Raw genomic sequence first — 102,500 nt, 5'->3', positions numbered from 1 at the left:
AAGCCTGACTCACAGACGAACACTATACAGAAGCCTGATGATGGCAGATGAGATTCTGCCGAAACATTGCTGCAACTTTAAAAGCACAACTACAATGATGTAAGAAATATATATATATTTGTTTTCTTAAGTTTTCACGGGTACTTACATGTATGGCATTCAGCTTTGTTCGGGTATTTTCCTACATCATTGTAGTTGTGCTTTTAAAGTTGTAGCAATGTTTCGGCAGAATCTCATCTGCCATCATCAGGCTTCATATATATGGATCTTTGGTTATTCGGGTTTTCTCCCACGTAAAATTGGAAGTTTCTAGGCGACGTTTCGATGAAGTCTCATTCATCATCTTCAGGCTTGTGTCTTCGGCTTTGTGCTTCTCGGATTCCGAGAAGATTACCCACCTAATCCAAAAAGAAACCCCAACCAAAATCCAAGACAGAGAACAAGAGAACGGCAAAGTCCTCCTCCCATATATAAAAGGCACTACAGACAAAATCAGCAAGATCCTCCAAAAACACAACATTAGAATAGCATTCTGCACAAACAGGAAAATATCTACTATCCTGAGAAACCCTAAAGACAAAATCGAGTTAGAAAACCAAGGAGTATACGAAATCCCTTGCACCGCCTGTCCCACCACATACATCGGACAAACTAACAGAAGAATAAGTGCACGCATTGAAGAACATAAGAACTCAATCAAAAAAGAAGAACCGACTTCTTCCTGGTCCAACACCTCAAAGCCACAGGACATGAGATTGACTTTAAAAATACCAGAACTATCGCCGAAACCAAACACTTCAACAACAGAATAATCAGAGAAGCCATAGAGATAGAAAAACGCCCACACAGCCTGAATAAATGAGATAACACCTCCCACCTACCAGCCATTTGGAAACCCACCCTCATGAATAGATGAGTACCTAACATGAAGAATGACACCAGACCCACACCCACGAGGGCCACACAAGATGCTACCACCACACTTCCATGTAGAAAGCAGACTCATACCCACACAGAAGATGAGACATGACCACGGACCAGAAGCCGCACTGCAGCTGCATCACTACCCACTTCAAACCCCTCCGAGCCATACGTGAAGCGAACTGACACCCACCGTGAAGATGCGGCACGACCACGAATGGGAAGCCAAACAGCACGATCACAGCTCACCAGCTCACCAGCTCAAATCCCCCAGCAACTAAGACTAACCTGAGCACACCTCCAGCCAATCAGAACATGGCCAACCCCCCAACCAGTCATAACACAGCCAAACCCCCAACCAATGAGAACACACCCCACCCAATCAGAACACAGCCAAGCCCCCACCCAATCAAATCACATCCCCATTAGCAGTTAAAAGGAAGAAGCAGCTGCAAGCTCACATTATTCTGAGAAGCACAGAGCCAAAGACACAAGCCTGAAGATGATGAATGAGACTTCATCGAAACGTTGCCTAGATACTTCCAATCTTACGTGGGAGAAAGCCCAAATAACCAAAGATCCACATACAAATACCCACGAGAACCTCAAAAAACATATGCATTAAACCCTTTAACATTTACATTTGTCTGTATTATTTCCATACACTCATGCAATTCTAAGCAACAAATCCCAAAATCAAGTTTTCATTTCTTTCAGCTTGTCACAAAAAGTCCAAAAATGGGTTTCCCGGTAGAAATAAAATTTGTCAAAGTCTTTTCTTTCATCAAGTTTTTCCCGTCTCTGCCAATTCCACCAGCTTCACTTCCAATCTTCCATTGTATGTATTTGTAAATTCTTCCACCTTCCCATTTGTATTTATTCTTGCAGCACTCTCACCATACAAACGTGTTTGCTTTGCAGTTAACTTTTTTTAAAAGGGGGAATGGCTGTTTTAAGTTTTCTGCATTGTTTTAGTGCAGGGATCTGCAACCTTTAAAAAAGAGCCATTTAGACCTGTTTCCCACAGAAAAGAAAACACCGGGAGCCACAAAACCTGGGTGGGTGTGACCAACTCAACATCACTCCCACTCAGTCACATGATCCCAGGTTTTGTGACTCCCAATGTTTTCTTTTCTGTGGGAAATGGGTCTCTCTCTCTCTCTTCTTCCCTCTCCTTCCCTCTCATTTCTGTTTTTCTCTTTTTTCCCTCTCCCTCTTCTTTCTTTCTTTCTCTCCCCCTTTTCTCTCTCATTTGTTTCCCTTTATTCTCTCTCTTTCTCTTCCTCAATCATTCTCATTTCTGTCTCTCTTTCTCTCTCTCACTTGTTTCTCTGTCTTTTCCTCTTTCATTCTCTCCCTCCATCATTTTCTCATTTCTCTCTTTTTTCCCGTTCACTCTCATTTCTCTCTTTCTGTCCCTCTTGTGTTTTTCTTTTTTCTTCTCCCTCTCCCACTTTCTTTCTTTCTCTCCCACTTTCCTCTCATTTGTTTTCCTCTCTCCATCTGTTTCTCTCCCTCCAGCTCTCTCTCATTTCTCTCTCCCTCTCCCGTTTTCTCTCTCAGTTGTTTCTTTTTCCTCTGTCTCATTCTCTCCCTCCATCATTTTCTCATTTCTTTCTCTTTCTCTTTTCTCTCTCATTTCTTTTTTCTCCTTCTCATCTGTTTCTCTCTTTTTCCTCTCCCTCTCCCTTCCTCCTCTTTCTTTCTTTCTTTCTTTCTTTCTTTCTTTCTTTCTTTCTTTCTTTCTTTCTTTCTTTCTTTCTTTCTCTCTCTCTCTCTCTCTCTCCTCTCATCTCTCATTTGTTTCCCTCTTTCCCTCTCTCATTTTCTCTCTCCCTCTCCTCTTTCTCATTTTTTTTCTCTTTTCTCTCTCTCATTCTCTCCCTCCATCATTTTCTCATTTCTTTCTCTCTCTCTGTCACACACACACACACACACACACACACACACACACACACACAAGCAGGTTACCCTCTGGGCTGGGATAACAGTTGTGGTGGCAACTCTTCCTTCTGCTGCCACCACTGCGCGCGCAGATGAGTAGCCGGCCACTCTGCGCAGTAGAGCTGGGGCTCTTCCCTCCCTAAATCTGGCAGCGGGAGCTGCTCCTTCCTGTTCCCCTCCTTTCTGAGCTGACACGAAGGGGACCGCGGCTGTTGCTGAGCTGCCTGCAAAGGACACGGAATTGCAAAAAGCTGGTCGTGGGCAATGTGGAGAAAACACTAGGGCGTTTCAGCCACACAGCTCTGAGGAGAGGCTTGGGCCTTCTTGGTGCAGAGAGCAGATCACACGACTGGGCTGGGCCAGTGACTTGGGGTGGAGAACAGGTCATGTGACCAGGTCAGCAGGGAGCCACAGGAAAGTTGTCAAAGAGGTGTCAAATGTTGCTGACACCTGTTTTAGTGGTTCCTGGCACTGTCCTTTCGGGGTGTACTTCTCTCACTCTTTTTGAAAGCCTTTAGTCCTAGGTTGCTTCTCTCTTTGGTTAGTTTCCATCCATTGTTTCTTGTTGTGCCTTTTGGTGCTTTGCAAAATAGATTGACTCCCTCTTTTTTGTAGGAGCCCCTCAAATTTCCTGACAGAATGATTAATCAGTGGAACAACTTGCCTCCAGAATTTGTAAATGCTCCAACTCTGGAAGTTTTTAAGAAGAGATTGGATAACCATTTGTCTGAAGTGGTGGACAATTTCCTGCTTAAGCAGGGGGTTGGATTGGAAGACCTTCAAAGTCCTTTCCAATTCTGTTATTCTATTCTAAATATTGGAACAGTACTATTTTATTGTGGGTTGGGCTAAGGAGAAATTTCCTAAGGGTGAGACAAATCAAATTGGTCACACCCACCTAGTCACATGTCCACTCAGCCATGCCCACCCAGTCATTAGGGCAGAGAACCAGTTGTTCTCTTTGATCCCATCACTGGCTCTGCTAGTACCGTACCGGTACTGCTTCACCTTCTAATGCTTTCCTTGTGATGCCTTGGGAATTTTCTCCCTACTATCCCTAGTTGAGAGCAAAATAAATGCGAAACATTAACATCTAGTAGCTATCCATTTTTTTCCAGTCTGGAACTGATGGCCACAGAGGACAAAGAAGGAACACAACCCCACTACCCCATGCAGGTTTAAAGTACTCTTTTGAAGAACTGAACAAGAAATTATTCACAAGGAAAATTGAAGATGATGGCATTTGTAAATTAACTTCTTTGATCAGAGAAAAAAAACAATACCTACATTTATGACTGATTGGAAGGCTTTAGAGACTTTTTACATGAAATGGGAAAATGTATTTATTCATGGCTTTGATAAATAGGTTTAAAAAAACTGTGTAGTGAAAAGATTTTCTTTTTTGTAATCAGATTGAGAGATAATTTTGTAATTGTGCTAATGCTGTATTTGTTGCAAAGGAGATCTGAAAGTGCTTTCTGTTTCACTTTATTTTTTTCTTTTCACTTTTTTCTTTTTCTTTGCTTCTTTTATTTTCTGCTATTTGTGTTAAGTTTTTATCTTCTTTGTATCTAAAAAACATTGACAGGAGAAAGTCTATTTGTGTTATATGCTCATGACCAATGGTGTGATTCAACTGATGAAACAACCAGTTCGATGATTGCACACTAATTAACCTGAATGCCAAAAAGGTCAATCCTCTAAATATAGAAAATATTGTGACTACTGCCTGGTGAAACAATGATTTGGTTTGATGGTCCAAGCACTTGGACCGCAGGAAGAAATCCCTGGTAACTGAAGTGTACAGAATGTTGGGTAGTATGTGGAATATTCAAGCATCTCTTGTGTATTTTGATGTCATTACAATGAGCCATCTAATTTGGGCAGGAGACATTTGCCATCACTCATGTAGGATATTTTGATTTGTCACCCATCAAAACAGACAAAAGCAGGAGAAAATACACAGGGGTAAGCAGAATCTTGGAGGATTATATATTTACATTTCTTCCATGAAGGAAATATTTTACAGTTCTTCAGGCTGAGCCACGTAAAAGCTTAATCTGTGAAACTTGCTACAAGGCACAAATATAGAAGACTGAAGACAGTCCTGAAGCAACTTAGCAATAGAGATAGAGTAACAGTGCTTGTTAACTTTTCCAGAAATGAAGGCAAGAACTGCCTTTATATAGAATTTTTATGGCTTATGTATAGCTGTTGAAGTTACAAAGATCAAAAGACAGAAAAGGGAATACAAATCTCTAAAAAAAGAAACCCAGAGTAGGATGATTGGTTTTTACAGGATCCATAATATCTTTTCATAGTGATTTCTTTTCTTTCTCAGAAGGCTTGAATTGGAACACCATGGCAAGTAATTTCATACTGATGTTGTTAGGACTAGAAAATATTACAGAAAGCATTTATTGGTCTATTAAGTTCTTCCAAGGAAGTAACATGGGACATCAAATGTATGCCGAAAGAAGGATCTGTACCTATCAGTGTGGAATCAAAGACATTGTTTCTATCTCTGATTCACAGGGTAGAATTCCAGGTCTTGGGGTTGAGATGAGAACCTCATGAATGTTGCACAGTCACAGCCACATATACGCATGCATGGATTACGATTAGATTAGATGACACTGAATGGAATGAAACTGCCTCTTTACTGAGGGTGGAATGTATTTCTGAAATCACTATAATAGACTGAAGTGCTCCCTTGCACAATAAGACCCAAAGGTGGGAATATCTAGTCTGCCTTTCCTGTTTAGTAAGTTGTTGTCAACAAGAACAAATATCCAAAATAACTCTTCTCTCAAACAATAGTTATCCTCATAGGGCAGTAACTTAATGCTCAATTTTATGTGTTTGTGGAATGTTGTTCTAGTGAGCTTCAATTAGAACAGGGGTCTCCAACCTTGGCAACTTTAAGACTTGTGGACTTCAACTTCCAGAACTCTGGGAATTGAAGTTGCCAAGGTTGGAGACCCCTGAACTAGAAGACCAAACTGAAAGGCTAAGCCTCCATAATTCTTGATGCCAAGCATCTCAAAAAGTGTTTAGTTTTCTTTGTGCCTCACTGTAGGTTCTTGAAATATAATGAAATGCAGAGATAAAAAAAGAGAGAGAATAAATTTGCTGAAAGAGAACTGAAGGGAAAGGTGGAATTTGCTTTACACAAGTGTAGTAGATGAAGGTCTTCTCCTTCTTTACTTCTTTTTCTGTTTTAGGTATTGAGGGAGATACAAAGTTCTGGTTCTTGCTCTTCTGGCAGCCTCAACAATTGCTAATTAATGCTGTTGTAGCATGTTTTTGATGTTATCTCTCCATCTAGATGATGCCCCAAAGTCTTCTGTTTTGGAAGGTTCCGATATGGCTCTGTTGGGTGCTTAACCAATATGGCTGAATGTTTAACAAAGAAATACTCATGTTTATAATTCCTTGTCTAGGAGCCATGGGTGGCTATTAATAAAGCAGTTTGATTCTGTTGTATTAATGTAGGGTTCTAACATCAAGGATGACCCATTAGGACAAGGAACAGGACAGCCAAAAGAGAAGTTTAGGCTTTATTGTCAACAAAATCCAGCCCATTAATTCCAGAACAAGTCTTCTACAGTGGGAAAGAAAAAAGTACTGCAACCTTACATCCTTCTTCCAAGCTCCAAATGAAATTGTAAAATAGAGACCAAGATACATAACCAAAATCCTGCTTTGCACAAAGGCAGAACATAGCAATTTTCATCTCTACAATTTCAAATCTTGAAAAACCTTGAAAAATATCCAAATGTAAAGAGTTTCTCAAGATAACATTAAGCATTCACTTATTTTAACTGAATTTCCTACAGAAAATGATGTGAATGCAATGAGAATGCAATTAAAGAAACAGTGATTTGATGTTTAACATTTGGATTTTATTTTCATACTGATTTATGATCAACACAAATCTTTGCAAGATTAAGTGATTTTATTTTCTGACTACCTTGGTTCCCCCACCCTTTTCTTTTGAGAGGAATGAAAAGGAAAAGCCTAAACTTCCCATTAGGAGAATAACCAAAATCAACCTAGGAAACCTCCATCACCATTCACCCGACACCCTTCATTTCAGCCCTGCAGGAAGGAAACAAAAAACAAAAACAAAACAACTAAGGGGACCTTCCTTTTAACCCCGTGGTTCTCTGTCTTGCCTCTCAGATGTTGTTATACTCCATTTCCATCATCTTCAGCCACCCTAACCAGTGTTCAGGGATTGTGGGAGATGTAACCCAACATCGTTTGGAACCACTCCTACTTCTGCTGCTAAGCTATTCTGAGGAAAGCTACAGTTAACATTTCAGGGACAGTGGAGGAGACAAGAAAGAGAAATTGTTAGTATTGTCATCTCAAGAAGATCCAAATAGCAGTCCTCTCTCACTCATTAGAGGATTTGAAACAACTCATAATCAGTAAGGCTCACGTTTCCAATAGATCTTCAGCCAAGAATCCTTGAGCAATATTAAACAGGAACTCAACTTGGGCAGTACCATCAACATATATCACTATTCTTGCTAGGAGACTTAAGCAAGGAACTCCAGAGCATGCTACTTGCTACATCCCAAGCTCCCTTCAAAGAATCTGCATCAGGAGTACTTGCTGCTGTCCCAGGCCATTGGGAATTTTTTTTGGCTCCAGAAACCCTGCTAAAATGCACACAAAGTTTTCTGTTAATTTCAGTGTGGCTTGAGTCAAAAATCTGTAGCTTTTACATATGCTATTTCCCAGGTAAAAGCCACATTTTCTGTCACCTAAAATTTTCTCTTTGGGGTGTTTTTTTTTTAAATCTTGCAATAAGGGAGTCCTCCCTGTCGTTATAGACATTAATATTTGCAAATTGTTTGACATTTTCTCATTTGCCTTCCCAGAGTTGAAGACAACCCTTACTCCATATAAGCATCTGCCACATTGTCTAAGTCTATATATGGCAATCTGTGTCCACAAATCCCACTGGTTTCCATAGTCCAAGCCATTTCCAGTCAGCAAGATCCTGGATCACAGGCTCCTTCAGCTTCTGGGATGGGGTCAAGAACAGCTCGGTTGCGGAAGAGGTCAGGAGAGGCAGCTCCATTCCGTCCAATGCCACACGACTGGGCTGCATTGTGGATTTGCCATAGCGTATCTAGTGCTTCAGCCTTGGAGTGCTTGAGCAAATCACCTTGGCCCTATGGGTGAGGAAAGGTATGAGAAAAGAACGATGGTTAGAAAGCTTAGGAAAGAAAACGTGAAGTTAAAAAATGCAGAACACTGAATTTTTAATTACATTTCTAATCTGATAACTTGAGAAATCAGCAAGGACATCATCAGCAAGAAATGAATGAGAAATATTTATGATTGGGAATGGAATGTTGCTCAAATATAATTTTGTTTAATGCAAATGTTACCCAAACAATGTTCAAATCCTTCCTCTCAATCTGGATACTTCAACAAACACTTTCATGGAGAGCTAGTTTGGTCAAGTGGCTAAGGCCACGATAGAAACCAGGAGAGTGGCCCTAGTCTGCTTTAGGCAACTGGGTGGACCTTGGAACTGTCTCTCAATCCAACTCGCCTCATAGGGTTGTTGTTGAGAGGAAATTTGGAGGAGGAAGGAGAATTAAATATGTTCATTGCTTTGAGTTGTTTATAAAAATAATAAAAGTGAGATATAAATTAAATAAGTGAATAAATAAATATGCACATAACGGATAACACTTGTATATTTGTTCAAAGAAGAAAGAGGAAATACTCTCAGGTACGGCCCTAAAATGTGTGCATTTATAATGAAGAGAATACTTCTGGCCATATGAAGAATGTTCTTCTACATACATGATAGACAAAATATTATCTGTACAATATTAGCATTTCAAGTTTGCAGCTTGCATTTCATTACAAACATACCAGCAAATTAAATACTACTTTAGCTTTTCACTTTGCCTCTGTTGCCTGCTTTAAACGAGTTGCTTAATAGAACTGCTTAAAAGAATTAACCTATAAATGTATTTTTTAATCTTCAGAGTTGCATATTTAAAAACCTGGATAGAATTTAAATTGCAAATCTGTTCTTTGCATTGGGGACAGAAATTATGTAAGGGACATCAAAAAATACTGGCAAACAGAAGTATTCAAGGCCATGAAAAATGACACCGAAAAGATTAAATATGTCTTGTGAAATCATGACAAAAGATCCATTGCATTACTGCATATATCTATATAACGGGAAAACTTTTAATTGCAATATATTAATCACTTCCACCACCATATCACATTCATGCCCTTCTTTGTCATAATAACTTGTTTAACTTTGAATAATATTTATATGCTACCTCCATCATGAAAACAATTCTAGGTAACATACATATTATATTTCTAAAGCTGTTGAACATGTTTTTCAACTTTCAGCCCTGAAGATAAAGTGGTAGACTTAGATTCAGTAAAGCAAGCCTGTTTCTCACTTGCTTTCAATACAATATCTTTACGCTGAAATAAAAGTCTCTATTACATACGGTGAATGCTGTTAGAATTTGAAAAAACACAAAAACCCCCAATCAATAACCCCCTCTCTGATAAAAAGAGAATTCCATGCAGTGCAGTAATAAAAAATATGAGGAGTACAATGCCTGCTGAAGAGAACTATTGATTTATCTCAGTTTTCATTTCTTCCTTCCTTTTGACTCAAATTTTAACATTTGCCATAGGTAAATTTTGTCCTATTTTGATACTGCATGTTATTCCGTTAGCACTATAAAATTATTCTAAATTCTTCATTTTTATTTAATTAGTGTGTTACATTTAATTTTAGCATAAACATACTTAAAACAGAATTATCTTTATTACTTTAAATCTTGGCCCATGTTTTAGATAGCACTAGAAATGGAAAAAAACAGCTGGCAACAATAAGTATTGTCAAACATAAATTAAGGATTCTCTACTTGATTTTTGTAAATTAAAATGAGAAAATAATCAAAACATGTAATGAAGACAAACTCTTTACATTGTTCGGAATCGCATGGAATCTTAATTCTATACAAAAATGAACAACTCCCTCCCACTACAATGTTTGTATAAATTTTGTAATATTTGCTTTAGATTTTCTTCATGCACTTCTAAAATAACATACATTGTCTGCTCTTCACTTTGGGTTTAAAAAGCAATTTTAAATTCAAATATGATTGTTGGAGAAGAAAATTAAAAGATTCCGGTAGGAGACCTATTTTAAACATCTACTTCTTACATCGAAAATGTGGCCCAGAGAACAAAATCCGTACTCAATGAGTAGTCCTTAATTCCTTAAGTCCCTACATCCACATGGAGAAAAGTAAGCAGTGGGGTAGGACAAGGCTCTGTCTTAGGCCCAGTACTCTTCAATATGTTCATAAATGACTTAAATGAGGGAACAGAAAGGGAACTCATCAAATTTGCAGATGACATTATACTGGCAGGAATATCCCAGAAGACAAGCTCGGGATCCAAAAAATATATATTGATAAACTTGAATAATGGGCTCTATTCAACAAAATGAATTTTAAAGTAGAGAAAAGCAAAGGTTTACATTTTTTCAGGGAAAACCAAAGGTATAAGTACAGGCAAAAACTGACTCAAAAACAGTAACTGTGAGTGGGAACTTGGGGTCCTAGTGGACGATCAGTTGAATATGAGCCAGCAGTGTGCAGCCGCCGCCTTAAAATGCTAATATAATCCTGGGTTGTATAAACAGAGGCATAGAATCAAAATCACGTGAAGTATCAGTACCATTTTATAAAACCCTAATAAGACCATACCTGGAATACTGCAAACAGTTTTGGTCACCATACTACAAAAAAGATTTTGAGACTACGGAAAAAGTTCAGAGAAGACCAACTAAGATGATCAAAGGCTTTAGAGACTAAAACATATGAGGAATGGCTGCAGGATCTGAATTTGGCTAGTCTAAAGAAGAGAAGAATTAGGGGTGACATGATAACAGTATTCCATTATTTGAGGGGTCACAAAGAAGGGGGGGGTTTGTCAAATTATTCACCAGAGGGCAATACAAGAAACAGTGGTTGTAAAGTAACCAAAGAGCGAAGGAATTAAGGAGAAATTTTGTAACAGTGAGGACAATTAATCAGGGGAACAGTTTGCCTTCAGAAATCGACAATCACTTATCTGAAATAGTACAGGTTCTCCTGCTTGAGCAGGGGGTTGGACTAGAAGACCTCCAAGGTCCCTTCCAGCTCTTATTCCATTCCATTCCATTCCATTCCATTCTTACTTTCTTCCTCTAATGAGTACATAAATATCCAGTGACCATTAGATGGCAGTATGTGCCAGCTTCAGATTCTAGGAAAAGCAGCTTGCAGGAGAGAGATGTTTGAATGCATTTAAAATGTTTGTTGTCATTTTTCTAAAGGACAACCACAGGAGGCCCAATTAGAATCAAGACACGACAAAGGAGAGATTAGTCTTTTCCAGGCCTGTGTAAGTCTAGAAAAAAAATCCCCACTCCTAATCCTATGAATCTCACCACCACTACCAAAAACAACTTCTCCTTAGGTGAGCAGTAGAGTGTTCCTGTGTGGAAGTCAGTTTGCCTTTCTTTTTAACCCAGCCCATGCTGCATCTATAGTTAACAAATGCAGTTGCCTCTTCTCATGTCACCACTCTTATTTAAACTCATTAAACTTATACTATTTATTTTAAAAAAATTATACAATGATCGTATTACAGTACATAAACAATCCTAAGTGGCTAACAACCAATGCTACTGCATTCTGGATCAATTAAAGTTTCTGGATGACATTCAGGAGCAGCCTCATGTATGGCATGTTGCAATAGTCTAAATGGAAAGGGACTTATAAGGCATGGGTGACCGTGTACAGAGTTTTCCAGTCTGGGAATAGGTGCAACTGGCACACAAGATGAAGTTGTATAAAAGCTAAAACTGCGAGTCCAGGAGAACTCTCACATTGTGCACCAACTCTGCCCAAGGGAGTGCTGCTTCGTCAAGTGTTAAAATCAGCAACTCTCCAGGTTCAGGGGACCCCAAAGCTCAGAGACGCTTCATCTTGAGTCCTACCTGAATCTTCCCAATTCAGAATCTCATGCCCTCTAGGCCAGAGATGTCAAAACCAACGCCTGGAGGCTGGACCCGGCCTGCGGGGTGCTTAGATCTGGCCCCTGGGGCCACCCTAGAAACAACGAAGAACTGGCCCACAGTGCCTCTGCCAATGAAAACAGAGCTTGGGACGGCCACCCCCGCCCCAAGCTCCGCTTTCGCTGGCAAAGGGTTGCAGGAGGCCATCGCAGCCAAAATGGAGCTCATGGGAGCTGCGTGCATCCCTCCTGAGCTCCATTTTCACTGGCAGAAGGTTGCAGGAGGCCAACACAGCAGAAAACGGAGCCCTGGAGCCCATTTTCGCTGGCAGAATCCTTGGGCCACAACAGGTACCCCTGATATGAGTGTTGTCAAGCTGTCCACACCCACCCTGTCCACACACATACCTGGCCCCCTTGAGGCTCAAATACAACCCTGAGGAAATAGAGTTTGACACCTCTGCTCTAGACACTGAGTAAGAATAGTATCAGTTGTCTGGCCCGGGGAAGAGATGTAAAACTGTATTTGCATCCTATGGTGTTAAATGACCTTATCCAATGATTTCCTGCAGATTATAGATAGGAGGGATATCCTGAGTAAGGTTTGGGAGGAACATCTAGGAACGTTTTCTTAAATCTCTTCTAGATTTTGGTAGGCATGTTCTGGAAAGCATGCTTGGTTATGCAGCTTGCTAACCGTGCTGAGACTTATCTGAGTACTCATGGATATATGGTTTCTAACTTGAAAAAGGCTCCTAGAGCTAAGTCATCCCAGTCCAATGGTTCACCTAACTCGAGAGTAGTGCAGGTCCATGCCCATAATTGGTACACAACTATTTTCCATGTTGTCATTGATTCATAAAATTTCCATGGCTTTTCTAACAGCTGTGAGCCACACAATGAAATTTGGAAATTTCTCATGAAATTTCTCATTATCCAATTTTTTACCCTGGTGGATTATGTTCCAACTTCTTTTTAATTGGGAATGCTTCCTATTTTGCCAACATGCTGCAGAGTGTACTTCAGACATTTTGTGCACACCTGGAAATATCTTTTCCTTCACTTTATTTCTCAATGGTGGAATTACAATAAACTACAGCTTCACATTACCTTGAGAACGGTGATATTCCAGGCAAAACTTTCCAGAGCTTTTTGCAACTTTCGTCCTTTCAGACCTTCCTTTGCCTCCAAACGGTGCAATTCTTTATGAAAGCCCATCCCTGGAGAAATCCGGGGGAGGGGACAAGAGTAGCATAAGGGATGAAGAAGAAACAACCACAACAAAATAAAAGTCAACATTGCCCAGCTATGTATTCTTACTTCACTATAGACTTATTGTATTATTTTTTTAAAAATCAAGCTTTTTGACCAATGTATATGGAAAATTATTTCTTTTCATTAAACACTGTGGGTCATGCTACTTTCACTCATTTTTTCACTCATGCTAATTTAAAGTTTACTGATTGTTTTTCCTTATCCTGCCCTGCTTTGTCCCCTACATACAAATTGATTGGACTAGTTATTCAAAACAAAGGAAAATTGCCTTCCAGTTCGGGCTTCTTTGGCGATGGACCGAAATCCGTGATGTGCGTGGTTTTGATCTGTGCTCGCCACTGGAGCACCCCGAGCCGCCCAGATTCGGGGCTGAAGTCACCCTTTATTGGTGATGAAGAAGGGGAAGCCATCAGCGGCATTGAGGAGAGCTGCATCTCTCCTCCTCGGCTGGCCATTACTCCCTTTCCCAAAGGCAGTTGCAGCGGTGGTCAGAAATGGCCACCTCAAAGAAGAACCCGACCGGACAAGATTGTGCAGGAGGAAGTTTAAAGGAGAAAGTTTGACTGACCGGGTTGAATGGAGAACACCTATTTAAGGTCCCTGGAACCTGAATTTTAAAGACTAATACTATTCCTAAAAATAGATCTTAAGTCGCGAAAGAGAAAGGGAAAGGAAACGGAATTGGCTTTTTTTCCTCTCATATTGATAGTTTTAAATAACTTGGAACGTTAAGAAGAAGAGATTCAAATAAGAAATTGACATTAATAGGCTATTTCTAGCTGAAAATAAAGTGTCAAAGGGATAAAGATTCTTGGATAATTTAAAAACTTTATTTAAAAAAAGAAAGAAAGCAGCGGAGGGAAAAAGGAAAAAAGAAGGTAGAATCTGGAAAATGGAGGAGACCACCTGGAACTTAAAAAAATTGACAGTGGAATTTTAACAAGTCTTGCAAAAGATACATTGTAGCTGAAACTTTGTTACAAGAGAACAAAGCCCCTGGAAAGAGAAAGTGAGAAAAGAAGCAAGAAACAGTTTTGGATTATTGGATGATTCCTGGAACTCTGGATGGAGGAACCTAATGAAATAAAATAAAATCAATTGGGGGTTGTTTAAATTTTTTTAAAATGGCATCACTCCTTGAAGAGTTAAAAATGAGACTTAAAAAACAAAAAGAAGAAGCACAAGAGGGAAGAGGATCTTTTGGCTTCACATTTCAATTTTTAGAAATGGAGATTTTGAACTATGAAAAACAACAAGAAACGCTGGCAGAACAAGAAGGGCGGGATAAAGAAGAAGCCATCTTTAGTGACCAAGCAACTTTAAGCGGGGTAAAAAAGGGAAAGGGGGGAAAGGGAGTTAAAAACTTAAGCATCGAAGCAACAACCAAAAAAAGAGTAATTTGAAAAGCAATCATAACATCAGGAAGAAGCAGAAGGGAGGATCACAGAAGGGAGAATCAGATAGAAAAGGGAATAAAAAGGGGAGGGAGAGGAAGAGAGGGAAGAGGAAAAGGAAAAGAAGCTACAAAGGACAGAAACAAGATATAAAGGTACAGAATGTAAATTTACCTAAGATATCTAAAGAGATTGAAGAAATGCTAGAAAGCAATATAACAATGATGGAGCTAAGCCAAGCACTTAAGAAACAAAATAATGGAAAGGCACCAGGTCCAGATGGACTTCCTGTAGAATTTTATAAAACTTTTCAAGAATTACTTTGTATTCCACTGTTAGAAGTTATGAATGAAGTCATGGTAAAAAAGATAATTCCTAAAACATGGTCAGAGGCTTATATTACACTTATTCCAAAGGAGGAGGCGGACCTACTTCAAATTAAGAATTATAGACCGATTTCCTTATTAAATGCAGACTATAAAATTTTTGCTTCAATATTGGCAGAAAGACTTAAAAAGTATTTGAATAACTTCATCCACCCAGATCAAAATGGGTTTCTGCCAAAACGACAAATTAGAGATAATATGAGAGTAATTTTAGACACCTTGGAATATTATGAGGCGCACCCTGAAAAGCAAATGGCTCTGATATTTTTAGATGCTCAAAAGGCATTTGATAATGTAAATTGGAGGTTTATGGTACTCCTAATGGAACAGATGGGCTTTGCTAGAAGATTTATTCAAGCAATAGAAGCAATTTATAATGAACAAACAGCTAAGGTAATGATGGAAGGAGAATATACAGATTCTATTAATATAAGAAAAGGTACAAGACAAGGTTGTCCTCTTTCGCCTTTGTAATTTGTATTGACTTTGGAAGTGTTGAATAGAAACATTAGAGAAGATAAAACTATAAAAGGAATGAAAATCAAAAAGGAGGAATTCAAATTACAAGCTTTTGCAGATGACCTAGTCTTTATTTTGGAAGATCCTATAGAAACAGCCTCGAAGCTGTTGGAAAAGATAGAGGCCTATGGGGAGGTGGCTGGTCTGAAAATAAATAGAGATAAAACAAAGATTTTGTCAAAGAACATGTTGCTGAAACAAAGAGAAGAGCTGGCAGAACTGTTAAAAATTCAAGTTACAAACAAGGTTAAGTATCTGGGGATATATTTGACATCAAGATGTAGTACATTGAAGGAGAATAATTATATTAAACTTAAACAACAGATAGCTCAAGATTTGAAAAAATGGGAGAACTTACAATTGTCATTAATAGGAAGGATCTCAACAATCAAGATGAACATTTTGCCCAGAGTCTTATTCTTGTTTCAAACAATACCAATTAGGCTTGGAAAAGAATACTTTGAGGATTTAAATAAAATTGTTTTGAAGTATATATGGCAAGGCAAGAAAGCAAGAATAAAGTTAAAGCTTTTACAGGATGCTAGATTTAGAGGAGGGTTTGGTCTGCCTAATTGGGAGTTGTACTACCAAGCTGCAAATTTGACATGGGTTAAAGAATGGATAACATTAAGGAAAACCAGATTGTTGACATTAGAAGGTCATGATTTGTTGTTGGGCTGGCATGCTTTTTATGGCACAAGGGAACCAAAACACAGGGGTATTTTAGAAGACATTATATACGGGAGTCTCTGTGGTTGAATTGGGAGAAGATAAAAAAACAGTGTTATTTGAAAATTCCAGTTTGGTTATCGACGATAGAAGCGTTCTCTTATCCTATAATCTATAAAAAGGAACAAACAGTTAACTATGGGGAATTATTAGATGAAAAGGGTGAACTTAAATCGATACAAAAACTGGAAGAACAAGGTATACAGATGAATTGGTTTTCATATTTGCAAATACATTCAAAGTACTATGAGGATTCCAAAGCAGAGGGATTTTATGATAAGCAAACTGACTTGGATAAGATTTTGATGGGTACTGATGAAAAGGTGATTAAAAAATTGTATGGTTATTTATTGCAAATTAAGCTTGAGGAAGAACAAGTTAAGGAAACTATGATTGCGTGGGGAGGAATTTTGGATATGGGATTGATTTAGAGAAATGGCAGAAATTATGGTCGCAAAATTATAAAATGACAATGTCTACAGCCTATAAAGAAAACTTGTATAAGATGTTTTACAGGTGGCATTTCCCCCCGACAAGGATAGCAAGAATGTTCAAGAACAAATCCGAAAAATGCTGGAAGTGTCATCAGAAACCTGGTTCATACTATCACATGTGGTGGACTTGTGAGGATGCTAGAAAATATTGGACTAAAATCCACATGTGGCTGGAAAAAATGACGAAAAAGCATATAGACTTGAAACCGGAGTTTTTTCTATTGGGAATCCTACCAGATACTTATAGTAAAGAGTTGAAATATTTGATTGTAAATGTATTGACTGCTGCTAGGATTGTATTTGCAAAAAATTGGAAAAATGAGAAAATTCCATTGCAAGAAGAAGTTGTAAAGAAAATTTTGGAATGTGCTGAGATGAGTAGATTGACTTTTGAAATTAGAGAGCAAGAAGATAAACAATTTTATTTAGTTTGGGATCTTTTCTATCAATGGTTGAATGATGAAATATTAAAATATAAAAGTTAGATAATAAGGAATAATAATGACTTTATTTTCCCTTTCCTCTTATTGGTTTTTGATACTATATCTATATAATAGTTTTTCTGTTTTCTTCTTTTTCCTATTTGGGATAGAATTGGTATGATTATAAGATTTGTTTTAGAATAAAATATTTAAAATATAGTCATCTCACAAAGGCATGACCGAATAAAAGTTTAGTCAATTTTTTTTTTTTTAATAGCGATACTATGATTTATAAATTTGTATTGATAAGAGTATTATATAAGCTAATTGTAATTGTGACTATGAGGTGAATGCACAAAACCGATGGACCAACCGACTTACTGTGTGTACAAAAATATGGGGGAGCTGATACTTTTATGTTTTGTTGTTGTGTTTTGTATGTTAAAAAACAATAAAAATCTTTATAAAAAAAAAAAGATATAAAGGTACAGGAAAAGCATACAGGAATTAAAGGTATAGACCTATTTAAAAGACACAGAGACAATGGTTAAAATTTAATTTAAGGAGAGGATTCTGCAAGGGTGCATGGGATAGCATTGTGTTGCGGTGAGTGCCATGATGGTCATCCCCCCACTTTTGATATTTTTGGACCTAGCTATAGACATTTATGCTATCAACAAAAAATTCACACAGAAAAAAATAATGCACATAATAATATTGCTTTAAAAAGTATACTGAAAGTAGAGAACAGAGAAAAGTGTAACAGTTTAAACAATAGACAGCCAAATTCAATTCAATTCAATTAAAAATACTGATTATAAAGAAGCAATGATACCAGATGGAATTTTCCAACACCTTTCATTCAAAGATAACCAGTTCACATGTTCCATTTGAAATGATGAAACAAAGAAATAAACCACAATAGATCAATGTATGAAACTGACCATATTCCAATAGATAGTTGCGCAGTGATTCCTCCACAGTGGCGGAGGAATCAGACGGTGGTGCAATTCTATACTTATATTCTCAGAAAGTAAGACCACACTCTACAGAAGTGTGGGAACGGATGTGATAAACCAGAGATTCTTAAAACATCAGAAAACATGGAACTAAAGAGGTCTATTCACTTAAACATTATGCTGCCACTTACCTGCTTGTTGCACCTGAATAATTTTGGCATGAACAGAATCAGCTGATTCAATTAATGTCCGACTGGTTTGGATCATCTGAAGATTTAAATGTGGGGAAAAGAGAGAATTAGAAGTGCAATTCAACAGGTTCTGACCAGTTCTGGAGAACCGGTAGTGGAAATTTTGAGTAGTTTGGAGAACTGGCAAATACCACCTCTGACTGGCTCCACCCCCCTCTATTCTCTGCCTCACAAGTCCCAGCTGATCATCTTGGTTGTTTTGGGGGGGGGGTTGCCTTGCACAGGAGAACAGAGCTGGAAAGCAGGTTAGTGGGGTGGGGAAGGAATGGGATTTTGCAGTATCCTTCCCCAGGAGTGGGGAGGGAATGGGGATTTTATAGTATCCTTCCCTTGCCACGCCCACCGAGTCACACCCACCAAGCCATGCCATGCCCACCAAGCCACGCCCACAGAACTGGTAGTGAAAAAAATTGAATCCTACCACTGGAAAGAACGTGTGATAGTTGGATGGGTTTAGAACAGCCAGTGTCCCAACCTCTCAGAGGCCCTTGGATCTGCCTTCCCCTTGCATTTTAGGATTTAAACTCGGATACACAACTTTTTTTTTTTTTTACTACTTCACTATGCCTCTAAACCAGCGTTTCTCAACCTTGGCAATCTGAAGATGTGTGGACATCAATTCCTAGAATTCCTGAAATTGGAGAATGCTGGGAGTTAAAGCCCACATATCTTGCCAAGATTGAGAAACACTTTGTTACTTGGAGCCCTGATTCTCCAAGAGAAGATAAATGTGGACTTCAACTGTACTATTCACTGGAAGTTAAATGGCTCCTCCATAAGCACAGTCCAACTTGCACAATCTCTGTTCACACAAGTTAGCCTCTTTGTTAATTGCCTATGTATAGGGATTGGGGGCTATTGTTATTGTTGTTTTGTTTTTTGTATTTTTGGTAGTTTGAAGAAATGTTCTATCAACCCGCTTTTTATGTACCGTATTAGTAAGCCAAAACTTGAGCTTACCACTACATGACAAATGTCAATGGAAATACAAGCATACCCCTCCATATTTTTCTTTTAAATACTTCAAAAACCAGATAAAACTCTACAGATTTCCAAATGTGCTGGAGAATAATTACCAAAATTTGCAGCCCAGACTTCTGAGAATGATGGAAAATGTAGCCCAAGAATGGCTGGATTCACATAGCACACTATATCAGATTTTGTTAAACATGCCACATTGACTTGGGTTCTCTTAAAACAGTAAGGCATAAATGGTATTTCACAATTTCTGAGTTCAAACAAATATTACTATGAGTTAACATGCTTTGTGAACGTATCTAATGCCTGCGGATCCAAGAATAGGAACTATGGCTTTAAAGGTTCAGATTCTGGACTAGAAACCAGAAGATGGTGAGTTCTGGCGTCCCTTACATATGAAAGCCGGATAGGTGGCTTTGGGTCAGTCACCTTCTCTCAGCCCAATCATATAAATTAGATCAGAATTATGTGGGAAAAATAGAAGGTGAGAGCATTATATATGCTGCCTTGTCATAGAAAATACACATGGGAGAGCGACAGCATAGTTTTTAAAGTTTGTATATGTGAGTGTGTGATCTCTCTCTTACACACTTTAAACTATATCTATTTTACATACACAATTTAGCGTCCTCTTCATAACTTAGCACCATTCCTCCAAACTATCATACATATTTCCCCTTTCTATCCCTTCTTTTTTATATATTTACAACATTCATGTGAGGGAGATCAGGATAAGAAAGAAAGACTAGGCCCTCTTCCGACGCTAGTTGTCCTCTTAAGATATTTGCCTGCCTTGTTCCCATTGTCATTTATTAGATGCTTTCAAACATTTTCCAAAGAAAAGAAAAATTCTCATCTACCTCCTGGTCTGCAAAAAGAATGCTGTGTCCAACTACCAATTCGGTTCTCCAAAGGCATTCTGGGTAACAAATAGAACTTAAGAATTGGAAGAGACAAAACATTTGCTGTTTTTTTCTAACCCGGGAAGAGACTTTTTTCTGGGCTTGATTTGGAGAGTTGTGGACATTTTAAAGCCCCAATGAATGGTTGACAAGTATCTGGAACTCCTCAAAAAGAGCAATCTCGCCTTCCATTCTTGTGCTAGATTAATGTTCCAAAGACCAGTGTTCCATGCTCACATGGGCCTACTACAAAATGACTTCTACTCAGGGGTGGGCTGCTAGGGGTTTGCAGGGGTTTGGAGAGCCCCTAGCTAAGATTCTGTGCAGTTTGGAGAACCCCCAAATCCCACTCCTGACTGTCCCCTACCACCCCGTCCCCCCCAGAAGTCTCCACGCAGCCCGTTTTGGATGCAGGTAAGTGCAGGGCCCGCACAGAGACTGGGGAGGGTGAAAAACTGGCCTCCCAGAAGTTTGGAAAGGCCAGAAATGGGCCTGTTTCCAGCTTCCAGAGAGCCTCCGGAGACCAGGAGGGCAAAAACATTGCTGACTAAGCCATACCCACCATGGCCACGCCCACCCAGCTGACTAGGCCATACCCACCATGGCCACGCCCACCCAGCAACTGGGCAGAGAACCTTTTGCTAAAATTTTTGAAGCCCACCCCTGCTTCTATTACAAAAGTGAATTAGCTGTGTAGTAGAACTCAGGCCAGGTTATCCGAATAGAGCACAATTCACTAAAAAGAAGCATTGGCCAGGGGGACATCTTCACAATCACCAGTTGCACTCACAGTGTCATAGGCAGCAAGTACTTTTCTCAAGAGTTCAGGAACAGGCCCCTGGGTCTCCATTGAAGGATACTCTTCACCCAGGTTGAGGGTAACCGCGGGGGGATTGTCCTTCTCGCTGGGCTGAAGCCACGTGGCCAGCTTCAAGATGCATTGTTTGATGTTGGCGGCTGGTGTTAGACCACACAGTTCTTTGAAGGAGACCAAGGCATTCTAGGAAAAGAAAAGAGGATGAGGAAAAACACCAACTCAGAAGAACATCACTTTACACTTTTCATTTCTGTTTACTTTTTTCTACCGCAACTTGTAATGTGTCCCCATCCCCAAGGATTTAGAAATATGAAGGCCTTCACCTTACCCCTCTTTTGGGGGCAAAGTTTCTGATGCATACCAAACATCAGAGTCATTCTGAACAATTTTGAAGATGGAAGTTCTTTTTTCAGCAAAGTCACACCTATCTCGAAAGCAGTGAGGGTGGGGGGTGGGAGGCAGACATCTAATATTTTATTTTAAAGTGACACAAACAGCAGGGTCCAAGGAATTGAGACCACAGATAGATGAACAGAACTGAAATCGTTTGGCTTTTTTACTTCATTTCTCCCAGTCTATAAAATGAAAGTACAGGTGGCCCTCAGATACTGTTGAACAGATTCAGTGACTGTTGAAACTTGCAACAATGCTGAATGAGTGGTACTTGCAATCTGATCTCCTCAGAGATCATTGCAGTAGTCCATGGTCACATGGATGTCAGCTATTTTGCTAGCTTCTGACAAGCAATGGCAACGGGGAAACTGGCAATGGGGAAACTGGCAACAAACGGCAACAATGACATCCTCACTTAGTGACCTGCAGTGATTCTCTTAACAATGGCAATCATATCAGAATTGCCAATAACATGATGCTGCATTTGGTGGCTGTGTTGCTTAGCAATGGAAATTCTGGTGCCCATTGCCATCCTTTAATTGAGGACTTCCTGTAGAATGAAAGGTATCAGCAGGGGCAACAGGGAAACTACCAAGTATTCAAATAGAATTAAAGAAAGGGAGAGTTACTTAGATTCATTTTTAATTACAGAGTAGGATCACTGATTTCAAGTATAGCAAAATTTAGATCTGATATATACATTTTTATATGAACTTTTCTGTATGTTTGTGTTTATACACGTACACATTTGTTTGTATTTTTATTATTTAACATATTTCTATACCACAAAGAACTTAATACTAATGTCATTGATAATTATATATATTTTTATCCAATTGTTATTATGTAACAGTTTGGTAATTTATCAAGTTACTTAATTTACTGGAAAAAGTGAATGCAAATACACCAATATTTTAATCTCAGATTAAAAAAATAAACAAATAGTTAAAGCCTAGTTATGGAAAAAGAAAAGTGACTATTACTCAAGATTTATGTATTTACTTAGAGGTATTCATCTGCTAATAGCTGCAAGTTATTTTAAGCAGATTGATAAAATATTCAGAATTTTTTCTATGACAAGGACAAACTTAATTTATGGCTATCATGTGATGATAGGGAGGCGGGTCATAACTTTTCTGACCTTCAGCTTTTTAACTGAGCATGTTATTTTGATTTCAATTTCTCCAATGAACATAAATGATGATGTTAAAAAACTATGATGGCCAAGATTAAAAAGTTATTGTGTGACCCTTATGATATCACAGCAAGGGCCTCCTTCCACATTTAGCAATAGCAATAAAGTATTTTAGGGCTGAGTTACAGGCTGCAAGACACATTTGGAAGGTATTGTGACTCAAGCATCATGTCAGTCCTTATTTGCATGACAAATTTAGACTCTGAAATCACCCCAGTTTTAAAATTGTAAATAAACCATTTATTGTTGCTTCCCAAAGTCATGAGTATTTAGGGATATGAATACTCCGGCTCAGCTTACTGACAATCAATTTTTAAACAATATGCATTGCAAGAGAAATCTGTACTGTTTACATAATGTGACATAATGGCTGATTATTCAGTTAGAAATATTTCTTGATTTCATAATTCAATCCAAATGAATTATGTCTAAGCCATATCTAAAGTTCCCAAAATAATATTAATAGGAAAATGTGTTTGACTAATTTGCAGCATTTTAAAATAAACAGTTGAAGAGTATTATTGAGGTCGGTATTAGTTATTTGTAAGAACTCTGGAATAAATAATCAGAATACCCCAAATCAGTGTCTAAAGGTTTTAAAGAATATTAAATATGTTCCTTATAATCTTAAGACAAGATAATTCAACAAAAGATTTTCTTTCATATTTGTCAGATACTCCAAAGAATGTTTAAGAAGCTGGTTCAATCATTTCTACTATATTGGAAGAATAAAATGGATGAAAGAATATTTACTCTTAAGATACAGGCTTGTCATACTATTTCACCTTTTGGTTTTATATCAGTAAGTTCATTAATATAATATTATAAAGAAGCAACATTTAAAAATATGAATGCAGTTTATATGCTGGAAAGACTGATCAATATTCTACATGATCAAGGTTTAATGTGCTTAAAAATGGGCTAAGTAGCTTTTTATATGCAATATAATTTGTGCAAGTTTTTTTTAATTTTTATTAATTTTTTTCTTTTTTTACATTAAAGAAAAAAAAATCAGATCTATATTCAAAAGATTTCCCCAAAACCTCAGAAAATGTCAGTCTCCATCATCTTTATGCAGACCGAGAGAAAAGAGCAGTCTTGCCTTTAAGACATATTCTTAAAGTAAATTCATTTTTAAAATTATTTTTCATTTTCATGTGTTGCATCTTTACCATTTTGAAATGTTTCAGAATACAAACATGGTACAGGAAATAAATTATTAGATGGTGTTCCAGAAAAGTTCAAAATCCAGGAGGCACCATTTTGCTCTTTTCCAAAATTTTGCAAACCAAACTCAGGAGCCTAAGTTATTGTATCCCACTATCTGGATACCTGCATGTTCTCCCGCAGGTCTGTTGCTTCCCGCAATGGCTGCGTAGCTGTGCGAAATACTTCATCAATGGCCTTGATTCCTGTGGCCTTAGTGGATGTGTATTCCCGCATGTGCCGTCCCTTACGCCCTGAGAGCCCCCGTCGGTGTGCTTTGCCTCCTCCCCGCCGGTTGGTGATGGCCACATGCACGAACAAAGTAGCATTGGGGAGTGGTTCACCAGCCACAGATTGAAGAGGCACATGACGATAGCCAGCCTGGAGACACTCAAAGGGGATGGTATATTGAGCAATGAACTCATCTCCAATATAATCATCATCAAGCACCATGAACCGGAGTATTGCTAGTTCAGGGAGATTAACCTGAAACTCCAGGGTCTCATCAAAAACAGGGTTATCTCCACTCTGAAGCACAGTTTTGGTGCGCTTTTCTGCACAGTCAGCAGGAATGCCATGCATTTCAACGCAGACGTATGGCTCTACGACATCTCCCTTGGCTCCAGATCCTTTGGGTTTAGGCAGATTCTGACCACTAATGACTTTGAGATGCAATAGTTGGGCCGAAATGCCAGGTAATGTGTCCTTGGTGTTTGCACTGAAATAAGAGATCTCCTCACGCATAATTGCTGGGCGGAGGACATAGCCACAACCCCCATTCTGGCGGAACCAGCCGGCATTCAGATCTATCATGAGACCAGGTGTCTGGTAATTCATGGCCACCATCTGGCAGCCGCATTTCCAGAAGTCCTGAGGGTTCATGTTGCTAGCATCAATGCGCATGGGGCTCGGATAAACACGTGACAGGAAGCGCTTGTTGTAGGCCACAAAGTCCTCTGGCTCCTCATTGGCATAACGTCCTGCTTCCACCTCGCTGAAAGAACACACCTCCCAATAACACTGGCTCCGCCGAGAGGTCTCAAAGGTTTGGAAAGACACAGTCTGGCACAGGCTGACGAGATCTGAAAGTTCACGGCACAAGATGCGTTGGGAGCGGGGATGGTCTCTGTCCCGTTCAGAAAGTGGGAGGCCTAGCTCCAAGGCCTCATCATCATCAGATACATCTCCCTCACTTGACTGACAGTTTGGAAGAAGCTTCCGGCTTTTTATGAGGATGTATCCCTTGAGTTTTTCTGGAGATGGCAAATAGATTTCATTTGGGTTTGGAGGTGTCAAGTACAGCTTCTCCCCAAAAGACTTCTTTAGATACTCAGCCACAAGTCTCTGCTGGGCAACACAGCAGCGCACTGAGAGACACAGGATAAGTGGAAACTTGGAGGACTCGAAGGCATGTTCAGCAACAGCAGCCACTACCCTGGAGAAGGCCAAACGGCTCCCTGCACCTACCACAGGCTCACCAGATGAACCATCACAAACCACAAGTTCCAAGCTACGGCAACCAGCCTTAAGGGCTGCCACATAACCCCCAATGTCTGAGGTGGAACCTCCCCAGAAGCAACTGTCTTCAGCCAAGCATGCTCCATGTGCAGAGCTAATGAAGTAATGGGAAAGTGGCTGAGTCATGTCCTGGCACACCTTCCGGTGTTGTGGGTCAAATATGTCACAATCAGCTGAAAGGAGGTAGCGAGTGAAGCCATCAATGGCCAAGTAGCCCTTTTCCCGACCCTCCTTGGATGGCTCGTATTTGGCAATGATCTCCATGCACATCTCTTCGGTTACTTCCTCCATACCCTGTTCTGCCTCTAAGAAACTCATCAGATCCCTCAGACCCATGTATTCTTTATTGCTGGAAAATTGAACCAAGAGGAAAAATACTTCAGGCCTGGTACATAGCTCACAGTATGCCTTTATGAAGATTTGACAGTTCACCTCCTCTCCAAGTCGCTCACTGGCTGCTTTCTGGAGCTCTTTGAACTTCAACTCAATTGTTGAGGCCTTCATGCCAGGGTTGAGAGCACGAATGAGCTGCACAGCACGAGAAACTGGGATTTGACCTTCTTTTTCTAGGTCTGCAATGTCAAAGACAGAAGAGATCCAGGAGGTGCGGGGATTTGGGTAACCAGTCTCAGGAGCCTCATCCGGAGTATGCTTCCCGTATGAGGCCAAATATCGCAGCCCCATCACCCATGCGTTCACCACATCAGCAGAGCTTGCCACAAGGTCAAGGGATTCATAGTTCTCTCCATAGATGATGGAGAATGCACATTCATCTGGAAACTGGTCTGAAAGGCCATTGGAACGCAGCACGGGAGTCTTTTTCCCAACTCGCACTTCCCTGACTGACTTGATTTCAATTTTGGCTTTCTCAGAGTCCTTTTTGGAAGGTTCCCAGTGCATGAAACGTAGGTCTGGGTCCAGCACAAAGAACCGGCTGTACATGCGAGAGTTAGAGCGCACTTTCTTCATCTCACAGCCCTCCAGCATGAAAGAGATGCAGGCGGCTGTGCTGTTGAGCTTCCGATTGCTAGGCATGGTGCTGAAGGAGACTGTCTTCTTCTTCTTCTGGGGCTGCATATGGCGCTGGCGGGATCCATCCTGCAAGAACAGGGAGGAGAACAAATAAATCAGGAAATGCAATGGAGGGAAATGCCTCTTTTTTTAAAAAAAAAGGGAGGGGCAAAACAATAAAAAAGATGTAGAAGAAAGGGAGAAATGTTTGCCTTCATTCAGAATTCCATCTTCCTCTATGGCCTCCAATTATAGCAATGTTCAAGTCTGTCAAGATCTTTTTAGATCCTGAGCTTGTCAACATCCTAGAAGACAAGCTCAGGAGCCGAAAAAGGTCTTGACAGACTTGAACAATGGGCCTTATCCAACAAAATGAAATTTAATGTGGAGAAAAGCAAGGTTATACACCTGGGCAAGAAAAATCAAAGGTACAAGTACAGATTAGATGAAACCTGGCTCAAAAACAGTAACTGTGAGAGGGACCTTGGAGTTCTAGTGGATGATCACTTAAACATGAGTCAGCAGTGTGGCAGCAGCCAAAAAAACCTAATACAATCCTAATACAATACTGGGAGTATTAGTTACCGCTTTATAAAGCCTTCATAAAACAACACTTGGAATACTGCATCCAGTTTTGGTCACCACATTACAAAAAAGAAGTTGAGACTTTAGAAAAAAATACAAAGAAGAGCAACTAAGATGATGAAAGGCCCGGAAACTAAAATATGAAGAACTATTGCAGTATTTGGGTTTGGTTAGTGTAGAGAAAAGAAAGACATAGCAATATTCCAGCATTTGAGAGGCTGCTATGAAGAGGAAGGGGTCAATTTATTTTCCAATAGGGCAGGATAAGAAACAATGGATGGAAACTAATCAAGAATGAAGCAATCTGGAATTAAGGAGAAACTTGCTAACAGTGAGGACAATTAACCAGTAGAACAGCTTGCCTTCAGAAGCTTCATCACTGGAGATTTTTAGGAAAAGACTGGACAGTCCCTTATCTGAAATGGTATAGGATCTCCTCCTTGACCAGGGGGCTGGACTAGAAGACCTCCAAGGTCCCTTCCAGCTCTATTCTGATTCAATGTAGTCTTTGAAGGCAGAGAAAGGCCTTAAGTCAGAGGAAGAGATTACCTCAAGGAAAACAATACAGAATACGCAAACCATAGAAGATGAAGAAATAAGGAGATTGTGAATGGTTTAAATTTTTTTCCATGTGGATCTACATTACAAATGAAGACAAAATGCTTGGCATATTTTTTTTTAAATTGTTGCTTCATTCAGGTTGAGAAAACCATGGAAGAGACCCATTAAGTAGGAAAGAAGAGGCAGGCTTTTCCCCAGTGTGATCACATTTAACTGTACATTATTAGATAAGGCCCACTCAGAAGATACCGGGGTCAAATAAAGCCCATTCCTAGTGCTAAATATACCTACATCCGACCATTCTGCTCTTTGCTTCCCCTCTTCCTTCCTGATGGTTCAACCGGAAGACCAGTTTGGGGATTGTGGGCTGGAATTGACAGAATGGAGTGGAAAATAATAGGCAGGATAGAAGAAGAAGAAAAGGAGACGGATGACAAATCTGAGAGTTGATTTCTCAAAAAAAAAAAAAAAAATATTGAGTTAAAATTTCTACTAAGGCTTAAGTCCTAAATATTATAGTGTGTTGTATGTATTGCGGACAAAATCACACCAATCTTGATTTTAGATCTACTTTACTGTGAGGATGTTTTAATTCATTACTGAGTTGCTTGAGATATTATTAGCCTTATATATTAAATTAACATTATAATATTATATTATTACCGGACAGCATTTTTTTTTTCAGTTTTGCTTCCTGAAGACCTTTTAGTGATTGTGATAGACCCCTTCAAATTGAATATAATTTCATAATGTTTGTATCTCATGGGAATCTTGAGAAATATGAAATTAACTTTTAATGACTCTAATGTATTTAATCACATAATATTTCTGACATGCTGCATGAGTTCAACAGAGCTAAAAGTGTTTTGCTGCTGGTTTGCATTTACATTCAGTGTCTGATGAATCTTGCTGCTGTGTCCAATAAGAGTCAGCCAGCACTGATGGATTGTTCTGATATAGTTTTTCCATTGTGGTAGTGTCCTGGTAAAACCTTTCATTATGATGTTCATCACTGACTGCACCTAGACTTTAGGAAAGAAGTCCAGTGTGAAGTCCAGAAAATGAATCTTCAGTGAATGATGCACTTCGTGGTCTTGTATGCTGCAAGAAGTTTGTCAACCAGTTAAATGTGGTTTGGTGCTCTGTAGTTGCCCAGAAAGTTCTCAACATCCTTGAATGCTTTTCAGGCAATTTTCTCTGGTCCCCCTAATAGATAATCAAACTGCTTGTCATTAATGAGATATCCGATCTGTGGATCAACAAAAATGTCTTTCGTAATCTTGGCATCAGCTATTCTTGGAAACATAGGAAACAAAATGTTTTCATCAGTGTGAGTTTAATATGAAGCAGAGGAAAAAATATCTTTGTCGGGTCAAAAAGTGATTCATGTTTCATGTTTTTCTGACCTGGAACCAAATTCTTTCAGAGTGGCCATTTCTTTTTATTATAATACAACTTTTTTGCAAGGCTGTCCTATTCGCTTATGTAACATCAATACCTGGAATATCCAGGTTGCATTCTAAGCAGCAGAGCCACCATCTTTAGATCTCCACAAACATTTCAGTTGTACTTCATGTATTGGATGTGTTTTAACAGCAATTACATGTCTTTGTATGGTTCTTTCCCATGTGCACCATAACCAACAAGTATTGAAGGATGTACATTGCCATTGTGTAAAAACAGAAGATTTCTATAAAACAGTATGTTATAGGTTAAATTACAGGTTATTTTCATGATTAGCAGCCAAAAATCTGTGAGATACATTTCAAAGTGTTCAGGAAGCATAATCTTTGTTGTCCAATACTATATTTTTATAGTATTCTATAGTGTTTTTGAACTTTGAACTTTTTAAAAATAAGCCATAGGTGTACTTTCATAATCATTAAACAATTTTTTCCCATGTGTGCTTCAAGCTATGTGTTGAAGGATTATGCTCTTCTCAGAAAACATTGTCCACTTGTCAGAAATATCCCTGGCTGATGTTTTGAATTTGCCTCACCAAATACTGCAAAGAGTGACAAAACGTAACAGAATTGGAGGGGATGTATGAGGGTCTTTTGCCATTTTTGCTAATGTTATTTCTTTTAATGCCACAGACTTTGTCTGCATTACGCCCTAAATTTTTTTCTCCCTACTCTTCAGCCATCAGAAAAAAATTAATAGCATAAAATCAACTGTCCTACTAATAATGTCTGTCTTGCCATTGTAACTGCAGTTCTGGGGTTTATTCTTATTTTAGGTTTCCAGAATGTATTAAACAGATCTATTGGTTAAATCCTCTGGCTTAGCTGTGAGTTACTTTTCTGAAATCACCAGTTGGGGGAAATCATCCACCAATCATAGTGTTGTGATTGGCAAATAGTTTTGCGAGATGGCCAGACCTGCATGCTTTAGCATCTGTCAAAGCCAAGGACCTTTGCAAGCCCACATATCAGATAACGAGTGGGATGGGGGTAGGGAGTGATGCTGATAAAGTGGGAATGCACAGACCTCCATGGATCAGTTATTTGGAAGGTTGCTTTGAACATGGGTTTAGTGTTAAATTAAAGCTGCACACAGATAAACAAACCACGAGCCAGTTATTTCAAATCCAGAGAAAGATTTTAACTTCCCTCTCAATTTATCCATATAATGAATCAACAGATTGCACTGAGTTGCTGGAAGAGGAGAACCAGAACCAAGGGAAGAAACTTATAAGCTTGAAGTAACTGATAAGTACCGGGCTCATCCCTCACACTGACTGTACCATTACAAAGTTTGGCAGATTGCACACACCGTAAATTGCCAGATGCTATCAAGGGGAAAACAGTAATTTAACTCTAATAAATCTAACCGAGCTTAAAGCTGCTCATATCATAGGCACATGGAAGAATAAAAATATTGCCAGAGAATGTTTATAGCATCATAAGGTAGAAGTGGGAAAGACTTTAAGCTACATTTAGCATTAATTAGGCTGGAAAATAAATCTGCCATTCATTGCCCAGACCCATCAAGTTATCTACTGAATCACTGGATTTTGCTCCTTCCGATGTAGAGTCCAGATATCGCAGCAACCTGAGCCCATGACAGTCCAATGGGCTCAGAACCATTCTGTGTATATATATGTGTGTGTGTGTGTGTGTTTTTTTCCTCATCTTTCCCCCTCAAATAAACTAAGCCCCTAGAAAGTAAACAATGTAAATGAAGCTATAGAAGCAGTGATACTAAGCAATCTCCACTTTGCAGTCACTGTGACTTCCCTTTATATGTCATAGAAATTACGTTTTGTTTTGTTTTATTTTATATTTTAAAGTAAAAGCTAGAGTATAACAGCAAGCCAAGCAGAAATAAAATGTTGTGGAATCAACTAAATATACGTCTAATAGTAAATTAAAAAGATAACTTTCTTTTAAACTGCTCCAAATCCAATGGGAGACAAACTCATTTTGCAAAAGGAAAACACAATAAATCAACATATTTCAAGGACAGAGATAAGCTGTTCAAATAATTCAGTCCAAGGAATTGTGATTCAGTCACCAACTAGACCAATTAGAGATAGATGTGCTTAAGGAACAATCAACTGTTGTATGTTAGGCTGTGTTTGTATGAATATCCTATCTGAGATATTTTTTTCTGCATTGATGGCAAAGCTAAAGCATCATTCATATTTAAAAAATAGTTTAAAATTCAAGTTCAGCTAGCACAGACTTTATATTCCCCTTCCATGCAGTTTCTTAAGGTTGTTGAGCCTGCATCCCATTTTCCAAATTATTTTGTTTTCTGACCCACTCGAAAGATCAACAAGAAATTTCTCAAATGCGCAAAGGTCATAGGGGAGCACTAATCCAAACAGTGGATTTGTTTGTCTAGAGGATATCCAAGTGTCTCCTTTACACACAATGTAGTAAAGGGATTACAGTCTTGAAAAAAGTTGCAATAAATATCTCAGTGCTCAGGGTTGGGATAAAGGAATGTAAGAAATAAACAATCATTTCTAGCCATTTCAATCTGAATATTTTGTGAGCATTAACTCCACTTACTCATGCCTTGGCCAGCAGAGAGCAAAAAAATCCTATTTACTTTAGAGTTAAATTGATGTTAAAAAACTGTGCTTCAATCCAAGATTTGCACACCATCAAAGCAATACAAAGCTTTTGACCACCATGTCAAATCTACCTGGGCATCTTTAGAGTGGACTGCAAAAACTCTGGCCTGAAGTTCACAAAAGCTGTTAACAGTCAGTGTTAAAAATTGTTTTGCTAGATGGATTTATTTTATTTATTAATTCAATTTCTATGGCTGCCCAATTGCAAAATGATTCAAGGCAATTCAAGGATTCAAAGCAGTATATAACTAGGACTAAAACACATAACAACAACAACAAGAAGAAATGATAAAACAACCATTCAAAGGTATGAGAAATGAAACAATCTGCTAATATTCCAAAGGGGCCACAAACTGCCTTGGGCCAGTGCCTGCCAAACCACCCGGGTTTTTAAGGCCTTCCTAAATGACAGGAGACTCACAGCAATACAGTTTGAATTGAACTGGATATAAGGTTGCAGAGGGTTGATGCAATAATAGATGAGACATATCCATGGGATCCCATAAATTGTCATTGTTGTGTTGATGGGTCTGATAGTATGTTAATCCTGTCTGATCTTATAGAAAAGGCAGAAATTATTGAAGAAGGTCTTAGATCAATAGACTGAGTCACTAAAAGGCAATGTTTTGTTTTCTTTAATTTTAAAAAATCAGTATTTATACCCATATAAAAGTCTTTAGTTGTTTTAACATCTTGACTTCAAGGTCACCACAGGATGCTTTGAAGCCATCCCTGGTTTCATCCGGATATCTGAAAATTAATGGTATTTTTCTTCTGTCATGTTTTTGACCGCTGGGCAGCATTTTCTCACTGTGTAATATCATTGTCGGTAAAATGGGAACACTTCCAAATTCAAATCAAGGTGCTGGTGATGGCTTATAAAGCTTACATGGCCTGGGGCCGGAATATTTGCAAGGCTGCTTCACTCTGATTTCATCTACCCATCCCCTCAATCTAATAGAAGAAAAAAAAAATGTTGTGGGTCAACATGTTCCTAATGAGACCCAGGAAAACAGTCTTTTCTGTCACAGTCGCCTTCCTTCAAAACTTCGCCTCCCCTGAGATGAAACTGACCCCAACTTTACTAACCTTTTGAAAGAACCTGAAGACATGGCTGTGCCAAATAGCTTTGGGATCCAATGACATCACTAGAGAGCCAGCTAAATTGCTGCCGTAAAAGGAAAATGAATGAGTTCTCCCACAGATTACATTTTTTTATTGTTTTAAGAGTTTTATTGTTTTTAATAATTTAATAATTCTTGTATGGTTTTGTGGATGTTTAAAGAGTTATGGCTATTTAAAGGGTGGCTATATAAATTTAATAAACAAACACTACGATACATGCATGCCACATGACTTGCACAAAGGCCAACTTAATGAAGTATTTGAAGAGCTTCACTGATTAAAAATGCTCTATGAATGAAGCTTTTCTTCTTCATACACACAGCATATGGAACTAATGTTCAACCATGATTAATAAGCAAAAGGACAAAACTGGCTGCTCTCCCAGATTGCAATTGGCTGCTGAGAGGGGAAATTTATTAACAGAAAAACCAGAGAGCCAGTGCTGAGGGCCACCCGAAGTAATGCCCACCCTTCCTCATTTTCTCAAGTCACTGTGAGTGCAGCCACCAAACCCACTAAACCTGTTCTAACTGTTGGCAGCCAAATGCCAGCGATGTCAATGGGGCAGAAAGCCAAGCTGATTTTTTTAGATGACATTTTACTTTGCCATCCTGGGAAAGAAGCACATGAATATGTTAGCAATGGGTTCCCAGGATCAGAATGGACAGGTGAAATTTGCAGAGAAAAATGGCAAATATATCTAGAGGTGGGATCTATTATTTGATGTGCTAGACTGGAGAGATCTAGGTTCAAAATATCCATTTAGCAATTTAGTTTACTACAGTTAAGTAGTTTTCACCCAATCTTTCTTTCTTAGGCTAACTTGCCCTTATGATTGTTGTAAGAATAAAATGGGGACATATGGAAATGTAGAGTTCCTGGAATAAAGGATATAAATAAAATACATAATAAATAGTAGTGTTTCTGGATGAGAGCCAGTTTTGTGTAGTGGTAAAAACATCCAGTTAGAAACTGGGACCCCATGAGTTCTAGTCTCTTTTTAGGTACAAAGCCAACTGGATGGCCTTAGGATAGCTTCTCTCTCTCTCTCAGCCCTACGAAGGAGGCAATGGTAAACTATTTCCTGAAAACCTTGTTAAGGCAATCACTATGAATCAACAGTAACTCTAAGGTGCACATGCACATGTGCACTTACACACACACGGGCACCAATCTTGATAGCCTGTGCCCTAAGATCAAATCTGTAAATCTTGATTGGTCTTTAAGCACAGAATTGGTCTTTTCTCACCACATCACAAGTCTTTATTTGTATTGGATCAGCTTACTTCCTGCCTCCCTCATGCATTGTGATTGTGATTGTGTTCCGAAACATACCAACCCAAGAATCTGACTTCATGAATGCAGTCATTGCTGCCTCACCTGAAACACCACATGTCCAGGCCCTGAACAGAGTTACAAAGTTGGCTTGTTCATTCTAGTGCACATCTAGAAATGAACTCATAAACTCTCCCTTTAATTAGCCTTTACATGGTTTTAAAAGTAGGCTTCAAAGTGTTAAGAAGGCAGTTTTCCAGTTTGGTATAATGCAAAATGTTAATATACAGTTCCTATCATCCTGACTGATAATGTTGGGAAGAGCAGTGTGTGTGTGTGTGTGTGTATGTAAAACATTGGATTAGAGAAAACTACTGCAAATTTAAGCATTCTTATATGCAACTAAGAGGTACTGCTTGTCTCCTGCAGTTATGAAAGACAACATAGATATGGAAAAGTGAGGAAGCAAGCATCATTTTCTCTTTAATATTATGTCCACTGCAGAGGTATCTATAATATGTTCAAATGGAAAAAAGAACTCTAAAGGTGGCCACATGTAACGCAGTCAGTCTGAAACAGAATACCTATTGCTGAATCTGTTAACACGGAACAATTGTTCCTCAGATAAACTGGTGATTCTGGAACCTCAGAACTGAGGATTCAATCAATGGCAAATAAGAACTGTGAAAAGTAAAAGTAGACAAGAGTATAATTTGAGAAATAAATTAAGAAAGAAAGAAAGAAAGAAAGAAAGAAAGAAAGAAAGAAAGAAAGAAAGAAAGAAAGAAAGAAAGAAAGAGCTGGATTGTTTCTTTGATCTGCAACTTGAATGATGTCAGCCTAGGGGCTTTCCCATGCCACCTGGAGAGGTTTATGAATCCCGTATCTTAGGTGGGGAAAGTGGTACTATCCTGGGAAAGGGAAAGACAAAAATTGAAGAGAGGGGGAGGAGGAGATGAGTCAAGCATCATAACAGTTGCATAACATACCATCTCTACGGTTACCACAGGAAGGAGGAGAAATTGATGATTTCTAAATTGACAGAGATCAAAGGGATGGTGATGGAGGAAGGGAGATTCTATTTTCACCTCATCAACTTTTGGCAGTAATAATGGGAAAGAGAAAAGGGTTTGACTCTCAAAGTGTGGATGGGTATTTCTGGAGCTATTTGACTCCCACACATTAAAAAAACATTGATTACAGAATCCTCTCTGAAGTGAAGATCATATCTTTAGGGAGTGATGAGAGTTGTACTTCAATCATAGATGGAGTATACGCCGTTTCTTTTTCTTTTGATAAGAAAAATCTGTTCATAAGGCCTAATTTCGTTTGTTCTAATTGTAGTAGGTCTCCAAGTCCTCTGATAGAGGTTATTTAAATCTTTGATACTACATATCTTCTGGTTTTTTCCTTTTAAATCAAGAGAATGAGTTTAACTCTGAAAGGTTTAATATTCAAATAGAAACCACAAAAGAGTAATAGAGTTGAAATGCCAGAAAGAAAGAATTCAAGGTCATCATTTGATTCATTGCTTTTTGTCTCAAACAAAGTTATGGAAACTTACCGGAATCTTCTACAACTTAGTATCCTCCAGAAGGGATGTGACTGCAACTCAAGGAGCTATGATATCAACACCTGAAGAGCACTAGGTTAGCAAAGAAAGACTTCACACAAAGATGTTGAAAATTTTGAAAATAAAGATGGGGGAGCAGGGCAGCATATCCAGTGCATACTCAGTTCTCTCCTTATTCACATATCCTTCCACTGCCATATCTTTCAAATTTGGCAACTTTAAGATGTGTGGACTTCAGCTTCCAGAATTTCCCAGTTAGCATGCTGGCTAGAGAATTCTGGGAGTTGGAAGTCCATATATCTTAAAGTTACCAAGTTTAAAAGTCATTGCTCTACTCATTTTTGCCCTAGTTAAACACCATATTTTAAAAATTAATTTTCTTATCTATTTAAACTATCTATGGGGCCACCAACCTCATTATCGCAACCTGGGTAGCTAGCACTAATAAAACAAAAACAACAATGAAAAACTGTTACAATAACGATCAGCTACTATAAAAGCTCTGTAAAAACAAACCAAAAGGTTTAATATCCCTGCTTTCAAGAAACAGAATTTGCTCTCAGAATTTGTAATAATTTTTAGTCTTACGTTTATGTTTATAGGATGCAGTCTTACTTCTTCCTCCTCCTATCATCATCATCATCATCATCATCATCATCATCATCATGGCATGTTTCAGGTCTGTCCATTAAACAATGTCATCTGACAGGGCACAAGTGGAATGTTTTCTTGTCAACGCACTTATATTCTGGAATTTATTCCCTTTAAAATCTGCATATCCCCAAATATGCCTGTTTTTTAAAAAAGCTTTGAAAATTTGGTTCTTCCCATAAGCAATGGCATCCCGTCCTTTGAGTTGGAATGTTCTATAAATTTATGATGATAAGCTGTTTTCAATTCAAGTTTTATTCTGTTTTAATTTGCTGTACAGTTTTTAAAATAGTTGTTAAAATAGTTTCTTTTTTAAAAAATGGGAAAATAAGTTTTTTTTAAAAAATCTACCTGTGATGGTATGGCATCCTCAGCAACTGTCTTGGCTAAACATGCCCATTTTTTCTTTAGATTAGACATGACAGATATTTAGATCAGCAGTTCTCAAAGTGGAGTTTTGGGACTTCCAGGGACCCCAGACATTTTCAGGTGGCCCAGGAAATCAAATCAAATTTTCTCAGATTTAGTTTCTAATATGGTACAGTAAATAATAGATGTAATCCTATCAGTAAGAGTAGATAAAGGTTCTTTGGGGTCCTCAGTTGTTTTAAAGAATGCAAAGGGTTCCCAAGACCCAAATGGTTGACAAGCTAATTTAGATGATACTTTCTAAGTCATCATCTGCATCTTCACCCTCGCCATTACCATTATTATCTAAAAAATAAATTGCCTCAGCAGGAGTTCCAGTGTAGAGTGATCATATAGGTCCAGCACCGATTCAAAAATGGTGCAAAGATTCTTTTTGTTTTCTTTTCTAACAGGAATTCTGGTGGGTGATTCTTTGGTAACAATGACTAACACAGTAACAATCATCACAGAAAAAGCTTCTTTCTTCTTGCTGTAACATTTACAACCAAGTAAAGGTAAAGTGTCGTTTCCCCCCCCCCCCCGTTGTTGTCTGATCCTAAGGAGAGCATTTCTATTTTTTGGCTGGAGACACTTCCGTGGTCATGTTGCCTGCATGATGATATATTAAGCCCCACCAAACACTGTTACTTTTCCACTGAAGCGGTACCTATTCATCTACTCACATTTGCATTCTTCCAGACAGCTAGGTTTGTATTATTACCCAGTTTTTCTATTAAAAAAATAAAACAGGGCTTGACTCTCAGGGCCTAGTGGTTCATGGACTGAGATAAGATTACAACTCCACTCTATATGATCCCTTCCTTGCCCTATTTGTTAAATTTAAGTCAATTTTATCTTTTTATCATTTTTTTTAATGTTAACATTAAATGTTTTTATTTGTTTGTAAGCAGCCTAGAATCAGTTCTTGGTGAGATGGTGAACAAAAATTTAATAAAGAAACAAACGAACTGCTGGGCTGAAGGACTTGGTAAGGCCTCTAGCAGAGAACTAGGGACTGCTTCTCCTTCCCATCCCCCTGGCTCTGGTTGGACTCTGGTTCAAGTTTTAGCTTCTCTAGTCAAAAAGAATCTCAGGAAACTTCATTTCCACCTTTCTCAAATTGTCCAGAAGTACCAAATGGAATTTTAATGTACATTTGTTGATTATCCTTTCCCCGATTCACTAATTAAATCCTATCCCTATCTCATTTCTGGGTTAAGATAAAGCTTAAGTCACAGAATATGTGTTTTTCCATCCTTCCCATTTTGATCTCTATATTGCTATAATTCAGCATTACAATTTCCACTTTTTTTTTTTTTTTGCTAATGCACTTTCTCTCTGAAGTGCTAGAAACTATGTTGCATAATCCCCCAAATTATGTTTAGCATTAAGAAGCCAACTACCCTATACACAGCCAGGTTACAACTGAGGCACTACCGCTTTTAATGCAGACATTACATACCCCTGCAATCTTCAAACTAATGGCACTTCTAGTGTTCTTTCTCTTAAAATTAACGCTATTTTGCAAGCAAGACCACTAACATCTATTTGAGTTCAGAGTCACTGTCTGCAAATTAGTCTGTGCTAATCCTTTCCCTAATCCTTGCTTCCCAAAAGAAATCCACATGAGACTGTTGGAAATAAAAATAATCTGAAGCTTGGCTGCAAAGGGGTCTTAATTTTGCAGTTTATTTTTAACTTCAAGTTGTTGTTATTAAAGTATTCCGGGCTGCTTAATCATAAGCTAGCTATTAATCTGAGTTCAGACTACATGCTAAACAAGATTAAAGCAAGTAAGTAATATAAATTCTTTTTTGAGTGGAGTTCAATGCCAGGTGATTAGGATATCCATACGTTTTCTTGGAAACAATACAGAAAAGGTTTGCCATTGCCCTCTGCCAATATGACTTTTTTTTCTTTTTTAGTTTTCCAGACCAGCCTACAGCCCTGTTATTCTCTAGATGTCTCTCCTCCATTTGGATCCTGATCTGTTTAGTTCCCAAGCCCAAGCCCAAGGCAAGGTCAGCTAAGTGATATCCTGTGCAACAGCTGTAATAAACTGGTTATTAAAGCTTTATTCTTAACCAGTGCATATCACACAAATGCCACAATTAACCAGTTCACAACACAATATGGCTTATCATGTCATGCAAACAACTTAGGAAACATATATGAACCTCTCTTGGAGAGAAAGCAGAATCCTACCCTAGCCAGGGATGCTAGATTAGGCTGTTAAAATCCAAGCTTCTTCTCAATCATATAGTAAGCAGGGAATTGTTGGGGATGAGAAAACATCAGCTTCAGGGATGTTTAAAGGGAGACCCCTTCCTCTACATTTTTTCACCAACAAACCCAGCTGAAAGGCTAGATACAGACTTCCTCAGGAAGTTTGTACAAGAGAAATAACTCTTCCTGTCTTTAAAATAAGAACAGGTGCTTTAGCCTGAAGTGTAGCAATAAAGCAGCGGCAGAGAAGGAACATGAAGTAAAATTAGAGCCAGGAAGGCATGACTCCCAATAAAAAAGGCCAGGCAGACAAGCAACTTGCTTGGCAAAAGCTTAACTTAGAACTGATCTCACTGGAATCTGGCTTTTTATTTATCTTGGCAACTGACCCTAGTTAGATAATAATCAAGAAAATTCCCATGCTGGGGATACAAAGCCAAGACTACCATTGGGGTATCCAACTCATGGTGTTCTAATAGAGACATAGCTTGGCTACTCACAGAGAACAGTATGGGACTAAAAGGAACATTGCTCTGGTCTAGCCTAACAATTCTTATGTATGTGTCTTCCACACCATTTGTGTACTCTTGGTTGCAGCTGTTGTATCAGACTTACAACAGCAGGAGTGATGGAACATGAAGGCTGCAACATTATCTCAGTTAAAAGGCAACCTCCATTAAGCAACCCCTTCTATTGAACATCATCTAGTACTACTCTCTAGCAGCCAGATCAATAAAAGAGATGGAAAGCAAAGTTGCCCCATCTACTCCCAAGAAAATGTTAACACTGAATTCATGCTTCTACATACTATAGCAACAGACACCAACGAAAAGAAAGGGATGAGTGCCATCCCTTGATGCAAACCATGTTGTGAACATGAGTTGGATGACCCTTTTTGGTGACAGCACTGTTTTTCTTACCTTTCGTATGGGATCTTTTTTTAAAGTTTATACATTCAGAAGTGGTGGCAAACCTATGGCATGTGTGCCAGAGGTGGCATGCAGAGCCCTCTCTGTGGCATGCGCACTGTGACCTCAGCCCTGCTCCATCGTGTTTCTCATTTGCAGGACTAAAACAACGCGCAAAATAGCATTCTGTCTTTGTGGTGGTACATTTGCTGTTGCTGCCTCCATGGCCTGCCCCTTGCGCAGCAGCGTGAAATTTGGCACGCTTCACAATGGGGGAGACGGAGTTCCATTCTCCTCCTGGAGGCCATTACAATGGGGAGCCACTTATGCGACCATGCTCATTCTTGCCTCCTGGATGTCAGTTGCCTTTCCTGCCTGGGGTTGGGATGCCCTGCCTCCCTGCTGGCCAGCTGAGCTTTGGCGTGCTTTGGCGTGCTGTTCCTGGGCTTGTTGGCCTCTGGACATCAGATTCCCCCCCAGATGGCCTCTGACACTGATTCCCCCCAGAGAGAAGAGAGAGAGACAGATGGAGGGAAAGGGGGGGAGGAAAAGAAGGATGGAGGGAGGGAAAGAGAGAAAGAAAGAGAGAAGGGGAAAGAGAAAGAGATAGTGAGAAAAGAGGGAAGAGAGAAAAGAAAGAGAGATAGAAAGAGAGAGAGGGAGGGAAAGAGAAAGGGAGGGAGGGGAACAGAGAGAGGCGGGACGAAGGGAGGGAAAGAAAGAGAGGGAGGGAAAGAGAGAGGCAGAGTGGGAGAAGGAGGGAGGCAAGAAAGAGAGAGGCAGAGAGGGAGAAGGAGGGAGGGAAAGAGAGGAGGGAAAAAGAGAGGCAGAGAGGGAGAATGAGGGAGGGAAAGAAAGAGAGGGAGGGAAAGAGAGAGGCAGAGAGGGAAAGCGAGGGAGGGAAAGAAAGAGAGGGAGGGAAAGAGAGAGGGAGAGAAAGAGGGAAGGGAAAGGGAAAGAGAAAGAGAGGGGGAAGAGAGAGGGAAAGAAAGAGAGAAATTATATTACGAAAGTTTTTTTTTATTGTTGCTAAACATAATATTTCAAAAGCAGGGGAAAAATGAAGGGGCATAAAGTGCATTTATCATGTTTTTCTTAGAACAATTAGCTGAATTCTATGTTGTTTATCATTATTTTAGGTAGTAAAACCTCATTATTCAAGTTAAATCGCCGTATTGACACTTTGCAATAAATGTGAATTTTGGGTTGCAGTTTGGGCACCCAGTCTTTAAAAGGTTCACCATCACTGCACTATAGGTTTCATGTGTTTAACTGCTAAGAATGGTGGGAAACTGCACTACCATTTTTAAAATAGTTTTGCCACGAAAGTTTAGTGATCTAGATGCTCCAGAGACTGGGAAAAGGTTGGAGCATCACAGACTTTTAGTTAATCACTGACCTTACAGCTGACCTTAGTTGTAACTAAGATCTAAAATTAGGATTGTTGTTGTTTATTTTCCTTTCTATGCCAGGTCATTTAGACTGTAAGCATAATGAATGACCTTTGTAAGCTACTCTGGAAATATTTCAAATAAATAAGTAGCAGGTACACAATATTCTTCTGGAAATCTAGACCTCTAGTTTGTAACAGTTTCCCCAATGTACTACTGATATTATTAAATTGCCAATATTTCTTTTTTTTTTTTAAATGGTTTGTTCGGGCCAATATTCCTCAGATGGTATTGGACCTCAATTCACAGAATTTCAACCCACGCTTCAATCAAAACATCATCAATGATAACCCTGCAATGGTTTGATTCAGTCAAAGGTTGCTTCATCAAAATACAGTAGTTATGTGTATTATTCACTCTTCACCCTTACATTCACTCAGAAGGTCCTACAATAGCTTATAAATATTGCCAATGGCAATATACACTCCGGCCCAAAATACAACAGATCACAAGAAGGAAAAATGACTGAAGCAGATGAACAAAATAAAACATAAGAAGCCATGTTTAATTATTCAGTTCTTGCAGGGAATCTTTGTAGCACAGAGGAAGAAAACAAGACAGCTGTCACCGCTCCTATTTTGGCCAATAAATGAGGCCAGACTAGGTTCCCTTGGTCAAGACGTTCTTCTTGAGAATTAGGAAAATCAGTTTTTCAGTAGCAAAAAGGTACTAATTCAATGCCCTAAGGTCATTCACAGGTCTGAACTGAAAGTTCAGTAGCAGCATGTTCTACAAACGATCTGCTAGTTAAGTACCATTTTATTCATTTATTAAATTCCAGAATAAAAAGCCCTCTGAGACATGAGGCATGTGTATGCGTGCACATGCACATGCACACACACACACACACCTTCTTTTGGCAAAATTTAACAATTAAGCAACCAGCCCAACCAGGCTTTAATCTCAAAAATCAGAATGTGCTTATCTGCTTTGGAATAGAATTAATTTTGTTGTGGGATTCTGAAGAAATTTGACCATTTCCTGTTTTATCCCATCTAGAGTCTCACTCTGGCTGATATCTTCACAATACACCTGAAAAAGGGAGCCAAGGTAGACAGGGAATTCGCACTAAGGAGCAAGGTCCAGCCCTTGGATACCGAAACAAAACAACTGAAGCATCATATCAGTCTTGGCTGCAATCTTTCAGATCTATCCAGAGCTTCTCTTAATGGCAGGATACATCCCAAGCCAAAGGCTCATTTGAAATTCAATCGAAGGGCCCAGCTGGAAAGCAGCCTTCTGCTCCTGGTGAATGCCCAAAATAGTTTGCCAGCCACCTGTGAATTCTCTCTGAAGTACAGCCTCTGCCGGTTCCCTGCCACCAACCTTTCCAAAGAGTCACATCTTTTGGCAGCAGGAACACAGTCCCAGCCTCTCCTGTGACAGCTGCAGGTGGGGATCGCTGCAGCAGGGCTTCAGCTGTCACTTGCACACAGATAATACAGTAATCGCTGCGTCAATCAGCCAGTGCAATGACGACAATGAAAGTAAAGCAAATTTGGGGAGAGGGAGAACGTTTTCATTCAAATCACTTTTTAAAGATTAATTGTGATGTTTGAACTACAGGTACCTGTGGGTCTTCCACTGATGTGCAATATTCTTCCCCTTTAGTACTTGACAAAGATTACACTATAGTTAAAAATTCATTTGTGTTGCCTTTTTCCATGCCACTGTAAAAACAAACCCTTATTCGGGGGGAGATCAAAATGCTGTCAGAAGCATCTTGGGGCAGCTTTCCGGGTTTATTTTAAAGGTTGCCGAAAGCTTTCAGTTTAAATGAAAATAAATTTGGTGTGGTGACTTTAGGTGAAAAGGTCTGAATGGACAGAATTCAAAACTGCATATCCCTTTTAACCTTTGTTTTACATAACGGTGTATATATATATAGCCTCCAGGAAAAGCCTTGCTTTTCTTTTATTGTCCACGTTCTTTTTTTTTTTTTGTAAATTTTATTTGAGTTTTCACAAAAAGAAAAAAATACAAATAAAACATCTTTTTTGAAAGTAGCGTAATCCCGGGTTACATTTCTTCATACAGACACCAATTCAGGTTCATGCTCATTTTTATATTCTATTCCATATCTTATTACTATTTTACATTTTCTGCATAGCTTCTCCCCTCTTTTAATTTTCTCAATTTTATTTTAATTATCTCATCTCAATTCAAATCATTGTATTTGTATTTTTTGTCTGTCCTGTTTCAATTATCTATTATCTTTTCTCATTAAACAAAATTCTCCTGTAATTACTGATTGGAGTATGACGCCTTTATATCTTTTAAGTTTATCTACTTAACTCTTATTTAGGCTTCAATATATACCCTAAAGTTATAACATTCAATATAATACATAACTTCCATTCAGATTCTGCTTGGTACATTCTTAAAGTGCACATTATATTCTTAAAAAGAAAAATTATAAATGTATGTAATTAAAACAACACATTCCATTCCAATTCAATTCTATCATTAATATTAATATTCATTAAAGTCTTAACTTCTTTAACATTACTTTTCAATTAAATATCATACTTCTATGGGAACAATTATAAGCTTTCCATAATTAATTCCCCCCTCTCCACTAATATTTTATAAAACATTAACTAATTAAAATGTTCCCGTTCCTTCCCAATTCAATTTTCTCATTTATTTTATTTCACTTATTTTATTAACAAACATTTCACTAAATTACACTAACTATATTATCCCTCATTTTAATCATACATTGTTTCCAATTTTCTAAAGTTATTTCTATTACTAATATAATACAATCTTATGTGCCTTTACAGAATCCCTTTTTCAGTTAGATTTTCACCCATTATCTCTAAATAGGTCCTGTTTCTCTATATCTTGCTCCGGTCCTTTGTAACATTTTTTCCTTTCCTTCTTCCCTCTCTTCTTCTCTCTCCCCTTTTTACCCCCTTGTTTCTCTACCTCTATTTCTCTCTTCTGTATTCCCCTTTTCTGTTGCATTCCAGTATTATACTTATTTTTTGAATTATTTTTCTTTTCCCCGTTTCCTTTTTCTTCCCCACATAAAATTACTTGTTCATTAAAGATGGCTTCTTCTTTATCCCAGTCTTCTTGTTCTGCAGACGTTTCTTGTTGTTTCTCATAGTTCCAAATCTCCATTTCTAAGAATTGAAAAACGAAGCCAAAAGAACCCTTCCCTTCTTGTGCATCTTCTTTGTACTTTTTAAGTTCCATTTTCAATTCATCCAGAAGTGGTGCCATTGTATAAATTTTTAACCAGCACCCTATTCATTTTAGTCATTCAAATGTAATAACCAAGAATCCAAAGATCACCAAATAATCCAAATACATGCAAGCTGTTTCTTTTTGCTCTTTTTTTTCACTTTCTCTTCCTGGGGTTACTGTTTAGTTACAAAGTTTCAGTTAAAACGTATCTTTTAGAAGTCTTGTTAAAGTTTTACTGTAGATTCTTTTTAATTCCAGGCAGTCTCCTCCCTCTTCCAGATCCTGCCCTTATTCTTTTTCTTTCCCTTCCTGCTTATGAAAAAAAAAAATTTAGTGTCCAGAAATCTTTATTACCCCTTTGGCATTTTGTTTTATTTTCAGCTTAATTGCCTATTAATGTCAAAGTGGATTTTTCCAATTTCCTATTTAAGTCTCTTAGTTGTCAGTATAGGGAAGGAGAGAGAAGAGAAAAAAAAGCCAAACCTTTCCCTTTTCACTTTCCTTCGCTGCTTCCGACTCTTCTTTGGGAGCGATGTTATTTTTTGTAAGTTTAAATTCCAGGGTACCTTAGTTGTTGCTTTTACAATTTAACCCAGTCAGAGAAAACTTTCACTTCTTATCTTCCTCCTGTACATTCTTTTCCGGTCGAGTTCTTCTTTGTGGTGGCCATTTTTGACCACTGCTGCAACCGCCTTCAGGAAAGGGAGTAATGGCCAGCTGAGGAGGAGAGATGCGGCTCTCCTCAACCCTGCTGGTGGTGTCCCCCCTCTTCACCACATCTATGGGGTGGCTTAGCCCTGAAACCAGCTGGGTTGGGGCTCTCCAGCGGCGAGCCCAGACCGAAACCACGCACGATCGCTGATTTCTGTCTGTCGCCGAAGAGACTTCAAACTGGAACTCTTATTGTCCACATTCTTATGCAACTGGGAAACTAATGCTTGAATAACAAAAAACAAACAAACAAACATAAACAAACAATATTTTGTCCAGGTAGTCACTGGGCTAGAAAATTCAAGTCCCGCTTTAGACATCAAAACCAGTTGGGTAACCTTGGTTCAGTCACTCTCTCTCAGCGCAATTCATCTCACAGGATTTTGTGGGAAAAATAGGAGAAGGAGGAGGATGTGTTAGATAGTTCACCACCTCGTGTTATTTGTGAAAATAAAAAAGGTAGGATACAAATAAATATTAAGTAAAAAAAATAAATATTCAACATCTCTGATTTCCTGTGGACTCTACACATGTGCTGAAATCTAAGATCTTATTTAAGCAGGAGTATATGAAAAAAGGGATGCTGCATTATTTTATTTGGAATTCTGTTTATGTAGTGGACACCTTCTTTTGTTTTTATGTACTGTATTTGTTTTCCCAGTATATTCTTACTTCTACAAAGATATATACTCATTGATATAAAAAGGAAAATTCTTAAAAGCTTTCCTACCTGTAAAATTGCATAGTTGGCAAAACTAACCTTTATTTTCAGAATGTCAGATTTTTGTTCAGTTTTGTATATCCAGGCTGCTGTTTTTCTTGGTGTTATGTTTATGTTCCATTGAAATTTTTCTTCATGAATGTTGCTGAAACCTCTGAGGGGTTAGTCTCCTTAAAAACTATGAGCTGGTAAAACCATGCCTCTAAACTTGTTCACACTTCAAATTTCACAGTAACAAGGTAAAAGGGATTTATCTAAGAGTTATAAAGGTGTGGTTTCCATAATCTCTTCCCACATATGATTTTCTTATCCAATTCATATTTGAAGAAAAGAAATAAACCAAAGCAGAAAATTCTAAACATCATACAGAGTTTTCTGTCTATGTGGATTAATTAATTAATGCAACTGACCAAATGCTGTTTGTTTAATAGTTTGACTGAAAGTGGTGTTGAACACACAACAAATCATGGTTTATAAAAAATCACAGGCTTATTAAAATATTTTTAACATGTAAGTGAACACAGAACTCAAGACTTGGAGAGCTATGTTAAATAATCATGACCAGCATTGTAAACAGCACAGTTTGTAATGCGGTAATGGTCAGCCTATATTCTTACCTTTGCTCTTCTTTGAAAATTCAGCCTTTGTCTCTAAAACCAGAGATTATTATTATTCCTTTAGTCCATTTTTCAACTTTTCAGTTATCAGTTTACGATAATTATTTTTGTCTAGACAACCTCTTATCTAATTTGAACAAATAAAGAGAAATATTTTTGTAAGGCAAGCAATAGTAATGAGTAATTCAGTTTATAACAACTTAATAAAGCGCATTCAGCAAATAATAGGCTTTTCTGGCAAAAATACAATTTAAATAGAGTAATTATATACATAAATTATCAAATTATCATTTTATAATTATAAAACAAGATCCATTTTATCCAATGGAATAGGAAATTTTCTGCCAAGCCAAACAGGTGATGACAATGTATCTAAAGAGGAAAATACTAATAATTCTGGGGTACATTGGGCTGTCACAGGGGTGGGAAAAATGCCAGGTTGCAATCAGAAAGAGTGTGAGGATGTAAATTCAACCATGAAGGATTACACACCCTATTAGAACTGCACACCTGTTTTAAGTACTGTCCGAAGACATCTCCATGGTCATGTGGCCAGCATGAGTAAATGCCGAAGGCGCACGGAATACTGTGACCTTCCCACCAAAGTGGTCCCTATTTTTCTACTTGCATTTTTACATGCTTTCATACTGCTAGGTTGGCAGAAGCTGGGCTAAGTAATGGGAGCTCACTCTGTTACATAGCGCTAAGGATTCGAACTACCAAACTGCCAACTGTTGTGGTTCGTCAGCAGCCTTTGCAGACAGCAGCAGAATCAGACAGTGGGGAAGAATGGGGACCAGTCCTGGAGTCTGGAGAGGACTCAGATTAGGGTCCTGCATCCGATGCAGAGATGGAGCCAGGACCATCTGGGAGTGGGGTGCTGACTCCAGACCCTCCAGAGTCTGGCAGCAGCGAGGCAGAGGAACAAGGGGAGCCTGTTCCCAGTGCACATGTACACCGAGCTGCTAGAAGGCAAGAGCAGCTAAAACAAAAGGGGCAATTCTGAAGTAAGGCTTGGAGGTGATTGCCCCTCCCATAAGGTATAAAGGACAGGCAAAGGTGAAGAAACCTTTGTAGGAAGCAAAGTCATTCTCTCTGTTCGGATCCTTGAAGCTCTGCATGGACTTTGTACTTCATTTGGTTTTTTATAGTTCACTTGGCATTTTTGTTGTTGGCAGCAATTCAAAGGAGAGAAAGGTGGGTGCTTATCTCGAGGGATTGTTTGGGACTCATTACAGGCTGGGAATGAATATAATTCCCGGTGTCGAAATAAAACAAGAGTTGTTTTAACTAAGCATGTGCTTAATTATGGTCTCTGGAAGCCTTGGTCAGAACACCGACCTTTCTGATCAACAAGTTCAGCATCTTAGCCACTGAGCTACCACATCCCTTTAATATTCTTAATACAACTTTCTAATTAGAACTCAAGACTTGCTTTTAGGATTAAGTGTTTGTAATCTGGGCTGCTCCCAAAGGCTGATATGTACCATTTTTTAAGGTGGGTTCTGACAGCAGTACAAGCAAATTGCAGGACAAAACCTGGAGAGAAAAGTCCAAGTTTTAATCTCTGAGCAATCCAGGAGAAAACTACTAAGTTTTACCCTCAGTTTGGTCATCTGTAGAATGGGAACATCAAGCACCCATCATGTAATTCTAAAATAGAGTTTGACTGTTATAGCTATATACATGTGAGTGAATGTGGGAGGAGATTAGTGGGTGGTTATTCCTTATATTCATTTCACAACTTCCAAATTTATCAAATTAGCAAATTTGTCTCTTTTCTACAGAACTCAGAGCAACATATGGGAAAAAGAATTAATCCACTTTATTTTCATAGTAGGCTAGGGTGAGAAAGTACATTAGATTAATTGTGGTGGTCTGTTTTTTCTCTGGGGAAGATAGTGAATTTGGAAAGAGGTATCTGTCTCTATTTCAAAGATCAGGCTGGAAGGAATTCTGTTGACAATTCCTGTGGGAGTAGTCCAGTTTTCTCTCCCTTAATATTTTGCTTATAAGTCAAAAAGAGTTCAAAGCAATAAAACTGCCACAATGGTCTTGATTATTTTGTTATTTTATTTATTTAATTATTTAAAACATTTGCATAGCCGCCTATCTTTCAACCAACTCTAGGCAACTCCAAATCAAAAATTAAAAGACATATAAAATCATTTTAAAAGCAACTATTTATTTAAAACATTTATTCTATTGTTATCATATTGTAGGGTAGAAATCTAGTCTAGCATGCCTTCCAGGTAACTGTAATTAGCTGATATTTAGGTGGTTGAATTTGGATATTATTTTGGATATTATTTATGGCCTTTCTGTACAGTTTGCTCCCCTTCCCTTCAATAGACTTGATAGAAAGAAGGTTGAGGATTCGGAATCTGTTTCCAATTCTTCAGCCACAATTCTCTCTCAATGATCATGTTAGCTACCTAACCTCTGGCTATGAACTGAATACTGTCCAAACTAGTGCCTCTATGATGCTTTGCTAACATGTTCACACTCTGTTTAAGCTCCCTATGATCTGGAGGAATGAGTTGATTTAGATTGTTTGGTTCAAAACTGAGGCCCTTGCAGGTAAAGCTGTTGCTTCATACACTCTAAACAGCAAGATTTCTCTCTCTCTCTCTCTCTCTTTTTTGCCCTTTGGGATTTCTTCTCCAATTTTGTCTATTGGAGCCCATGAATCTAGTGCTGTCAGGGGGTAACTAATAGATGAGAGTATTGACCAGATCTAGGGCTGCCTGAAGGAAGGTTTAGATGATCAGAGAAAAGTTTTCAGAAGCCATTAAAGAAACAATTAGGAAAAAGCATTCTTTAACCCTTGAAAAGGGTATCATGTTAGAAAGAAATTCAGATTCTCCTTGATTCAATGGCATTTAAGAGGGAAAGATGTAAAACGTGTGAAGAACGGTTGCAGGAACTGGGCTTGGCTAGTCTAGTAAAGAGAAGGACCAGGGGAGACATGATAGAGGTCTTCCAATATTTGAGGGGCTGCCACAGAGAGGAAGGGGTCAAGCTATTTTCTGAAGCACCTGTAGGCCAAACAAGGAATAATGCATGGAAACTGAACAAGGAGAGATTTAACCTGGAAATAAGGAGAAACTTTCTGACAGTGAGAACAATCAACCAATGGAACAGCTTGCCCTCGGAAGTTGTGGGAGCGCCATCACTTGAGACTTTCAAGAAGAGATTGGACTGCCATTTGTCAGAAATGGTGTAGGGTCTCCCGCTTGGGCGTTGGGTTGGACGAGATGACCTACAAGGTCCCTTCCAACTCTGTTAATCTAATCTAATCTAATGGATTGTGGCTCCTGGACCCAATGTACATATGCGGACTTGCAAGATTCTATTATTATAGCCTATCTCAATAAAATATAGTTCTCCTCTTCCAATGGGAGACAATTTCCTCATCTGGGCTAATTCTTAGGGCTGGCAACTATGCCCTCAGGATATCTGGAGGGCAAAATGTCACTAGGAATTAATATTTATCTGATAAAATCAATGTAAACCAGATTAGTATAATGAGTAAGGCACCATGCTAGAAACTGAGAGACTGAATTATCTGAGCCACAAAGTCAGTTGGTTGACTTTGAGTCAGTCGTTCTGCTTCAGCCCTAAGGGAAAGTGTTGCTGAAAATCAAGAACACTTATCAAGAACACTGCAGGTAGCAGTCCAGGCAGTTACCAGGAATGAAGACCAAATCAAAGGCACACAAAGCCAATTTTAGATCTTGAATAACTGGGTTCCATCAGTGAAGAACATGAGGGATGACTAGCACCTGCTGCTACTTGTTTGCTTCTGTCCTCTCCTCAGCCTGGGCTACCTAGTTTCCACTGGGAACAGCAATGAGTAACTGTGAAAAGTATGTAGCACGTGGTCAGCAACTTGGGAGTTGCAGTACTGACAATACTTTACTTAGGTCATGGTGCGGAGTTAAAGGTTTTTGAGTTGATTAACCCACTTGCTCATTGCCTGTCGTTGAAAAAGTTGCAAAAATGTGAGAACGTGTTTCTCTTTTTAAAAAATATATTCTTTTTTTTCTTGAAACTTTCAGTAAACATTATTAAAAAGAAAAAAGAAAAGATCTTCCAAGATATCCTAGGAAAATATTTTTTTTTTAAAAAAAAAACTAAGTACAATAGCCTAGGTGCAATTGAGATACTCATGACCTAGAAAATGGCAGTGGAATTCATAGGCAAGCATATTCTCTAGAACAAAATTGTCAAACTCATGGTGGAATCATGTGACTCATTGGGACATTTTTTTTCCCTTCACTAAACCCGGCGTAGGCATGGCCAGCATATGACGCATCTGGCCCACAGGGCGGGAGTTTGACAGCCCTTCTCTAGAAGAAGAAAGGGCAGGAACTAGAAACAAGATTTCATGCATGAAATTTTTTTTCTAGTCCTGCCTCTCTAGGAGACATCTATTTCAGAGTGGCCTGCCTCCATCATAGTAAAATCAGATGGTATCCCAACATTGATTGACAGACCAAGCTAAGAGTTTAACCATGATACGCAGTCACATTAATCATTAAAACATACCTGTTTGGCCCCTTCAAAGCAGTGTCGCTTTTCTCTGCATGTTTTTTCCCCCCTGGATTTCTCTACTGTCTTCCCCTATTCATTGGAAAAAGGTTATCACTCACATCATTCCTAACACAACAGTTCCCAGGACTCCTTCCTCCCCCAGCTACTGGGAACAATATGCTTCCTCTCACCCCCCAACTCCCATATTCTCAAGTGTAAGCATGCATTTAGCCTTTAAAAGCACACCACTAGCCTGGAAGACAAGCTAATTCCTCCTTCTCTAAGGTGCAGGAGAAAGCCTGTCAAGGGAGGGGAGGACTGGAACACAGCCCACACACCCTGTATTAATAGCACTGGAGCATCAATGCTTAAAATAGGCTGAAAGGAGCAAAGAGGCGGGTCTCGGGTGACAGCCACCTATTCTGGAGATGAGCATCTATGATGCAAGAACAGCTAAAAGCCAATTTTAGAAACACACACCTAACAGGGGCATCTCCCCATAGGCCAGGGTTCATATGCCAGAACTGTTTTGAAATTGTTTGGGGTTGGGGGGTTGGGGGGGAAAGAGAGAAGAATAGTTATAGCAAGATGCCTTAAGGGAAAAGAGAGCTGGAGAGGAAGTGATGCAGCCTGCAGATTTCCCTCCCTCCCCCCATGACCCTTCATCCTCAAACAGAAGGGTTTCTAGTTAAAGCTCAGCTAGGTGCTGTCACCTAAGCAGCCTTAGCTACTCTGAAAAGTTAAGCAGGGATCGAGCTGGTCAGTACTTGGGAGAAAATCATCGAGAAATCCCAGATTAAAGGCTAGATTAAGAAGTTGAAACAACATCTCTGAAGAAGACAATGGCTATCTTTTTCTCCGTCCTGTAAGCAAGATGATTGCATGGATGTATCCACAGAGTTGAGTTTTACCTACTTAAAAAGATTTAGAGGGAGACAACAGCTTAGGGCAGGAGACTGCAACCTTAAACACTCAAAGAGCCATTTGGACCCGTTTCCCACAGAAAATAAAGCACCAGGGCCCACAAAACCTGGGTGTGCATGGCCAACACAATATCACTCACTCCTACCCAGTCACATGACACACACACCCAGCCACGGCTACCCTGATTTTGTGGCTCCCGGTATTTTCTTTTCTCTGGGAAAACACACACACACACACACACACACACACACACACACACACACACACACACACGTCTCTCTGTCTGTCTCTGTCTCACTCATCGCTCTCTTTCTCTCTCCTCTTTATGTTCCTTGACCCTGCAGTGACAAGGTCTATCAATGACCTTTGGCATTCAAGACTTGAGTTCAAGCCCTAAGCCGGGGCTCGGCAACATGCGACTCTAGAGCAGCATACGGCTCTTTGGGCCCTCCCCTGCGGCTTCCTGTCGGATGATCCTACCACTGGCTGGCCGGCTCTCGCCTCCCCTCGCAGTCACTCCTCACCTATCCTGACAAGGGAAGGTGACGGCGGTGGATGGAGGCTCGCTTCATATTCTAGAGAGGAAGTGAGGCGCCCCTCTACTTGCCTCTTCTTCCAATCTTTCTTGGTGCTGACACCACTGCTGTCGCCACCTCCATAGCCTGCTTGCTGCTCCTGTAGCGCCTTGCACAGCACACTTAAACAGCATGCTTCACAATGGGGGAGACTGCATTCCGCCATCCTTCTCCTGGAGCCCATTACAACACAGAGCATTGGCTACAGCCAGCCTAGCCAGTGTCTCGGGGGAGAGATAAAGTCATGCGTCTCCCCCAGTGGTCAAGGTGCACACAGCACCAACAAGGGCCAGAAAAGAGGCAAGTAGAGGGATGCTTTGCTCCTGGCCTGGAATATGGAGCGAGTCCATCACTGTCCTTCCCTTCTCAGGGCAGGTAAGGAGTCACTGCGAGGGGAAGGCGAGGGGCTGGCCAGCCAGTGGTCAGAATCATCCAACAGGGAGCCATAGGAGAGCCGCATGAGGCTCTACAGCCACATATTGCCGACCCCCAGCTTAGGGCCTAAACACAAGTCTTGAATGCCAAAGGTCAGTGATGGACCTTGTCGCTGCAGGGTCAAGGAACAGAAAGCTCTGTGCCCAAGATCTTGAAGAAATGCTGTCAGTTCAGGAGGCAAAAATGAACTAGACAGGCAAAATATGATCAGTCCAAGGAAGATCTCTGCCCCAAACTTTGCAAGCTAACAGTTAGAGGCAGGGATGACATCTACTTTCTATTCAGGTCTGATAAATTCTGGGTGTTGAATTTAAATTTCATGTTAAAATGACATTTGAGAAGTCATTTAAAACAACAATGCTGCAGTGATGGAGAAATAGCTTTGTATGCACAAAATTCCACGAAATCTTTAATTAAAAGGACCTCAGCACAGCACCTGGTTGAACCGACCAATGACTCAGTATGAAGGCGGCTTCATCTGCTCATAAATTTGTCAATATATTTTAGATAGTTAACTATAAACTCAATTTAATTTTTACACCCAGTCTTTTTTTGTGTGTGTGTTCATTGCTTCACAATTCCTAAAACAGAAACTGTAGATGCTGCCAAAAATAAAAATAAAAATCCATTTAGAACATAAATCTGCAGGGAGGGGGAGAGAAAATATAAATCTGGTGGGGAGATGGGAGAAGAGAAGGGCAGAATTAATAACATTTGTTTAAGAATATTCCCACAATCCATTTATTTCACTAAGCAACATGAACAATGTATCTGATGCACAACTAGAACATCAATATTTATAATTTTATTAAACTTGATAACATCCAAAAATAAGCTTTTGATGAAGTTGACTTTTATGAATCTTTCTTCGACTACATGCAGAATCTGAAATAGTGACATTAGATTTCATACATTTGATTCCAAAATCTAATCTTAAACCATGTGAACAATGCCAAATGGGATCTACCAACAATTCAAAGCTATTTATTTCTGGGGGCGGGGGGGGGTTCTTTCCACGAACATTAATTATCATTCTATGCATCCTAGGTGTGCTGGATCTCACTAGATTGTTTTTAGATCTTTCTCCTTAGAATCAAATCAAGTGATAACAAAACTATCTAGATAGAATCAAATGTATGAAATCAAATGTCGCTATTTCAGATTCTGCAAATTTGAATGTCTTTCTAATCTGCTAATCCTTTTTTCTGTATGGATATTATGGTTTACTACACAAAGATCTATCTCAGAGAATAAACTAATTAAAATTTTTATTTATTAATTTATTCCATTTGTAAAGCTACCCATCAAACCAGTGAACTCTGGGCAGCACGCAATATTTTAAATAATTAAAACACGATACACAAAAAAATGAAATACAAGCAGCAGCCAAAAGGTATTATAATCCATTGGTGTCAGCATAACCAGGAAAAGAGGGCCTTCACACAGTCAGGAACCCAGATATAGGCATATAACCAGGTTTTCAAAGACTCCAGAAAATCCAGCAAGGTTAGGGCTTCCTAATCTTGGGAGGAGGATGATCAAGGCAGCAAGAAGGCGTGCCTCTAGTACCCAACAGCTGGCATGGGCTGATGGAAGCTAACATTGAGAATGGCCCTTTTGCTGGACTAGACAGGACCAGGTAGAAATGACCAGAAGGAGATTGCCCCTTAAGTAACCCAGTCCCAAACCATGAAGGGCTTTAAAGATAACAACCTGTACCTTCCTTTGCACCCACAGGCACACTGGCGATGATGTTGTTACATGTTCTGAATAGACAATACCATTTGCAACCCAAGCAGCTGCATTTTGTACCAGCTGAAGCCTCTCAAAGTACCTCAAGGGAGCAGCAGAGTACATTGTTCTAGTCCAAGCAGTAGATCACAAGGACATGAATGACAGTGAGTAGAGCCTCCCGGTCCAAAAATGAGTGCAACCAGCACATTATCTGAAGGCATGCAATGATCCTCTAACTACTACCACTACTCTTCCAACAGGAGTTTTGAGTCCAAGAGGACCCTCTATATTGTGTACCAGGCCCAGCTGAGGCAGTGTCATCCCATCCAGGAACAAAGGTAGAAATAACTTGGAAACAGAAGGGCTAATTTACCAAAGCTACCTGAGTCTTGTTGGAGCCCATTGTATCTTATTTATAGCCCTACAGCCTCCAGGCACTGAGACAGAATATCCAGAGTAGACAAAGGGGAGGTATCATTAGCATGTTGATGATATTTCACTCCGAACTGTCAACTAACCTCATCCAATGGCCTCATGTAATTATTAAATAAGAGAGAATAAAGAATTGAGACCCTGTGGCCACCCAAAAAAATCTCTCATCTTCTATCAACACCAGCCAGAACCAACCATAGAAGAAGAACCAGAACACAATGCTGCTCACCCTCAACTCCTGAAGCCAGTCCAGAAGGATCTACTGAGATGTCAGGGCTACTAAGATGTCAAGAAGAGTAAGAATTGCCCCCATCCATGCAAGTATTTTTTTAATGCCATCTCATATCCTAGCCTGAATCCTGACTGAAAGGGATCTAGATAATCCATCTCTTCCAGAGCTCTTTGAAACTGCCCTGCAACCACTTTCTCTACAACCTACAAAGGGAAAGTCAACCTCTCCTGATTAGTTGGGTTTAGTGATGGCCCCTTGACACATTAAGTCATAAAGTAGCATTAGTATGTGAAATAATAACAAATAAAGGCATCGTATTGGGTGACTTCAGTAAAAACCTCTCCTTTACAATTGAAATACTAATCCATCACATCTGCACAATACAGCAGAGAGGACAGAATGAAGTTAAGAGTTGATCCAGCCAAGTGCATCTACAGCTGGCAATATGGTGGAACACAAGTGGCTTTGGAAATAGGTAGTTTAAGAAAAAAAGTGGGAGATCATGTGGAAGTTCATAACCTGAGATTAATTTTATAAGCTATCATAGTTAAAGTTATCAAGATCCAAAATACCACCTTCTGTAATCTGCATTCTGGAATCAGAAACTCATAAACCATTAAAAAAGGACATTTACTCAGTACAGAAATGTTCATTGCAGGAATCTCTGCATCACATTCAGACTCTTTTTGAACTCATCCCCACCCCCTAAAAAACGTATAAACATTGGTTCACTATTGAATTGCTGTTTCTGTTAAAAAATACTTTCCTAACATTTCACAAAAGAGAAATCCTTGATTCAATATCCTATTCTCTAGGACAGGGGTGTCAAACTCAAGGCCTGGGGGCTGGATCCAGCCTGTGGGGTGCTTAGATCGGCCCCATGGGACTGCCCTGTAAACAGCGAAGGACAGGCCCATGGTGCCTCTGCTAGAGAAAGTGGGAGTTTGGGAGGGCCATGTGCTGGCAGAAGGATTCAGAAGGCCATCGCAACTGAAAACAATTCCCAGGAGTCCATTTTTTCTGGCAGAGCGCTTGGACCACCACAGGCTCGCCCAACACAAGTGGCGTTGAGCTGGCCACACCCACCCCAGCCATGCTCCCACCGTCACCCCAGGTCAAACACAACCCTGATGCAGCCCTCAATGAAATCGAGTTTGACACCCCTGCTCTAGGATAATGGCGAATAGGTCAGTCACCTTTTAGATGACATTCCTAGGTATGTATGAAGAGTGCAATTGTATTCCTCTTCAATTTTTTTAAAAGGATAAATGTACCCAATTCCTCCACCTGCTCATCATGAAAGTCACTAGTTTTCAGGCACGTGGTCATTTGCATTGTTTGTACCTTTCCCAACCCTGATAGACAAATTTACTTTTTATAGTGGTGTCCAAAATGGCCAATGCAGAATATAACTTATGATTTGGAAATTATACTTCCACTTGTGCAACCTAAAAAGAAATCACATCTACATTTTTTTGTAACCACATCACATTGTTGACTCATATTTACCTCATGATCAGCTAGCTATAATTTTAAATTTCTTCTATAGATATTATTTTTACAAGTACAGATCCATTTTTCTAATTGATAAAGATCATGTTTAATTATGTTTCTGTTTTCTAGCATGTTGGTTGTTATCTGATTTAATTTCTGTATCAACTGCAAATAGGAGGTTAAAAGCTAATCTTAGGCAGAATCAGAAACCAAAAACAAAGCCTTTTTTCCCCCTGCCTTCCTCTGCCTTAACATCCTTTCCTTCTCTGCCTAAAGGCTGTGAAGCTAGAGATGTGAAAGAAGCACTAGCAAAGGGCTTTTAAAGGTCATCCTGCTTTGTGGAAATCTACACAGGTAATCCTTCACACTTCATTTAGTGACCATTCAAAGTTACAACAGCACTGAATACTTATGATTTTTCAGAGTTTCAATCTTTGTTGCATTCCCCAGGGTCATGTGATCAAAATTCAGAAGCTGGGCATCTGGTTCATATTTATGATGGTTTTAGTGTCCCTGGGGTCATGTGATCATTTTTTGTAACCTCCTGACAAGCAAACCAATGGGGAAACTAAATGCCCTTACCAACTAGGTTACTAATTCAACAACTGCAGTGATTCATTTAATAAATTTGGCAGCAAAAGTCGGGGCTCACTTAGGAAATTTCTCATTTAACAACATAAATTTTGAGTTCAATTGTGGTCATAAGATAAGGACTACCTATACTACTTTTTTTAGATTTTCTTGAAGTATTTCATAACTGTCCATAAATTGCTGTCTGGTGCAGCAATTCCCTCTAAAACCTCAGGAAACTAGATAATAATAGTATTTCGGCACATTTTTTATTCACAAATATTCCAAAGAGTCACAAAATATTCCTTCTTTTATCTGAGAATGTAGATATTTTTAATTTCAGCATTGTGGAATCCACAAAGTCTTCTAAGTTGGTGGAAGAAACTCTTAGGAAGGCCCAAGGCACAGTAATTCCCCCTGGGTCTGCTTTAAAATTAAACTCAGAACAACACAGCATTATCACCCCAGCTCTTAGAATAGCAGGAAGAACTATAGGGGTTTTAAAATATAGGCGAAACCACCTCTTTTTTTGTTTTTTTGTTGCTATAGCTTCTTTATATTAAGTTGAGAAATGGTGGGAACTCCTACCTGCTTCAAAATCATGTTTATTCTTTGGAAAATCTTTTTCCTGAAAGGCTCTTAGTCAACAGCTGACTTGACCCAGGAGTTATGTGCTACAAAAAGGGAACCCACTTCAAAAAGCAACGTTGGTTTTGTTTCATTTTCATTAAATATAGAGAATTTATGTGATTACTCTCTAGTAATTAATTAATTATTAATATTAACTATTAATAATATTAATTAATTTATTAATTCAGTGTTATTACTGACTGGAGGTACCCTAATAAGTGCCCCCTTTGGCAACTTTAACAACTTGGTAAGGCAGAGCTCTCTGGGAACTATAATTAAGTATTTCCAGGTGCCTGTCAACTCTGAGGCCTTAGGCTATACCTTTGGATTTAGCCGAATTTAGATAATTCTTTTTTGCAAAGAGAAGTGACTTCACGGAGTCCGGATCAACAATGAAAGTCTAAGGCAGATCCTGGGTTCAAAGGTTTGCAGATTGATGCCTGTCAACCCCCACCCCCAATCTCCTTTTAAAATAAAATCTAATACTCAGCAAAAGCAACTGGCTGGATGCAGCCACTTACATTTCCCCACAGTGTCTTGAGAAATCCACTGGGAGAAATGGAAATCGTGGCTACAATATCTTCCAGTTGTGTTTTCAATCAGGGCCAAATACAGTTATCATCCGAGTGCAGGTCCCTTTGCTCAAACATGAACAGATTCTCTTCATGCACTCAGCAATACCTTAGGAGCTTCCAATCAAAGGCAATCTGGCACTCTCCATGTTTAGTCTTTAGTTCCCATTAACCTCAACCATCATAGCCAATAGCAAAGGCCCTTGGAAGCTGTACTCCAAAATATCTCTTTCAAAAATGAAGGCACGTAAATGTTAGTTCCAGAGATAATGCTAACTTAAGGTAGGCATAAGAGAGTAAGAGAGTCTGGTTAATTCATAATAGTAAAACGTTGGGAGTAAGCACTTTTCTAATTTAAGTGTTTGTGAGTTGCAATTTCCTTCATCAAATGTATAATGTGACTGATTAGGATTTAAAGTAACTTTTACTCTCTGTACTCTGCAGTGGCTTTACTTTTAATAATGCTTTAAAGATTAACAGTTTTCTTTTAGTTTATTAAAGGATTTTTTAAATATGTACTGCACTCACTTTTGGTATGTAATTCAAGCTGCTTTTATTGTTATGGATCTGGCTTCTTTCAATCGGCTCTTTTGTTGAAAATATGGCATTTAAATTGATTTAAGGTGTTGTTAATTAGAGATATAGGTTTCTACCTTAAATAGTCTTAGGAAGCCTGCAGTCATGAAAATTATTCATTGCACTGAATGAAACCAACAAATAACATGTCAGGTTGTAAAGGTGCACTAATGCCCCAAACATGGCAAATAACATTGACAAAGCTTCTCTATCCAGGCTTGTCTATCACAGAATGAAACCAGCAGAACTTCTTGGAAGAAATTTTTCCCAGAACTGAGGCCCACAAGATTACAAATTCCCACCAACTCATAAAAGATGAAATTAAACGCAAACTTGGGACCTTCTCCCTCTGTTTCCTTGGCTCCATCAAATGAAATGGCCTTGATTCCTTCAGTTTGAGTAAACAAGACATAAATAGCCCAAGGGAACCTGAGACCACTTCACAGAGAGAAGGGGGGTGGCTCAAGGACAGAAAACAATTTTTGTCTTCCTATAAAGCTTTGGCTAATTTGCAAAAGGTATCTCCTGTAATCTGCTAGGCTAGCACCTTTGTTGCTGATCAACTGATCATTTGAAGGAATGGTGGTTCAGCTCACACATTAGCTCTTCTAGGTGAATGGATCAAGACTACGTAAAAAGCTTTGCTGGAAAATTGGGGGGGGAAACACTGCCTTAAGACACCCGTGATAGTTGACTTGATTCGCACGTTGTGGAGCAATGTGGAGCTCACTTTTGCTGCAGAAGCTGGCCTTCACGGCTTTCAGTTGAATTATCTTTTAGGTGACTTGAGGCATGTGATCCGTAATCCTCTTTCTAATGAATATAGTTCAGGGATCTAGTAACATGCTAACATCTTAGTATGAGAAACAATATTAAAGAATATGATATGAAATAATATATCAGGTTTGTTAAAGTAGAATAATTATCATCCTTAATTCCTTACATAGATTGGAAATCTCAATTTAGCTATGGAAATGAACTAATTGTTAAGTGGATCAATTCATAGCTTTATGTTCTTTACATCATATGCACCTACCTACCTCACATTAAAAAGTCACAGACATCAGCAAAACTTGACTTCAATGTGCTTCTTGCCATTGGAAATAATTCAAGTATTTGGTAACTGCCAATTGCCATGTGTCTTTTCATGAACTTGCAAAAATACTAACATATGAAAAAGATTCCCCACTAATTATGCAAGTTCAAAGCTGTAAACAAATGACAGGGATTGCATGCACCAATCCCCGTATGGACAGCTATGTACAGGTAGTCCTCAACTTACAACTGTTCATTCAATGGTGGTTTAACATTACAACAGCTATGGAAAAGGAAGTTAAAATCTGTACTCAGTTACAACTATCACACCATCCCTGCACTCATGTGATTACAATTCAAGCACCAAGAAATCAGCTTGTATTTAATAACCAGTTGCAACATCCTGCAATCATCTGACTGATTTGTGACCTTTTTTGCTTATTTCTGGCAAAAAAATGTCGATTGGAAATGATGAATCCACTTAACAACTATGTGATTTGCTTAACAGCCATTTAACAGCAGCTGTAAAAATTGTTGTAAAATTGGGTCCAACTTGACTTATGGTTGCAAGAACTTATGATGGAAATTCCAGTTCCAATTGTGGTCATAAGTTGGAGACTATTTGTATACATGGATCCAGCATGGGATTCCCACATAAGATAATGCTGCAAGGCAGTACTAATACCAATAATTACAGAAGGTTATCAAAAAAGTGAAGTAAATCTTCTACTTGAACACCTTTTGGTTTAAGGCATGCTCATTTCATCACTTGATTGTTACAATAGCAGAGTACTACAGCATGTGGATCTACAATCAGTATTAATGACAATCACAATATGCATACCAGTTCAAATGCATTTGTTTTTTTGTGGTGGGCTCAGAGGTTCAACTTAGTTTCCCTCTCACCCATAATCATTGAATTAACACAGAAAAATCAAAGAACATTTATATATATAGGAACCAGACTTTCAAATGCATCTCTACTAGAACTTCAAAGCAGCAGGATGAAATGACTTTCCAAACAAACATCCTGGATGAGCTAAAGAGGGAGAAAGAAAAATTATGAGGAATTCAAAGCAGTCTTCTGCAGGAGAGGGTGATAAAACCAGCAATCCCACCTCAGGGAACAAAGAGGTTTGGTTTACCCAACGTAACCTGGTTACTGAATTTTCCCATTTTTGGGTTTTGGTTCATACACATGACTTTGAATTAACCAAATGGACTAGATTTATACATTAAAACGGGGGGATTGAATTAAACAAGCATAGTATAGTGTGCAAATGTAGTGCCTAAATTGCAACTGACCTGGTTATGTGTATCATATGAACTCAGCCAATGTGAATGTTCAGATTGGGTTGAGCAGAGCTAGCTCAAAGAACAGCTAGGAGATTTCGCAGAGATTGTATTAATCAGAAGTAGGGTTGAATCCCAAATTTCTTTCTTGGTCACACACCATTCATATACACACCAATCTTCAGAATATCAGACAAGAATGATGACCAGAACACCTTTGCCGACATGCAGTGAGTTTTCCTCTGTCTTTAGCAAACAAAGTCAAAAGCCAAAGAGACACCCCCCCCAAACACACACACACTTACTCATAGCAAGAGGCTCAGAACCTGTTGTTTTAGAAATGGAAGGAAGTTAAGTAGAGGGCATTCAGAAGAAGGGGCGCTGCTGCATGGAAGGAAGAACAGATCGGTTAGGAATCTCTGGATCGGTTAGGTCCTCTGTTGATTTAGAAGGTCAGATGAGGACAGAACCACGATATTCAGGTTGCGGGCTGGAGGAGGTTAGCTTAAGTTTAAGTAGGTTGCCCTTGTGGATTGGAGTGAGAGGAAATCCCTGTGGGATTCCTGTTTATAAAGGAAAGAGACGTTGCACAAATGCTGAAGGAACCTTTCTAGGCTCACTAGAAAGGTCGCCGGGCGGGAGGACGCGCAAGCGATCGGGACCCACCTTCATAATGCCAGCGGCAGGGGCAGCCTTGGCCAGGACTAAGGGGTCCCTCTCGGCCGAGTTGTCGCGGCTGGTACCCGCCGAGCTGCCCGAAACTGAACGTGGCGAGCTCAGGTCATCCGGAGCTTCTACAGCGGCCGCAGCACCTTCTTCTCGCGGCAGGACGCTGGGGGCCCCGGGCCGGGGCGAGCCCGAAGGAAGGACACATGAAGTCCCGTCCGCCATCCCCCCCCGGGGCTCCCAGCAGCCGCACCGGCCCGGCCCGGCAGGAGTACTCAGCTGCTGCCCCAGTGGTGCCCTCTGCCTTGTGCGTCTCCAGCCACCGAGCGCTCCTGCTCCAGGAGCTCCGGCGTCAGCGTGCCTTGCCTCGCTTCGATTTGCTCTGCCTTGCCGGTGAAGGAAGGAGGGTCAGACGCAGGGAACGATCGAGGAGACGCTGCCGCCGCTGCCGCTGCCAGGGTAGAGGGATGGCCGGGGCGGGGCCAGGCAAAGCACGGCCGCCCCTCTCAACCTCTATCTCCAGATGCTCTGCGGCCCCGCGTGGTGAAGTCGCGCGCGCGCCTGTGCAAGCGCCACGCCACGTCTCGCCACGATTGTGCCGGGCGTTAAATATGAACGTGCGCCTAGAAAAGCGACCCTGCATTAGTCTTATTCACACCTACAGACCCACTTTTCATTTGATGATTGGAAAAATCAAGCCATGATTTAAGGAACGCCAGGTTCTCACAAACGAATAGCAAATTAATGTTTCTAAAATATAAAGAATTCCACATGTACAAGCACACCTTTGTTTTATGTAATTCGAATGCATTTTTCAATTAAAACAGTTTATATGCTCAGCGAGCAGCTGCCATCAGGATCAAATGTCTTGTATGTCACTGGGAATAAACCCGAGACACCGCAGGCGACCTAACCAAAAGCTGCCAAGAGAAAATTGGTGTATCCGTTTAAGAATCGGGCCTTCTAACCACCGGGATCGAGCTCAGCTCCAGCATCGGTTTTACACATCCTATAGAATAATGTTCTTCTGAAACGAGGCCAAAGACTCCCTCCCTGTATTACACACACTTCATGGGGCAGATGCATAGAAGTGAGGGCACCTTTTCTCCTATTGCACTGGGTTTGTTTTTTAAATCAACAAGGTTGCCCGTTAAATTAGTAGACAAAGTTTTCTAAAGAATTTCCCTGGGCAGTTTCCTAATTTTAACATTTTTCTACCCACAAAGGAGATACTTGCTTCTCAGGAAAAATGTACAGATATTCGCTCACAAGCAATCCCATTGTTCCTAAATTCTCTCCAGGTAGGTAGGAAAATAACTCTCATAGATCTAAAACTAGTATGACAAGCAGCCATAATGATTGGGAACCATGGGAGATGCAGTCTGACACACTGGAACATGGCACCTTGGAGAGGTTGCCTTATAATCGTTTAGACTAAAATGAATCTTATAATTCAACTTAATTTGTGGGAAGTAGCATTGCCTAATTAAGCACATGTGAAGCAAGGCCATTACATTGTCATGACATATTTGAAATCAGCAATTCTGATTTAGGGCATTATGTAAAATGAACCTGTTGGAATATATAGTAGCTGAAGAAATTTTCAAAGTGAAAATAGCTTTGACACAGGAAAAAACAATTTAAAAATTGCCTTGTCGACATCTTGACACAATCCGAGACCCTTCCCCACAAACTACTTTCCTCCCCCTGATGGACTTAATCAAGAATCAATGATAATATCTGGTCCCCAAAAAGAGATATCTCCTCAAGACAGCTCAGGAGATGCATAGAACCAAAACCAACTATGGTTGATAATGATTTCAAGCATTACATATTATATATAATTATTATATTACATATAACTCTTTTTCCTCCTAGATGAAGATGTCCAAACTAGCTAACAAAAATCAAAGAGGCAATATTAAGTAGACATTCAATAACAAAACAATAATTTGTTTGAAATAAAAATAGATCAAACATAATTATGAAGCAGGCAACTAGGCAAATACATTTTAGCTAGACTAAAATTAAAAATTATATGCCATAAATATAATATGTGCTAGGCTTAGATAGCTTACCTAGTACAAGCCATAATGATCTTACATGCATCAAATGAAGGCAAAAATACATTTCCAGGATAATGTTGCAGGATCCATTCTGGGACCAGAGATTTAGTCCTCTGAGCTGTTGGACTGGTGCTGGAGCTCTGAGGATGGTTCTGGCATGAGTTCAAAAGCTTGGAAGACTAAACTTCTGGTCCTGATGATGACCTAGATTGGATCCTGCAAAATCCTGCTAATACAGAGTGTGTAATTTCTATCATTTGCAATTATTTATGAAATTTATTTGCCTCCCTTCTATCCAATGAGTTTGGGTGGCTTACAACACAAAAACATTAGAAGATATTCATTATCTGCTGTGTTATTTTATAATTGATGATTTTATATTATAACATGATCTTATTTGCTCATGGCAGATGCTCATAGCATCTATAGCTATTAAGCCATGAACCAAAAAATCATATTCTGGCTTAGTATTGAGTCAAAATAAAAAAGTCTTAATGAAACTTCCAATATAATTTACTAACAACTACCTTAACCTTGTGAAACACCAGATTTTGTTTCTGAAACCTCCTTATCATTAACCATAGTCATTCTTCAGTGTATCTGTGAAAGATAGGTTAGCATAAAGACACTATGAAGCATAATTATCTTAAGTTTAATTTCTTAATGTGGTCACAATGGTCTGGGTTCACCCTCATCCCCAACCAAATCAAGTATATATGATTTCCAATCTAATTATGATTTGTAATATTTGATTGACACCTGAGTACATTGTGCAAGCTGGAATAATTATTCAGCAAACCATAGCTTAGCACAATGTGTTAACCAAGTTGTCTTAATGGCCAATATGACCAATCCTCCCATCAGCATCTATCATCTTGAATATACAATGTCAAGTTTGCCATATCCATTCCTGCGAATTAATTCCTCAAAAGAAAATAGCTGGGATCACAGCAACATCTTACAAACAGATGCCCTGTGACTTGAGAAGGGCAGTTCCCTTAACAAGGCTGTTTGGGTTTGGAATCCATGGATGAAGTGTTTTCTGCTGGTCTCCAACTCTGCTGATGAGCCATACTGGGAGATGAGCATTTCCTTCATGAAAAGCCATCAAGACTCTCGCTTCCATTTAAGTTCCTGTGATGGCTCCAAAATTGTAGCTGCCTAAGGCCAAAGTCTATTCTCCAGACTCTGTACTCTGGAGGCTATCTGGCTAACTGCTGAATATTATTTTTACATTGACAACAGGACTAAATTTCCCACAGCATCAGTTTAGTGGCAGCAAGGCAGACCATGTGGTGCATATAATGCTATTCTACTGTGCTTCCAAAACCTGCTGCCTGAAGCATCTGTTTCACTGTTGAATAGCAGTGCTAGCTCTGATTGAAAGAGATTATAATTATGACAGTCCAGTTAGACCCAGCTATTATATTATATTGGGATGCCAGAGGACCCGTGATGGAAAACTTCTGTAAACTTAGTGGTTGCCTAAGAATAGAATTCTTTTATAGAATAGAATTCTTTATTGGCCAAGTGTGATTGGACACACAAGGAATTTGTCTTGGTGCAAATGCTCTCAGTGTACATAAAAGAAAAGATACATTTGTCAAGAGTCAAGAATCATAAGGTACAACACTTAATAATAGTCATAGGGTACAATCAACAATCAAATCATACTAGGAAACAGTCAATATAAATCGTAAGGATACAAGCGACAAAGTTACAGTCATACAATCACAAGTGGGAGGGGATGGGTGATAAGGAGTGATGAGAAGATTAATAGTAATAGTAGTTCAGACTTTATAAGAATTCCAGATGGCAAGTCGCTCCCTCCATTCAAAGCATGTCAGTAAAGGATGCAATGTTGGCATTTAAAATAGAATCTAGAGCTGAGCTTTGAGGAGGCCATTCTTGATTCTCTTCTGCCCAATTATTCCAAATGTTCTCTATCCATCCCTATCTCGTTTTCTGTTTTATAACCACAACAAAATTTGGTATAACTTCAAAGCTTACATCTGGGATGTTAGATAAGCTCTGAATCACATTATCTGTGCATATAATATTAAGTCATTATGTATTATTTATTCATCCTGGATAAAGTCTATCAATGCATTCATTAAGGGTTGATGGCATTGATAAATCACGATTTATATGAAAGAGAATTAAAGCAAACCAAAAAATGAAAACCACTAATCCACAAGCTATCTCACAGCACTTCACCTTTACTAGGTAGAATCATTCTCAAATAAATCCATTTTACCAGCCCATAAAATATTAGTAACTAATAATGGTCACAATGATAAAAGACATGAAAAAAAGACGTGCTTTTGCATGACACATGAAGTCTGAACTGGTAGAAACCAGGATTAAAATACTTGGGCAATTCTGATATGTTGGAGAGCAACCGTGTTCAATGGTAGCCAAGTTACAATGGTTACAGGATGTCCTCCTGTGCTTAGTTTTCTTTTTTCTTTTTGCCTGCATTAATAATAAAATCTCATGTCAAAAAAGTTTCTACCTGATTGCAGATAAATTCACATAGGCAGTTTCTGCAAACTTTTATTAATCAGCAACTCAATTACCCAAATATTAAGAAAAGTACATAAATATTGAATACTTATAGCATGGAGAATGCATTCAAAGATAACCATGTGATTACATATATCCTGCTGCATACATTTGCAAGTCAGTTTAATGTAGTAGTTAAGGCATCAGGCTAGAATTCTAGTTCTATTTTAAGCCTAAAATTAACTGGATGACCTTGAGCCCTCTCTGTCTATTAGCCCTAAGGAAGACGCAGTGGCAAACCACTTTGAAGAAAATTGCAGGGACTTGTCCAGTCAGTTGCAAGAAGTCAACTCCGACTAAAAGGGTCCAGATTATACATAAATTTGCAGAAGCAACAAGTGACTGAAGTTTATTGGTGGGCAAAAAAAAGAGCAAAAATCCTCTTCGTTTTTGTTCTTGTGTAGGACATTTTTCAATTAAAATAAAACCACTGATCTAAGGAATGTTCATTTCCAAGCCTGTAAAAAATAAGGAACTTAAGTTTGGGGTTATATATTATCCAAAACAAACATTGGGTACAAAGTATAGTCAAGATGTTGTACTCAGGGTTTTATCAATATGCTATTCCTTTAAACGACTTAATAGGTTAAACAAGCAAGATTATTGACTAGATTTATAAATCACTAAAGAAGGCTTGTTTTAGGGATAACTAAAGCTGGGATGTAAAAAGTCTAAATGACCGTGAGATAACATGAAAGAGATAGAAAATTTTAATGCTTTGCTGCCCTCTAGAAATCCTTTATTTGTTGACAATCCATATCCAATAGCCTTAGTTTATATAATAAACTATCCTTGGCTGAATTTGTCCAATATGCCATGTAATAAATCATGATTTACAAATAGTGGTTGGAATTATACAACATGCTAAATTTTAAAAGCAGCAAATCACATTATGCAATATATACAAACCTATTATCTTTCAGTTTACAATAATTTTTTTAGTTTGTTCCTGGAGATAATTCATATTTACTACATACTGTTCAAAAAGGTATATTAATAACCACCTATGGTACAGTGGTGGGATTCAAATATTTTTGCCACCGGTTTGGTGGGCTTGGCTTGGTGGGTGCCCTTGGCATGTGTGCACATACTTTATGTACACGCGTACGCTAAACGCACACTTTGTGCAGGCACAGAGGCGTTTGCACAGATGCACAGGCATTCTAACTCGCCCCCTGCAAACCTGCATGATCCCAGTTGCTTCAGCAGCTGCCGCACAGCACTCTTCTGTGCTACGCAAAGCAGCTGCGCTTCAAATTCAGAGGATAAAGGTGAGTATGGGAACCCGGGTGGGCCCAACACCAGAGTGGGAGAGAGAACTGTTCAGTGTCACTGTTCATCGCTGCTACCGGCTTGCCAGAACCGGGCCGAACTGGTAGAATAACAGCACTGCTATGATATCAAAGCTGGAAGTGTAACCGCATGCTTGCAGTCCATACAAGAAAGGCTACCTGAAAAAAAAGACCAACTCCCTGTTGTTTTCCCCCACAGCTATAACCAGCAATCACCATTTCATCAAATGGTTCATCAGCAGCTGAGAGAGAGATAGGTCTAGTCCATTACTTTTGACAGATTTCTTCTTTTCTTAAATTATAAGTAGCTGGCTATTACTTAAGAATCAAGGTTTACTTAAGAGGTGGTGCTTTTTCTTTTTCATCTTTCACTCCCATTCTCTCTCTCTCTCTCTCTCTCTCTTTTTAAATACTACCTCATTTGGAATGTTCAACCAGTGTTAAATCATTGTTTGCTTAATTCTAGTTTACTCAGTAAAATGCAGTTGGTTCAGTTCATACAACATATGTCCACTGAAATCTGCTGCGAAGGCCTTTCTAGCCCAAGGGGAGGTAAAAACTATTGGTAGCAAATGCCAACCATTTTCCAAATTGTTTCAGATTCTTCTGATAAGGAACATGGAGAAGTAATCTCAATTAATAGAGAAATAGTAATGCAGTAATATATTATGAATGCAACAATGAAGTGCATTAGTTGCCCTCAGAGCACTGGTGGGTAACATGGGATCCTCAAATGCAGTCAAACCAAAGTTCCCAACAGTACCTCTCAAGATGGCTGATGGGAAGTGATATTGTGATCTGTAGTTCTCCAGGTGTTTTAGAAAAGAAGTTGACTTTGCAAGCCAGTAGCCTAATTTGGACTTTTAAATAAATAATGTAATCACTCTCTAGCTTAGGAAAATATTCCAGAGACCCAGAATTGAACAGTATGCTGACAAGTTACGGCAAACATTCATTCTTCATGCTGCCAGAGATAGTCTTGCAATACCATTACATCCAAAGGGCAACAGGTTGAAGAAGATTAAGTTAAAGCAGCATCATTTCCAGTTTCCCAAGATATAATTCTTCTTGCATGTTTCTTGCCAGGTGAAACTGCTTTTCTGTCTTCCTTCCTTCCTTCCTGCAGATGGCTGGGGCTCAAAAGCCATTTTAGTGCAGTTTGAGACAAAGGACTCTTTGTGAAATTGCCAACTAAGGTGTTTAGACTTAAATGGCACAGAGAGGCTTATCATGTCAAAGTAGACAGGAATAATAGTTGGGGGCTTTGCACATTCTTATTTGCTTGGTTGTGTAGACCAGTGTTTTTCAACCTGGTAATTTTAAGATGTGTGGACTTCAACTCCCAGAATTCCCCAGCCAGTTGATGTCCACACATCTTAACCATGGCCAAGGCTACACTAGCATAGCTGATTTAAAACAATGGAAGGAAAAATAAGATCCTTATTTCTAACGTTTTTTCTTTGAGGTAATTTTTGCATGTTTGCCAATAATAATTACTGTGATTAAGACTGTCCAGCATAAAGAGATAATTGCAGGGAACAAGTTCTTGCTTGCCCTATAGCTCACTCCATTGTGGATAGATGCTGTCCCCTCATAAGAGTTCACTCTTCTTATCCAGGGTTTTCATAGAAGGACTCATAAACGGATTTGAGAAACATGCATTTAATTTTCTTTCTTTCTTTTTTTCTATCTATCTATCTATCTATCTATCTATCTATCTATCTATCTATCTATCTATCTATCTATCATCTATGCCTATATTTTAGAAATATAACCAGTATGTTTTAGTAATGTCATTTAGGAGTGCCTAGCATTCTGACAGACCACAGTTTGATTTTCACTTAAGACAGACTGCTGGTCCCAGTTTAGCCACAGAAGTCTCTGCGAGCTCTTATAAGATGTCACTAGAAACTAATGTATAATGTAAATAACATTTGTTTTTTAATCAAAGGAAGCTGGCTGCTCATCCTCTTCTCCATCTCCCCTACCCCAGCCCATCTTTCGTCTTTGGACACTTTAAAAAATGACTCTTAAACATGCAAATACAACCATTGGATCAGTAAACACAGCCCTTAGCTATGCTTGCGAAAATAAGTTTGGTGGACCTTATAGAAGGCAATGTTAGCACTGGATGGTCTGAACTGTGTGCTCTGCTGTGGGGAAGAGGGACTCTTTTTGAGACATTTGAAATGAGAGAGAGAGAGTTGGAGATCTTGCCTTTTTGGGTTAGAGAGAACAAACCACTTGGCTATAGGTTGGGAAGATGCCTATCCAGGATGAAAAAATATTGACACTTGAGCGCTCTCTGCTGACTGCATTGTGAATATATGAGATGGCAGGGACTGATTTTTCTTAAGCTTCTGTTGCAAGGAATGGGAAACAAGTAAAAGTTATACACATTTAATGTGAGCTCACAATGCACCTGGCATTATATAACCACTGACAGAATGCTCTTCGCATAAAGCAAAATTAAAGCAAGCAATTAAAATGAATGCAAGTGGCTGTTTTTAATTTATTCTTAATGTATATTAGTGCTTGGTCCAATGCTCTAAGGTAAAATACTTAGAAGAATACAAGTGAAGAATGCTCGTCTGTTTTTCATTCTTGTTCCTACTTGTTCCAGAGAATAGAGTAACTTCAGGGAAAATGAGTAGTGTGGCAGAATGTCCAAAGAATCAGATAATATTCTAGATGGATAAATTTAATAATATTATTTCCAATCTCCAAGAATGGTTGTCAGAAATATGTGATTTACCTGTTTGGGGAAAGGCAATATTTTCTTCTAATCAAAGCAATATTGGTACTGTGGCACAATTCTGCCCCATTTATCAACCCATCCACCCACACACCAACTAATCTATTCTCATTTATAAAATCTCATTAATTTTTCCTAATTTGAATGCTTTCCTTCCCATTTATTTACTGAAAATTAGTGACAATGGAATAGAAAGCATAGAAGGAATCATCCAGGTTTATTAAGATCTACAAATCTATGTGTGGACATTCAAAAATAAGCTATGGTATGTTATAGCATTATGGAATTGTTTGAGTTACTGCCTTAAAATACAAACCTAATATGCATTAGACATCATTCTTTTCATTTGTAAAGAATTAAATTACCAAAAATTAAAACTATATTAAAAAGCAATAGTTTTAACAGCTTTCTATATGGCATAATATGTATCAATATATCTTACATACATAAGGCATCATTTTTTAAAAAAAATCAGCTGCTGACTGAGAAAAACAGCAAAATAAAAACAGGAAAACATAGTTGCTATTTGGGAATGTCGTATCAGCTGGTTGTTTTTTAAATAGTAGTCCACAAATAAGGCTGATAGTGGTACAACTTTGAAATACATTGTATTTTACAGTACTCAAAAGCTGAAATTGCCAAGAGGCATGTATTAAAATTACATAGAGGAAAAAAAACCCAAATTGCATTAAGACAGGTGTGTGAAATGTGACACATGTTTGACAAGTGAAATAGCCACACTGGTGTGATGGAATACCTACATATATCTGCCTCATTGTGTTTCACACTTGGCCCAAGGGTTCCTTTTGCAAATATTTATTAGTGTATACTCTGTAGCTTGTGTTTCTTGTGAGTATTTCAGCCAAATTACTCTATTTATTCAGTTACAGGCACAATATTTTTCTCTCTGAATATACTGGGCACCTTGAGTTAAAAACCACATTAGTCATTACTACCCTACAATACTTTATTGTAGCACAAAGATTACAACATCTTTTTTCAAAACATGGATATTTAATTAAAATAAAGATATTTTTTCACATAGATGGCTTTTGTGTAAAAAAAAAACCTAAAAAGCATTTAAGCAATATATATTGAGGTTGTTCTCCCTTTTATAGTTTAAAACAAAAATGAAAACATTAGCTTTGTAAGTTTTTTTTCAAACACAAATAATATATTTAGCAGAAAACTTTACTTTGTATACCATTTAAACACTTGGCAAAACAATTCTTTAAAATAGTGCAATGTTTGTATGTCTCAGTTTTATGGATATCTCCCTCACTATGAAATGGATTTTATGGATACCTCCCACACTATGAAACAATAGCCAGATTTTTAACAGTTGTTCAGACAGACCCATCGGACTAATGAAACTGAAGTAGGCACAGTCCACCAAGAATGTATGTGCAATTTTTACTAAATTAAACAGAAGCACCATTAACATTAACAACATACTTTTGTTGCAGATCTTTTTCCATTTTGAGTGGGCATACCAATCTATATAGCAGAAAGCATCCCTATGGGTCAGTTCTATGTGCTGCTCTTAAACAGCAACCAATGGCATTAGAACACAACTAGGGGATTGTTGCTTGCTATGGAGGAAAGAGCTTAATAAAACCTCAGGTCATGTAAATCACCGGAAGCAGGAAGCCTCTGTGGATATGTGAGATTTTGAAACCTATTGTGAATAGGCTCAGTAAAGAAGATGCAAAGTAGACTTGACCATGTACAAACAGTCTCTTACAGATACTCATCTATCCAAGACTAAATGGTGATTGTGATCAGATAGTTTAGCACCTTAACTTAGCTATTTGTTTTTTTGCTTTTTGTTTTTTCTGGAAAGATGTACATATTTCCAGAGCACTGGGGCTAGCCACTCATCATCTCTAAGAATAGTCTCTGCAGCCACATGAGTCCAGAATTACTTCCCAAAATAAAGATAATGTTAGAGAACTCCAATATCTTATTCTCTATGTTTTAAAAAATAAATGTCAAATGGTATAGTAAGTTTAACAAATATAAGGGGAGAGATTGACAAGCACGTTGGTGGTATTGAATTACTATGCAGTCTACAAACAATGTGAAACATACCACTATGACCAGGAAAGGGCCTTAACTTGGGTAGAATGTATCCTTTTTGTGCAGAAATCCCAAAGTTAATTTTTAAAATGGAGACTCCTCTGCTGCAGATAGTTTCCTATTACAGACACAGGAGAACCAGCAAATATATTAAAACTGTGTCCACACATTTGTGCTAAATCATAACCTGGTTGATTTGACTTTGGACGAGTAATCATACCTCACAGTGTGATTCATGAACCATACTTTACCTCTTAAGACAGTATGTGAACCAGGCTGCTATGACTTATCATTAAAATAAGAAATGGGAAAATATGATTTATGTGATTCATATATAGTTATTAAAACTGCAAGTCCCTTGCAGGTCCGTTCCACCGATCATGAAGGTTCAGAATGCTGGAAACTATAATCCAAAAAATCTGGGAGACTGCAGGTGTACCATCTGTGCTTTGCATTTTTATTTGGAAGCAAATCTCATTGATAATTAAGAATAGATTTTGTAAGATTGTGCTGATACAATAACTACATAAAATTATTAATTAATATTTGCTTTAAGTAGGGATGTTTCTGTGCAATTCCAAAGAATATGAGACAGGAAACTAGTTTGAAAGAAAGTCAGCTAACATATAAGGATGATAAAATAAGGAAGTTTGGGCTAGATCAGCCACCCCTATAAATTGCTAGCTGGAATGATAAGTATTAGTGTCCATTACATCTGGAGGGCACCAGTTTGGCCTAAGATCTGAGAAGCTTTTGAACTGGGTATAATGATACTTCCCAGGAACATTTTATCCCAGCTTAGAAAGTGGTATTTGAGAAGCATTGTTGCCCACAGTCATTCAAATAAAGACTAATCATAAAATGAGAGAAAAAAGGCATCTATCAAGAAAAGGATTTCAAAACTATGAATGAAAAAAATGAAATTAATGTAAATAAAGTTCAAATATTTAATTTGTGCTAGATGCTAAATTACTACTGCAGAATAACTGTATGGTCCTGGGCACATGTCCTCAGGACTTTCTTATGACTTATACTAAAGATACTATAGAGATACTAGTTCTGACACTGCAACAATGACTGTATCACTGTGCAGTGAAAGAAGATGGAAGTAAATGTGTTATAGTGAGAAGGAATCCTTAAAAATACTAAGTAGTATAAGCTTGTGCAGAAGAAAAAGCAGATAGATAGATAGATAGATAGATAGATAGATAGATAGATAGATAGATAGATAGATGGATAGATGGTATCAGTTTTTCAACATTATGCAGGAAGTCAGGAAAGAAGTTTACTCATATCGCAGGTATTAGTAAGTAAAGTGAATTACAGTAGTGCAGCAGCTAACCTACCACCAAAAGATCTGCAACAGAAAGGCTATTTGGGGGTGGGGGGAAGGAATCTATTTTTCAAAGACAATAATGATTGAAGCATTTGCTGATAATTCCACTATAATGAATATACAATCCTAAAGAGTATCAAAGTTATTCCTAGAAATGACTTGATTGAAAACAAGAGTATTAGCAGAAAGCAAGGAATTGTTTCAACAACAGCTGATCTTTAAGGATTACTTCCAAGTGACTAGACTTTGTTTACCCAAAAGATGTATATTTCCTAACCTTCAAACAGTTGTTATATGAGTTACCTCCAGGGCAAAGTGCATATAACATGCTTTTTCTAGCTCAGTCAGAAGTTGGGGGAGTTCCTGAGGAGTAAAAATTAGTCAAGCCCCTCTGTTGCAATTTTTTGATTAGATAAAACTACCTAATCTTTATATTTTAACTAAGCTCTCTGAAATATATATGTTTGTTTCAATGAACGGAGGAGGAGAAACCCTGCAAAAACTGAGAATGCCAATCCTTAGGCATTTTCTTCCCCCCATGTTCCTCATGACTTTTGTTGGGTAATTTGTCAGTCCCAACAAAAATATAATTGTGGCTGGATTGGAAACTGGACCATTTTCTAAATATAGCACCCGGCCCACAGACATATGTGTAAAATCTGTAACTGTTAAAATAATCTGAGCTTTGCTGAATACTAGGTATAAAAATAGTGCATATATGAATGTTTTTCCCAGTTGTTCAGCCTAATGAGAAGGCATGGGGGAAGAGAACTAGAAAAGTTCGTTGGAACATTTAGAAATCAAATGGTCTTTTTTCCCCCTCTGTACTTAGCAGTCAAATCCTTGAAACTGCTCCCCAGTCACTACCCTCAAATTCAAGAAGAGGGAAACCATTATTCCAATTGTAATTCTGTATTTTAATGGAAGCATCCTCCACAATCTGTTGTGTTTGTGATTCATAGGAAAGAAGCATCTGACATGTCAAAAGCCAATAGCACTAAAATGCAAGAACTTGGAGGTAAGCAAGCATCATTGTAACAAGGTAAATTGAAAAAGCTGGAAGTGGATGGTTAGGCATTAAAAAAAGATTCCAGAGCACTTGGGCAGGGTTAGGCTGCATCGCATCGGAGGCTCAAAAAAAAAAAGCTCCCAGAGTGAATGCCTCTTTTATACAGAATGCTGCATATAGGCACGTACCCTGGAAGCGTAAGTCAAATGCAGAGTGTTTATCCTGGAAGTAGCAAAGAATAGAAATAAATCAGACATTAAATGACAAGGCTTTGAGTAAGGAATACTCTCCTCCATAGCTCAGTCCCTTCTTGTCCCAGATCCCAAAAGGCTTCTAGGCAAGAAGGGCAATGTGTTACAGTCTGGGAGGAAGAGGAAGAGAAGGATTCCCAGTATAAATGAAAGGATAGCTTGGCAGAAGGAGACGGTATGCAGAAGCGGAAAGCCTGAGGCAAGCTTCTCAAAAGAGCAGATGGAAAATCAAGCAGTATATTCTACCGCCTTCCCCACATGGGCAAGGGGGGAAAAGCAGCACCCACTGTCCCTCAGGTACTTTACCCTCTCAGCCAGAGGTCCCCCACAGGATGAGGAAACCCATTCTTACAGCAGCTACAAACTCCCTCAGGGAAGGGCTTTTAATATTTCACAGTTGCCTCATGGTCTCTCCAGGGAAGGGGCAGGATCAAGACTGATTATGGGAGATCCACTGGTTGTCAATGGGGCGCCTCAGCAATTCCTCCACATGTCGTGCCACATCCATTGAATCATCCAAGTCGAATTCTCCTTCTGGATCCAGAACTGAATCAGGACTGAGAAAGAGAGAAAGGAGCACCATGAAAAAAACTCTGAATTCTAAAAAAAGCTATTTCTGAAAACTTTCTTAAGAGGCTATTTGGAAGAGGCTCTAACAATCTGATTTTAGAAAAATATGCAGTCCTCTCCAATTCATTCATTTCCCCCTCCATTTTAGAGACGGGAGGGGGAATGACTTTTCCTAATTCCTAACATTTTTAAAATCTTCACGGATATGACTTTTTATATTTTCATCTTTGTTCTTACTAGAGAAAAACTGACAATTGACAAAAACTGACAAAAACTGACCCTATTCCATAGGTAAGATGAAATGTTGCCCATAAGAGTTAAGATAACAAACTAGTTATAGAAAAAGCAGATGGGAAAAGTCTGAACTGAACGAATTTACCATTTCTGACTGTGATAAGTGGGTATAAGATCACTTTTAAAAGATGATCTTTTACATTAAAAAGAAACACTGTGTAAATTTAAAAAAAATTTCAATAGGAAATGGAAAGTTATAGTGCAAGGTGCAGAACCTTTGTTGATTAAAGGAGTGCAAAATGATTTGTGTAGAATGTTTGGACACGCTTCCAAAGTATGCACGTTCCCAAAGACAGGAAACATGGAGGAGGCATTGCAAGAGTAAATGGGTGTCTTAAGAACCTGTAAAGCTTAAGGTTATTTTTATTTTATTTAGCCCTAAAAATCACTTTCTAAGTGGCAAAATATCCTCTCCATAGGACTCACATTTGAGTTCCATACATTCTGGGGAAACTCTGGAGATCATAAGTGAGATGTTGTATGCCACATTTTTTGTGCCTCTTCATTTTCTCCCTGTTCATTATGTTTCCTTTCTGTACAGGGACAGCATTCAAAAATAGAACATCCACTATAAGTCCATACAACCTCTGTCCATGAGTAGCAGTAACCAATTGGAGATTTGAGTTGGCAGAACTATCTTTCCAATGCTTGCCACTGTGATGTCTAGAGACATTTCCCATGCTATGTCCTTCTCACAAATCACAATGTTCTCCAAATAGCTGTTTAGTGGTAATTTAAATTAGGATATTTAGGGAAACTCTCACCAGTGGTATCCCCAAAGGGAACAAGGGACTTGTCAAAATGATGCAAGCAGCACTTCAATGCAGGTATTATCCCTTTTCTGAGTGCATCAAGAAAGCGGTGACACCCAGCACAATGCTCCGAGACTGCTTTCATTATTCTGATGAAAGCAGCAAGAACCTAAAGAGAGACTTTTGTCTCTTCTCAAATACCCCTCTTCTTATTAAGAACATTACTATTCTTTATATTCCTAATATTATTCTTAGTCAGGGGACTGAAGAACTCCTCAGTCTGTTCCAACCCCATAACTGGGCAATGATGTGATAGCAACCTCTGTCTTAAAAGAAGATTAGGAACATGCAAACAGAATATTTATGTTGCGAGATTAGTATGTTTTCAACTATAAAATGCAAGACCTCTACAATAGCAGAGAACTTTCAGTGGCAAGGGTCTTGCCTCGCTTACTTTTGTGTGTACATGTTGTAGTGAGGAGCAGGAGGGCAAACAGCCGGTGATGATGCTTGTTCCATGTAGGAAGCCCCTGCACTCATAGAATCTCCTGAAGAGGCAGCAAACCTACAACAGATGGAACCAGAAACAAATATTTTTGCCTGACACCAATGGATTCTTCAGTGGCAAGAAATACATGAACTATCTGAGGTTGTTTTTATGGAAAGTATGAATACACATTTCAGATTCCTTCCTTGATATAAATATCCACACTTGCCCTGTATAAAAAGAATCAGAAAGCAGAGACATAACTGCACAGAGAACCCAAACTTCTTTTTTTAGAAAGTGCAATCATCAAGCTACAACACCTTAACATTATCAACATTTTCTCATTCCTATCTTCGTACTGAAGCAAGCAAAATGGAAACCCAATTCATGTTGCTTGCTTGCTTCAAGTTTTTAAAATCATAAATCCTCCTTGGGAGGTGCAAGATCTAAAGCTGAAGATGAGGGTGCTAACACAATTATTGTACTTCTAGCTGAATAGTTAACTGAAAAGAGAGCTGGGGAGAAAAAAAGAATCCCAGTTGAAAATAAATAGCTACCACTTCTTCCTTATTTCTCTCTCCCTTTAAAAAAATAAAAATGCATTTTCGAAACCCACAGTACTTACTCTGGCACAACTTGTTTGATTTGTGGCTTTACATATCCATCTATAGCCTTTGCTGCAAAAACAAGGAGTTGGGGTATGTGAGAGAGAAGCATATAGTTACTAGATAAGACAAACTTTATGTAGGAATCCCTTTTGGGAATAGTAGCCATCTGATATTTTTTTTATTTTAATTACATGCATGCTGAAACCCTTCCCCAAGGAGGAATGAATGAATTTGGCTTGTTTGTTTTGTTTGTACAATATTTTTTCCAAAAGCTACACCATTCCCTTTCCTTGTTGATCTGCAAATCTTTTACTGAGAAAAACCCATGCTGAAGATTTGCATATAACTATATTTCAAAACTACTCAAAATAAATAAGTAAATTGAAACAGACTTTATCCTTCTCAAGTATTCAATTGTAAAAACAGTCACTACCTGGTCATTAAAAAGAACTTTTCTTTCCTCACCAAAAAAAGAAAAGAAACAAAACTAGTCATGAAAAATATCTGTTTTGCTTCAATCTTTATCATTATCTCGTCTTTTAGATAAATATACAGTTCCAGTCTAGCTGTACCACTGCCTTCTCTCTTTGCATTAGCATTTACCTATCTTTTTAATAGTGCATTTTAGCAACATTTTCTGACAGTATCATGTAATACCAGTGATGTTTCTAAAATTATATATGTCATTGTAATACAATGTAAATGGCCAAAGGAAAAAGGATTTGAAATTGTTGGGGATGAAAGAATCATATGTATCCATTGAAAAGGACAATGATAATAATTAAGCACTTTCCTGAAATTACCTGAAGTGATTGGCATATAATATTTGGAGAAAACATCTTCCTTGGGTCTGTCAGGATACACAAAAGTGAGATATGGAAGATCACCAAGGCGGTCTGCCAGGGAGCGGATGGAGAAGTCACGAGTGGTGAAGGGCATTAAGTTCCAGAACATTCTCTCAGCTGCAAAAACCCCAGATCATAATCAGATAAAAAAATATGTGCTCAATATGTAGAAATTATCCTGCAGACTTTCAAGATATTTCTATGAATTGCAAGAAATACAGAATATTCTTATAATAGATACAGCAGGAGAAACCTAGAATTCCAGCAACAACAGGTAACAACTGAATATTTTTTATGCCACATCTGTTTTGAAAAGTTCTGATCCAATGTTCTCATGGTGGTCAAAATAGGCATTAATGTTGTTGAAAACTTACCATTTTCAAACTTCCAGGCAACTGTGATCCCTCCAATTTCAGAGTCACTGAACCTCAAGAGGAAAGTTCCATCTGGTTTGCTGATTAGCAAATCATGTGCTTGTTGCTTGTTGATAAAACCTAGAATAGCCCTAGAGAAGTGGAAGTGATAGAGGCAAGTCAGCCAGCAAAGTATTTAGACAGGGAAAAATAAATTGAAGGGGAGTGGGGAATAGAATTCTTACCCATCATTCCAGTGAGGTTTCAGATGTTTCTTCAAGACTTCCATCACTCCATCAAACCATTGCCAGAATGTATAATTTCTCCCTGGAAGATTTTCCTGGTTAAATGAAAAGAAAGAAAATCATGGTTCTGGAATCTTTCTTTGGTTGTTAGAGGTCTTTATATTTTCTCTGATCCTACATTAGTATATTAGAGAAGGAATAGATTTATAGCAAAATACACAGGCATTCATATTCATCAGAAACTTAATACACATTCTTTTAAGTTTAGTAACTTCAAACTGATGGAACAAAAGTTGGAAAAACTTTGGAACCTCCCTGGATTTGAATGACTAATCATGGGAAATTTTATTTTATTTTTATTGTTTATCACTGCACTATTGAGTGACTCAATTTTTAAAAGAAATTCAGTTAGTTGCCTGTAATGTTGATTAAGTTATACAAAATGCATGCATGTAGTAAACTACATGTTTTACATACAGTACCCAAATATATTTCTGCTCATGCAAGAAGGCAGTCCATATGGTGATATTACTAGACAGTATTTAAACTATTTCAAGAAGGATTTTGATGTATCTCTAATGAATCAATAAATTGAAGTTGTTCTGTAAGGAGGAATGTGCTAAACTTCCTACAAGCTTATGTGCAGGATTGATCAACAATTATCAGAAACATTTAGTCATAGCTATTTCGGTCCAAAGAGGTACATCAGTTATTGAAAGCAAAAGTTCACATACTTTTGCCCTACACAAATATATAGCTTTAGATCATTTTTCTCAATAAATAAATGAACAAGTATAATGTTTTGATCATTTATTTAACTGGATTTTCATTATCTAGTTTTAAGACTTGTGTGGAGAATAGATTATGTTTTAGGCCACATTTATGCAGAAATATTGAAAATTCAAAAGGTTTCACAAACTTTTAAGCCTCACTTTTTATTTTTATTTTCACCTGATTGTGGGCATCTTTTATTTTGTTATTTTTGTATCATCTGTACATCCTAATCTGTTCCTCCCTCAAAATCACTTATACATTTAATTGATTAATTCATAGTCTATCTTGAAAACAAGAAATCTCCAAGTTTAATGAGAGCCTATTTAATATCAAGAATGAGCTCCAAGATAAGAAATTCAGAGTTCAAAACTCACTGTCTGACTAATAATTTAATCTATATTATGCAAGAAATAGCATTCCTGAGCTGTTGTCAAAGTAATACACACACACACATTTATTCATTTGGTTTTTAATCTTGTCAAAGCAGGTTTCCTCTCTTCTCACAGGTTATATGAATGAACTTTTCTAGCATGTTTAGGATTATCATTAAGTTTAATAGTAAAACTTCCTTATGGGTCTCCTTTCTGTGAGATAAATCAATGTTGTTCCCTTTTGGAGATCAAGGATTGAGATGAAGAGATTACCAACAAGCCCAAGAGAAAGCAAGCAACTGAACTCCAGCACTCAGGTTAAGTTTTGTTGTCTTTATAAAAATATTTTTTCTGCATAAAGAAAAGGTTCTCAGTAAGACCACCAACATGTTAAGTTTTTTTTAATCAGCTGAGGGTTTACTGATTTTAAACACAGATATGATCATTTGAAAATGGCAGAGAATAAATCTGCATTCACATGATTTGCTAATTACTGTATCAGCTGCATGTGTAGCTCAAGATAGTTCAGACTACATTAACAAGCTGAATTGTCTCTCTTTTTTTAAATCTCAAATGCAGACTGAGTAGCAGGGAGAAAAAGAGAACACATGACAGTGATGCAGATGGGAAAAACAACGGGGAGAAAGTTATGGTGATGGAAAAGGCCCGCAGGCCAAACTACTTCCCACAAAGTGGTTTTCTGGCAAAATCTAGTTGTTAATTGGTATCTTATTTACCCTGTTGAACTGAGCCCAGGAGACAGTCATATTGTTATAATCTTCCAGATGATTCATGTTGCTATTGAAGAGCTTTTGGGCAAGAAAGAGGAGGTTCTCTTTGGTGAGTCCACGACTGCTCTGGACTTCAGACTTGAACTTCATGTTGAGAGCCTCACACAACTGGGACCACATCACTTTGTCTGGCACAGCAAAGGGCACACGTCCTGGCTCTGCAAAAGCGTTGTCCCACAGCACTGTGGCAGTGGCATTATTATCCTGGCTGCCATGCACAATTACCACCACTGGCAGAGATAATGTCTTCACCTGGAATACCAGCTCATTGCCACCTACACTGAAATGAGACTCAAAGAGAATGGTGAACTTCTCCTCAGTCACTGACTCAGCACCACGACGATCTGAACGCTTGATCCGCTTCAAGGACTGTGGATGGATGAGATAACAGAGGGAGACACAAGAAATAGGAAATTGTCACAGACAATTGTCATTCTGTAGACAATCACACATTGTCTACAGAACACTCAAGACTAAAAACCTTAAACAGGAACAGGAACTCAACTCTATACTCAGGCAGATCATCCAGGGGAAATTTACTTAGCAACCTTATTTCCCACACCAGTTATTAAAAGCTAAATCTAGAATTAGTCTTTAGGAGATGTGGGACTACAATGGATGATGAGGCTTTCCCCCTTAATTATATTTTCAACAGGAAAAACAACAGTGGGATGTGGAGCTGGAGGTAGATAGTGTGAATCAGTGAAGACATCTCTCACCATGTTGCGGAAATGAGCACTCAGTGTTCCAGTTGCCTGATGATATTCCATGACACAGGAATTGTTCAAGATATCACCACTGGACTCACTGCCAAAAGAAAGAAATGGCAGCTAGTTGAATGCAAGCCAGTACGCCACTGGTGATTTTGTATCACCCCACTGAGAGTGTTAATTTTGCACTATGGGGATGCCAATGATATGGCTTCATCCAGTGGAGATTTTAGATTAGTTCTCATGGCTTAATAAAATCTGCTTTTCAAAATTCTGAGATCTATTACAAGCAAATGAATGTACAATGTACACTGAATTACCTAAAACCAAGCAGTCACATTTTGCTCTGTTGCCCTTGCCTTAATCCTTTAGGTTACCGTAAATGTTTTCTATAACGTTGATCAAATTTCTACCTCAGGAGAAAGTTTTCTCCAACCAAATACTGACAAACTGTAACAAGGATATAGGTAATGAAAGTTGGCTTAGTCACAGATTGTAAGAGCGGCAAAGAAGAAGTCAAATAAAAAGGCTTAAACCTTCCAATCCTGGGGGAGTTGTGTTGAAATTCAGACTAACTTTCTTGCCCCCTAATACTTTAGCATCCCGAATAAACAGTAAAAATATCTAGATACCTTGACAATTTAATTTTCAAAGTTACAATGATTATGTTTTTATTTAAAAATATTAATGGCATGTTTCTATGTATTAATTTCTACTCTTCACATCCTCTGTCAGCTTTTCTTAGTGCAGCATCCTTCAGAAATGTTGGCGCTGGAAACACACACTTATGGAGGATAGTAAGCAGTAAGAAAGCTGGTTCAGGAGAAATGGATTCTTTCCTTCTTTGGCTTCCTTAGCCTGTAAGAAATATACATACTTGCGGGTACTCTCATTCTTCAGCAGGGCTTTGGCTTGCTGCTCACTGATGATGGTGGCCTTTACTTGTGGTGGGTTCATGTGAACATTTAACTTTCCTCCAACCAGCAGCCGTACTGTCGCTGCAAACTTAGTCTGAGTTTTTAGCACCTGTGGAGGCTGCTTTTCTATTATGAATGTGCTATAAGGAGACAAGAGGGAGGAAAGACTAAGTCACTGGTTACAGAAGGTGAAAAATGCAAAAATAAATATGCTAGCTTTTATGACTCAGTATATACATCTCATCAGCAAAGAAAACAATAGCAAACTACAACCCACAATGAATAAAAAAAAACACATCAATAAAGTACAGGTAGACTTTGACTTATGAACACAACAGGGACTGGAATTTTGGCCACTAGGTGATAGTGTCTTTAGCAGGTCACATGACTGGATCCAATTTTGCAACCATTTTTACTGTGGTCATTAAGTGAATGAAGGAAACCCAGTTTTTCCAATTGACTTTGCTCGTTGGAAGCTGGCCGGGCAGATTGGAATTATATGATTGCTAGGCACTGCAACTGCCATGAAACAAGAGCCCAAATTGTGGGATCACATGACTCAGGGGTGGTGCAACAGTTGCAATCTCGAGGATGGGTCATAGATCACTTTTTCTGAGGTCATAATTTGAACTCTCATTAAAGAAATGGTCCTAAATCAAGGCCTAGTTGTACTCAATCCTACCTAGTGACTAGCGCAGAAATTATGTCTGTTACTGTGCCATTAACATCTGAGAGCAACTCTTCAATTGGTCCAGGAATAGGAAGCTGCTGATATAAGTGTTCAGCACGGCGTACTTGTTGGCGGTTCTGGCAAATGAATTCAGCCAGTTTTTCACACCTACGGAAGAATTGTATTCTTGTTTGTCAGAAGCAATGAAGAACCCTGTGGCACCTGAAAGACTAACATATTAATTCTTGAAAGACTGACAACTTTAGAATTAGGAAAAGAAGAGGGGGCATGTATATAAGGATTAGTAAGACCTAGGGAAAGGCATATATGATGGGGAACACAAAAAGTTTTAGGGAAATGATCCCAACACAAGACATATTTCCTAATGATGCCAAGACATGCTATCTTCAACCATTATGTTGAATATTTATGAATATCATTTAAAAAAAACAACAGACAAAGCTCAAACTGCTTAAAACTACACTCTAACAGCTACTTCAGATTACAAATTCAAGAAAAATATTGTATTATACATAGACTATGGGCTACCTTTTGCAATTTTTTTCAGTATCCTTATAGCTTATTATTTGGGTTCAATTAAGTTAGGATATTGGATCAATCCTATAATAATGTTGTTTTGCATTTCAAGAGATAATCATATAAAAACAAATGGCCTTGTCAAATTATGTTTGTAGTAGCCATTTATGGTTGTTAAATATGGTTTTAATTTGATTATTTCATTTTGTTTGTGGGTTTTTAATATTATGGATATGCTGCACAATATAATTGTTGGATCAACCATGAATTTAATTTGAATTAACCATGAATTTAATTTGAGCCTGAAGACATAAAGATGAGGCAGGTATGAGGTTATTTTAAAAAGGGTTCCAAATTCAGATTAATAGTAATCTCCTTTTCTGTTTTTTTTCCAATATATGAGCCAGGATGCAATCTTGAAAATTCTACAGAAAAGATATCAGGAAGTAGGGATTAGTTATAGCAGCCATTATGTTAAGCTGAATGCAAGCACTCTTGTGACATACCACTGGCAATATAACCTTCTCACAGAAAAAGAGTGAAAAATATTCAGTTTATATATAATAGGATTCTTAGAAATCATTTACAGATATAACTTACAAATAGTCCTCACTTGATTATTATTTGTTCAGTGACTGTGGGAAGTTGCAATGGTGCTGAATGAGTTGTACTTACAACTGCAACCCAAAGTTACAGCCATTGAAACACATAATCACACTTGGCAGCCTGCCCACATTTATGACTGCAGAATGTGTTTCAACTCCCGCCCACCTGGCTATCTGCCCCCACTTCTGCCCTTTTGGTTGTCCTGCACTCTGCACTAGGAGGGCCTACAAGGGGACGAAGAAGATGGTGAAGGTGAATTGGGGGTAGCGATGAGGACCAGGAGTAAGCAGTGCAGGGCAGGGCAACCAATAGAGCAGAGCTGGGGAGGAGATAGGTAAGTGGAGGAAGTTAAAGCAGAGCTGAGCACAAGGCAGAAAATCATGAATTCAAGAGGTTTAGACTATGAGTGGTAGCATAATGATTTTAAGCTGATGACATGCTTAACTCCCTCCACCCCAGCTCTGTCTATTCTTCTCCTACATCCTCTTTCCTCTCTAACCCGTTTCCTCTCATGCTCTCTACCATGCTTGCAGGCCATCTAAAGGCCCCTCGGGAGGGCCACCATTTCCTGCCAGTTGCTGCCTCCTCTTCCACTGGATCAACTCATCATCCAAGATTATAGTCTGCTGCTTGCGAAGCAAAGCCAGTGTCTGCTGGTGCTTTTCAGCCAGTTCCTGAGGAGTACAAAAAGCATTTGGAATTTGATGTTAACAACAGCAACAACAAACGCCTAATAGAAAAGAAAGTAGAAAGTCAGAATTAGGACTTGGGAGGATGGGACTTACTACACGATACTGTTGCAGTGTCTGAGCCTCCCGGTGTAGCCAAGCTTCCAGGGATGACTTCTTTTGCTGCAAAGTAGGTTCACGGACCATACGTTCCTGTGGGCTTAGCTGAGAAAGCTGACTAAATTGGGCTAGAAAGGAAGCATAAAGTTAATCCTTGCTTTGAATTACCTCAATCAGATCTCAACTCCCATGTACCCAAAGAGAGTTCCTTTGTTCAAGTTTATCTGTTTGGTAGTTTTATAGGTAGTCCTCAACATATTGCCCATTATGATTATATGTCATAATGGTTGTTAAACCAATTGATCATATAACTAACCCGCTCTTACAACGTATTTTGTGGCAACCATTAAATGAATACCACAGTTGTAAAGTGAACATTGTGATTGTTAGGTGAATTCCACGTTCATTAGGCAAACCAGTGGTTCACTATGGATTCAGTTTTGCTAAAAAACAGAAGTGCCAGTTTTCAACAAAACCATTGAAAAACATGGTTATATGATGCTGCCTACAGTGAGTACCTAAGTTCAGTCACATGACCATGGAGCGGGACTTGATTGTCAGAATCCAAGTTGTAAGTTCCATTTTTTTAAGTCAATCATAATTCTGAACAAACACTAAGTGACTGGCTATATGTCAAGGGCTACATGTATTACTTTCTTTTAAAATCCAGTTAAAGATCATTGAAAGGAATACTATCCATCCAGCTCACTTCACTTTGAATTGGTTCTGCAGAATTTTCAACTAGGCCTACCAGGAGATGCCAGAGTTGACATATCCAAATGTATGTTCTATTACTCCATCATGATATGTTAGTATTCGTATTATGAAGACTTGGTATTAGTATTAGAACTACAATCTTGGAAATGACACAGATATACCTTGTAGATGAAGGCTCTCTTGGTACTGGATGATGAAATATTCCTGATGCTGTTGAAGCTTTTTCAGTTGGTTCTCAGTGTCCTGAGTGAACAGCCGTAATTCATCAAAAGTTTGGTTGATCTGAAGATGTTTCTGAGTCACGGCATCAGCCATGCTGCTGGCCAGTAAAGGGCTCTGTAAATATGGGAATTTAACAATAGAAAAGGTATGGATATTACCACCAAATATATATATATATATATATCCATATTAAATATATAGGAAGGAAAAACATTTATGCAAAAGTAAATCATACTCACATTCCTAGCTTCTCGTACTAGACGTTGCTCGTGGTATAGGATGTGTCGAATACAGCGTACCAACTCCAGAGGGCAGTGTTTATATGTATTCTGTAAAGAAAGATTGAACCACCTAAGAATGGGAAACTAGCCTTTCACTTACTACAAGGTTTGAAAACACCATCTTTTACCTTCCAAACTCCCAGCATCTGTAACTCACCTGTAGCTGAGTGGCGTAATGACCAAGTTTGATCTTTAGAAGGAAGCCGTCCTCACCCACTTGGTGGTCTGCCTTTTTTTGAAGTTCCTGGATCAGTCCGTCCAACAATTGTGCAGCTCTGACACCTTCCTGAGGATTGTCAAGATCTATAGAATCCCTGAAAATTGGGTCACAAAGCAGAGGGGTATGTGCAGAAAAGTAAGCACTCTATTGATAGTGCAACAAAGAAACCTTTCTTATAATCTGGATCAAAATGAGAAGGCAAAGGCAGCATATGTTGCCATTTCTGGACATTCATACAATGGGCAAAAACTCTAGGTAGTGTTTGAATTACAGCCACAAGCTGGAACCGTAATTTTGATCAATATGTGATATAAAATGCAATGTCATATGATTGTATTGCTTAATGATGGAGAAAACCTTATTCAAGACCAGAACAATACAGCTATATAATATGCTTCCTGTGTAATGCAAGATAAAGGTTTGTTTCAACCATAAAAGATAAATATCCCATTCCATATCATCCCTCTGCAAGGCTGAAAATGCTGCTGGACAACCAGGTTTTCACTTTCACTTACCATGGCTGTGCCTCAATCCACTGGGAGAGGTAATGGCGAACCTCAATGGGGAAATGTTGTCCGTATAAGGCCTGCATTTGTCTTAGAGCGTCTCCTTGAAGTTGTTGAGCTTGGATCCACACGGCCATAACTTAGCACCTCCTAATGAAAACAAGGGAAAGCATAAAAACATTGCTTTTGGAATTCTTTCCAATCCCTTAATAATAATGCTACTCCAGGTCTGGTGGCTAAGAGTGAGGAAGAAACATTGCTTAGAAAGGAAAAGTCAATAGCATTCTTAGCTGTTGCCCAAAATTAAAAGATGGTTATTTCTCCACAGTTTCTGGCTTGGCCCTGCCCATTTTCAAGCTCTATCTTTATTTTGTTGCCTTCTCCCCAGATCAAATATGTGGTCCAGTTCTGTTCTGGTTTTGGAAAACTAATAATAACCTATAATAATAATAACAATAACAACAACAACCTGTTGATAAACATTTTTACATAATGTATTTCAAGTATTCTATTGTACTGCAAAATTTGATTTAGGCTAGGCATAAACTGTTATATGTGCATTTGAACATATATCAATAATAGGGCTGTGTAACCATTCAGATTCAAACAATAAAAGCCATTTTGGAATACACATTGGTGTGTGTACATAGCACCTGCCTACAATTATTTTAAGCTTTTTCCTAGGGTTGTAACATGCACCCTCTGAATCATTCTTTCCCCTTTAAATTTGAACAGCTGCCCAATCCCTCATCAATTTTTAAAAAGTAATCACCCATCCCTCCTCCCCTCTTAATCTAACATTTTAACATTGGTGAGGTAGGTTTCTAGGAAGCAAGGGTTAAACTAGACATACAGTTTAGGAAAAGTAGAGGAAGTAAGATGTAGAAGAAGCAGGGAAAAAACAGCATCCTTTTCAGTTACATATTGATATTCTCTGTGAACATTAACTCAAATTTCCCTTTTATAACTGATAAAGTGCATTAAGTTATCTCTTACTCTTAGAGACTGCATAGATAGAAACAATGTTCTCTATGATGATTTGCTCCTAATCTGGTCTTTCATGTCTTCTAGTAATGCACCCATTGCCCGGGTAACTGAGTCCCCTCACCCTGCTACTCATCATTCTCTTCCCTTTCCTCTTCCCTTCCCAGCATTAGAACCTTTGTCTTCTTCATAAGTTCCAATTAGTCATAGCAAATTGGAAACTAGGATTTAAAAAATTCCAGCATGAATAGGCGATCTGGTATCTTTTATATATCATTCATCTATGATGTTGTTATATAGATTTGGATCTGGTACCTGTCTGACAAAAGTTGCATTAAACATCAGACACACGGCTGTGTTTCATTAGTGAATCACAAGGCCTAACGCAAGCCATTGCCCACAAGTAGTTACACTTCTACAATAGCAACTTGTGCCTAAAGCTTTTGTGGCTGTTTCCCAGCTGCCCTGACAGGAAGGAACAGTTTCCTTCCAGAACATCAGCTGTCCCCAGCAGCCTGCTTTCTCCCCCAATCATTCAACAGCAACACCCACCCATACGCTTTTAGGCGTCTAGCAAGAGTGCCAGAAACTACTGTTACTGAAAGAATGAGTTGAAAACACCAACACATCACTTGATGTTTATTGTAAAGGCAAGAAAAAACTAGGAATAAATAAAATAACAACTGATGGAAAAAGACAAAATCTCCTGAAATAGTCCCAAGTTTTGAAAATATTTGTTTTTAATATTCTGATTCATTTTAAGTCCAGTCTACTTGCTAAATTTCTTGCAAATTTATAATATATAAGTATTTCTTAGGTATTTCTTAAAAAGCAAGTATTTCTTGCTTGTTAAAATATCCAATTAACATGTTATTATTTTCACTGTTGGTTTACTATGTTCTTTACATTGAAAAATAACATAAAAAACCCTTGATCCAACAAAATCAAATCATTTATATCACAGAGTTATCCCAATAAGCAGGTATTCTAGTTTAATCAAGAGAGTTTCCATTGTCCCTTGATTTCAGAAAATAGCTTGAATTTCATTAAATAGTGCTAAAGAAGGGATGTCACACTCATGTCATCACAGCTACATCATGTGACGTATTGGGACTCCTCCCCCCTTCACTAAAATCGGCATAGGCGTGGCCAGCACGTGATGCATCCAGCCTGGGGCTGGGAATTTGACAGCCCTAGGTTAATAATTCTGAAGAAAGTGAGTTTCTCAACTTTATACCCCCTTCCCAAGATAGCTCTTAAGTAGGAAGAAATTTGAATAGATCTCTAAAACTTAGGAGGAAGAAAGTGCTTCTACCTAACGTTTATTATCTCCATTACCTTGGTCACCTGAAACAAAGTTAAACCTATTAATGAGAGAACAGAAATTAACAGAGATGTTTTCAATGGTCTCAGAAGATTAATGCCAGAGTAGAGTTGGAAAAATCAGCTCCTGCTGACTTCCTTCTATTGCTGCTTCTCTATTTCAAAGTCAGTGATTGTATTCCTGAAACTAAAAATTGAAGTTAACTTATTAAAAAATAAACAAATAACTGATTTGACAGAGGCAACAATTATTTGCTGTGCTCAAAAAATCAAATATGCACAAATAAACTACCTACCAATCTCCATAATATTAAGCTTTTTTGGGGGAAAGAGGACATAAGAAAAAGAATAGCATATCTTACAAGATATTTTCCCAAAGAATGTCATCAGATACCTGGATCATATTACCATATGTGGTGGACATGCACAGAAGCTAAAAGATATTGGACAAAAATACATACATGGTTGGAAAAGATGATAAAACAACATATAGACTTAAAGCCTGAGATATTTTTATTGGGGATTCTACCTGACAATTATAGTAAAGAAAAATATATTTAATTATGCATATATTAACTGCAGAATTGTATTTGCTCAAAATTGGAAAAGTGAAAAGATTCTGATGAAGGAGGAGGTGATTAAGAAAATATTGGAATGTGCAGAAATAAGTAGGTTAATATTGGCAATTAGAGAACAAGAAGAAATGGAGTATTATATGATTTGGGATCTATTTTATAAATGGTTGGAAAATAAAGTAAAGAGATATAATGTTGAATAGGTTGAAATATGAATGTAAATAAGAAATGTATACAAATATTAATATGAGCACAAGATACACTGTATAACTAAAAGATGTTTTTTTTTAAATAAAAATAAAAAACTTTTTGGAAAAAAGACAGCCAAGCAAAGCCAAGAAAAAGTTTTTCAAAATTCCAGTTCCTAAACATTAGACCCAATTCTAACAAAGTTGGAGGAAACTTTCTTGCATATCAGAGTGAATGTTCATTTTTCTTATTAGCAAATTCACCTGAAAAACAAACACTGGGATTGTAAAGACATTTGTTTAGTAAGAATACAATGCCATTCAAAGTTGAATCTGAAGTTGTATCCACCTATAAATGAAAAGCAAGAAATCAAATTTTACTTACATATTGGTGATATTTCCTCCCCTTGGAGGCACCTGAATGAATTGAAGTTGACCAACTATGATTCACTCTGCAGCGGCTATTGCAGTGAGATCTTTCCTCTTTGCTTCTTGTCAGCCAATATTTGGCCAAAGATTGAGTACCTTGACAGTAGAAGACTGCTGCACTTAAGCAAGTCCCAGCACTCATCTAAGTCCATAACTCTCGTCCTCCACTTTATAAGCTGAAATTTGTCCTTCAGAAGAAAGTACTTGCAAATATCTACATTCAAAGATTCTTAACGAGCTAAAACAGATTAGATGCGGAATTACAGTACTAGGAAAAGCTTGTCTGGGCAATATTCCAAGGCTACAATGGTGACAAAACAATATTTCCTTACTGTCACAATGCAGAATCAACATGATAGTGTATTTCATTTTGGTTTAGAGATACGATTGTTAACTTTTTTTGCCAATGTTTCCTAAAATGTGGGCCATAAGCCACAGGAGCTTCAGTTACTGTAGAAGGTCCATGGACCTTTTGCCTGCAATGAGATGGAAAGGAGAAAAATACTGTCTAAGTCTAGGAGAATACTAGAGAGAAATGGGAAGCAACAGTATCAGACCATATTCTCTTTAGGTTGCACATATGTGCTACTGTATACATTATTTACTGGCATAAGGTTTGCCACGAAGACCATATAGAGTTACATATATTAGTTAATAATTATTATATTACTAACTATTCCTTCCTTTGGCTTACTCTATAAATCCCTTTCTCACTCCACTCAGCAGGGTCCCATTTTTTGAGGTCTGGTTTGTTGGCTCACAGGCCTAGCTCTTAGATCCATGCAGAGAAGAAGGGAAAGGTGCCCATTCTACAGAGGCAAGCAAGAATTTACAAGTAGTTCCAGTTTAGCAACCAGAATTAGAACCAACAACTTGGTTGTTAAACAAAGCAGTCATTAAGTGAAACAGCAACTATGTTCATGATCTTTCTTCAGTTGTCTTTGGCTTTGCAGTCCTATAAAGGTTATAAATGTGATGGTTGTTTTAAAGTTACTTTTTCATCACTATCATAACTATGAACAGTTGCTGGATAAGGTGGTTGCTAAACAAGGACCATCTGTAATTAGTTCTACTATTGCTGCGATCCTGATACAAATATGTAGATCAGACTCAGCAGTTATTATTTTTCAGAGCAAACATCACCATCAGAGGAGAGATTTTTTTTAATGAAGGAAAAACTGGCTGATTTGAGGTTTTAATGACAAATTTGTGTATGCAAATTCTAGTTTTTTATTTTTATTCAACAAGAAATATAAATAAAAACTTTAGATCTGCTGAATAGCCAATTACAGCACAATAGAAAGACCAGCATTAACAAGATGTTCTAATTAAATATTTGGTATAATAAATAAGAAAATATATTCCCTAGACTGAAAAATATCCCCATAATTCAATTAGTATTGTGATTAGTAAAATACAAATTAAAGTGTTACTGAATTTATAATACCTTTGGTCATTGTGTTTTATTTCAATCACCAGATACTAAAATTACAAGGAAGAATTAGTAGGTATACTTGGAAGCCTAATTATATGTTACTATAGCTGCCTTCTTTCTTGCTTCCTCACTCCATCATTCTGGTAAATGAGATACATACATGCAGCCCTTCAAAATAATACATCAAAAAATACCAATCATGAATTAAGATTGGCTTTATTGTAAAGTCACAGTAACAAAATTCTGCAAATCTAAAAGAACTATCCTTACTTTTTATTCCCCTAAAAACTAGGGGAAATCATTTCTTAGAACCTACAGCCATTTGATCTTGTAGGGTTCAACTTGAGGCCATTTCTCCCCATCCAAATATTGTGAGCTCTGAAGGACCACACTTACTAGGAGCTTCAGACTTGATTTTCCTTCAACTCTAGTCAATATTGAACTGGATCTGACCACAGAAAAAGACTAAATTGAAAGCTGATGAGAGATCAAGGAGAACCAAGATGGTTCCATTATTCTTTTCCAATAAAATGGGCTGTAAACTATATTAGTTATTTTTACAGACTATTATTGATAAAAGATTATTAGATAGAAAAGGCAAGTATTACTTCCTGTCTCACTGGAAAACATTGTTTTTGTTCAATAATCATCATCATCATGACAATCCAAACACCCACCTAAAACCAGAGATAATCAGAGTGCCTCTTGTAGATTTTCAAGTACAGTCATAAAGATACTCAACTTTTGCTTCTTCTCAACAGCTCATATTTAAAGCATAATTTTCTACCTCTCAGAATAGAGGCCTGCAGGTAGCAAGATGAGTATCTATGAGAGACATTATTCTTTATGAATTTGTCTAATCCTCTTTCAGAACTATCTAAATTAGTAGCCATAAGTGCATTTAAAATTGTCCAATAAAGAACATATTTATAAAAATGCAGAGAACATTTTAGGCTAAGCTTTTTTGTCCTCAAGTAGGAAATACATTTCTTACAGATGAAATGAAAGCCGAACAAAAACTGATGAGTTGTACAACTGTTGCCTCTCCTATAAGCATGCAACACAAAATAAAGTTAGGCAAGTTATAGTTGTGTTACAGGTTTGGATAACACCTATGTTTTATATAAAGGTCAAATGAACATGATACATATTCTACTTACACGATTAGCATATTCATAGATTAAAAATATGTGTTAATAAAAAAGAAGCTACCATTTTCCCACCTTGTGTCATGGCATTCTTCTCCTTTATACAAAATTCTCTCTAACCTAGCTCTATGTAACTCCACGTGAATGAATGTAACTACTTCCTTTTTCAAACAAAATACAGAAAACACACTATCATTAAAAAGGAACTTGTAAGTGTAGCATGCAAATACCAGAACTTCGGGTTCACCCCAACCAAATTTAAATTAAGATGCTAATACAAAGTTAGTCCTAGATTTATGACCATAATTAGGGCCCAATTTTCCACTGTTAAGCAAGGTAGTTGTTAAGTGAGTTGTACCCAATCATGGTTATTAAGCATATCGTTGTAGTTGTTAAGTAAATTATATGGTTGTTGGCTTCCTTTATTGCCTTTGCTTGTTGGAAACTGGCTGGGAAGGTTGCAGAGGTCAATCACATGATCCCAGGACACTGCAACCATGACAAATACCGTATTTTTCAGTCTATAAGATGCTCTGGACCATAAGATGCACATTACCTTTAGAGGAGGAAAGCAAGGGAAGAAAAAAATCTGCCTATGCCTCCCAGCATCCATCCAGTATTGCAGCACATAGCAAACAGCCTGATCAGCTTCAGTAGATTATTGCAGCCCCAGCACGTGGCTCATCAGGGCTCTGCTCCATTGCGCCCACCACTGGTCAACTGAGCTGAGCTGCTGCCACCACTGTCAGGAAATGCAGGAGCCTTCGCTTCTGAGCAGCTGATTGTTAGATCAGCCTTGCAGAATACCACCAATCAGCTGTTCTAAGTTGCGGAGTTCACCCATACCACCTATCACCGTCTATCACCTCCTGTTCGCCGCCCATCTGTTTGCTGCTTACCCGGGCTGTGGCAAACAGGCCACAGCGATCAGTGGAGAAAGGACAGTGGCGAACAGGCCACAATAGGCAGAGGTGGCAGTGGTGATCCCTGCTGCCTAGATTTGCAGTATTCTGGGAGGCCAATCCAACTGCCAATCAGCTGCTCGGCAGCGAAGGCTCCAGCACTTCCTGGCAGTGGCACACAACCCCCCTCCTCCTGCTCTATAAGACACACAGACATTTCTACCCACTTTTGGAGAAAGTGCGTCTTATAGTGAGAAAAATACAGTATATGTTGATTGCTAAGTGCCTGAATTTTGATCACATGACCATGGAAATGCTGCAATAGTTATATGTATGAGGATCAAGCATAAGTCGCTTTTTTTCAGTTTCCCTATAACTTTGAATGGCAACTAAATGAATACTTGTAAAGTAAGAATTACGTGTATGTTCATATTAAAGCATATTCAGAGAGGCACTCTTATTTCACATTCTCCATTGCATTAAACATATTTATAAAATTAGTGTGCCTTACCACTAATTTTAAGACCTAGTAGCTCTAGCTATAGACCTAGGGGAACTTGCAATCTTTTAATAGCTGTTCTGTGCATCTGATCCCAGCCATGCCATAGAAGCAAATGCTTCGGCTCATTTTGTTGCCTGCCTCCTGGCCAAACACTTTTGAGTGGATTCATTGCACAATCAGTATGTGATTTATGGAGCATCCTGCTTTGACTGTGGAAACATATAGGGTGGAAAGAGGGAAGTGAAACCAAAGAAAGGTATTAGACCAGGGCTCACCAACCTTTCAGACTTCAGGGACAACTAAATTCATAATTTTAAATCCCGCAGACCACTAATATGATCTGCATAATGACAAGCTGGGTGGGTGTGGCTAGGTGGTCATGTGACTGGGTAGACATGGCCAATTTGATGTCATTCGTGTTGGGGGGGCACCTCGCCAGCCTCTACTCGCCCCTCCCCTCCCAGCCACTCCTCCCTTGCCCACCCAGGTTCCAACAGGAAGCAGTTGTTGGAGCTAAGCAGCCACCATGAGAAAGAGTTTGCAAAACAGCTGGCTCAGTTCAAATTGGATCTGACCAAGAAGGAGGTTCAGCAGAAGCATCTCACTGAGGACTACGAGCATACAGTAGGGTTTCCAAGCAGAGGAAAGACCTGCAGGAGTGCAAGGCCAGTACTGGTGTCTTGAGGCTCACTGAGATGGTCAGCCAGTTCCAGGCCATCTGGAACCTCTGGCTCTTCGCCACCAGTAGTGCTTACTCCAGCCTTTGCCTAAAGCTTCACACCAGGAGGCTTAAGTAGATCCCAAGTCGGAATTTCTTCCCCCCTCTGACCCACACAAAAAGGCCCCAAAGGGGGAGGCTCTCTGCAACAACACAAACATTCATTGCACATATCTGGCCCAGGGACTGTAGTTTGAAGACCCCTGATTTAGTGCAATATAAAAAATGCAAATAATTTTTCTGCCGACCACCAACATTTTCTCCACGGACCACCGGTTGGTGACTGCTGTATTAGACTATGCCCATCCTCATAGTTGTGAGATACAAATAATGTGAGAAGTGATTCCCCTGCATCTATTTTCAAACCAAATTATTTGGTCAAGTTGTGTGATGCAGTGCCAAAGTTATTAAGAAAATTCTGTGGGTCCTTCAAACCCCTTCAACTTCTTTTTTAAGAGGAAAAGGAGAAATGGGGGTTCATGATTGTCAGAACACTTAACCCCCCCTCCCCTCCCTATCTCAAATAAAATAACCTGTCCTTTAAAAGCTATCCTTAACATATAAGAAATGCTGAAGAAGAAATGATGTTAAAAAGTGGGATATAATAAGTGCAGAGCTTTCAATCAGAGATGTCATAAGCAGGCATGTTTGGCTGTCAAGGAAGGTCACAGCTTATTTAATTTTCAAAACAGAATAGCTATTTGGGAATTGTTTAAAAAAACGCTCTATCTGTTTGCGTAAGATGTAAAAGTAGACAACAATTGATTGGCCTTCTCGATCTAATTTACTGGGAAAACAGAAAATGTTTATCAATTAGGGAATAAAAATATGAATATACTTACTCCCAACATAAAATGTTTAAAATAAAAACATATACTCTCCAATGCCTAAGATATTGAAGAATTTGTTGAAGCAGTTTGGCTATAAACAGGATTTGAAATATTGCATGCATACATGCATGCAATTAAAAGGAGAGAAGTCATTTTGTCAGATTATAAATTAAGACCAAGTTAAGGCCATATTATTGGCTTTAGTGTACCATGGAAACAGAATTGTAAAGCCAACCTGTTTTGCCAAAGGTACAAGCGTCAAATGGTAGCCTGAAATAAATAGGGAATAAGTCTTCTGTAGATTAAGTTGCTTTTGCCAATGAATGTAGGCCACTTGCTATTTTACTGCCTGGGTCAGTCAGATGGGAGAACCTGTTTTATCAGCAGTCTGACTCCAGCCATACCATACAGGAAGTGGTGCCTGCAAAAAGCTGCCACCATCAACACTTCCCTTGGAGGGAAAAACAATTAAAAGGTGACACACCTTCTGTCAATTGACAGATGCTTATAGCTGTCCTGACTCCTGACCCAAGCATGCAAGTATTTATTAAAGCCCTATTCTCTTACCAAGTTGTCTTTCTTTGACCTCTTTCAGAAACGGCTGGCCTATTTCTGTCCTACAACAACGGCTAGAAAAAGACTGGACAATGTGGGACTTAGAAAAGCAAAAATACATTTCTAAATTTCAAAATCTAAGAATGAAATTAAAAATCGATCTGCTGTACAACAGAAACTAGTACCAAAAGACAAATTTGGAAAACACAGAAGGTATCAGGCAGCATTGTATTTTGTCCTACTCATAGACACAGCATGATTGAATAACCTTAGATCAAAATATTCAAATATCTGAATATCCATACTTCCTGTCTCTTTCAATAAACTACACAATATTTGAAAACACATGAAGTTAGGATTCAAGGAACTGCCGCGTAGCTTAGACATAATTAATTATTTTACCCAGTAACAGAAAAAAATGTTGTTTCTTACATGTATCACAGCAATACTTACTCCAAATCCACGACATAAAAACCTTTTTTCGAAAAAAGGCTTTTTTTATTATAACTCACCCATGAATATGAAAACCCAGCATTATACCAACGTTACATAGCTATTGGGGCAAGGGAATTATTATTCAAGTCCTTGAACAAGAAACTCCCAATAAAGACTATTAAGTGCCTGTGAAGAAATCTTTGGTGTACTTGGAATATGTATAATTTTCCTAGAAGCATAAAAATTTAAAATTGATAGCAACAATAGCAGAAGCAAGTAGCCATAGAGGAATATCTTTCTGTAAAATAATTTAGAATAAAGGGGCTTGCCCTGTACCCCACAGAAATCTATCTGAAAACTCATAGGCTGTGGGAAGACAAAGGCCCAAACTAGCACATGTTTCTAAAAAAAAAGTTGTGCCATATCTAGCATTGTATTCATATTCATAACACACCGTGTTTTGAAATCTGAACATTCATAATCTAGATTCTTTCAGTGCAACAACAGTAGACAAATTAAAAAAAACCATCTATATACAGAAATCAGATAAATCTCAATACTTCTAGTATATTTTTTCAGTATATTTCTACATAAAAATAATAAATATATCATGCTTGGGCAAACCTATAAGGACATTTTGCACAATCAGTGCAACTTATATGGACTCCTAAAATACATAGCACATTCTCCTAAATGCTAGGACTGTGCTGTGTGCAGTTCTTGTGTAATGGTACCTCTGCAGTATTCACCATTAATTGGTTCTGGGAGGCACAACAAGCATCAAAAATGATGAGTACCGAACTTATTTTTCCATAAGGTGTTGAGTCACAAGTGTTGAGCTGAGATTGACAAATTCTAGCTTGAGCATCAAGTATCAAACAAATTATCAGTACCAGGACAAAAATTTTAACTCAAAATGTGTTGAATACCAAATTTGGTAAGTTTCACAGCAGTTGAGTACCAAGACACTACTATAAGCAATTTCAGACTGGATATGTATTTGTCTGTTTGCAAGCAAGGTTAGAATAGCCATAGTTCACTCACACATCAGAGATGGGTGGCTAGTGCAAATGAGAGGAAGAGTGAAAAATAACAAATAACTTATTGAGCCAGAAGAGTCAGGGTTCAAATCAGAAGAAATTTTATGAAGGCAAGTCAAATTAGGATTTCAAAACTATTTGTGATCAATACCTGAAAATCTGAGGTACTCTTGCAACACAATTACTGTGGTCAGTATTGTCATACACAAAACATCCCTATACCAGAATGCAAGCAAACTGTTGGCTGCAGTTATCCACAATTTTATGTTCTAAGAATGCTTTTACAATCTATGTAATACCCAGAAACATACTTAAAGTGCATAATATGTTTGAGGCCAGGGTTCTGCTCTCACAACCTTCCACCACTTTTAAAAAAGGGAATATTAAATAGAGCAGGAAAGGAGAGATGCCAAAGAATGTGAAAGTGCTACTGGGCACAATATTAAGGTACCTTCTTAGAAATTTAGATATTAGGAAGTAACACTGTGCTGTACTAGACTTGAAGGAAAAATTGTATTTCCAAGTGTTCAAACCTGCTTTTAGAAGTTGCTGATAGATGGCACATTAGCACCCCTGCTTGCTCCAAAGCACTTTTTCTCCTCTGACTTCAGACAGTTGTCCACACTTATTAGGGAGTCAATGAACTCTGAACTGTCCTGAAGGAAAAGATTTATATGTAGGAAAATGAGGAGGGGGGATGTTTTTGTTCTAGAAATTTGCTATTACTTAACAAGTAGCAACAATCTTGTGAAGATAATGCAGAATGACCAGGGTGAATATGAGTCTGCTGAAGTGCATGGCCCACTAACAGATACAGAAAAGTGACAGGTTAGTAATTGGAGTCCAGATTGACATAGGTTGCAAAATACACATGACCTTTAATACACCACTTACTTCTCCCAATTTAGAATACTACACACTAGCATGTTCCTCATGTTATCATGGTAACAAATATACTGTACTCTACTCACTGTCAAATCTCACTAAGCAGCAAATACAATAAGAAGTCCTGCTACCAGAATTACACACAAAAGATCTGCTAGTGTATATTCTGTTCCGGGGAGGGGAAAAGCATGCTGTTAAGATAATCTAATAGTGAATAATTATACTTTGGGAATGGAATCATATTCTAGATGATATGTTAAAGGTAAATAAATATAAATATATCTAAAAATATATAATATATCTAAAATATGGATCTTGTTAAAGCTATGTGGTTATCTGCATTCTAGAAGAATAAAAGGGATAGCACTGAGAATGCAATTATAATGCTAAAGTCTAAATATAATGCAATAGTAAAATATTGTTCAAAAATTAAATTCCACAACAATTCTAAATGCAGCATAATTCAGAAAAAGCTTTAGCAAAGATGGCATGCAATTGAAGACCTGAAGTCCCAGTACTCTATTCTGAATTTTGCAATGACTCAATTCAGCCCCTTCTGTCACTTACTGAGATACTCCCCCCTCCATTCACTGTCATACTACCAAATGTCAAGTATTAGTCATTTCCATATGAAGTGCAGTGTAAGCAAAGTGTGATCCTTCAGATACAGTTTAACTACAGTTTGTTCCATTTTCTTCTGCTGGCTATCTATGTATCTATGTATCTATCTATGTATGTATCTATCTATCCATCCATCCATCCATCCATCCAACGAATTATATGACCACTCAACTCATGCACAGTGATTCCAAGTGGTTCACATTAAAAATGTACCTATGCTTGTTCTAATAACTAGTTTCCCTTCCTTTTGAGTTCCCCATTTCTTTCAATATTCTGTCCTCTTAACCATCCCTTTGGCACCCTACATGAAGTGGTTCCATATATTTCTGCATCTATGAGTCAGGTATGTATGACACTTTGCCTTTGCTGTTATTTACAATTTCATGCTTTGGCAAGAATGTCCTTTGATATCATATTTGATTTGTTATTAGAATCATTTGCTTGAGTTTTAAAACAATCAAAGGAAATTTGTAGTTCAAACATGGCTGAAGTGGAACATGACATGTTATTATGTGCTATTAATATTTAGGATCTTATTGATAAATTTGTGGATATTGGCCAGTCATTTATCAAGTTCTTCCATAGGGAAGTCTAATGTGCTTTCAATTGGATCTAGACTACCTGAGAAATTTCCAAGGGGATTTGGTTAATTGAATAAAATTTCTTAATTGCTTTGAAATAATAATTAAGTAAACAAAACTTATTTGCTTAAACAATATAAATTGTTTAACTCAGATTCATAGTGATATAAATAGATGCCTGAAAATTGTAATAGCCTCATGGAGAAGGCAAATATAACATTGAGACAGAGAGAGGGAGAGAAAGGAGGAAAGGATTCCTTGTTAATTGTTATTTTAAGAAAGAGGTAAAGTATTAAATTTTTAAATGGGCTGGCAAATCTCCCAATTTTCTTTGGGGTGTAATTTCTAGATTTTCCATTATATTATTGGGTCGGTATTTTGAATTCTGTGTCTTTTAAGACTTCAAATTACCCTTGTTAAAAAAAATAATTATGATACAATGGAAAGTTATTATTTGGCTCTTTTCATATCTTTGGCAAGGACTTGATTCCTCATTTTCTTGAGAAGTTGTTCTTTTTCAGATTTAAAGGTTGGAAGATTAATAATAATGTGATTGGACACACAAGGAATTTGTCTTGATGCAAATACTCTCAGTGTACATAAAAGAAAAGATACATTCATCAAGAGTCAAAAATCATAAGGTATAACACAATAATAGTCATAGGGTACAATAAGCAATCAAATAATACTAGGAAACAGTCAATAAAAATTGTTAGGATACAAGCAATAAGGTTACAGTCATACAGTCATAAGTGAAAGGACATGGGTGAAAGGAAGGATGGGAGGATTAATAGTAATAGCACTGCAGACTTAGTAAATAGTTGGATAGTGTTGAGGGAATTATTTGTTTAACAGAGTGATGGCGTTCAGAAAAAAACTGTTCTTGTGTTTAGTTGTTCTGTTCAATGATAGAAGTCATATAAAAATTTATATTTGGGATATCCAAATATTGGAAAGATTATGCAGGGGTTCATGTTTATCATCATCATCATTATCATTTCATGGGTAGAAAGGACTATTAATACTTTAAAGCAGAATGCAGTACTAAGTAGGTAGCAGTACCTAACTGATCTTATCTTGCCTCAGAAGCTAACTAAAATTGGGTTAGTCAGTACTTTGATGGAAGACCATCTAGGAATCCTAGGACTGTAAGGTATTCAGACAAAAGAAAATTATCTAGAAGGTAATATAAAGTACTTCCATACTGTTGCCAAAAAAGTTACTTGGCCGTGTCACAGAAGTTGCCAGAAGATGAGCTTAACTCAAGAGAAACTTTAAAATATATCAGCAAAACAAGTTTTAGAATAGGGAATAGTGGAATAGATGCAAAAAATAAAGTCAGTACTGAGTGTCAAATGATGAGTTGAAGAAGCCAGCCAAAACTTTGGAGTCCTTAAAACTTGTCTTTGCAGTGCATCTGTATTCTAAGACAAAATAACATTATTTAATGAATATGCAATTATATGCATATATGCAAATATATTTAATGAATATGAAATATATTTTGGCTGCCAAGTCAAATTGGGTCTGAGAGCTATCAAACAA

General features: G+C 38.3%; 2 protein-coding genes across 5 annotated transcripts in view; both read right to left on the bottom strand.

Moving 5' to 3' along the window:
- Window positions 1-6,411: 6,411 nt before the first annotated feature.
- On the bottom strand, window positions 6,412-62,641 carry LOC113442903 (inactive phospholipase C-like protein 2). Of its 2 annotated transcripts, none has more exons than XM_026710746.2 (6): window positions 62,188-62,641; window positions 23,990-26,479; window positions 21,043-21,252; window positions 18,313-18,388; window positions 13,054-13,163; window positions 6,412-8,054 (listed from the first exon to the last, which is right to left on the bottom strand). In XM_026710746.2, exons 1-6 carry the CDS (start codon window positions 62,410-62,412, stop codon window positions 7,869-7,871), a joined length of 3,297 nt encoding a protein of 1,098 aa, XP_026566531.1. In that variant the 5' UTR covers window positions 62,413-62,641; the 3' UTR covers window positions 6,412-7,868. The 2 variants fall into 2 exon arrangements, with proteins under 2 accessions (XP_026566531.1, XP_087773802.1); XM_087917676.1 differs by lacking the exon at window positions 62,188-62,641 and adding an exon at window positions 61,827-61,947.
- Window positions 62,642-71,818: 9,177 nt separating this feature from the next.
- Window positions 71,819-102,500, bottom strand: part of LOC113442826 (signal transducer and activator of transcription 5B) — a 34,938-nt gene continuing 4,256 nt past the window's right edge. For all 3 annotated transcript variants that reach the window (XM_026710630.2, XM_026710628.2, XM_026710631.2), the window contains exons 2-17: window positions 87,814-87,954; window positions 87,236-87,392; window positions 87,037-87,126; window positions 86,737-86,911; window positions 85,856-85,986; window positions 85,593-85,744; window positions 83,940-84,095; window positions 83,218-83,397; window positions 82,350-82,437; window positions 81,577-81,999; window positions 79,695-79,789; window positions 79,471-79,601; window positions 79,055-79,213; window positions 78,269-78,320; window positions 77,611-77,721; window positions 71,819-76,097 (exon numbers count right to left, since the gene is read on the bottom strand). In XM_026710630.2, coding sequence (XP_026566415.1) covers window positions 75,971-76,097; window positions 77,611-77,721; window positions 78,269-78,320; window positions 79,055-79,213; window positions 79,471-79,601; window positions 79,695-79,789; window positions 81,577-81,999; window positions 82,350-82,437; window positions 83,218-83,397; window positions 83,940-84,095; window positions 85,593-85,744; window positions 85,856-85,986; window positions 86,737-86,911; window positions 87,037-87,126; window positions 87,236-87,392; window positions 87,814-87,941 — 2,355 coding nt within the window. In that variant the 5' untranslated portion in view covers window positions 87,942-87,954 and the 3' untranslated portion in view covers window positions 71,819-75,970. The remainder of the gene's footprint in view (window positions 76,098-77,610; window positions 77,722-78,268; window positions 78,321-79,054; window positions 79,214-79,470; window positions 79,602-79,694; window positions 79,790-81,576; window positions 82,000-82,349; window positions 82,438-83,217; window positions 83,398-83,939; window positions 84,096-85,592; window positions 85,745-85,855; window positions 85,987-86,736; window positions 86,912-87,036; window positions 87,127-87,235; window positions 87,393-87,813; window positions 87,955-102,500) is intronic.

Source organism: Pseudonaja textilis, chromosome Z (genome assembly GCF_049901715.1).
Source record: "Pseudonaja textilis isolate UNSWEBS1 chromosome Z, rPseTex1.2, whole genome shotgun sequence".
NCBI classification, from domain to species: domain Eukaryota; kingdom Metazoa; phylum Chordata; class Lepidosauria; order Squamata; family Elapidae; genus Pseudonaja; species Pseudonaja textilis.
Note: the sequence above shows the minus strand (reverse complement) of the source record. Positions and strands in the feature narration are given on the sequence as shown.

Coding starts and splice junctions, on each gene's coding strand:
- LOC113442903 (XM_026710746.2), bottom strand. CDS start 62,412: ATGGCGGACGGGACTTCATGTGTCCTTCCTTCGGGCTCGCCCCGGCCC. Junction 18,389..21,042: donor TACTTGCTGCCTATGACACT/GTGAGTGCAACT, acceptor TTAAATCTTCAG/ATGATCCAAACCAGTCGGAC. Junction 13,164..18,312: donor TATTCAGGTGCAACAAGCAG/GTAAGTGGCAGC, acceptor GGATTTCTCCAG/GGATGGGCTTTCATAAAGAA.